Source organism: Excalfactoria chinensis, chromosome 21 (assembly GCF_039878825.1).
Source record: "Excalfactoria chinensis isolate bCotChi1 chromosome 21, bCotChi1.hap2, whole genome shotgun sequence".
Classification (NCBI taxonomy): Eukaryota; Metazoa; Chordata; class Aves; order Galliformes; family Phasianidae; genus Excalfactoria; species Excalfactoria chinensis.
This window is the reverse complement of record NC_092845.1, coordinates 4,424,020-4,528,992: the sequence shown is the minus strand read 5'-3', so window position 1 is coordinate 4,528,992 and position 104,973 is coordinate 4,424,020. Positions and strand designations below refer to the sequence as shown.

Below are 104,973 nucleotides of genomic sequence, written 5' to 3'. Positions count from 1 at the left end.
TGTTAAACAACTGCTTTGACTAATTTGGTTAGGCTCACTCTTGGCTGACCTTCCATCAATAAAACCCCATTCAGAAGACGGCCCCATCGCTACTGCAGAATACAGCCTAAAAGAGAACATTAACAAAAGGAAATGTAATATGCAATGGAAAATCAAACAACAACACGTACTTTATTCTTAATACTCTTAACTTATGTAACTTCTTCGATCATTTCTTAATGTTTACTTCATTTCAAACTACCTTCAGCTTGAACAATATCGGGTTCTTCCTCATATTCTACTGTTTGGAGATGACCTACAAACAAAAGTTGTAACAGAACGTAACTCAAGTAACAGATCTGCACCTTTTTACCAAAGTCTTCTGCACTTTAAGACCAATTTTGATGCAGTTAAAGAACGACACAAAGCAAAGTTATACTCCATAAAACATTAATATTTTAATGAAAAATCTTAGCTTCATGTTTCTATCCAAAGACACTCAAAACTAGTTTTTTCTCCCCCCTTAATTTTGACCTATAATGGGACCAGTTTGGATAATTTTTTTTGCATTTTAGAACATTTTTTTTTTAAAGATTAAACAACCAGGCTAGCAAAAAGGTATCCAATACATACTTTTCTTATATCAAACAAGCTAGTATTTCAATACAATGTAACTATACAGAATATATACATGACACATATGATCACAAAGCAAACACTACAGGCTCAGAACAGATTTGAAAAAACATGATATTCACATTGATTACAATAACTCTAAAAATGATTGCAACGTTGAAACGGCACTTAGTTTACAAAAAAAGTCACAAAAATATATATAGCCACCAAGAACTATGGTTCCTGAAAAATACTAATAGCCAGATAGTATTATATAAAATGTGAAGTGTATTTAAACATCGTATACATTAAAAAACAAAACCAAAACCAAAACCCAATTCTGTTAAGTCAATAAACATGCCAAGTAATCTAGCTGTGGCCAGCATCAACAAGAGAAGCTGTACTGTGGATGAGATGACGACTGGATATACGGCTGGTGACTGGAGACTGGCACAGTTAAGGGGGTTTCACTGTTACTAAAATGCACAAAGAAGCCCAACAATAATTTAATTCACATTTTTCCTCCAGCTTTACTCTTTCCCTCTTCGGGGTTTCACCACAGAGCAGCACCCAGAGCGAAGGCACTGCAGGTACAGGGCAAAGAAGCTGTCCAAGAAGTTTGTGTAGCCAGGGCTATAAGTCAGAATATCAAAAGCATGCACCAGCTAAACGAATGGTTAAACAAAATCACTCCTCTGGGGACGTCAGCAACCCTCAGGAAGACTGTAGGTACAGTTGCCACACAGGCTGGCAGCACCAGAAACCGACTTTGTTTTATTAGTGCAACCAGATTTGTAGTTGAGACCTGCGGGACACTGAATTACTGTGATAGCACATATTGAGTTAACAAAAACCCAGAGCAGTTAAGTACTGTTGCATTAAAAGAAATTCACATTTTGTTTTTTATGGTACATTTCCTCAAATACTTCGAATCGACTCCACCTACGAGGGACCTCCGATGCGGCTGAGGCACAGTCTGGCCTTGAACACTCTTATCTGTCATCAAGATGCTATGGAATTTATTATGTCCATAACTGGAGATGAGAACCCTCCAAAGATGGGTTTCACCTTGTACGCAAAACTCGAACTTAATCCATCTGAATGAAAATTAGCTATTTTCCATATTCTGATGGTGTGGAAGTTGCAATGGATCCGGGAGCAACAGGTGCTCCTACATCTGCATTTTCTCCATCCCTGCAGGGTGCACAAAGCTCCCGTTCTATTTGCATATAAAATGCTTCCTGGTATGTCTCAGAGAGAGACTGGCAATAGTCTCAATGCTCTTACATCCTGGGGCTGGAGGGGAAAGCCAGCAACCAAGAAGCGACTGAAGCCCTCATATAAAAACTTTAAACCATAGCTTAAAAACAATAAAATTTTATCCTGTAAAGGATATATAGGGATCATAGTCTTACAAAATATATCTTACTGCATTGGCAGCTAGTACTTTTTAAAAAAGCTTAAATTCACACCTTTTAGACTCAAATACATGTGAACCCAGAACCACTTTCAATAACCTAGTCTACTAATCTCTCAGTATGAGAGACGTGACTACACTATCTGCGAGCCTGACAACTGAACTCAAACAGCAGTGAGACAAAGCATGAAGAACACATATCACACATGGTGTAAGAAAAGTGACAAGCAGTTGTGATGGGGAGCTTAATTTGCTGAACACGAAGGCAATCCCATGGATTTCCAGGGGAGCTGTGCTATGGATCTGCACCATAAAACAAAACAAACCCTTACAACTTGTCCAAATCCCCCATGCAACTAAAACAGCACTTATTTTTCTTCCACTCTTTGCAGGGAAATAGAGAGCTGCTGAATTTTATCCCCTCTCCCAAAACACCACAGTGAGGCAGAGAAAAAAAATAGTTCTGCTGCTTTCCTGTTTTACCATTAGACATCCTGTTCTACTCAATATGCAAGGGAGAAAGACCCCACAGAGAGCCCAAGAGTTTGGGACTCGAGCACACAGCAGAATCCTGCTAGTTCTGCAGTAGTGAAGGCACTCAACTTACAAATAAATGGGTGAGGAAAGGAGTTTCCACTGAGTGAAAAGAATGGTGCTGCATAGAAGGACATGCAGAAGTAAAACGCGTTTATATCACATGGTGAGTGAATTTGGAGGTTACCTGTCATGGCAGAATCTTCTGCAATGGGGAGCAGGTACCTATTTGAAGACCTTAAGATGATGAAGGGATTGGAGCATCTCACGATGCGTGTTGCATCTTATGCAAGTGTACAGCTACTGGATAAAAGGGTGTAAAGATGGAGCCAGACCTTTCTCAGCGGGCACAAGCTGAAATACAAGAAATTCCATTTAAACACTAGAAAAGCTTCATTAAGGTGAGGTGCCCAAACACCAGAATAGATTGCACACAGAAGTCACAGGGTTTCTGTCTTTGGAGAAATTCAAAACCTCGCTTACCCTGCACTGAGCATGGGGTCTTGGACCATGTGATTTCCAGGGGTCCCTTTCAGTCTCAACTGTTCTGTGCTGCTGGTCAAGTAGAAAGATAAATGCAAACCAAGGAACTTGAGGGCATGGGGGGGGGAAAGGATGAAAATGCAGCCCAGGGTTCAAAACACAGATAACATATGGAAAGCAGCTTTCTGATTAATCCCAGGTGTAGGGTAAGGCAAGTTTCTTCTAGTTTAGATATCTGTCTTGTTCAATTTGGAATCCAAGTTTTAGCAACAGAACTTGTTTTAAGGTGTTCTATATATTTTTACATCTGTCCCATGAAGAACACCAGTATTCCAAAGAACCAACGTTTCCATCAAGTTAAGGGAGGAAAAATAAAAAGGATATCTCTATTTAATTCAAGTTCTATGGAGAGAAGAGACATTAACAAGAAGCACTTACAAACAGGAAAACTAACAAAAAATACCCAATCCTAAAACAAACCAACCAACCCTCTAAGAACTCTACTGCCCCTGCAGTGGAATCGGAGTCAAGTGAGAAAAACAAAACAAAACAGATGTTACACAGAGATGACACGAGTGAAAAGATAATGTGTAACGCTGTGCAATGAAAAATGAAACCCATGGCTTGCCTCGTACCAAAGTGTTAACTCATTTCTTCTCAAGGAAGAACAAATTAGAACTACAAAGGTAGTGGGGTGCTTTTTAAACTTTCTTTTCCATTTCTCTTTGGTATTCAGAAAGCAGTTTGCCTTCTGACACAAGAAGTTAAGACTTCTAAAAATCCAATATCCAGAGATGTCTATTCTGTGTTTGCACACCTCCTCACCAATAGGCATATTAACAAAAGGTCCAATGGGTGAAAATGATCAGATTCTAATAGAAGTTTATGTCCATCTCCACCTGACGGCTGAATATTACACCTGTACAGCCTGGAACCGTGTTTCTGTGTGAGTACTATTTACTGCATGAATCACAAAGGAATCTCACAGACTTGGAAAGATGAGTGTAACACTTATTACAAAAAAGAAAACCCTTTGAGTTCAGTGTCATAGCCCTATAAGTCAAGATAAAGCTCATCAAAAGGCATTTTCTTGTCTCACTGGCTTTTCAGTTCTAGAAATCAGAAGTGGAAGAGAATTGGTCTTTAAATTCAGCCCATCAAAAAGACACCGGACCGATTCGTAGCACAGCATCACAAAAGACTATTTCTCCTTCAAGCCCTTTTAAAGAAGACTTAACAAAGGTAGACAACAAGACTGAATTGTAGCTGAGAACTCCTTTGCAGCATATTTATAAAACACTCTATGGATCTGGTAGGGAAACTTCACTCCAGTAACGTGGAAAGGATTTAAATTCCAACTGTTTTCACTTTATTTAACTAAAAGGTGTGTTTTGTACTTAAAACAGAGCGGAGAAAAACTGCTGAAGACAATGAAACCCTTTGGGTTCTTTCCAAAGGGCAATAAGCTGTTTTTCCTTACAAAAGCAGGCTATCAGAAACAACCCAGACCTACAAAGCATCAGCTGCCTAAGTGAACTGAATACAAACTGACGGTGCAACATAATATGACTTTTGTGCCTTCTGTTTCTTCAGGAGCACCCTTTCCTATCAGCTTCATTTCCTCCTCATGTTTGCATAAAGCAAATCCAGACAGAAAACAATAATTTAAAATCAAGATTCAAAACTAAGGGAGTGTATCACGCCTTTGGAATACTAAGATCAAGTAATACCTACTCTCTCAGCATGTCATCTGTAGGCGACAGGCATTTGGCATCAAACACCGAGTTAACTTCAGAAGCAAAAATAAATCAAAAACCTCCTAATGTATTTCCTAATTTAGCTTTCAAAGCAGTACCGTAACCCAAACAGCCTCAACAAAACAAGAACCGCTGCTCTGAAAATCCCGTACCCTAAATTTGCAGCTTTTTCTAAATATGGAAAAAATGAAATTGCAAATCTTTCACAATTTATTGCTTACTTGAGCCGTGTATATAGCTGGAGTAATGGCCCTTAATAAACTGAATTGGCAAGGATTTAGAATGTTTTGAAATAGGAACGATTCATCACTGCTATATAGGCTTTTTGTAAACAACCCCTTGTTGGGTTAGAAAGTTGGCCTCTGAAGGGAATAAATCGCTTGTTTTGTCCAAAACAGCCTAATAAAAATCTCAGAAACCATACATGCATATGTATAAACACAAAATGTGCAATAATGCAGAAGAGAGCCCATTTATTTTCCCCGTCTGTAAATTCCCTTTAGTTAGGTTTTGGAGACTAGTAAAATACAGTATATACGATAGGAAGAAGCGACCAGAACTGCAAGCAACCTGGCCACGATTTCAGAATTTCAGCTTGGGAAAACCTTCCTTTTCACACATGGTTTCCCTTCTGCAGAAAGATACAGTCGTGAGATATCTGTCAGGAGTGCATGGTTATACCCTTCTCTAACCTCCTCACTTCATTGTGCACCACCAGAGTTTTCCTGACCGGAGTATTTCCATGCCTGACCTTAGACTGGCAAATCCAGACAGGCTATTTGATCGAGATGTTTCTAAAAGGACTGAAATAGAAGAAGAAGGAATACCTGGCATGACATCACTTGGTTCGTCAAAACCAATTTATCTGAGATGAAAAGGGACAATGTGTTTTTGCAAAGCGTGTGACTGTTAGTTTCAAAAATGCTTACCGTTTCCAACAAAAGGGTTACAGTAAGCGCTTTGAGAAACAGCAGGCACAGAGATAGGAAATGTCATTTTTTTTTAATGCAGAAGATTAAAGCATCCACTCAAAACCAGTCAAAGCTGTTCAATAACGATTTCCAACGCATCCTGTTGTTTGTCATTTTAAAAAGGTTTCCTCTGATTTCTTTCCCTTAACCAGAGGGTCTGCAGAAGCAAGAGAAACGTAATGAGCTGTTCTAACTGTGGAAGAAGAAATAGTTAAAGTGATCTGAATCAGTTGTTCTTCTTTAGAAGTGTATCACAGCTTCCATGATGTTTTGACAAGATCTTTTTGTGCATTCAGTCTTAAATATTTTCACAGAAGTGATCATTCAGTCATGAAAAATAATGTAACATCTGTTGCAGTTTCCTGTTTAAAGCGTAGCTTACAAAGTAAAAAGGGAAAATCTCCCCACTTTCCTTTAAAAAAATTAAATTAAAATGTACAGGACCAAACACAGGCACTTTCCAAAGAACAAAAATGAAACCAAACCATGAATTATTCAATAGTAATAGATGACAGCTCCGGCTTTGGAGGGTCACCTGCGGTTGCCTCAGCAGTGGCGTTAGTCTTTGGCTGCTCTGGCACATCTTCTTCCTTCTCTGCCAACCCACCCAGAGACCCCAAGGGGAAAGTGCTTTCACAATTCTGAGTTGACGAGACCTGTGAAATGACAGGCATTTGGACAGAAGAGTTGCTTTCAAAGCCATGCTCCCCTAGCTCATACTGCCCGAGGGTCTCTTCTTGTTCCTGGTTTAAGTAGTCCGGTACTAGGAAGTCACTAGAAGAGGGGCAAAGGACAGAAGAGAAATGTCACTTCTCACACAAACACTGGAGGTATCAGTTTCATTATACAAGCTGCACAGAGATAATTGTTTCACACCGTTCTCAGATCTTCACAGCAGCACTCCTCACTCAGCACTATAACCTAATTCTCATTTAAACACACAGAAAAAAATTACTCAACATCATCTATTTGGCATCATTGTGCATCCATATTTCCTGCACAGTAAACTTCTTATTTAGACTGTATCACCTTGATGAGAAAGAAAGTTAATGATCGGAACATCACATGGCACTGAAAACCCCACTGACAAAAGGGAACACTCAGCCATTAAAAACACACACACAAATTAGTTCAGCACTGGCAAAGACGTGGGCCTTTTCCACCCCTCAGATAAGATCCACCCAAGAAACAGCAGCACTCAGAGTGGACAGGCTGTAAACAGAAGCATGAGGTGAGAAAGCAAAGAATCTGCTGGCAGTATAGGAAAGGCTGCCAATCGCAACAGCGTTTTGTGATGGGCACACGTATCACACTAGCATGAACAGAGCTGAATTTCATTTCCTTCCCTGATCCATACCAGCTTACTCCTTTACACTGTTTAAAGACACCACCCTCTGTTAGTCTGATCATTTAGCAATAAGTTACCTAGAAAATTAAACAGGTATGGAGTCATGCAATCTTTCCACAATATCCACCAATAAACAAACACTTCACAAGAACTCACAGGTCTATTCCCTCCATAAGCAAACAGTCTGCAGACAATGTTTTGAATATTAAATCATATACAGAACTCCACAGACAGTATAGAAAGTCACGGCTTAACTCCATTAGCCTGCCCAAGGATACAACTGAAGATATAAATTAAGTAGCCCCGAAGCAGTTTCTGCATATCACTGGGTTCTTCAGTGCCCTCCTATGAAGTTTATACACTGGAAAACAGATCAGATACAACAGATAGCGGTGCAAGAATGAGCGTGACTCAAATTAGCTGGCAACCTGATGGGAGGCACAGCAGGCTGCCCTGAAAGCAGGAAAAGATGATTTAGGAAAAAAAGAAAATAAAGGAAATAGGAAAAAAAAGAAAAAGGAAAAATAAAACCAAACCAAACCAAAAAGCAAGTTTCCCTGTTAGGTTTTTGCTGTGCACCTCACCTGCTCTGGAAGTAGTTTGCTAGCTCTGATGCTTCATGGTTCAAGCTCCGCAGGTGAACGATTAAATTTCCAGAGTTGGTGAACATGGCGCCGCATGTTTTGCACTCGTAAATCCGAGGCTTGCGGATAATGTGCCGGGAAACCCGCATGTGGTGTTTATATTCCCCGAAGGAAGTGAAAGTGGCACTACATATCTGGCACCGGAAACAGCGTTTACCTTCGTGCTTCAGGCGATGCATCTTTAGCGAGTAAGCTCGGGTGAACTTTTTCCCACAGCGGTCACACTGAAATGGTTTAATGCCTGCAAAAAGAGAGCAGCAAACGTTCAGCTTTTGGAATGGCAAAATCCTTCCAGATTTCTGCTAGCAAAAGCACAGGAGCGGCGCCCAGTCGCAGAGAAGCGCTGATTTAGGAAGAAGCAATCCCGTTAACTTTAAAATGGCAAAACAATCAGCACATAGCTGCGATTTCTCAGAACCAGCTGCTAATATTTCATCATTATGTAACCCATCTTTCATGCTTACATTTCTTCTTCCTCACAGTTTCAAATGAACATAAGTTTCCGTGGATTAGACCATGATTAAGACGATGAGCCACAGCCAGAAAGGATCTGATGCAGCTGTCATCTCAAAACATCTTTCAATTCTTTTGATCTTGGGAGCTTCTTGTGCCAGACTGCTTCCCAACAATGCAATTAGCAGACTACCCCTAATTGCAATGGCTTTTCCTTGCCGCCTGTGGCCTCAGAGCAGTGTTCTGTTGGGAGGGGGGAGGGGGATGACATTGTGTACAGAGTTCCCCTGTAATGCAGCAGGAATGGTGATAAAAAAGTAAAGCAGCAGCCTTTATATTGTGTGGGAACCATTATATACAAGAATTTTCAGCAACCTTGCATGGCAGACAACTCTTTAAGGCGGTTTTAAGTTCACACTTTGCCTTTTTTCTACTTCTAATTTAATCATTCTGTTACCAGTTCATTTCTCATTTATTACAGGCACCAATAAAACCCCAAAACATGTGAGCTTTGCAAGATGCTGCAGTGCTTGAGAGGATGCAATCACACCCAAACAGGACTATTACTACATAAAAGACTGAATCACCAAAACGTTAAATAAAGACTCTGAACTCCAGAAAGTGTGGAAATCCAAACATGAGGCCAAGAATCTGGAATATGGAGCTCTATTCATAATAGGGCTGTCAAGGAATAAAGAAGATTTTTTCAAAGGGCTGAATGTGCATCAGTCCGTGCTGTTAATTCCTCTGGTCTTTCACTCTGCTTTCCTTATGTTCAAAGTGAGAGCTGAACTTTTAATTGGGGCTTTTACACAGAGAAAGCTGTAGTTAAGGCTACACTGAAACTCCTTGTTAAGCATGTGAAAACAAGTTAATATTCTAGAATACCGTCTCGTGGAGCTTTTCAAGCCTCCATACTGTTCACAGGCACCTATTTCCTCAGATAGCAAAATCCCTTCATCTACTTTGCTCGTGTGAAAACACTTCTAACACTTCCGAGGTCTGGGAACAAGCATTCAGTGAGCCATACCTCTCTACCCAATTCACTTGCACATGGCATGCGATTAAAAAAGAACTGTATTACTGTATTTGCGGCACTGTGAGCAAACTTCTGCACGTCTATGTATCAGTAATTACTGGAAATAGCACCATTCCTTACCTGAGTGGATAAGCATGTGTTGTTTTAAGTTCTGAATGCGAGTGAAGCGGACCCCGCAGGTGGGACACTGAAAAGGTCTATCTGGACCATTTGGGCTGGGTCTCTCTGTGCTGCTGGTAGAAGGAGCAATGTAGAGTTGGTAGGGATACTGAACGTTCTCCAAACTACAAAGAAAAAATTCACTGATTTACAAGCAAGCTAGAGAAAAAAAATTAGAAGCCGTGCCGGTGGAAATCTGAACCTTGAACATATGAGAAGGAAAATAAGACTGGCCTTTTGCATTGCTGTTGAGATCTGCATTTACGTGGCAAATCTCTTTCTCTCTACAGCTATATGTCTGACCTGCACCCTGAGTTTTAGATTCATTGAACAGACACAATAGTTTGTGTTTTTTCCTTTACACAACAGGTCTCAACACCAGCTGAATGTAATTCTCAGGCGTGAGCATGTTATCACGCATGTTGATGATTTACAACCAGTCAGGAATCCCTGAGGAAGAATTTAAAGAACTGAGTAAATTGGCAAGAAAAGGTTTATTTTGCAGTTCCAATGATATTTACAAAGGAAATTAAAGCCAATTCATTTTCATTTCAATTCACGTCCCATGAACAAACATTAGCATCTACAATTACACTGTCCCAAATTTAAAATATTAATCTAATTCATCAATACTTTCCTTTATCTGATTCAACCAGCTCTATCAGAATACCTCAAGCATGGTGCTGAAAACACAGCACGCAGACTATAACAACAGAACAATTTAACTTTCAAAGTAATTCATTTAAGACTAATTGCTCCTGCACAGCCTCTAGCTGCAAACTGTTTAAGTGGTATAATCCAGGTCCTCTGGCAATGCAATTGCTTCACCAAAGGGCACAGAGAAAGAAAAGCATCTCTGCTGGTACAAACAGAATAACAACAGGAATTTGTACTTACCCGGGATTTCCCTTTCCTGAGCATTAAGCTCTACCTTTTATTTTTAATCAAGATAGACATTTCAGCTTGCTCACAGCCTGACAGATCAGATGGCACTGGCAGCAGGAATCTGCTCTGACCCCGAATCTCGCCTGCAGGTCACAATCACCGCAGCAAGAACAATGGATTTTACTAAACTCTAATGTCTTAAATGCAAGGTGAAAAAAGTACAACATTGTCTCCTGTTGAAGACAGTCAGAAGGTCTCCCTAACTGAACAAATCCTTTGGCTGGAACATCCACCTCAAGCCCACTTGGTTCGTTTCTAGGTAAGGTTGTATTTCTGCATACTGATAATATTACCCCAGCAGGTGTCTCTCACCCACAGTAATGGAAAAGTTGGTACCAGGTAGCACAAACCAGATGCAGCAGCACAGCTCTGGCTGCAGCCTGACCACGTGTTCAGTCAGTACTGAGCAGGAACTGCAAATGGGCCAAACTGGACACAAAATGAGTCCTGGGGAGCCATCGAGACAGGCTTAAACTGCACATCTACAGCAGACTTTGGCTATAAGAACCCATTGCATGTCCTGTTATTAGAAGCCTGCTGAGAGCTGTACTGATTTTTGGAAACTGAACAAGCAATTTTATCGTCCTTTTCTACTTTTTATACATAATTGGGTCCTAAAGAGCTGCGGAAAAGGTAGATGCTGGTAAACTTGCTGACTTTTGCTAAGGGGAAAACTTTTACAAAGGAAGCTAACAGCTCACATGCTGCATCTGACAGAATGGGGTCCAAAAAAGATGCCTCACCACATGCACCTGCAACAGATGAGGTTATATTCAAACATGGGATCTGATTTGCCTAGTTCAACTTCTGCCGCAAACTCTGGCACTCCTGCTTCTCTTTGTGAGCAGATCATTAGACAAAGAACCGAATTTACTCAGATGGGTAAAAAATTGTAAGCAGGCTGAAATATCTGTGACATAGCTGTGCACCTTAGCACAGCAATTACATTTAAACACAATCATACTGTCCCTTCCCAGCTTCTTTTTGCTCGCATACACTCAATATCTCATGACTCTGAATTTGTGACAAATGAGGCATTTACTAGTTGAGATTAGCCTAACATCTGAGAGAATTTCTCTCACAGATGTATACAAAGATAGATATGGAATATACTAGCAGGTTTTTCCCCTTTTCACCCACAGATTACATATATCTTCAATGATGTAGAACTAAACACTGGCAAATGTAAATGCCAGAATGCTCAGTGAGCCTAAAAATGTCCTGTTTGTAAACAGCAAGTGCTTTAGACAAATGGAGGCTCTCATTATATTGGATGTTACAAGTCTTGTATAACTGTCTTTGCAACCTCTTTTTCAATGCAGCCATGAACGTGATACAGAGACTAACAGTTAAACCGGCCAAAGCTGTGTTACAAAGCTGTCAGAAAAGCGTGCCAGAATCCAAAAGTGAAATACCAGGGAAAGAACGTAACAGAAATCATTGTGAAATGGTGATTCTCATACTTAACAGATCCCTGCATGCCTGTTAAACTGACCACGCTTACATGTGACCTGCTCCTCAGAATGCTTTCAGTTTGTTGGGATTCTATTAAAAACACTGCAGTGCCTCATTTAATGCACCCCAAACTGTGCATCCCAATTGCTGCACAGGCGATGACAGGCTGCGTTCACCTGCTGATGTGCCCATCCTGTGCTTGAAACAAGAATTCAAAAGCTCAGAGCTTGAATGGCTGTCACTACATGCCAGAATGCACCGCTGCAGCCTAACAGGGGGCATCATGAACACATGCATGTGAAGGAAAATGTCTTATGACTTGAAAGCATCACTTCACTCATTTAACTGGACAGGAAACCTTAGTTTTGAGTCTAAAATTTCCATAAACTCCCATAACTACCAGTTCTTTTTCTTTCTTTTTAATAGGAAGAATGTGCAACGTGTTCAGTTTTATGATGGTTCCGATAGAACTCTGAGATCAGCTCATTTCAAACTCGGACACAATCTTTGCAAAGTCCTCTTTCCTTGTCTGCATGAAAGTGATAGAAATTCTCAGTGTTCAAAGGACTTTATATATTCTGAATTTTTCCACCCAGTTGGTGCGGGAGTTCTATAAATTCGATGGGAAATTTCTGATATAAATCACTGCAGAAAATACATATGTCACTTGATTTTGTAATTTAAAATCTACTTAAAAAAAACTGGGATTATCTCTAATGAATGCCACATGTGTTCCTACTACCAATTCAAACCCCAGGCATTGGATATTTATTCACAGTGAGGTTTTCTAGCAGATCCATAAAATCTTCTGCCGTACACAGAATCATTTCTAGGCAGTTATTTTCCCTTCAGATTTAATCCTATGATGAGACAGTTTCAGATGGAAATGGCAGGGAAGATTTTAGAGCTTTGAAAATGCAGCTCTTCATAGTTATCTCCATGGAGTTTCACTTGACACAGATTCTGGAACAACTCCCAAAGGTTGGCACTTCTCAGATCAACTTGTCTAACAAAACACTATGCAAAAGCTAGCTTGTCAATATTTTAAACCCTCTGCTTAGAAACATACACCACACCTGACACATATGACAAAAGCAAAAGAAATAACGTGCACACCCTTGTAAGCCAACTGCAGGTGCATCACTTTGCTCCAGCAGAGCCACCATACATCTTCCACTAAACAGACCCACTTGAGCTCTGCCTTCTAAGCCAGCCTGCCCTTACAAGGGATCCCCACAGTAAATTACTCATCTCAACACAACAAAAGGCTGCTGAGTATGTAAAGCACCTTGGTAAAAAGCTACAATGAAAGTTTGGGGAAAAAAACTACAAGTTTGCCCTGCCTACTTTGTGTTCTATGGCAACAGAAATGTCTGAGGAAGCCACAACCAGCTATTCTATTTTGTTGTTTCTGAGGCCTTACATCAGCTTCAGCACGCATGCAACAACCATACCTGTCTGACAAGAAAGATCTTTGTACTATTATTTATTAATATAGAGCAGCAATTAAGAAATGGCAAAAACATGAGTATCTTTCTTCAGCAGTGTAGCCTGGAAATAGACAGGAAATGAAAAGCAACAAGTAAGCAAACTGACTTTCATCACCTACATTCTTCTAAAGCATCCGATCCTTCAGGCACTGATTGTACTTTGATCAACACAGAGAAGTATATGTACGAACAGCTGAACACGCTGGGATTAGGGCTGGGTAGGTTAATTACAACATACCACTTGCTGCAGAACAGTTTGCACACTGCATTGGTACATACCGATCATCATCATCCGCATGAGCGTTAGCCCCAGAGGTACTCTGCAGTGTGGGCAATCCCTCCGTAACCCCCTCATCCATTGAGCCTAGGCAAAGAAAAAAGGGCAACTTAATGCAAATATGTGTTCAAAAAGGGCTGAGGGGGGAGGTAAATACACATACAGCTTGCTTTGCCAAATCTCTGAGAGTGAGTGCTTCCTGGGTGGTGAGATACTAAAATTATCTTGGGAAAATCACTTAGAAAACTGAGAAGCAACGTGTTCCAACTTCAACTTCTCCTCCGCACAGATTATCTAGTAAATGGACAACTCAATAAAGGGCAAATATTTGGCACACCTAGAAAATGAAAAGAATCTATGTTAAACGCAGCCAGAGTTTATAAAACACATCCAGTACTAACAGAGCGAAGCACAAACGATACTTTCACCTCAGGGGAATATTTCATCTGTTCTCAAGACTTCGTGAGCAATGGAGTTCAGTTCTGTTACTTCACAAGGCTTCTGCAACCCAAACCTTCTCGGGGGCAACTGACAGTGAGGAAATGTGCATCTCCAGCAGCTTCAAAAGAACAATTTTCTAATCAATTTTATTAATTTTCCTACGAGCTGACAAACTATATTTGGGAAATTCAGCAATCTGTGCAGTTACAGCAGTTAATTCCATTCTGATTTATCCTTCTTTCCTCGTGCTATACTTAACTGAGTCGACTAGAAAATAATTTCAATTCCTCATAGGTTTAATGTTATGCCTTCACCCCTCCAATGGAAACTGTGTTAATGAGTTATGAAAGTATCTTCTCAGACATAGCTATTACTGTTGCTATAATGACTTATTTATCAAGGCCCTGCTTCACATCTTCTGTATTATAAAGTGCCTCCAAATACAATAAATTGCAAATGAATAATTCTTGAAATTGCCCAAAGAGCGAAGAAGAGCTTTTTGCAATATCAGAAAGGCGAGAATACTTTTACAAATGCATTATAAAACACTGAGATAAATAGGTGCAATTATACAAGGAAAATTTGTTGAGAGAGGAGAAAGCTGTACTTTAACGTATCCTGCTGCCTTCATTTATTGTTCTTTATGTTACTGCATGAAGAAATACATCTTTGGGAGGCAAAAGGTGCTTTAGGAGCTACACAGCACACCTTATCATATATCTGATACATGCAAACTGCTAAAAATGACAGCGCTGTTTCTCTTAGAGAAAAACGTGAACAAAAACTGTTATCAGGACAGCTAATAGTATTATGCAAAGACTGCTAAACATTAATTCAAACATTCAAGGACAAAGTAGAGACTTCACACTGAAGATTTAGGGCTGGCTAGCATACTGTCTCTCTATATAGCCCTTTAAAGAAGAACATGCTGTACTCATGACCCCAATAATAGACATTTTAAGCTTAAGCATTATCATCTGTAAGGCCTGAGAACCTCCACACTGTACAAATGGGCAGCTACATGGCCCTGGTGAGGTCTATCCTGTGCTCCTCCTACAGTGAGTTAACAGCTGAGTCTAACACAATGTGTTTTGGAACAGACCGCTTTTTCTGGAAGCTACCCATAAAACAAACTTTTAGTTTTTAATCTATGCTCTATTCTGCCGAGCTACATACAAAGATTTAGCAATCCTTAGCTCAGATCTGCTCCTCAAGAAAAGGTTAACAGCACTCACTGCAGTAAATAAAACATTCTGATTTGGAAATCGCATTACTGACCTAAAATGTCAACACAAGAGCTACGAGGATGGCACAAAGGGAGGATAGTTTCATTTCTTTTCACCTGAGCTGCTTTAACAACACAGACGAGCCTAGAATGCTCAGCTCCACTTCTGCAGAGAATGCACCACAGCGCTGCGCCGACCAAAGAATTTATGCAGGCTGCATTTATTTACTTTATTTGAGTTTATTTTAATTAACTGACATGGCCTCTCATGTAAACACTACTCGGATGAAGCAGACCAGCACATTCTGCATCACTATGGTTTGCTAATAAAATCGGCTTTATTAAACATCTTTCAGTAAACAAACTCTACCAAACGCAGGTCAGGCCACTTAACTGGAGGCAAAATAGCTGGCTTGGGCAAAATTTTGGCAATTAAACCACATGTGTTGCAAAATGCCTGTCTTCTGACCTGCTAACAGCCATTCAATGCATTCTCTGCAAAGAGAAAAAAAGACTATTACAGTAACTACCTTTAAATATTAGCCATTAATACACAACAGCCTGGTAGAAGAGCCCATAACTAGCTTCACATTGCCTTCATGGAAAAAGGTTTCTCACAGCAATTGGCAGCACTTGAAGAAGCAACTTGAGAACCGAATCCCACAGAAATGGAAAGATACTCAATATTATGACTGTGTGGTTTTGCCTTCGTCTGGGACATTAAGATGACAGTGTTCCACCACTTATTTTGCAAACCTTCTTACAAAGGCTCTCAGTCATAACTACACAAGATTTCATGGCTGATGCAAAGACCCGTTCTGTCCCTCTGTGGCTATAAGCCATAAGCCTTTCAAATTTGGTGATACAATTTAACTGAGCTCGTGCCTTGTGATATCACTGCAAACAAGATTTCTGTTTCTGCAGCCAAGCAAGCAGAGGTAAAATGGGGTTATCAGTGTCTTGTGAATAACCAAGAGGTCTACCACCAGTCTTACCTTCTTAGCCGTGCTTCACAGTTATCTCCAGAGCTCTGAGTCCCATATTCCCACCATGGTTTATATGTAGCATTTAGTTAAATAGATAAAAAATAGTTTGACAAAAATAAAACTTAAACCTGAGCACATTTCCCCCAGTAACCCCACAATTATTATTATACGTGCACGTATCTACTCGCACATGTATCTAACCCCAGAAATGGTCATACCTATAGAGGATGATTGTGGGCTGATCAGGAGATCCTCCTGAACCTGCTCGCTTCCTGGGACTGTCTGCTGGTCACTCAGAGAGCTCTGGGATGCACTGACGGGCTGCGATACTTCCTCATGCACCTCCTCATCACTTAACCTCTCCACTTTGACACGAACGTCTTCCTCAATCACAAGGGGCGAGTTGGCTTTTGTGCTCTCACACGTCACATAATCTGCAATTCTCCTGTTTGACTCCGAGGGTCCGGGCATGTCCAAAGTCCTAGAGTTCTCCACCTGCTTCACTTTCTCAGACTGAAGCCTTCGATCAATCCCGAAAGGAAAAGTCCATGGAAAAGCTAAGGAGGAGTCTACGGGCTGATTTCTGGACTCTGGGTAAGAAGTTGAAGGATTCAGCACTTGGGGGGAATTTGTTTGTGTGTTACACTTGACAGGGCTCTCAGGAGACATAACTATGTAGCTTTTGCGCTTCCTTCGTGACTCTCGGCAAACAGGAATAGCTCTTTCCACTACACTGCATTCAGAAGAAACGGGAGAAAGGCTGCCATCTCGAGAAGTGAAATTGCAGTTTGCATTATTCTCCTGTCCTGCATCCAGCACTTTCTCTTGCTGGCTGTTGGGCGTATTCCATAAGATGCTCGACTTCATGAACTCTGAGCACGTGCTGGCAACACTGAACATTTGCATATAGCTGGCTGCTGCCAGCACATCAATGATGTTTTCTGTATTAATGGATAACGTCGCTGTGTAAGCGTACTCCAGAAGAGGAATAAAACCAGTCACTGTCACATGGTGCAGGTCCAGCACACTCTTGCTCTCATCTTCTGCTTGGCCAACGAGTTTGGAACGGAAGAAGTCACTGCAGGCTGCCAACACCACCTTGTGAGCCCTAAAGATTTTGTCCTGGACGCGAATGGTGATGTCACAGAAATGTCCATCGTTGCGGAGCATGTTCAGCTTTCCAAGCATCTCCTGACTGTGAGCAGGGGAATTATGAGTGAATGTTTTAACACCCATTTTTTCACCTTTCTGCCAGCGTTCTTTCCACATACGAGAGATCACGGGTAGCCCTAAAACAAAGAGAAAAGCTGTCACTTTCATTTCTGGAAGCAGAAGTTAAGTGGCTTCATGATTACAAGACTATACGCAGAATATTCACCAGAATTCCCTAGGGTCACTCTTTCTTTCAAGATCCAGACTGTACAGCAGATTAACTCTACAGAAATGCAATTACTTAAAAACGCAGACAAAATTATTTGCAGTCTATCTCTAATATCATCTTCCACGTTTCTGCTAATGTCGAGTCAAAACAAACTCCCTGCGCAGCTGAAAGGAATACAAGTATCGAACACTGAGATGAAAGCATCTCTGAAACCATCATCTGTGTAAAAAAATCCCTTTTTTTATTCTCTGGACTCGGGAAACTATTGCTCACAGCTCTTAAACCTGGGAGAATTTGTCAAATCATTCTTTTAAGCAGAATCGACTTTTTATTGGTCCACTTACAAGTGTGAAGGAGCAGGCAAATATCCCAGAGAAGGCATTTAATAGCAGAAGAGTCTTAGAGAAACTATAGCGTGAATTTTCAGAGGGCAGAGTTCAAACTAGTAAACCCAAACTAACTGCCTCTACTAGCAAAGGATAGAGCACGTATACAAAAAAAATCCAAACCCAACCCTAACTAAGTTCATATGTTCACTCACACTGTTTTTGAATTATTCCACTGTAAAGGAAAAACAAGCTGTAATGTTAAACCTTCTTAAGGCCCCCAAGCTTCCATCGCAGTCTTCTGTGTTCTATGTGACTCACACAATTAACATGATACAGAAATATCATCTGGTGAAGTTGGTGGTTGAACATCAGTAACATAATTGGATCTGATTATTTCCTGGAGTCAGTCAGCTTATTCACATCATCCTTTGCTCTCCCCTTACACGTATACAAAGCTGCATCACACTTGCAAACTGCTCGTGTGCAGCTTTACAGATACAAAGAGCACTGCAAATTTGGAACAACCTACCACAAATCTCAGCACGTATTTCAATGGCAGCTGACAGAGCCTACCCTGTTCTACAGGGCTTCTTGTTCCTTTGATTTCACTTTTGATACTGCAAACCCTCTCACATAGAAGAAAAATAGCTATTCTAGAGAATAGACCAACACTTGATATATATAAAGCTTGAGTGAAACTATAAACACCGTTTGGATTTGAAATGAAATTTCACACTACTGCAAAAGAAGAAGTTAAGCACAAGCAAAACACTCCTCAGTCAAAGAAAACATATTGACCTCAAGAGGCTTCTGAAGATCCAGACTGTTTGATCTCCTGCATGAATCAAATGAAAATCATATTTAATTGATCTCAGACCCAAACTCTGCAGTAAAATCTTGTAACAGCATATTCTAGAATGGCCTTGGATACCATTCCTTCTGAATTCCTGAGTAGCTACAGCAGCACAGTGGCACCTCAGAAGCCCAGAACCACCACAGCTCAGGAATTGGGTTTGAAAAGATGAACACATGCACAAGGACTACCAACAGCAGAGCTGGCATTTGGAAATAGCACCAATACTTAATGGTAAACAAAGAGAAAAATTTAAGCAAGCAATCTCCTCCCAATTCTTAAATGCCTAGAAAACCAACAAGCATCTTCCTTCTCCATTCATCTGAATGAGTAATGCTCATCCCTCCCATCTAAGAGCTCTATTCTGCTCACCTCCTTCTGGCTCCCCTTGGAACCACTGCTTGTCCCGCTTCCCCTTCCTGCCCGCCTCTCCCTCTTCAAGCTTCCTTTCCCTTTCATCTTTTGCTTCCTTGACCTTGATCTGGTTACAGAACTTAAAACAAAATAGCGGAAGGCAGTGATGTGTAATAAATTCATTTACATTTATTACAGGAGCAGGGTGCCTACCATGAACACGGGATATTGCTCTGCTAAGTCACTTCTGTAGCTGACTTTGCCCCTTGTCCCTCTGACAGGCCACCATTCAAACAAGTGGCTCCTACACAGGCTGCAGTGCTGCCAAAGGATTCTGTATGCATATGCATGTTATTTTCAGAACAATCTGAAGAGGTGAAGGGGAAACGACATCAGTTACCTGGAGCTCAGAAGCTGGTGAAAACGTCAAATACTTTTGGAAGGTAATTTAAACAAGATGAAAGTATTTTCCACATGAAAAGATGGGCATGCTAAAGCCCAGATAGGTCACAGAGGGGTTCAATTCTCCTTTTTAATCTTTTATTTGCAGAGGGCACCTTTATAACTACAGTAAATCATAGTGATGAAAGAGAGTAAAGGGCTGAGACAGAACAACTTCACCTCAAGTTTGACATCTGTGCAATGTCAATTCAAAATGACATTTCTTTTTGTCTTATTATCGACTATTAGATACACCCTGACAGCAGCAGTTAGATCCTAAGGTGTGGGGTGCTACATTAAGAACCACAAACCAACTAAACACAAAAGTCCTGGCACAGACTGCATCTGGATAAGACACAGAGGCAAAAAAAAACACATTACCAGTCAACATCCCACCCTGCTACACAGGTACTGCATCCCATTCACCCTCAGTGTCAAACTGGTTCGTACAGTCAAGGTTATAACTGAAATTGAACTGCTCTTAGTGTGTACTTAATTTCAAGTTTGCTCTTCTTACTTGAGACTTGAAACTCCTATGGAAACATCCTGGCACAGATACTTTCCACAAGAAGACCTTCCCAAAACTCAGCTCCGCACCCCCAGAAGTTGGTACCGAGGGTGGCAGAAAGTATTTTGTGATCAGAATTCATAGAGGTGGCCTGAAATACTGCAGCTGACAGTTGTGATTAGGTCTGTAAATAGCCTACATAATTTTCAGATGACAGATCAACTCCATACACTCAGACCCATTTAACAGCTGTCAAAACCACATAATGGCAACAAGTGCCACAACCAACTCTAAATCCTGAGCAAATTAGCAGGGATTCAGCTAAGTTCCCCATAAGCCCTGTAACAGTTGAGCTTTACAGAGCCCAAGTACAAAGGCTGCATCCTCATCACAAGGATCTGCCAAAAAGATGAGCACATCTGGAAATCCTGAGCTGTGCCATGACCTGCGATATTTGTACCTGCTTGGTATCAATCAAAGCAAACCACACGAATAAAGGATACTGAGAAGTAGGTACAAAAGCACACATTCTTTCACTGTAAGTTCTCTGACAGACTTCAGAGCATTCATTAGCAAAGGACTAGGAGGAAAAGCATTCGATATCTTCTCTTCCAAAACAGTTACTTTGGATTGGGAAGTGTCCACAAAACATGCTTCATATTCCTAACACACCCCTTAAGTTTTCCCAAAATTAATAGAGAAGCCACAACTGTAGCATGCCATGACAACAGAGGAATAAGGGCATGGCAAAACCCTGATGGCACTTACAGCAGTGACTAACATTTTTAGTAGCAATGATCATGTAAATCTTTAACGTGGATGGAGAAAGAACAACTCGGATGACAGAAAAGTGGATCTGCATGGCACAGATCTGGTAGGTGCATGTTACTTCACAGAGCTGGTGGAAGCACTGAGACCAGTGGTGGGATGCCAAGAAGAGCAATTTATTCTACAAAATGATTTTATTGTAAATTGAGATGGTAGGTCAGCTGCAACAGAAAAGTTTTGAGAGAATGAAAGCATTTACATATCCATTTTGATGGAAAGCTGATGTAATCTTTGCAGTAACAACAGATGCCATTCCCCTCCATTGTGACAGCAGAGCACAGATCATCCTAGACAGGTCTGCTTGACTGGAACTCCAGCTTCGAGCTGAGAGTGTGCCAATACTCCTTCTCCTTAAGATGCCACAGCTCCGAGTCATTTATCATGTCTGCAGTTTATCATTTGAAACCCAGATACTGTTTTTGGCAACACTGCCGTAATTGCTGTTGTTCTAATCCATATTCTAATCAACCCAATTAACTTTAAGGTACATTCCCAAATTAGGAACGAGCAAAAATGCACCTGTTCACGATTTCAGCTTTATCTATTGATATATTCAACAAGGTTTAAGGTTTGATCAGAAACCAATGCTGCTGCTGAATGCACTGAACTCGAGCCCTCCATGTCCCAGAACACGTGTTTTACTCTATGCTGAGTGAAGTCATAAGCAACACATGTGAAGCTAATGGAAGAGTTCACATTTCTGTGCAAATTCCTAAAATAATTACAATTCTCAGTTCTGTCCTCAGTTTTTGTCATGATGAGCTCAGGACCCGCTCACCAAAATTGTTTGTCATCCTTATTCATCATCTGGTAGTGGGTTCCAAAGTTCTGGCTGAGCAGAGCGCTCTTTCAAAGCTCCAGCAGCCCATCCCTTAAGTGCCACTGCTCTCCTGGCACGCAGAGAGAGAAACATTTCCACTTCACATGGCTGGCTTGACTCAGAGCAGATCTGAACAGAAACAAAGAGGCCTGTGAGTTACATCAAACCATCCTGTCAGAGACCCTGATGATAGCAATACACTACTACTAAATCTCTGCTGAGATGCAGGATGGGGAAAGGCACTGTTTTTTTGCAACCCACTGCACACGTTGTTGTTAGCTTCGTTTCCACAGGTTGCTATTCTATTTATTCCTCAGTTTTGAGGTTTTATTTTAAACCATGGATGTTGAACAACTACACGGCACAATACCTGCTGTTACAGACCGAGAATAAATCAGATATTTACTTAGCTGCAAACATTTCAGTTACACTGGTTCTATAAGATAACACTTGAAACAGAAAGTCTACAGATGCCAGAGTGAGAAGATCAAAGTCTTTCTCATGTTACAAGACTGCCTGTGTGCAAAAGCAGCACCATTTGCTGGATACATGAAAAAAGCAATGTTTACTGTAATGAAAAACAAGGGAATGTGTCCATCGCTTTAATCCTAAGCAATTTAGAATACTAAACCAGCACAGAACATATCACAGAGCTGCCATGCTTGTAACATGAGGTCATGAAGAAGGCCATAAGTCATTAGTTAAATCATTATTTTTCAGGAGCTGCTGTTTGTACACAATGTGAAGCACAATGTATCTTTATTTTTCCCTCCCAATTAGTCATTTGCGTGTAAGTCAATAAATCAAACATAGAAAAATCAGCATTCCTGTACTGACAACACGGCAGGAGACATTAGATAAGAAGTTTGGGAATTGGCTGATAGGAAGATATACTTCAGTCTGAGCAGCATCATACAGTAGAAGCCAGCACGTGGCAGAGAGGATGGAAATTCATGCAACAGAAGTGCCTCCATATTTCCCAGTGATGACACTGAACAAGACAAGGAACTTACCAATTTGGAGGACACATCTTCCAGAGTACCCTTGGCACAGTGTCTGTTTGAAAGCCCCAAGCATGTTCTGGAAGGCAGAAAGGAGCTCCTCCAAGCCCTGCATCTAGCAGAATCAAGAAGTCACCTGCCTGAAGACAACAGGCTACAGATGCCAAGGCCAAAATCATTAAATTTACCAGCAGCCACATACTTGCAACAGACACTTGTGCAGCTAATGAGTTCCACATGGAAGTGACACTTCTGGATTTACTTTCATCCCTTACCATCTCATATATGTGGCCTACACAGCTTTCTTCTGACCCTCAAGCTGGCAAGAGAATTCAGTCTCACTGTAAACCTTTCTGCTGCAGAAACCACACTGCTGATGTCTTTGCAGCTGACAAACTTATGCCTGTCATGAGACAGCTTCACATCACACAACCAATTCACAGATAAATGGGAAATTGTTAACTGTAGAAGGTGTCACAGCATTGGAATTCAGGTCATACAGAGTGAAACTTAACCTGCCAAATGGTTTCGGTCCCATTGGCTTTGGGCAATGGAAATTAATCTGCACAGCACTGTAAATGGCCACGGTCAAGACCAAACCCCTCGGACTGATGGGAGAAGCTGAAAGCTGACAGCAGTTTGTAGCCAAAAAAGCTTGGGAACTATTGACAGGCAATTGAGAGCTCTGTACCGGGTGTGCTAGATGACTACAACCAGATTAAAGCATAGCTACAAGTCCTGGCCTAGATAAAACGGTAAGATTAAAGCTCATGTTGTAGGTGTGTAAAATGTTACCACTCCTTTCAGTCCAAGTCAACCTAAAAATGTTTCCATTAGACACCGCTGTGATTACAAACATACAAACTGATACTTTAATCCTCAAGAAAAGGTGTTAGCGGAGTGGGAGAAGAGACACAACTGCTCCGAGATTGTCTCATTGTGTGGCACGCACCTGCCAGAAATCTTGGCAACACTAACACAGTGTGAACATAATCCCTCAAATATTTAGTGCTGAAGATCTGGTTATTTAAACATACAAAGATGTTTCCGTCTCTCAAGGATCAGCAGCGTTACATGATTAAGTGTTTGTATAAAGCTGCAGAAACCTGGCTGAATGAAAATAACCTGAAGGAACGAAGAATGAGAAACAAGTGAGACAACACCTGTGTTTACTGAGGCAAAGTGTGTCATACCCGCTTGATAATGTATTTTTCAGAGGAAGGGGAACACCGCGTATGATGTGGACTACATTAAAATGTTTGAATAAAGTGACAAGCAGAGCTATGAGCAAAAACAGGGAGATGAACAAACTACAAGTTCGCTAAGGAGCCCGTTAAAAAAAGAATTAATCCATATACTTGGAATAGCAGGTTAAAGGATTTACCTGCAAAGTGCCACAAATTGTCTTTAGCAATAAGCTGAGCGTGTCTGCAGACACTCAAAAACACACTGATGAAAAGCCTAAGATTCATCAGCACAAAGCATGAAAACATATGACTGATAACTGGAGCACTAGAAATAGAATGAAGTTCAATGTAAATCCAGCAGTATGGAATTAAAACAACTTCATGACACGCATGGAACCTAGAAACAGATGAGCTATAACCTAGAAGCTAATCAGTTAACAATGACTTTGGAGAAAGCTCCATAGTATTTAACTAAACTGAACAGCTAACAGAAAGGCCCCCAAATAACCAGACTGATAATATCTTTTGTCAGGTGTTTGCCAGGATTATTTTAACCCACAAAAGGTTCTGAGGAGGTTTTTCAGTGTCTTTGCTCTCTGCACATCTGCTCCTTACCTTGCCTGTAAGGGAAGAGAGGTGCAGGTCTTCACAGAGCACTTACCTCGAGCAGACAACATTTCAGACAGGAACACTCACTAGGCAGAGCCAACAGGGCATCCATTAAGTGCACTGATCAGCAAGACAGTTCTTAACCTCAGGAGCTAATTAAAAGGGATTACGATAGTCAGGGCAGTGCTGCAGTGCAGGCCACGAACAACGTGTTGATCTGCTGACACTAAGTTCTTTTTTACGCAAGACTTAAAAGACACTCCATAAAACATTTACAGATACACACAGAAGATAGACGGTGCTTTCTTAAGCCACACTGTACCTTACAATATCACCAAAGCTTGCAGGTCCCTGACGTGCAGCTGAACTCTGACAGATGTACCAGGTGAGAAAGCACAGGAACTGCAGGACAGCCGAGCACGAAGGGCGAAGAGCTTCAGGAATACAATCAGTGCAACGTGCTGATGGCTGCTCCTAACACGCAAGAAACACCACCCGTTTCCATAGCCTGCATCTTCCCCCCAGTCTCCTTTTCCCTAACAGCAACAGTTCTCCAAAGAACAGAATGTTACCGTTCACTACTTCAAAGGACCCCTATTTAACTTGTTGCCTTTTTGAAGCTGCAGCGCAAAGTATAAACTTTATGTGCCTAATACAGCTTTCACATGGTTGAATAAGCAAACCAGACAAATGCCACTTTCCCCGGCCTCCAGCACTTTGAACTTCTCGTTGTAGGAATCTCACATTAGTGTTCCATGTAACACATAACAGTGACTTTTCAGACCGTGGTTAAAACCGAGGCTCATTTAATAATACGAGCACTAACTGCTAAGAGGCCTTACGACATATGGAATTATATCTTCATAATAAAAATTAATGTGCAAATTTCATTAGATGGAATGTATTGCGATAATTCACAATAGATTCACTGCCCTGCAACCGCTTTTTCACCAGTTCTCTAAAAAAAGCACACAACCAAACTGTTCGATGGCAAGTTTAGCAGTGCCTTGTCCTGAAAGCACGTGCCACAGATGTTCGGATAATGCACACGAGCTGGTTGTTGTTGCTTGTAGTTTAGTAAACAGACGAACCCAAACCAAACAAGTGAAACACCCGTGTTCTTCCAACACCAACCAGGCATTGGGGCAGCTCGGGAATCAGTGCCCAAGACCAGCACACATTCTGCTTCCCCACAAGCACCACTGAATGGCATAGGACACTGAAGACTGCCTGCCCCACACACCAGGACCCACTCCTACATTTCAGGCCCTTTAGAGCACACCGGGCAGGAGGTTCTGGTTTGAACAATCCCTCCAACCTGCAGGACTAATAGGTGCAAACACATGAAATAAAAGAACACAAGTTCAACGTAACATTTTGTTTATTTTAAGTGCTGCAAGCTGCCAGAAACCATCCATAAAGCACTTTTATTTGTCACAAGGCAGCAACATTCTAGTTTAATAGCAGAAAGCTATTTTTTCCTTCCTCTGCCATGGCTACCTATGGCACTTCAGTCTGCTTTCAGAAGCCCCGCAAGAATTATCAACAAGTTCTGAAAAATACACATCAAAGCTCAGCCCAACCTCCCTCCCAAATTACTAACAAAAGCAAAAATCTCCAAGCCCTTTTCTGGGGGAACCACATGAAAGAAACAGGAAGAAATATGGCCTGGTTGGCGTGCCTGCTTGCCAGAATATCCTAATACAGCTGAAGGTTTTCTTGGTAGCACTACTGCATTAAGATCCATGAAAGAGTCAGAAGGGAAAATACAGATCTGGGCTTCCTCACGCACGTGTACGCCTATTTACTGAGCCCAGCCAAGTCTGCCTGCATGTGTTCAAAGAGAGAAAAGGGCACACGAGGCATGTTTCCAGACAGAAGGGAGTCAACTGCAGAGATCACTGGCCGGCATCACAGTGAAAGCCACACGTGGAAAATAAACCACTTCTTTGTTTCCCCCAAGAACAAAACAGGCCTATCTGGGCCCGTTGTGCCCCAAGAGCTGCCGACAGCAACAGCAGTTTGGCAGTGGAAGAGTTCCTCCTCCCAACACCCCCTGCTGTCACCCCAAGCAGTGTCTCCTACTTTGCTGTGTGCAAGGCTTTAATTTTTGTCACTTGGAAGTGACAAACCTCCTTTTAAAGAAACAAAGGCTGTAACTGCATATCACAATCATTAGGTTTGTGACAGCCAAATTTGGCTAAGTGCTAGTTTTCACTAGTTCTGCACAAAGCTCACCTGTCAACCGAGCTGTTGTTTCAAGTACTCAGTTTTATTACAATAAATGACAGCTTTCCTTCTCTAGCTTTTATTTCAGATTAGCAAGGAAGCGTTACACCTTAATGAAATACACAGTAACTACAACAGATGAATCTACCTGAAGCGCAACGCGAGCCTCCAACCTCCCCCCAGCATTCTAGCCCTGCGAATGGCAGCAGCACAAGGAGCTTGCACTGACCAGCAGCAGCATGGAGAGCCTGTGTAAGGAGCAAAGGGGAGACAGCGAGGTGAAGTCCCACATCACATCCAACCTCTCCACACCCCATCTCAAGGAGCAGAAGGCGTTGTGGATGCAGACTCCTGGAGAGCAGCCAGCCTGTCAGGTGCCCAGACACAGAAACAAACAGCCAGCTTTCCGACCAAGCGCCTATAAAGAATCCCGAGCAAGTTGAAGCAAAGCAAGGAATGTGATTGTGTCATCACCCTTTTAGCACTATGCATACCCTTTATTTTCCTAATGACTCAATTATGCAGGTAAAATTAAATGCCTGAAAGGAGTTCTTCCTGGCCCCCAAAACTAAAAAACCTGTGTGTTTATCCACAAGTCAGCTACTGCAGGAACAGCAACACTGCAAGCTTTCTCACTTTCTTACCTTGAATGGCCAAACCTGGACTGGGAAGGCCAAACACATGGCTCTAGAATCTAGAAGGTGCTCAATGAAATTACCATGCACAGGAAATATTTTTGCCCAAGTTGTGGAATTCATTGCATAGCATAAGGTAGAAGCTAAAGGTATAAACTGCTCAAGAGGTTCAGGCAAATCCACAGCTGACAAATACACCACCAGGCATCGTTACCCACAACTGCCTGCACAGCCCCTCTGGCTCAGGCCATCCCTGGCTGCTGGCAGACACCCGAGGAGCCATCAGTACATCAGCTGCCTGCTCTGCTTCTTTCCCCTAATGATTTACTTCTGGCCACTGTCACAGACCACATGCCAAGCTCCGCACACACACTCTGCAGACCTCATTACCCCATCATTCACATGTTCTGATAATCACATGAACAGGTTTATTTCCCCAGCTCTACAATGTAGTATATTAAAAAAACACTATCTGCAAATTAGGTACAGTTTAAGTCACTTCCTTCAGTTGACTAAATAGGAGAGAATTAAATGAAATTCCCAGCCTTCACAGTTCACCCTTTCCATCCATCCACACAAATGCCATCTTACCAGGTTGCAGTTCACTCCCTACCACCACCATTTCATTTCTGCACCTTCCACAGACATTTGTTTTCTTCCTGTGAAACCATTAGAAGAATCAATTGGAACTCCAAAGCAAGCTGAGAGTAATGGACTCCTGTGTTTACGTAGCAGTAAGTACACAACTATTTAATTGGATCTATTTGCTAAAAACTGCATCTTTCAAAGCAATAACAGCATCCACCACAGCAACAAGGAGCTGCCTTACAGATCTTATGTAAACCAACATTTCCAGTATTCTTTTCCTGCTTAAAACTGCCAAAATAGCAATCACTGACTACTGAAATAGTGCCACAGAAGGCACATCTCCCATCTAGTTGTACTCCTGAAATCGAACACTTTCTGAAAGGGAAGTAATTAAGTCGCTGCCCCTTTTCAGTGAGACAATTCCAAGACTGATGTCATAATTCAAGCGACAGACTGTGAACAGCTCTGCAACCGTAGCATTTAATTTAGAAGTCAGCACTTGACACATTGAAGTATTTGGAATTCCTGAAGTCTGGCTGTCTGCACGGTTGCATAATTTGAACAGGAATAACCTACTTACAACCAGGCAAGATAGAAGTATGTCAACAGACAATCCCTTCTACGTCAAGGGCCATCTCCTTCCTCATCACATACCGGCAGCAACAGCATCACTCACCGATCTGTCACGGTTCGGTTTTCTTCTTTCAGCTAGTGAACTACAATGCCTTCAAGAGCTGTTACATTTATCATCACATCTTCCTGTGGAAATATACCCAAACGTTCTCAAAGAGCATCGAGAAATAAGTTTACATGTGCAAACAGACTCCATCAGTGAAACGCCAGATGTGCAGAAACCAACACCAGTGCAAAGGACCCAAGGCCTCCTCTCTGCCAGCAGAGATCACACAAGCACCATCCATCTTACAGCAGGCATCACACATCCATTCAGAAGGACACAAACATAAAAGGCCTCCAGAAATAACGTTCGGGCACTTGTTCAGCTTCACACACACAGAGGAAGCTGTATTTTCTTTCACCCCTCCTAGCAAACAGCTGACCAGATGCTCAGCGCAGCAGACGTTTGCTACAGACACCACTGAAAGGAATCACCCTTTTAAAAAGTTGCCAGTTTATGATTAACCTCCTGTTGCAAAAAACATGGCAAGGGTTCAATTTCACTCGCTAACTACTTCTCTTACGTGCTACAGAAGAAACACACGAAGACACTCCTCCCCCTAAACTTGACACTCACAAAAAGAGGAATTCCCTCACCCTGTTAAGAAACAAGAACAACAACAAGAAACCCAACAGTATAAAACCTTCTGCGTGGGAAAACAAAAGCGATCCCTCCACCTCCCAGGTGAGCATCCACACAACCAGCATCCACCTGGGGAGACAAAAACAAGGGCTGGAAATTCCCTTCCCTTGGAAAGGGATCTCTTGGAGTGTTTCAATTAAGAGTTTCAGATTAAAACCAGCTGTTTAAACAGAAGAAGTCCCCAGGGAGACACACAGTATTAGAACTAGTTTCTGGTATAAACAGCTTTACATCAGTGGAAGTATTTATATTGGTAGAGCTATATGTAAGCTAGCAGGTTAACACTTCCTCAGCTCTTTCTTACACAGATTCACTCAGACCCAGGCAAGCTCAACAGGCACATCACGCCTTGGATCTGCATTACATGTGGATATCTAGATGCAACACGAGAGCTCAATGGCAGATGAGCAGCACATGTGAAATGCCCCACGAGACTCCTGGACACCAGCCTGTGCCAGCCAGCCATTCCCACCCAGTATCACCTTGCAGGGTTCACAGAGCAGTCCCACGTCACTCCATGTACAACAGCTTGCTGCTAGAAACCAGAGGTCAGCTCAGCAGGTGGGCTGGGTGACCTCCACCTAAAGAGAAGCCAGGAAAAAAAGAAGGGAGAGAACACGAGCAAACATGTAAATAGGAAAGCTGAGAAATTTCCCTCGTGATAATAGGGCAAACCTAGGACTTCGTGAAAGGAAAAGAGTGAATGCTAGAGACTTCTGGAAACACGTGAGCAAGATTCCTGACTGAATGGGAACAAGAGGTAGGCAAAAATCAGGAGACTTCCAAATTACACGTATGACTAGAGAAGAGAAACCCAGTGCAGTTTAGACCAGCTATGTCCAACTTGAAATCTGCAGATGCTTAGGGAACACGCATTGGACTTCCAAGTAGAAAAGCAACCTAAAGGCAGCCACAAATTGCAGGGCACAGCTGGGTGACCCCTCTGGCACACATAGCAAGGAGTACCACACATGGGAGCAGGCATCCAGCAGGTGCCATGAGGTGTCTATGGGAACAGATGGGATGCTAAAGGACAAAGAGCAGAAATCTCCTTCCTTGGGAACCTGCAGGAGAAATGCCTGCATCCAAAGGGCTGGGGGCAAAGCATTGAGGTGTGTGAACGCATGTGGAGTGCAGCAGCTCTTGGTCAATGGGATAACCAGCTCTTGGTGGACAGTCAATGGGATAACCACTGCAGAAGGCCTAACAGACCACCCCTCAGCAGCGGGTAACCCCACAGTGCAGGGAGATGGACGAGCTGCCTCGCAGATCTGGAGGAGGATGTGTGCTCCTCTATGGGGGTGGAAGAGCTCAGAGGCTTCAGGGGACAGGACAAAGCGGCTGTACTTCACGGGCTGCATCGGCGCAGCACACCTATGTCCGGACAGAAGCACAAGGGGCTCCGGAAGGCAGCAGGATCCCCGCTCAGGCAGTTCCTACACGAGGCTCCAGCAAACCCAAAGCAAACCCAAAGCAAACCCAAAGCAAACCTCTCCCCCTCCGCATCCCCATGTGCCAATGTTTACGTCGCTACGCGGCGGATCAGAACCCAAATCACGCGGCTCGCACGGCACGGTCTTAGCGCGGCGCACAGCTGAGCCCAGCCACCCCCCGCGGGTCGCGGCCCCGGCAGATGGGAAACGGCGGGGGGAGCCGAGGGGCGGCACAACAAAAGGCCGCGGGCTGCCGGCACCGCGCGGAGCCCACCCAGGGCCGGCCCCGAGGCTCCCACCGGCACGAGGGGTCGGCACGGAGGGTCCCCAGCGCGGCTTTCTCTCTCCCCCTCCCCTCCCGTACGCACACGGGCTCCCTCAGGGCCGCCCCGGGCCCGACCGCTCCGCCCTTACCTGCGGTCGCTGGGCCCGGCGGGCCGAGCCCCCTATCTCGGTGCTAGCCGGGCCATGGCGGAGGGAGGCGGAGGAGGAGCAGAGGCCGCTGCCACCGCCACCACCGCCACCGCCGCCGCCGCCGCCGCCTCCCCCTCGGGCGCGGAGCTGGCGGGGCGCTGAGGCGGGGGGAGGGCAGCCCCGTGTGCGGCCGTTGGCGGCGCTGCGGCTCGGCGGGAAGGGGGGAGGGGGGAAGGGGAGGGGCGGCGGCCGCGGGACGGCTCCGAACGAACGAGCTCCCGCGCGCCGCGCCGCCCGGCCGGGCACTTTGTTTGTGTCCCACAGTGCAGCGCGACGCGGGGGGCGGGGCCAAAGCGAGGGGCGGGGCCGACGGGAGCGCGCGTGCGCACTGAGCGGCGCGGCGGGAGAGGGGATGCTGAGCGCAGCGGGGGGTGCGGGGGGTGCGTGGGTTAGAGCGGTGCACGTGGGACACCGAGCGGGACCGTGCAGCTTCAGGTGCACCGAGAGCTCAGGATGTGCACGCGGGAGCATGCACTGATCAGGAGCGTGCACACAAAGCACCTCTGCGTGCATGGAGGGAGCAAGAATGCGTGCACCGGCCACCCCAGTGCATGCATGCATGGATAAACCAGGACTGTGCATGCATGCATGGATAAACCAGGACTGTGCATGCATACATGGATAAACCAGGACTGTGCATGCATGCATGGATAAACCAGGACTGTGCATGCATGCATGGATAAACCAGGACTGTGCATGCATGCCCTTCCCGGCGCTGTGCGTGCTGCACACCCCCGTTGCGTGCACATCCAGGGTTGTGCACGCTGCACGAGTGCATGCAAACCGTGCACACCGCGGGCTCTCATCCCACTGGGTGCACTGCAACTCAAATTGCAGCACAAAACGTATTTGAGAAGTAGCACGGAGCTCCCAGCTCCCTGCAATGCAAAGGAACCCCTGGGGCCGTTTCTGACTGTTTCTTGCAAAACCAGAGGGAGAACGGAACCCCGGTGGGCTGCAAGATTGCACTCACTGCTGCTTCAATTTCTTCTTTTCCTTCCCCTGGCTTTGCACTTGCACGGAGTTGCACGGTGAGCCCGGTGCATTGCTCTCTGCAGATTGCTTTGGTGACAAACTGGAGTGAAATAGCGTCAAGTGAAGCAAATAGTGTGTGTGAGTGTGTGTGCAAAGGTTGCTCTCACTCTTTTTTTTTCAGCTGACAAATAAGAGGTAATTTGCAAGGCAAGGAAGAATGCTCACCCTCCAAATTCTGCTCCAAAAAGCGCACAGCCGGGGGTGTATCATGTTTGCAAATGGAGCAAAGGAAAACATTACAGCCTTAAAGCGCTCTGCAAGAGCAGCTCCTGCAGAGCTCAGCCATCCGGCACGGCTTCCTTTGGGGCAACACTGCTCTTCCTGCTGCTGAAACCTTGGGGACTGGGAACATCTGACTTCGGGAGCGTGCAAGTCCAGCTCGGAGCGCACGCACAGGAACTGTCCCACCAGGAAGCCACCAGCACGCTGATTGCTACCGCTGCAAAAAGAAATGTGCTGCTGGCACAGCTTTGCTCGTTGCTTCCGCCTGTTTTGCAGCAGGAGGTCCCCGAGCACAGTGCTGGGGGCCCTGGGCAGGATGCAGCGGTGTCCATCGGTGTGACACATCCCAGGGTGCTGTATTGCTGCCCACGCTTTAGCACCTCAAAAACAAATTCACCCTTTGTTCAGCTGCTGGAAAGGGAACTAGAAAACAGCCTGAAAAAAGCATTAATAAAAGCCAAGAGGCGATAGGCAGGAAACCCTTTATTGAAGAGGTAAAGGCAGAGTCACAACCAGAGTTGACCTCAAACACAAAGATAAATTGAGAAAACGGTACTTTTCTCCCCTTGCAATGGAAGTCCCGAGCTCGGTTCTGGCCGGATCCATCCTGCAGCTGATGGGATCTGTGCACCCTGAGGGTGATACTGGGTGCTGCTGGGGCCATGCGAGGAGTGATGCTTTGGTGGAGGGACGTGGGAGCAGCACGGTCAAACACAGACAGTCTGGTTTTTTGTCTTACGTTTCTCCCCTTTTCAGACAGCTACTGTACAAAACCAACCAGAAATCTGTAATAAATACACAAGAGGCTCAGTACGTTGCTACAATCCTTCACTGAAGGGAAACATATATATACACATATATATCCTAATATATAACCTCTTTGATAAATCAGCATTAAGGCTACGTGTTGCTATGGGAAGGCAGCAGCAGACCCCGTGTCCCCAAGCAGGACCCACCAGCCCCCCCCCAAAAAAGCCCCAGAAGGCTCAAACTGAGCAATATTACTGCAGGGAGCCACCAGCCTGCCTTGGCCATGGGTGGGCGCCTGCAGCTGCGCTACAGCATTCCTCCTTTGGCATCCCAGGGGCAAAACAAAGGGCACAGCGTGGGGTCGGATGCAGCAGAGAGCTTTTTGCATAGGGGAAGCACTGCAGAGTGAATGTGAAAAGCTGGAGAGGCCTTTGCGGGCTGCAGAGCTCCTGTGCAGGGCTGATACACGCAGACGTTTTCCTTGGCACTGTCTTAGGCTGAAATATCTGCCCCATCCAAAATGGATGCTGCTTACGCCGCTGGAGAGGAAACACATGCTTGCCTTTGAGTTAAAACCCTCTCAGCTGCAAAGGGGAAAAGAAAACAACCCAGCAAGGCTACATGACTTTAGCATCCAGCTATTTGTTAGAGCGAGAGGCCTTAAATTCCTGGAGATTAATTAGCAGACAGAGAACATTGCCCGAAGGTAGGTCTGAACTGCAGCCCGAGCAGCTCTGGATCCAGACTGCACAGCTGGCTTTTGTTTTTGGCTTTTCTCAAAAAGAGCCCAGCCAAAATGCTCAGCCCCTGCAGTCCTTGGTTCTGCAGCCCTTGGCGTCACCCACAGAGGGGTCCATGTCCCTCCTAGGGGATGGATTTTACAGCTCTGCTTTGGCCAGAGCTCTTCTTCCAGCCCCATCTCAGACCTGCACAGTGGGCACAGCAGCGGGGAAGGGTCCAAGTGAATTTTGAAGTGACCTCCCTTGCTCCAAGCACAGTCTGCATCCCCTCTCCTAAACCTATATCCCATTCCAAAAGTCTGTGTCTCCTCCAAAAACCTGCATCTTTCTCCAGCATCTCCATCCCTCTCCAAAACGTGCATCCTTTCCAAAATCTGCATCCCTCTCATCCCTGCAGCTGCCCAGATTAACATCTCCATGCAGCAAATGACAGCAGAGCCTCCTTGCAGACAAGGCAAGCTCTCCGCTTGAAAAGCCTCCATCCTGCTGTAACAACAGGGACAAAAGTGATTCCCCCCAAGGCACAGTTTGCAATTTGGACCTGCTGTTTGGTCACCTCCGTGCTGGCTAAACAATTGCATCATGCTCAGCCCTTCTTACAAAAACTCCCTCCCATCTGCAATGGAGGATCGAGCAGCTCCTGGACCAACTGCAGCTCCATGAGGCAGCTTCATTTTGCAAACGGGGAAAGTCAGACCTAGCAAAAAATCACAAAACATCCTCCCACCGTGCGATGTCAGTGACAAAACATTTGCAAATTCCAGCTCTGCTCCCAAGGCTCCAGCTGCTGCCAGCACACATCCAGCGAGAGGCGATTGCTTCAAAAGGGGAGAGGTCAGCGAGTGAACAGCATCTGCAGCACGGCCAGAGCGTCTGGGCTGGGAGAGGAGCTGCAGCCCTGCGGGACTCCCTGTTGGAGCTTCCAGCCCCAGATGGAGCCAATGGCTGGGGTTGAGCATCCTCGTGTGCCCTGGGCTCGAGGGGTTGGGGCTGAGCAGTGGCACTGGTTGGGTCTCATCTCCAGAGTGAAAAGCACAGCTGGTAAACTGAGCGTGTGGCAGGCAGAGCCAAGAGGATGGGAGAGGGGATGTGGGCACAGCCAAATGTCTGCTCTGCAGGGGAGCAAGGACAGCAAGAGGAATTTCACAGCCAGAACGCTGCAGAGCTTTAATTAATCCTTGGGGCAACCCCGCAAGTGGGAACAGGGGTGGGATCAGTTTTATACTGGGGAAATGGAGGTAAGGAGATGCATGTTCCTGGGGGGACTGCAGCTCAGGGAGGAACAGCAGCTGCGGGGGATGTTTGGAGGCAGAGCTCTGGCACCTCCTAGGTTATAAATCCAGCAGAAGCCACCACGACCGCCTATAGCCCAGCCCTCGGCTCATTCCCTTCCAGCCACACGAGCCACTTATCTCCAGCTGCAAAACCACAGCCGATAAAATGCTCAACACACCCACACTGCTACATGGCAGGGACAGCGACCTGAGCTGCACAACAGCGCTTTTGCAAAGAAGCCCCAGTTTTACCATGCTCCACACCACCACCACCCACCCCATCCCTCCCGAACCCGCAGCCCCAGCCAGCCAAAAAGGAAAGAAAGGACACAAAGAAGAGATTCCTCCTTATCTTGCTGCCCTTATTCCCCCTCTGAGGTAGACGAACCGCTGGACTACCAGCAGCTCTCGTCCTCAAGCAAGCTTGCAGCATGGTGGCACCCAGTGGCCTGTGTCCCCAGCCCTGTGCCCCACTGTCCCCACTCAGCACTGCCGCAGCAGGCAGGTGGCAGTGGCTGGTGGTGGCCCTGGGGAGCTGCATTTCTCCGGGGCAATGACGGTGCCTGTGTAGTGGATGCAGGAAGCATTGCGTGTCCTCACACCCTCGCCACACGTCTGGGAGCACGGCGACCAAGGACCCATGCGCCAAAGAGGGCAGGGGATGTCACCACAAGGTTTGATATCCTCAGGCTTGAGGGCTCGGTCGCAGGTGGCTGAAGGTTGGCCTTCAACATCCCGGCACTCCACTGTCCGCCTCTGCCAGCCAGAGCCACAGGTCTTGGAGCACTCGGACCAGTCGCCCAGCACCCACTGCGAGGTGAGCATCGGGCGGATGACGTTGGCTGACTTCTTCTCTTTGTCCTTCTGCTTGCTGAAGGGGATGTCTTTAGGGATGAAGAAGGTGTACTTGACTTTGGGTGGGAAGACCTCGCTGGCGATGGTCAGCAGTTGGACGGTCAGGGGCTCTGGAAGCTGCCGGAAGCTCTGCAGCCTCTCCAAGGTCGTCATGGAGCCACTGTACTTGAGGATGGTGCCCTTAATGAGGATGTCCTGCTCCATGGCTGAGATGGCAAACTCGCCGTTCAGCAGGTACCTGCCCTCCAAGGTCCTCAGGGCCAGGTAGTTCCCATCGTGGCGCACCCCACGGTGGCTGCGCTGCTTGATGTCAATGTTGGTTGCCCCAGCTGGGATAGTGACGATGTCATTGTAGCCGTACCTGCATGGGGTGAGGGGACATGGTTATCTCCCTGGCCTTTCCAAGGGGGAACGTGGCTCTGAAGCCATCTCTCAGTACCCAAGAGCACTGCAGAACTGGAAATGCTGCAGTTGTGCCAGATGTGTGCTAGGCTGGAAGAGTTTACTAAATTAAACACACAAAATGAGCAATGCAATCAAACAAATCAGCACAGTTATCAGCCTTGGTAGGAAATTGTGTTTTTCCAGCTCCCCTTTGTTTGACAGGGCTGCAGTGTTTGGCATGAAAAACCAAAGTGGCTTTGTCGTTGCTGATGGCACAGGGGGACAGGCGAGCTGGGCGCTGCTGGCACTGCATGCTTTGGCCAGGTGTCACTGCTCGGTTCCAGTCAGGAGCCAAACAGTTAACAGTACAGCCACCTCTGATTGCATTGGTGCCAACTGGAAAGCCTTTCCTAGAAAACAGCAAGAAAGAGGGCAGCAAAAATACTGCTCACTGCAGGCGGGCATCGCTGCACCGGGCAACCCAGGCTCCTCTCAATTGGGTTGGCAGCCTCATCCTGATGCCAAAAGCTCCATTTGAGGATACTGTGCTGGAGGAGGTTTTTTCTGCAGAGCACGACCCTTGGGAACACTTTGCTTTCCCCTTGGCTCAGGGCTGTGTCCCCGCGTGCCCCCAGTGCTGCAATGCTGCCTGGTGACAGTGACAAAATGCCACCCTGGCACCCCGTCCCCCCACATGAATCACGTCATGGAGCTGGCAGGGGGCTCATGCATTCCCCAGGTTGATGCTGCAGTTGGGAATTATGGTCAGAGTATTTTGGAACAAAGCCTCAGGGTCAAAGCCTGCTCTCAGTCACCCTGGCCTCCATAACCCCGATCTTAATGGGATCTCTTCTTGGCTGTAGCTACCACGCTAATCTCTCTTTAGTCAACCACAAACAATTCATAGGAGAATGGAAGCTCCATTCATCTGGCTCCCTGGAAGGAAACCATTTAGGAAATCTAATTTGACTGAGTGAGTCACCTCGCCGCATGGAATTGGATGTGCCGGGCTTTGTTACTATCTGTTCAGCAAAAGCCTCTGCGGGATGCATTAACTCCAGCTCCATGACAAAGCAGCAAAGATTTTGGGCAACAGAAAGGGCTGCCCACATCCCGGGACCTCATGGAGCTGAGGGTTTTTGATATTCCTACTCAAGGGGAATAAGAGGGGGATGGTTTCCTGAGCATCGTGCTGGTTTGCAGCAGAGAGAAGCAGGAAAGGGTTTTGCTGCACAAGAGCAAAATGCACCACGTCAAACACGCAGCTCGCCCTTCTGCATCACGACACCTTTCAGAGCTGCGTCCTGAGCAGCACCGTGCAGACACAGCAGAGCAGCACAGTGGGGACGCGTGGGGTCGGTGCAGGGGAGCCCAGCTGTGGAAATGCTGCCTCTGCTCTTTGCTAAGCCCTGACTCGATCTCGTTTCCTTTGCGGCGAGCGTAGGAAGCGCTTACGCAGACGTTGGGCTTTGTGAACATCTGCCCAGCACCCCCAGGCTGCCTGCAGGCACGGAGCGAGCAAAGCTCCCCAGCCAGATGTTGCCGGGTCAGGAGCTCTGCAGAGCCAAAGCAAGCTTTTCCAATCACAGCCTCAAGAGGAACAAATGTCTCTGTGCTCCCTTCCTACAGCCTGATGCTGCTTTTCCCCCCGCCCATCTCCACAGACCGCTCTCCCCTGTGCCTTACTTGGATCGGTTGAGCGAGCCGGATATTTTCCTGCAGGTTGAGCCGTTGCCGCCGCACACCCCACACTTGTCCAGTTTCTTGGAGGACCCAACAATGTGGTCGCAACCAGCCTTGATGCACTGCCCGTGCACACAGATGGACAGGGTCTCCGGACCACACAGCGTCCCATCTATCACCTGGGGAGAGCGGACAGGGAGCATGGAATTTACAGGGATTTGCTGGGAATAAAGATGGACGTTGGGAACTGACGTTGTGAGATATCTTACTTTGGGCTCAAAGACTTTAAACTCATTCCTTCCCCTGGCTCGGCAGAAGAGCTTGCAGCGGTCCCGTGGGGACACCCCAGCGTACTTGGGGACCCACTCCAGCCGGTTCCCCTCCAGATCAGTGAAGTTGTAGCTGTTGTACTTCTCACACTGCTGTTCTCGAAAGCTCTTGCCTAAAAGGAAAGGCAAAAGAATGACCCACAAGCCTTGTGCTGCGAGTAAGGAGCTCTCCTCCTCCTCAGCGGAGATGTGGGAGAGACTTGAGGATGGTAGAAGCAGGCAGAGAGGAAGACGCTACTTGTACCCAGCAGACTGCAAGGCAACCACAGAGTGCAGGAACAAAAAGCACGGGGAGGGGGTGAACGTGCCTTTGGGAACAGCGAGGGGGGCTTACCGTCCTGCAGGCACTCATCGGTGTGGCACGACTGGTAGCGGGTGCGCTGACCCTCGCAGTAGCGGCCGCCGTGCTGGGGCCGGGGATGGTCACAGTGGCGGTGGGAGAACTGCACGCCGCCGCCGCACGTCCGTGAGCACGAACCCCATGGACTCCATGCACCCCAGCCTCCATCCACTGCCGGCTGCAAGAGGCCACAAGAGGCTGCGAGGGTGGAAATAGTGCAACCATTCCCCCCTCTGCTCCCAGATCCCCTCCCTGTGTCATGAACCGAGGCCCTGATCCAGCAAAGCACTTAAGTGCGTGCTTTGCGTGAAGCTACTGCCGGCGTGCATGGGCTCGTGTGCTGGAAGCCTGCAGTTTGCTGTCTGGTTCAGGAATTGCTGCTAATTCCTCCAGTAAAACAACACAAATAAATCAGTTTAATCAGAGTTAATTGCAGAACTGCTTGCTGCATCTAGGACAGGCCTGGTCCTATGATCTTTTATGAGCTCTGCCCTGATTTTGGCTGGGAAAGAGTTAATTTTCTTCTCAGTGATTGGTATGATGCCGTGTTTTGGATTTAGGAGAAGAACAATGTGGATGTGCTGCACAGAGCCAAGGACCTTTCACTCCTTGTGCTGCCCTGCCAGCAAAGGGGCCAGGGGGGGATGAGGAGCTGGGAGGGACAGAACTGAGACAGTTGACCCAAACCTGCCAAAGGGATGTCCCATACCATACAGCACCATGCTGATCAATAACAGTGAGGGGAGCTGGCTTGGGGGGGTCACCAGTGCTTGGGCATCAGTCAGCAGGTGGTAAACATATACATATATATAAGAATACACAAATATAGAGAGGTGCAACCCCATCCCTCCAGCCCCTGTCCTGCATTACCTGGGGCTGCAGCGCATCCTGTGGCAGGCAGGCTCCATCCCAGCACAGCCCACCGCCCATGCAGGGGGTGCCGTCAGCCCAGGGCAGGCTGCCATTCTTGGTGTGGCACAGCGGCTCCCCACTGCTGGTCCTACACCACAGCTGGGCACAGATATCCTCCTCCGTGGTGTTCGGACAGTGCTGGAAGTCTTTGCCAAAGATCTGCTGGCACTGCTGGTCCAAGCTGTACAGGGCCCCTTGGCCAGGCAGCTCCGAGGGCAGGGAGAGGGCTTGGGCTGGGGCATCAAGCAAGCAGTCACCTACAAGCAGCAGGGAAGGGCATGGATCAGGATGGAGGTACACCAGGGTTTGGTCCCATAGGTGACACCAAGATGTGATGGCTGCTCCATCCCTGGAGATATCCAAGGTCAGGCTGGACCAGGCACTGAGCATCTGATCAAGCTGTAGGTGTCTGGGAAGTTGGACCAGACCCCTTTCAACTCAAACAGTTCTAAGATGATGAGGGGACACAGAGTTCAGCCTGTGGTCTGACTGAACCCCCTTCACCCTCTAGAGATCATAAAGAGCCCAAACAATCAAGTAAAATGCTTTAAATTCTCCTGAGCTGAGCCTTACCATGCCCTCCATCCAGGAACTCAGTGAGGTACATGGCACTGCATGGGGACCAGGGCTGGCTCTTGTTCAGGTGGACGAAGAGTGGGGCCATCATATGGTGTTTGCCCAGGGGCCCAAAGAGCCGCTCGCAGGTCTTGGAGTCATCGTGGGGCATGCTGAGCACATGGCCTGTAGAGCAGGGAGCATCTCCTATTAGTTGTCAGCCTTTTCCCATCTCTGCAAACACTACTAGCTTCCAGAACAGAAGCAATCATAGACTCATAAAGGTTGGAATAGACCACTACGATCACTGAGTCCAACCATCAACCCACCACCACCGTGCCCACACTAAACCAAATCAAGCAAACTAGTTAGCAAGTCAGGACTGCAGAGGGTGATACCCAGAGCAGAGATGCTGACACTGGGATGAATAAAGAAGCAGAAAAGCTCCACAAGGGCACACATTACCCAGCTCGTGAGCCAGCGTGTAGGCAGCCTGCAGTCCCTCATCCTCGATCACCGAGCAGCTTTTGTTGCGGTCACACATGGTGCCAATATCTGCCACCCCCAGCGTGTCGCAGCCTTGATGCCCACAGAAATCCTGTTGGGAGGCAGCAACCAAGGAAGTTAAGGCAAACCAAAATTCCACATCCTAAATGCACTAAACTCCCGAATTGGCTTGATTTGTGCCAACTGGAAGCTCCATCCCTTGCAATAGGAGCTCTCCTCTCCTTCTGGGCTATCTCAAAACCCCATCTCCCCCAGCGTCCATCCCCAGGGACCCCCAGACCTGTCGGGTGAGCAGGATGGCAGTGTCGTAGTGCTCAGGGTGCCGGTCGCTTGGTGGGTTGAATCGCTGCTGCCAGCTGCAGAAGTTGCGTAGGGTGAGGCCACCGTTGTCCGACACCTCCGGCCCCGCTCCCTCCTCATCCACCACCAGCACCTTCACCACCACCAGGTTGATGGCATTCTTCAGGCTGGGGTGCTTGTAGATGCGAGCTGCCATGGACATCAGGGTCAGGACGTGGTTCTGCAAGAGGGGAGAAAGCTGGGGTGAAATCTCTACAAAGGGGTGTGGTGTACCTGCCATCTTATCTTATTTTTGTATGATCATAGAATCATTTATGTTGGAAAAGACCTTTAAGGTCATCAAGTCTGACTGTTAACCCACCTAATTTTACTAGGGAAGGAGAAATCAAACCCATTTATCGAGTCTACCACATCGAAACAGTCATACATCCACTTAGGCTGAATGACAACTAGGTGTTGCCATTCCCATATACAATGCTGTGCACCCCGTGCCTGCAGGAGCCATGGGCACAGCTGTGCCACTCCACTTTCTGCCCTCCAAACCCAGCACCACTGCTCTTTAAGGACAGTTCTGGGCCACACAGAGCAGCCCACAAGACCAAGCCACGTGTTGCCCCTTCTCCTGAATGGGGCTGCAACTGTGGGGCTTCCCACACCAAGGCTTTGCCCAGCAGCATCCTCCACTCAGCAGCCAAACAGCCGGCGATGACTTCATACATCAAATGCGCCAGCACCGTTCCGGCTGATGTAAACATCTTATCAGAGCATCGAAATTCCTCTCCTGCTTGGCACGCGTTAACAGACCCGCAGTCATGAGAAAAAAATGCACGATTACACAACAGTGAGTGTTGTGAAAGAGAAAGTGGCTTCTCTCGTCCCCAGACAGATCGCCCGCCCGTCTCGCTGCAGCACCAGCATTGCACTGTGCTGCTGGGAGCCCCGAGAGCTCCCAATTGAGATCAGGAGCACATCCCTGGAACCTTCCCATCAGCAGATGTCTTGCTTCAGCAAATGCAGCTGAAGCCTTCCTTGGGCTGCGACACAACAGCGGTCCCAGCGAGGCTGGTGGGAGCACAGCAGACTTTATTTAGACTGGCCAGCGCTCCACGACATGGCCCACATCCCAGCTAAAACATGCAACGAGTGTCATGGAGAAGTCACCGTGCAGATGGGGTCCCTGTGAGTGCAACCACTTGGAATCAAACAGTCATTAGGGCTGAAAAAGACCTCTGAGATACACAATCCCACCCCACTGTGCTCACTGCCCGCATCCATTGGTGCCACATCACCCTCTGGAGCTTCCATAGCCCCAGATGTGACTCTGCAGGGTCATGCCAAGCCAAGGAATTATCCCAGCAGTGGGAATGGGGAGCTCAGAAAACACCCACCCACCTGCCCTTCATCTACAAAGCTCCAGAAAGAGCTGGAAGGATGGAAAGTGAACCAAACAAACAGCTATTTAGTGCAGATTAAAAGGTCAGATCCACTTGTTCCACCATCTGGTGTCTATTTATACCCATCTTCAGATCGAGTGGGATCCTGCAGTGTTTTGGGTGGCTGCTGCAGTGCTTTGGGGAGAGCAGCTGCACACCTGCATCTCCTTGCTGCGGCCAAGGGCTGGGAGCTGGGGCTGAACACGAGCCCTTTGGCCCCATGTTTAGGCTCAGCGATGAACAAATAAATAAGACAGAGCACAGAGAACCAAAGCAGTTGCTTACAACTCGCCAGCATTGAAGGATTTCACTTTCCAATACAGCCTCTTGCAAAATCCCTACTTACATGGGAGAAAACATGCTTAGACGCTATTACTGTGGTATGCACATGATGGTCCAACACCCATGCAGGAGGGCAGCAGGGTGCAGCTCCTTCTCAGCTCCCAGCAGGACCAACAGCAGGAGAGCCGCTGCGCCCAGCTTGGAGTGAAGCTGTGGGTTTGTTTGTTTGTTCATAAGGTCACCTTCTTGATTTCCCCTCCCTGGAAGCCAGAAGTTTTGCAAGGGGAAAAGAAACGCTGAGATTTCTGGAGCACAAAAAGACAGAAGGAAGAAAACACAGGGACAGATATGAAAGCTGCCCAGCTATTGGAAACAATGCACACAGACATCCCAGCCTGCTTTCCTGCCCCAAAATATCTGCTTGCAGCCCCCCCGGCTCGGATGCCCTGCAAAATCAGGGCCTTTGCCTCCAGGCCACACTGGCAGCAGGTCTGAGCATCACAGAGGTAGCAGCAGGACCCTGGCTGTGGTCAGCAATCCCACGTGCTGGTCCTAGAGAGAAGGGATTGCAACAACACTCCTAAAACCTCATAAATCTGCCTGCAAAAACCGCAGAAGTCAGGAGAGGAATCCCAGCTTAATCAGCCTGACCCAGTTTTGCTGTGCTCCCCCACGTGCCGGCCCTTTACAGCAGGGGTTGCAGATTCCTTGCTTGCAAGGAGAGCGGCCGGCAGCCATCCGTCTGCAGGGGGAGGCTTAGAGAACATCCCATCTGCACCCAAGAGATGAGAGAAATCCCACTGCAAGAATCCAGCCCCGCTGCCAACTGGCTGGGGATGCTGCAGGCACTTCCATAACTGTGCGCTGTTGTAGATGTCCCAGCATCGCTCTGCAGGTGCACAGCGAGGAAACAGCCCCTGCAGCACCTCCTGCCTCTGCTCCCAGTTCTCCCCAACCCCATTTCCTGCAATCCTCAGCCCTGATCCCAAATCTCAGCCCTGGTTTTGCTGCCACTTTGTAATTTCCTCCTGGTTGGAGTATCAGTTCTGCCTCCATCAAGCTCTTGTTATCTAAATTAAGTTAACAGCCGAGTTATAATGGCTCAATCCATGACACAGATTGATTAAAAATAAATCACTAATAGCATTTCCCTAATAAAAGAATGACATCGATTGTAATTTGCAATGCTTGAATGCACCTCATGGTGACTATCTTCTACTTGATCTCTTACAGCTTATGCAAGAAACTAACAGGGCATGCAAACAATGCTTGTGACCTTCAATAAATATTCAGTGATTTAAGAGTAGTTACGGGAAGAGAAGTCACAGCAGAAATATGAGGGGTGCTTTGGACTCAACATTCCCGCTGCCTGGGCATCTCCTCAACGTCACCAGCACTTGTTGGCTCCGCAGCCCCGGGTGCTACAAGGAGTAGCAAGCAGCTGTTCAGTCTCTGGAGTTGGGAGTTTCTCCTCTATGTTTGTGTTGCTGAGATCGAAATCTTAGGGGAGAAACCCATGTGATAAGAGCTGCCACATGACTGGGAAGGTTTTCACCCAAACCCTTCAATGTTACCACTCTGCCCATCCCAAGTGTTATCTCTGCAAGTTTCCTTCCAGCTGAGAAGCACTCAGGCAAGAGTTGGGGAAACTGAGGCACGGGCAGGCGGTCACCTCCCTGAAATCAGGGACCGGAGCTGCTCGCCACTGAGAGAACGCTTTGAACACGAGAAGCGCACAGCAGCACTGCGGGATCAGCCCTACCCTTCGCAGCGCTGCAGTCCCGCAGCCTCCGCTCGCCTGCAGCAGGTGGCTCGGGCTGCGATATGCACGGGCTGCCTGAGAGCACGGAGCTCAGCGCATCACTCGGCAGCGCGGCTCGACCCGACGGGAGGAATGGCTTTAAGAGCCTCTGTCCCTCCGCCGCGGGGACACGGGGTATAAGGGGGCATCGCTGTGCTGCTCCCCGGGGTGGATGCTGGGTTTGCAAAGGGTCCTCCAGACACCGAACCCCTCCTCGTGGCCTTTCCTCTGCGTATTAAGATCCCCTCCGGGAACCGAGTGGGGGCACGGCGAGATTGGGAGAAGGGACGGGAGAAAAAAAGAGGGAGGGGGACAGGAGGGAACAAACGCGATGGGGATTGAGGGACACAGGCAGGAGGTGACAGAGACAGTGGGGAAGGAGACAGAAGAGAACAAGGGGGGACAGATGCGGTGGGATCGGGGACGCGGACAAGAAAGGACTGGGACAACAGGAACGGATGGGGGAGAAAATCACCCCCGGAAGAATAGAATCAATGGGGAAAAAGTAAGCAGCGGAGCGACACGGGGGATGGGGACAGGAGGAGCCACGGGGCCAGCGGCAGCCCTTACCTCCACGTCCTCCCCGTAGAAGCGCACCATGGACGCATCGGCCACCAGCAGCGTCTCCACGTAGCGCGCCTCGGACACGAAGCGCCGGGCGCGGCGGAGCGGCCGCCCGGGAGCCGGAGCGGGTTCGGGCCGGGGCCGCGAGGGGGTCGGGGCCGGCGGGGCGGCGCGGCGCTGGAGGCGGTGCGGGCGGCGCCAGGGCGGGCCGGGAGCGGGCGGCCCGAGAGGCTGCAGCGAGTACGCCGCCCCGTCGAGCAGGAAGGCGGCGCGGAGCCCGGCACCGCAACGGCTGAGCACGGCGGGAGCGTCGGGACGCCCTTCGACGGTCCCGGCGTAGAAGCAGCCCCGCCGAGGAGCGGCCCGGCCCGGCGGCCGGCGGCCTCCCAAGCGCTGCAGGCGGAGGCGCGGGGCGAGGAAAGAGGCGTCGGGTCGGAGGCGCAGCACGACGGCGCGGCCGAAAGCGGCCAGGCGCAGCGCCAGCTGTCCCGGCGGAGCGGGCAGGCGGGCGGGCAGCAGCGGCTGCGCCTCCCGCGGCGGCGGAGGCAGCGCCCAGGCGTGGCACAGCAGCAGCAGGTGGAGCGGAGCCCGCCCGCCCAGCAGCGCCCGCCGCCCCATCCCGGCCCCGCCGGGCTCCCGGCCCTCCGCCCCGCGCTGCCTCCCCCGCAGCCTCCGCGCCGGCTGCGGAGCCCGCTGTATTTATACTTTCTCCCCCGGCTTTGACATAAGAGGTTTATTTTTGATCTCTCGCTGTTCTCCCCACTCCCCTCCCCTGCCAGCCAGAGGCCGGGGGAGGAGGAGAAGTGAAAGAGAGAAAAAAAAAGAAGAAGCAAGGGAAAAAAAAAAAAAAAAGAAAAGCACTTTTGGATGGGGTTTGAGGCCAATCAGGCGCCGGGAGCCCCGCCTGCCTCCAAGTGTCAACTTCAGCCTGTTACTCTCCCAGCATTAACCCCTTCAGAACAACCTCTGCCCGCCCGCTCGGGGTCCTGCCCCGGCCTGGGGTCCTGCTGCCGCTATCCCCCCACCACGAGAGGCATTGCCCCGTTATGAGCTCTCCCCCAGCTCCCCGGGTGTCCCTTCTGTGCTTCTCGAAAGCACGAGGCCTTTGCCATCTGCAGAGCATCTCTGTGCAGCCTGCGGGGCAGGAGGTGCCTGGGGAGCGCTGGCCCCGCGGTTCCCACGTCCTTTGCTCTGCCAGGGATGGAGCTGCGAGCCCCAGGGGAGCTCCAGAAGTGACAAACACGGAGGTTTCCGTGCCCCAACAGCTGGGTCCACATGGGCTTCCCTCGGGCTGGGACAAAGCAATGGGCTCGAGTGGCTAAATCAGACTGGTGGAAAATGCTTGGGAGAATAAAGCAATGCAGCCAGCTCCTGCTGTCCGTATGGAGGAAGCGTGACTTCATTAAAAACCCATCTCTGCCTCTTTCAGAACTGTTTTCTTTTCTCTATCTCCACATTCACATTGTCTTGCAGTCAGTATGAAGGTCTCAGACCAGGCAGAACTGTCCCTTGTACAGAGGTGACAATAGCTGGGAGATGGACAGATGCACGTTATCCCTGGCTGGGAACCTGCTTAGCACCAGGAACAACTCACTGTAATGGAGCAAGGGAAACTGCTGCTTGTATGGATTACTCCTTCTTTCCTCCTAAACTCTCCTTCCCCATTAGTTCATGAGATTCCTGGCCTCCCCGTGCAGCATGGAGACATCCCGGGATGTCCCTGCTGCAGTCCGGGGGTGGCACATCCCATCCTGCTCCATGTCCTCATTTCTGCTTATTTTCTTTTGTTTATTTGTTTTGGGTTTTTTTTGTCCTTAGCTTAATGCTAAAAAAGATCCAAATGGGTGAAGCAGCATCACAGCTTCCTGGGAATTCTGCTTTCCTGTAGCTGGGAAATTGCTCCTGGCCACAGCGGGCAGCGCTCCCTCTACACGGAGATGTATTTACATCTGTTTTGCTATTATTATCTCCACTTAAAAGCCACAGCCCTACCTATTAGTAAACAGAGGCTCCTAATAGCAGCACTCCCTGCGGCCAAGGCTCTGATTGCTTCTTGTCTTTTTAAAGTGTGGTTTTCTGCTGCTGTGGGAGGGGAAGGGAGGAAAGAAATACAACCTATGGTGTGCTTCAGTCTGGGACATCTCTGAGAGGCTGCATATCAAACGTGCTTCCCCAGCACCCGGCCTTGGCTGCTCTCCCCCAGCCGCCCGGCTGCAGCTGGAGGGGCTTTGTCATAGTTCAGATTTGTATTTAAAAACCAGCAGAAAAGCACAAATCGGGACCAGCAGCCAAAAAACGAGCCATGCCTCTGTCTCCTCCGGCCCCAAAGCTGCTTTAGGAGCCTGCTGACAGCCAGGCTTTGCTGCAGGAAGGCAGAGGGGTGCCCCTGTGCTGAACTAGGCCAGGTAAAGCTGCAGGCGATGCAGGGCACGTCTCTCCAACAGGATGCAATTTATTCCCTGCTTTCCTCTCTCATTGCCGCATCTTTGATCTCGGAGGACGTGGCTGCCTCTTTGCTCTGAGGCACCGCTGGTTTTCATTAGCAGCCCTCAGCACACGGTAGCTGGAATTCCTCGTGGCCGATATGAGCCTCATTGGGCTCGTTACAAGCTTGAAGGCAGTGAACCCACAGCTGGCTGTGACTCCTGCATGCAGAATGGGGCACCTCGACCCTTTCTGGGGTTTCACTCCTCAGACCCTCGCATGCTGGGTGTCCTTCACCCCACAGACAAACGCTGGCTGTGGCTTTCATTTCTATAGGGCTGTCTGAGCATGTGAAAGCCATTAGTGTAGTCACTGTGATTTAAAGACTCTTTTGATCACGCAGCTTGCAAACGTCTCCCCCTCCGCATGTCCCCAGCCCATGCAGTTATTGTGCCCTTCTGTGTCTCCCCAGGCTCGTGCAGCCCAGCACCCATCTCCTGGGTGCTTTTGGGCACGGGGATGAGGCCCATCGTACAACCACGTTGTACCCTTTGGGGAATCTCTGCGGTGCTCTGCTGCGCCCTGGAGGTGCCAGCCTGCTGGGTCTGTCCATCCCGTTTGCTTTGCTTTCAGCCCTCATCCCAGTATGGGGCAAACGATGGGGAGAAAGCAGAGAGAGGAGCTCAGCCGTTCGCTGCAGAGCATTGCCGCTGGGTGTCAGTGCCGCCCCGCAGCTCGGGGAGCTCGCAGGGCAGAAGGACGCGCACCGACAACCATATTCCATTCGTTTTGCTCTTAAGGAAGCAGGTTGGAAGAAGTCTCGCTGGGAACATTCGTCTGGGCTTTAAATCAGGGTCCTGGGCTCATGTGCTGCCAGTCCATCCACAGGGAAATGCCTTCACTGCAGAGGTTGGGAGCTGCGCTTGGGGATCTGTCTGCAGCGCGATGTTTGCTGGAGAGCTGGGGTGAGAAGAGGTTGAATGGAGAGGAATGGATGATCCCAACGTAAATGCACCGAGCACAGCCACGAGAGGGCTCCCGTGGCTCGCAAGTGCTGCTGCTTCAGCGTCAGCTGCCCCAAACCCCTCGTTTCCACATACAGAGCTGTTTTACCCAACCTTCGGTGCAACGCCGTAATTCCCACAGGGCCCCTTAAAAGCGGGGTCATTCGGTGATTCTATGACTCTAAAAGCAGATTGCAGTGCCCGGACGGAGGGCTGCAGGCTGCATCAACCCCACGAAAGGTGGGTGCTGCGCTCCCAGGATTGCTGGGTGCCGACAGCAAAAGCACGCTGGGATTTCACCCCAAAACGATGCAGACTCAGCTTCCTCAACCTGCCGGCACCCACGTTTTTTTGCTGTCTCTTTTTAACCGAGTGCTGATTTTTAACGCAAAGCATCGCTCACATCACTCGTAATACCAGCAGAGGGCAGCCTTAGCACGGGCTGGCCCGGGAGCCGCTCTTTGTCCCAATGAAGGCACCCCAGCCTTAGACCTAAATAAATCCGGAGATTCATTATATATATTCATTATAGGGCTGCGTAGTCCTGGCTCATAAACCTTTGGGCTGAGCTGTAGGTGCTTATGAATGAGAATAAATGTGATATTGGCTTGGGGGGAATAAGTGGGGCCATCTTCTGTCTCCACTAAAATGCCATTGACTGCTTCAGAGCATCCCTGAAATAAACCTGTTGGATTCAATGATCCCTACGTGTCCCTTCCAGCTCTGGGTATTCTATTCCACGTTTCCATGCAAGCTGCTTTTCCCATGGCCTTTCAATGGGAGAAAGCCTTGATTGAATAATAGCAGGGGATGAAGAGAGGTGAATTTTGGATGCTTTCTAGATAAATGAACCAACAGCACCTTGGGACCTGCAACACCGGCTGCAAATCAGGCAAAAACTCATTAGGATTTTTTTCTATGCCTCTCAGCGTTCCCCTTCCAGGCTCCAGTGCTGCAATGTGGGCCACGTGGTCACCTCCACGTGCTCGGGTTCCTTGCTGCTCTCTCCCTCGATGACCCTGTCCAGACACACTCAGCTTTTCTCCATGCCTTTCTTTCCTGGAAAGCCTCTTAACAACACACTTTGAGTCATCTTCAGCCCCTGGAGAGGATCCTCCTTCCTGCCCATGTGGTGGGGAGCAGGGAGAGCACAGCCTGAACTTTTGGGATGGAGCCCGGGCTGCAGGGCTGCAACGCCAGCTCTCCCCTGGCTGCAACCCTTCCTCTCTATCATTGCCGTGCAGCTCTTAGCCCATCTATCTCCAAGTATTTATTTTGTGAGTAGGAAATGCCCTGGGGAGGTGTGAGGTTTTTTTTGCTCACCTTTTCTTTCAGACTTCTCACCCCAGGAATTGCATCGATAGATGAAGAAATAATAAGAGAAAAGGAGTTGTTGCTTCCTGCAGCCACTTGAGAGGAAAGGGGGAGGTGGGAGGAGGATTTCTCAATGGCAACCACTCAGATCAGCTTTTCCTGGTCAGGGTGGGCTGTGGGTAAGGCCTGGGTGAGAAGGGATCCACCTTAACATGGTCTCTGGGCAAAAATCAAAGTAGGATCTGAATGTGAGGCACTTATATGTTGATATGTGTGAGGCCAAAAGGCATCTCCCCATTTCTCTTCATTCATTACCGCTCTTCTTTAGGTCATCTCTATCCCTTCTGTTTCCATTCAGCTCAGGCCGCATCCAGGTACGGCCCTGCAGAACCTCACTGGGCAGCCATCCCACTGCTGGACTGTCCCACACTGCCCTGCCCTTCCATACAGCAGCAAGCATCCTGCTGCTCCCCACTAGCCTTGGCCCTCTCTGCTTCCTCTCATCTGACCCTTTGCACTGGCAGGAGACACAACAGAGACGTTTCCCCTGTGAGTTCCCCTACGTGCCTCAGAGCAGACAGTGCAACCCAGGGGGGCTGCTCAGGAGGTTTGTCCACGTCTTGTCCTTGAGATAGGGGAAAAATGTAAAATAATGCCTTGCTTCTTGTCTGGAGTGCTCTGTGGGATGCCAGCAGCACCAGGCTGCTGCCCTAAGAGCTTTCTGTAGGCACTTTGTGCTCCATGGAGTCCACAGCTTTCCCATGGGCAGGGAAATGAAGGCAGCAGAGCCTGGCAAACAAAGCTCTGTGAGTAGTGATACCCCAAGAGACAGGGTGAAGGGCTGAGCTGCATTACTTCCCTCTGACCCCAGAGATGCTGTACGCAGTGAACGTCACGGGACAGCCAAAAGCCATTCTCAGGGGATGGAGTGGGTCCCAGCTCAGCCAGATCCAAACCACTCACATTTTCTGCCTGCTTTCCCCATCAGGATGCAGTCAGATGTTCTGCAGGCTGCAGATAAAGTTCTGCCAGTTCGCTTTGACTCATCCTCTGCTGCTGGAGAAGATCTACCAGACACAGTGATGAGTAACCCTGGCCCGATGACCGCAGCACCTGGAGCCAGGGTGCTCTCACAGCGCTCATAGGGACCCTTTTGCTTTTCCCATCTGCTCCCCACTGCCACCCCTGTGGGCTGAGACCCCCTGAGCTCCTGCTCTGTGACAGCTCTGTGCTGTGCCTTCTCCCCTCCTCCCTGGTCTGAAACTCACCCCTTTGAACAGTGCGGTGCTGCAGGATGGAAGGTTCCCTCCTACCACCTTGGGAAGCCTGTGCCCATGTCAGGACTTCCCCCTTCACCCCTACTCACTGTTCTGACAGCGTTATCTACCGACATCCTGGGACATGTTGCATTTTGGCTAGCAGACAAAATCCCTGATTCACTGAGCCCTGTGCAGTTTGGGTCCCCACTTCAGCTGCAGAGATAAGGGACAACTGAGCACAGCCTGATGAGCAAGCACTGCACAGGAAAGTGCTGGCACCAAAACGAGCCACGCTGCCAGCTCTGCATCTATGCCTTGGGTTGTATTTCATACACACACGCGTTTTCAAGCTGTGCTTGCAGCCTTTGCTGAGGCTTGAAATCACATCAAAAGCGGTGTGTCTGCAACAGGGCCTTCATTTACCACCAAACAAACCCAGACTGCTGGAAAGGCTGTGAGGATGTACACGCCTTGGGTGCCTGGGAGTGGAAAAGCCTGTGCTTCCCTCTGGGCACAGAATCAGCTTGCATGGAAACAGAGCAGCAGATAGAGACCCACCTGGGCACCTTCCCACACAGCCTGTCCCAATGCCTCTGTGCTCATCGCTGGCAGTAAATTTGATCTTTGGCCACAGATAATTACTGGGGCCTCTTTGGCATTCTCCCTTTAGCTGTCCTCCTCCATAAGATTCCACCCATGATGGGATGCTTCTCCCCCCTGATAGCATCAGCAGCCTCAGTCTCCTTGCAGCCCCAATCCCTGCTCTGATCACAGTGGCTATGAGGAAACCCTTCTCTTCCCTTACACTCCTCACAGTGTGCCCTGGGCTCCCAGCAAACACTTTGGATCCTAACACTCCCTGAGTGCACCCTGTGCTGGCCTTGGGGACACAGGGAGGCTGCGCTGCTGCTGAGCAGTTGGAAGCACCACCTGGTTGAAGCGCTGTGATGGAGCTGGGGCAGGGCAGTGCGGGTTGCACTGGTCCTGAACGGAGAGAGGAGCACGGGGGTACCTTAGTCTGTAACACGAGATGTGGTGTTTCACAGCGGTAGCCCAGCGATCTCTGTACTGGAGTCCAGAAGGAGGGCAAGAGCCAATCGCACAGACCGCGACCAGCACATCCTGCTGAAGAGACCCACCCCAAAGCCTGTCCAGCTCCCAGCCCGGCCCCCGCTCAGCCTCTCTTAGCCCCGGCAGCATCCCCGCGGGTAGGCAGGGAACCCACCCCAGTTCCGCAGCACGGAGTCGGAGCGCAAAGCCCGGCTTCCTCCGTCCCCTCCCGCAAGCTCCGGGGGAAGGTGGCTGCGGTTCCCGGGCGGAGCTCTCCGCTCCCGGCCTCGCTCCTCTCCCGGCCCCGCTCCGCTCCCGGCCCCCCGCACCGGAGTGGCTGCGGCGGGGCCAAGCCGCGCCCCGCTCCCCCCGGCCCCGCCGTATATAAAGGCGATGCGCCCCAGAAGGCAGGTAGCGGCGGGGCAGGCGGCTCGAGCGGCCGCTCCGCTCCTTCCAGCCGAGTTTTAGCAAAAAGAAGGAGGGACGGAGGAAGCAGCAGCAGCAGCAGCAGCAGCAGCAGCAGGGACTGGCTCCTGCTTTCTCCCCACATGTGAGCCGGGACGATGCTGCCGCTGCTGCTGCCGCTGCTGCTGGGCGCCCGCGCGCTGAGCGCACCCCCGGGGGACACGGCGGTGGTCACCCCGCTCCGCCTCGACCCCGACATCAACGGGCGGCCCTACTTCAGGCGCGGCCCCGCCGAGGCCGTGGTGTTCCAGCTGTCGGCTTTCGGGGAGGATTTCTACCTGCACCTCTCCCCCGACGCCGGATTCATCGCCCCCGCCTTCGCCGCGCAATACCTGGGCTCCGCGCCCGGTGCCTCCCGTCCCCATCACCTCCGCCACTGCTTCTACTCGGGGGATGTCAACGCGGACCGAGAGTCCTTCGCCGCTCTCAGCCTCTGCGGGGGGCTCCGGGGGGCTTTCGGCTACCGGGGAGCCGAGTACACCATCAGCCCACTGCCGGGAGCGGAGCACGGCGGGGCTCACCGCCTGCAGCGCCGCAACGTCGCCCACCCCCTGGGTACCTCCGCGTCGCGCTGCGCGGTGGGCTCCGGGCTCACCCCCGGAGTGCTGCAGGCTCTGGAGAAATACCGGGGGAGAACAGCCGGGGGGAAGGCAGGAGGGAGAACCAAACGCTTTGCCTCCGTGCCCCGGTACGTGGAGACCTTGGTGGTGGCCGATGAGTCCATGGTGAAGTTCCACGGGGATGACTTGCAGCACTACCTGCTCACCCTCATGGCAACGGCCGCCCGCCTCTACAAGCATCCCAGCATCCGCAACCCCATCCAGATCTCCGTCGTCAAGTTCCTCCTCATCGGGCAGGATGACAAAGGGCCCAAAGTCACCAGCAACGCCGCCCTCACCCTCCGCAACTTCTGTGCCTGGCAGAAGAAGTGGAACAAAGTCAGCGACAAGCACCCCGAGTACTGGGACACCGCCATCCTCTTCACCAAGCAGGTGGGTGCGGGTCCTTGGGGAGGTGGGGACGACCCAGCAGGGCTGCCCTCCTCCCCTCTAGGTGTCCTGCACCCTGTCACCCCTCTTGTGTCCCCACCACCCCGAACCCCTTTCCCAAGGAGCTCACTGTCTGGGTTGGATGGTTGGGAGGGAGCCAGCCCTGCAGAAAGCTGATGGGGGAGCAAGGCCAGGAGGTGCACAGAGGTTGTCCCTGTACCCACAAAACTGCCACCCAGCTCCCCATTGGCAGCCAGCTCTGCCACCCAAAATGCAGGGCCTGAGCCCAAAAGGAGGGTGGTCAGCTCCGTGTCCCCCCAGCTGCAGTGCCACCTGCCAAGAAAAAGCCTCTCCCCAGTTCCTCTGAGTCATGCATGAGGTCCTCCTGAGAACCTGGAGCTCTCCTCCTCGCCCTGGCTGCTCTGCATGAATTCAGGGCTGGAAGGACAGCCAGCACTCAGCCTGGGGAGCAGACCCTGCTGCATCCCTGCTGGGCTGCAAAGAGGCTTTGCAGTTCTGCCCTTGTTTCTTGCTAGAAATGTCACTGTGATGGGCAACCAGCAGCACCAGCCCCCAGTTGCTGTAGGGAGGGAAGGAGGATGCAGCCTTTTCAAGGGGATACAGTCACATTTCACCTCAAGCACAGCGGGTTTGGCCAGCAATGGCAACTTGTGTTTTCTCTTTCCCCTGTCCCTGCCCAGATATCTTTGGATTAGGGACAGGTCAGGAACTCCGCTCAGCAATTCTGAGGCCATTCCCAAAACCTCTTTCCAAGTCAAGCACACGTGGGTGGGAAGGGCGTAGCTTCCAGCTCACTCAGCACGTGTTAGCAGCAGTGATGCTGTGTGGGACGTGAGACCCCGTCCGCAGGAGGGGCTCCATCCCCTGGCTGGGTGTAAATCTGCTGGAGCAGCTCCTGCCGGCACCAGGCAGCTGTGAAGGGAGGAGGCAGCTCCATCGCTGGTGGAAGCCTGGTGAGGTCAGGGGAGCTGCACGTGGGACAGAGCTGGTCCCAGAGATCTGACGGCCTCTCCGTCGTGCAGCATGCAGCATGGATGGGCTGCATTTTTTACGCATTGCTAAGCCATCCATTACTGAAATCCCAAGGCAAGCTCAATGCAAAGGCACACGATCAAGGAGACATCTGCCTTCCTTGAATGCATCCATCTGTGGTCCCCCGACACCCCAGAGCTTATCTCCCTGCCAAAAAGCTGTTACATAAGACCCCGACTTAAATTTCACTTCGAGCTCGGTTGATCGGCAGTTTCCAGTTGTGTCAACACGTCGCTGATGGATGGGACTGCACTGTCTGCGCTCCCTGCGCTGGACCTCGGATTTGCCTTTGGGGAGCTCAGTCCTGCTGAGCTGGATGGTGTGGATGTGCCGTGGGATTTTCACCTTCCTAACCGAGCTGGTGCCTGCTGGAAGGACCTCAGAGCGCCCATCCTGCTGCTGCCCTCCTGCCTCTTGGAAATGGTGCTGCAAATCACAGAGAAGTGTTTGACCACAATATTCACCATCCTCAAACTTGATGTCCACCAGCTGTAATAGCAAAGGCTTGCTGAGCCTGCCATCAGCTGCAGGGATATTGCACCAAAGGATGTCTTGCTGTAGCTTGGCATCACGAGGGCGTTTGGAAACCCAATGGTTTCAGCCCTTTGGGGAGCTTACATTTTTGGGATTGCATTGGACCCACGCACTGAGGAGCATCAACAGTTGGGAGAGTGCTTGCATGACGGCCTTAGCCTCTGAGCATGGGAATGGAGGTAAAAGTCACAGGGATGCCCTTCAGCTGACCTGCAGACCATCCCAAGAAGCTTGCAAGAAGAACAGCCTTCAGAAGGTGTCCAGGGATGAAGCTGGGGCCATCTACACACAGAGGACATGTCAGGTGTCAGTGCTTGGGCAGCCTTCTTCCTCTTGGTGTTCACCCAGGATTTCCTTCCCAACCTTCTTCCATTCCCCCACTGCTGCTCCCATTTGCCTCCCTCAGCCTTGGAGATATATTTCAGGGGGGTCAGGAGCCCTTCATCAGAGCCCAGAGCTGCTGCCCGTGGGGCTGTGGTTGGAGACTGATCCCAGGCTGGGGGGTGATGGGAAGCCCCATGAGGAGCTGCTCCTTCCTGCAGCCCCACAGTCAGCAGGCGAGGCTGAGAATGAGAAGTGGGTCAGTGTGTCAGCACAGGTGCTGGGCCGGGAGCCAACAGCTCTCTGTGCTGGCCAGGAAACAGGAACTCCTAAAAGAGCAATGAACAGGGAGCGGCCGCTCGTCCTCACCTCCCCGGAGCACCCCGTGCACCCCACATCACCTCCAAACTCACAGCGCTGGCACTGCTGAGTCCTGCTCATGGCCAGGTGTAGCTCTGGACCTCATGCTCACTGGGATGTGCTTGTTCCCACTGTGGGATGGGGATACTGTGCGTGAGACGAGACCTGGGATTCAACAGGCTCCCAGTGGATGCAGAAAGCTATAGTGAAGCAGAGTTGAGGCTGGTTATAAGACAGGGTTTTCCATCAGCCACAGCAGCCAGGATGGATTCTGGGCTCAGCTGTTGGAGCCTCCCCACCACCTTGCAGCACCTTGCCAGGCAGTGGGCCCCACACCCACCCCATGCCTCGGCTGTTCATCTCCCATGAGAGCGGTCCCGTCTGCTTTTTGCAGCCCTACAGCTGCTGCTAAACCCATCTCAGCTTTGGCTGGGGCTCTCTGGAGTTGCTGGGGCCATTACCGATAGCTGAACCTGCCTGCATGGGAATGCCTTCAGCCTGGAAACCTTGCTGGAAATGTTGGCAGAGCTGCTCCTGTGAGGTTTCTAGCAACCCAGGCGCGTTGGCTGGCTGGGAGCTGAGCATGAATCACTCTTATTTATAGCATGGGAGCGCCCGGAGAGTCCCTTACGTTTTCTTTTCATGTGGAAAGCTGCAGCAGCTCTCCCTGCCCCATGCAAAGCTGCTGCTACAGCTCAGTGGGCTGAAATAGCCCAGGGGTGAAGCTGCAGGGATCCATCCATCCTGCTGTGCTCCTTTGAGGTGTGCTGGCTAAAGGCAGTGACTGCAGACTGAGAAGAAATCACATCACTTCCCATCCAGGAGAACACAGCAATGGATGAGAGCAGGGTTTGGCGGAGCACAGGATGAGCAGTGCTGCCTGTGGGGTTGGCACAGTGTCTCTTGGAGAGGGTTGGAGGGATGGGAACATCTGAGGTTAACTGCTGGGCTGTGGCATGTCCTCAACCAGCAGCTTTTGGTTTGTAGTATCACCTGTGGGTGCTGGAAATGGCAGCCTGTGGTCCTGGGGTCTGGGCCAGCTCCTTGCATCAGCTGGGCTTGCTTTCTCCAGGAGAGATATCAGTTGTCATTGAGGACATGGGAGCCTTTCCCGTAGCATGCTGGACCTGCTCTGGGAGCTTCTTATCACTAGGAAATGGAGAGATGGGTCAGCTGTCAGCCAAGGCCAGGTCTTTCCACTGACTTGCCTGGGTCCAGACCTTGAGCTCACAGAAGGACGGAGCCAAGCTGGCTCCTCTGCATCGAAATGGGCTCCACCCTGCCTGGAGGAAACGCTGAAGGCACAGGAGGATGCTGTGTGTAACAAAAGGGTCACATGCAAAAGTGCCACTGAGTCACCATCCCTTGGAGGTGTTCCTGAACCATGGAGATGTGGCACTGAGGGACATGGTCAGTGGGCATGACCAATGATTCTGTGGTCCTGTGTTCCTCACTGTGGGGCTGTGTGGTCCCCATTCTCAATGGCTGACACCTGCCCAGCAGCCCAGGGCCAGGTCCTCTGGGGGTACAGGGCTGCGGTGGGAACAGGGGCAATACCAACCCCAGGGTTAACCCCTTACCTCTGTGCCCACAGGACCTGTGTGGTGCCACCACCTGTGACACTCTGGGCATGGCCGACGTGGGCACCATGTGCGACCCCAAGCGCAGCTGCTCCGTCATTGAGGACGATGGGCTGCCCTCAGCTTTCACCACCGCCCATGAGCTGGGTAAGGCACATCTGGGGGCTCTGCATGGGATGGGGTCCCCCGGGTCCCAAAACACTGGGGGGGTGCAGTGCATCACAAAGTCTGTGTTTTTAGAGTAAATCACATTTTTGGTCCGAGTGCTGTGTTTGCAATGGAGGTGCTGCCCTGCCTCGTGTCACCAAAACTCATCCTCCAGCCCTGCTCAGTAATCACTGACAAAGTTCAAAATAGCCCCGGTTCAGCCTCCGGAAGGCCAGACAATGACAGACATCCGGAGTGGGGAAACTCCACCTCGTTCTGGGGGGGAGGAGGGGAAGGGCTGAGAAAGTGAAAGGCAGCACTGTTGTGGTTGCTGGGTTTCCAGAATTCGAGAATCCTGAAATAGCAGAGGGGGATGCTGAGGGCACACCTACCTCCGGAGACACTTGTGTGGCTCTGCAGGGTGAAGGATGAGCTCTGATCTCCTTTTCCTTGCAATTTCCTTTGACCTTCCTAGTAAATGACAGTCCTCCATGATGCAGATGGGAAAGCATGCTGGAAAGGCTTGGGGTGGTGCTGTCAGGGTGGCTCACACGTGCCTGTCTCGCTGCTCCCAGCGTCCATGTGCAGTCCAAGCCAAGGCTTTTGCAAGCTCTGTGCTTCCCCAGGCAGCAAATGCTTCTCCTGAGCTGCCCACAACTTTTGCTGTTGTTAGAAGGAGTGCCATGCTCCGTGCCTCAGTTTCCCCCTGTACACAAAGCAATGCCAAGTGGGGTTATTCGCATTGTCTCCCTTTCCATCTCCCAGGCCACGTCTTCAACATGCCCCACGACAACGTGAAGGCCTGTGAGGAAGTGTTTGGCCGGCTGAAGACCAACCACATGATGTCTCCCACCCTCATCCAGATCGACCGCGCCAACCCCTGGTCAGCCTGCAGTGCTGCCATCATCACCGACTTCCTTGACAGTGGCCACGGTGAGTTCTTCTTGTCCTCCTGTCCTTGTCCCCATGCTGTCTTTGTCCCTGTGATGGGGACAGGCTGTTGGGGTAGGCAGAAAATTTCTCGCTGTCCTCCCAAGAAATCAAGAAGGAAACAGAGCTGAGTGGTGTTTCATCGCCAGCTGGGTTCCTCAGTGTCAGACTGTCCCCAGCACAGCTCTACCCACCTTCACCAAGAAGATGGCATCACTTGGGTCCTCTGCCTTTTGTTGTTGGGTTTCTTATCCACAACAGTGGCCTGAGCTGTGGCTGAATGCAAGGCAGCTCCCAGTTCCACAAGGACCCACTCAATGTTCCCCTTCCTGCTCCCTCAGGAGACTGCTTGCTGGACCAGCCCTCCAACCCCATCCCACTGCCCGAGGATCTGCCTGGGACGAGCTACAGCCTGAACCAGCAGTGTGAGCTGGCCTTCGGGGTGGGCTCCAAGCCTTGCCCCTATATGCAGTACTGTGCCAAGCTCTGGTGCACCGGCAAAGCACGTGGGCAGATCGTTTGCCAGACAAGGCACTTCCCTTGGGCTGATGGCACCAGCTGCGGGGAGGGACGCTTCTGCCTGAAAGGTGCCTGCGTGGAGAGGCACAACGTCAGCAAGTACAGGGTGAGTACCTGCCAGTCTGAAAATGCCCCGTGGACGACGATCCCTTGGTGCTTCTGCACTGGTGCTGGCTGAGCAGTCCCCAGTGGGGATCCTGCAAGGGGATAATAATGGAGAAAGGTGAGGAGAGAGCAGGGATAGACAATGCAAGCAGGCTGGATGCTGCTGTGTTGCTCTGCCCACCCCATAGAAGATCTGGGATAGGCAAAGCCACAGGTTTTGCTTGCTAATGCAGCTAGCAAAGGGATAGCTAGAGGGGGCAGAGATGGAAGCCATGAGAAAGGGGACAGCAGGTGATGCTGTGCCATGTCCCTGCAGGTGGATGGAGGCTGGGCCAAGTGGGCGCCCTATGGGACGTGCTCACGGACGTGTGGCGGGGGGGTGCAGCTGGCCAAGCGTGAGTGCACCAACCCTGTGCCCTCCAACGGGGGCTCCTACTGCGAGGGCGTCCGCGTCAAGTATCGCTCCTGCAACCTGGAGCCCTGCTCGGCTGCAGGTAAGGGCAAAACTTGCCAAAATACATGGCCTGACTTCATAATGTGCTGAGCCAAAGGGAAGCCCAGCTTCTTGCATGTGTTGATGCCTGTGAGCTGAGCAGGATGAGCTGACTGAAGCTGTGAATCCTCTGCTCAACCCACTGCAGAGGCACTGCTTGCAGCCCCAGAGCAGCTGGATTCCAGCAGAGCTGATCCTCAAGCACACCAAAACCCCAGACTTGCCACAGCTCTTTGGGTGGGGTGGGAGGAGAGCCAATCTCCAAATGTCAGATTCTTTGACTGTTTCAAAGCACTTGGAAACACGGTGCAAACATGCCCCTAAACGTGCCCCCTGCAAATGTCAGAGGTGACCTTGCCATTTGCAGTCCCGTCGCATCCTATTGCATTGTGCGAGGAGCAAAATGCTTCAGAGTTGCTGTGCTGAGTCTGCAGGCTTTGCACAACTGACCCTAACAAGCAGTAACACCTGCCTTGGGGCACAGGGCTGTGCCCCATCTGATGCACACTGTGTTCCTTCTAGTGCCAGGAAAGAGCTTCCGAGAAGAGCAGTGTGAGGCTTTCAATGGCTACGGCCACAGCACCAACCGCCTCACCGCCTCCGTCTCCTGGGTCCCCAAATACTCTGGCGTCTCACCCCGAGACAAATGCAAGCTCATCTGCCGGGCGAATGGCACGGGGTACTTCTATGTGCTGGCACCCAAGGTTGGTGAGAGCTGGGGAGGCTGCTGGGCTGATGCTGGGTGGCTGCAGCAGGATGACTGTAGGGTGATGCAGGGTGCAGCTGTTGCCTTACTCACTCTCCTGCAGGTTGTGGATGGCACCCCGTGCTCCCCAGACTCCACCTCAGTCTGCGTCCAGGGCAAATGCATCAAAGCGGGCTGTGATGGGAAGCTTGGCTCCAAGAAGAAATTTGACAAATGCAGTGTATGTGGAGGAGACAACAGGAGCTGCAAGAAGGTCTCAGGCTTATTCACCAAACCCATGTAAGTGCTGGGGGACCACATGAGAGTTCTTCTCTCCTGTGGGGTGGACACAGGAAGGTGGTGGGGATGATGACGAGCAAATCCTCCAAGGTGCCTGCTCTGAAGCAGCAGTGCGTGTTAGCAAGCTCATGGCTTCTGGTGTTGGAGACAGCTCTGCTGAGCTTCTCATGTCTGGGTGAGCACAGCCTGGATGAAACTCAGCGTGCAGAAAGATCTCCATGGGATGGAGGAGATAGGCTTAGAGTTGGAGATGGGGACATCTGCAGCTCGGTGCCTAATGGCTTGTCCTGGCTGCTTCCTCCTTCCAGGCACGGCTACAACTTTGTGGTGGTGATCCCCGCCGGAGCCTCCAACATCGACATCCGCCAGCGGGGCTACAAGGGGCTGATCAGCGACGACAACTACCTGGCACTGAAGAACGGGCAGGGCAAGTACCTGCTGAACGGGCACTTCATTGTCTCGGCCGTGGAGCGGGACCTGATGGTGAAGGGCAGCGTGCTGCGCTACAGCGGCACCAGCACCGCTGTTGAGAGCCTGCAAGCCTTCAAACCCATCCAGGAGCCCTTGACTTTGGAGGTGCTCTCCGTGGGGAAAATGACCCCTCCTCGGGTGCGCTACTCCTTCTACCTCCCCAAGGAGAGCAAGGAGGACAAAACCTCCTACAAGAAGGAGGGCAAAACTCCTCCGGACCTCAACAACAGTGTCCTCAGCTTGTCCAACCGCTTGGATGGGGGCAGGCCGACCTACAAGCGTCCCTCCTACAAGTGGGCAGCAGGCGGCTGGGAGGCGTGCTCTGTCACCTGTGGCAGCGGGCTGCAGAAGCGGGCAGTAGCTTGCCATGACTCCTATGGCCACCCAGCCTCTGAGTGTGAGGCTGCACAAAGGCCGGCCGAGGTGCGGTCGTGCGGGGAGCCATGCCCGGCGTGGGAAGCGGGACCGTGGGCTCCTTGCTCCAAGAGTTGCGGGAGGGGCTTCAAGAGGAGGATGCTGAAGTGCGTGGCCTCCAGTGGGAGGCTGCTGCCCAGGGAGAGTTGCAGTTTTCGGAGGAAGCCGCAGGAGTTGGATTTCTGCACCTTGAGGCCGTGCTGAGCTGTGGCAGTGAGGATGGACTTGGTGTCTCTCGGGCAGTGGCCAGGGGCTGGGAGAAGGGGAGATGTCCATAGCACATATCAAATGAGGGTAAAAAAAGGGAAAACAAAAATAAAGAGACCTGGGCGCGGGGAAGGGCGCGCAACCAGGTGATGAGAGGGCTTTCACCGAGCAGGTTGCTCGGAGGTGAGCAGGAACCAACCTACCTCGATGCTGCCGCACACGTGGGGTCCCGCAGCTGGGAGCCGGAGAACAGACAGACAGAAATCACTGCCAGGATGGCCTTGAGGACACACAGAGGGGACACCTCCGCATGGCACAGCCAACACCTGCCCCATCTTCCCAGAGCTAAGCCTACCTCCCCCTTCCCTGATTTTCTGCATGGGACCAAATGGATTTACCGATGCGACGATGGCAAGTTGTACTGTCCAACAGGGTTTAGTAGGGACTGTCACCTTCAGGGCAGGCAAGCAGTGACTTCACAGCTGTGCACGCCAATGGGGAGCCCAAGTGCCAGGCTGGGAGGTGGTGCTTTGACTCTTATTTTCTCCTCATGTTTATGATCTGACCAGTGTATACTTTATGGTGCTTAACTCCGTGTTGTTTAACCTCCTCCCCACGCTGGATGCAAACCTGGCATGGAAGGGGTAGCATTGCTTCCAGCAGAGCCTCTCCTGGGGCTGAGGTTTTCCTATGGTGCTTTGGAGAGGCTGAGACTGGCTCTTGGCTAAATGGGTGCCCAGAACACAGCCAGATGCTCATTTCCACCCTGGTGCAGGGCGTGGTGTAAAGCTCTTTGGGGCTAAAAGGGATCACAGTTGAGGTGCAATGAGAGCAGTAACTGCAGAAATAACCAGTTGTACTGTAGCATCATGGTGCGGTGCCTGGGAGCATCCCTGCCTGTTGCTGGTGCTCGACTCTGCTCTGGAAATGGTGCTTGCAGGGCCAGCGTGCCATGCCCAGGCACCCTGCTGCCTGCCCCACTCCAAGCTTCAGGGTTACTTTGCTCTGCATTAACCCCCAGCTGTGTTCTGACCTAGAACGTGGCTTTGGGGCTGTCCTGACCCTCCTGCTCTTGCAGAGCATCCACAACCAGCTGCATCCTCCTGAGTTTTGTGCTAGGGCTTATTCCATACCTCCTCTGTGTCCAGATGCTGCCTTACCTCACCACAATCCTGCCACACACCTTCCCCCATAAGCCTCCTGCTCAAACCATCAGGGATCATTTCACGTTTTGCTTTCCTACTGATGAAGGTCCCTTGGAGGGAGCTTGCTGTTGACCTCTTGATCAAGACATGTCACTATTAGGAAGAGCAGAAGGGTCGATCCCAGCTTTTGGGTAGGCTGCTGCCTCAGCAGTGAGATGCTTGGAGCCTGCTCAGTGCATGTGGAAGCTCTTCGTACTCCACCAAGCCTCCAGCAGCGGTCTGTGTGGGTCAGAAGGGTCCCAAGGAACAGCACAAACGTTCTTATGGAGACCTTTCCCACCAGCTTAGCACATTTCTCGTGATACTGTTTGCAGACCCACCCTCCCTGGATTTGTGTAATGCCTTTTTGAGCATAATAATATTTCTGGTCTCCACGATGCTTGATAGAGCCAGGAGCAGATGTTGCAGTTGCTTTGCACAGCGGGGATGGGATTTAATGTTCTAGGAAATCCCTTCCAGGTCTACATTCCCATGAACGCATCATCCATTTTCTGGACAGTTTTCCTGCGTAGCCGAGCCTGCAGCGCTTTCGTTTGGGGACAGAGCTCCAAGGAGCTGCCCTTTGTGTCTTGCCATCAAATAGATGGTTTCCAAGCCACCGACAAACTGTCATCCTTGTCCGATGGGGGGGAACGATGGGGTGGGAGGGATTTCTTGAGTGCAGTTCTTTTGCCGAGTGTGCAGCAAAAGGATGGAGATGCCTATTGTACTGGCTGCTTTGTGTATACCATGTATACTAAACATCGATCTCTGCTGTTTGTGCATCAATAGCAAACCTGAAATAAAACCATATTTAAAGATCCACCTTGCTCCAGGGGGCTGTTTTTGTGCCCATGTTCCTTGGCTGGTGTTAGCAGCGTATATCCCGGTGTATTGCAGCACCAACTCATTAACTTAAGGAAAAAAAAGTTGGAAGGTCCAAATGTATTATTCAGAATATTATGGCAATTGGTCTTGCTTCTGCTGGAGAATTTGTAGTTGGCAAAAAATCATCACGTTGGATGAGTCCATGCAAGTGCAGGGCTCGCCTGCGTTTGGGAGCGATTGCAGCAGGGCTGTGCCACGAGGCTGGTTTGCTTTAGCCTGGAATTGGGATATTCTTCAGTAAGAATCACAGCAGTACAGAGTTAAAAGTTAAATGCAAACTGGAACAGTGCTCTCACATCCTGGAACAACTGCGTCCGTGCATACCATGAGCTGGGAGTACCCAATCCTAACGTGCTCCCCTGGCGTCATTCATTCCATCCATGGAGTAAAGCAGCAGCAGCCCCTTTCCCACCACCTGCAGCAGGCCCAGGGAAGGCTGGGGGGTTGCTCAGTGCTTGCAAAACACTCAGCAGCTCCCAGCCCTACGATCAGGGCCAGCAGTGAGATAAGGCACTGCCTGCTAATGGGGCCACGTCTGCTGGGGGGTGCCTGATGTCACTGCCTCAGCTTTTATTTCCCCCTGAACAATTGCAGCTTTCTGTGCAGTTACACTCCAACACTTTGGCATTTTCTATGAGTTTTTTCCCCTTTCCCCCCAAAAGGCAGAGCACATTCCCAGTACCAAAGGAAAGCACAACAGCCCCAACTGAACACCTTCTCCTCTGCAGCCTGGTGACAGACAGCTCTGCCTTACCCCATGAGAAGCTCAGCTTCAGCCCCAAGAAATCCCGCACTGCAGCAGCTCCAACTGCACACAGCTTTATTAGGAGCAGAGGGTTTGCACTTCCGGGGCTCAGTGATAGCCATATGTAACCCGAACAAATCACCCAGAGAGATAAAAACATGCACAAAGGAAACATTTACCTGGGAGGGAAGGAAGAAGCCGGGTACTGATGCCAGAACCCCAGTTCAAAGGGAAGGTCTGTGTTTAGCCAAGTTGTGGTCTGTTTGCTCAGGGCTCTGCATTACTGGGAAGGCTGCAATTACTTAACGGCTCAGGGATAAGCGCGGGCACCTGCAGCAGGGTGGGGGCACAGGTGAGTTCCTGAGGAGGGAGGAGCAAAGCTGCAGCAATGTAGGGCTATGAGGGTGGCAGACGTGGGGACATGGAGCACATTGCTTGTTCCAAACTGCTGGGACAGTTGCATTTGGTTTCCCCCATTATTTTAGCCTCCCATCCCCTTTCTTTGTTCCTGTGTGCTTCCCCAGATATCAGCTTTTAGAGAAAGGGTGCAGGGTTCTGCTCTCACCCACCATGGAATCCACCCTCATAGCACAGCTGGTATTCACAACGAGACATTCAGAGCTTCAGCCTCTTCTAGCAGCACCTATTGCAAGTCGTGCACCTTACATGATGTCACACACCGGGGTCTTGCTGGGCAGGAGGGGCCCCACAGTGTCAAATTGGATGTTTTGCCCCAGAGCTGTTCCTCGCTGAGCCCAGGCACTGAAGATGCCTTTGGAGGAGGGGACGCTCTCTTTCTGTTATCACTGCCCTTATTGTTGTTCTTTCTTTCTGCCTGGAGACAAAAGCACCACCAGACACAGGGGGAACAAACAGTGCTAATGGGGAACACGTGGCCCAGCCAGCAGCGATGCTCACGTGAAAATACTGATGTGGAGCAGCGATGGGACACAAGAATGCATTTCCATGCCAAGATAATTGATTCCCCCTTTGCCACCATAGGCTGTCGGTCAGTTGCAGCAGACTAAACTTCCCCACATCATCTTCCCCAGCCAGTAAAATGACACTTTCCCACAAGAATCCATGTGAGTTGTTTTTTTTTTTCTTCCCCCTGTATTTTTTCTAATTATACAACTCAACCAGTGCCAAAATCAGTCCGGCCAACTCGAATCTGGCAGCAGAGCTCATGCACGTAGGGCCAACAGAATCACCTCCTTGCTGAAGGGCAGCAGGTTGGGAATGTACTGAGGCAAAGCTCTTTGCAAGGCTCCACATGGACGTTTCTATGCATGCATACACCTCCAGAAGAAGGCTGGCATTGGCTGCCTATATCAGCACTGTGCATGAGGGTATGAGCTGAGCCCATCGGGTGGCTGCTAATGACTGCAGCCCTTAGCTAGGCAAAGCACCTGGAAAGGACAGCATGGTTGTATGAGCCCCCAGCCCTTCCTGGGGACAGTGCTGTTGGGTTTGGTGCAATTAATACTGAATTCAGTCTGGGGGGCGGAAGGGCTCCCAAAGGGTTATTTAATGTGGCTTGATTATTTATTTTTTAAAGTGTTTTATTTTCCCCCTTGTAAATGAATTTAGCACCGGGGAGAGGTGTTGGATTGGCAGCTCTGGAAATACGAGCCTTGAAGGGCAGATGTTTTGGAGTCCTGCAAGTAACAGCACTGCATGCGATCCGGGCGTGAGGGCAATTACTTGCAGTGACAGTAACAGCTGCTGCCTGCTCTGCACTCACAGATATTGCTGTGAGAAAGCAGAACATGCTGCCCGTGGCCACCAGGCACTTGGGGACATGTCTCAGTGTCCCTGTGCTGCATTGGCCTTTTATGCAATGCCATGTTGTTTGCACTGCATTCCAAGTGCAGTGTGCAGGCTCTGAATAGCAGAAACATGTGTTGGCAAAACTCTGGTCACTGCAGGGACTGCATCCTCGTGGCTCTCCATGGTCCCAGTGACATGTGCTGTCCAGAAGCAGCCCCATGTGCTGCGTGGATGTGGTCAGAACATTTGGAGCAGGGATGGAGGGGAAAGTGCAGTGAGGTATGAAAGTAGGGAGCCCAAAGGCTTCATCCCCTCTGGATTTAGGAGGAGGTGACGGGTTTTGGGTTATCACCATGGTGAGGCACTGCCTTGACCGGGGCAGCCCCAAGGTGCCCATTAACCCCGGCCTTTAGCACTTACTTTTGAGGTGAGGACATATTATGTCAGAAAAACAACCCACAAACAACCACGGAGGGAAACAGACACTGAAAGACAAGGAGAACCTGGATGGTGCTGTTTTATCCCAAAGGCAGAGAAAAGGAAACAAGGTGGAGGAATGAAAACAAGGGAAACCTCAAGAGGGAGACGTGCTTGGCAGCCCCTACTGCCTCGCTCTGCAAACACAGAGCAGCTGTTATCCCACCTGGACCTGAACGCTGGCTTATCTGCTTCCCTGGAGCATCATGGAGCAGCAGAGATGCTCTACGAGTGTCAGGGCACAGGTAATGCACAGCCCTGAGAAGTGATGGGGAGGAAGGAAAACGCTGCTCTTTTGTTCAGGGAGCTCTTCTTTCTTTCTTTAATTTTCAGTCGTATGAAGCTGTGGGGAATGTGCTCCTTCTTGAAAAGGAATTCTTTGGGTTGTTCCCTTTCTCTCTGTGAGCTACATCACCAGTTTGGGGTTTTGTCAGGGCCAAACTGCATGTGCCATCACCCCCATGCCCAGCAGAAATCATCAGCCCATCAACCCCAGTTCCCATTGCCCTCACCGGCTCTGTATTTAATGCATTACATGGGAAAGCAGAGCTGGTCACTTGGTCCCAGTGGTGGCATTGGGTTTTTCTTTGTGGTTTAAGGCCAAGCTAAAGGGCAAAGGGATTTGGGAAATGAGCGGTGCTTTGGGGTGGGCGCTGGCTCTGGGTAATCCCTAATCCCACAACACGTGGGGAAATCCTGGCTTTGGGACACCACAAACACCATCAATCCACGTCAGCCTTGTGGGATGGGAACAAAATAGGAAGAATTTGCCTCATAGGAAGGGGAAGAAGCACAGGGCAAGGTTTGAACCGCAGGGGCTGCATGTGAAGGAGAAGGGAGCTGGCAAAAAATGAAGGGGAACGCTCAGACCCCTCCATCTGTGGGAAAAGATGGGGTGGGCGCAGCCCCTCTGGGGGGCAACCTGAAATCTGGGGGCTGCCCGCAGTGGGATGGTTCCTATTTGGCTCTGGAAAAGCGACGTCTGCTCCAATTAGCGCGTCGCGTGCGTGTGCGGGGGAGGCGCTGCTTTTGTTTCCTTTAAGAAAGCAAGAAAAAGAATTAATAACAACAACAACAACAACAACAAAAAGCACGGAACGAGCTCTGTCGAGAAGCCAGAGTGCTGTGTCAGAGAGACCGGGATCCAAATGGTTTCTCTGAACCCTCCAAGAGGGAACGGAGCATCCAGCACGGCTGGAAAACGGAACACTACCTCCTAAAGCTGCCCTGGGGGAGGCCTTCACTTGTTAGGGGTGATTTGACAGCTCCCCACAGCTGGGAGGAGATGCTGATTTTGGGGGGGGGGGGACTCTGTAAGGGTTAAAACCATTCTGCCTGTTTGCATTGTTCCTTCTTAATATCGCCCTTGAATAAACAAACAGAGGCGAATCCCACCCTCTCCCCGGAGACTCTTACTTGGCTGGTTGCAGAGAACAAATGATAATTATTTGCCTTTATTTATTTATTTGTTTCAAACTCCGTTGTCTCCTTTCGGCAGCCCTGGGGATTGAGGAAACCGAGTGACAAAATGAACAAGGAAAGTCATAAACTCAAATGAAACAAATCACTGATAAGCCCGGAGCACAGAGGAGATAAAAACCCGACGACATTTCCCTCGTGGCACGGAGATGTCGATAAAGCATGGATGGACGCAGCCAATGGATGCCAGTAGGGTGGGAGATGCAAAGAGGGATTGCTGTGGATGAGAGCGGTGCTGCATTGCACAGCTGCCCAGGGAGTGTTGGGGTCAGCATCCCTGGGGGTGTCCCAGAGCTGTGGGGATGTGGCACTGAGGGATGTGGGCAGTGGGCACGATGGGGGCTGGGGATGAAACAAAAAGAGGAAAGGAGAGGCAGTGCTGTTGTGGGCCTGATGGAACTCGTGTGGTTGGGGGAGCATCACCCAGCCATTCCCACCTCTCAGCAAAGAGACTCCACGTTTTCCTTCTTTGGGAATGGGACTGGTGTGCCTTTCCCCTAATCTCCCATCTGAGAGCTCCTCAGAGCCGATAATGAGAGACTTCCCCCTGCGTCAGGACTGCTGCTTTGTGAGGAATCCCACAGCCATAACAAAGCCATTTGCTAAGATAACATTCCTTCAGCACTGGGGCTGCTCATGGCACGCTCAGAGGAAGCACTCAAATGGCTCCTGTGGCCCTGATGGAAAACCCCACAGCACCCACAGACCATGCCCTGCAAAGCGATCACCATCCTGGCATGTCCTATGGATGCTTCAAGTCACATATTGGGTTGAACTGGGAAAATCACTTCCCAGTGCACTCTAGACTTAATGGAGGGAGAAAGCAGAGAGCAGGTTTGTGCCCTTTTGCATGTGATAGCAATGGGACGCCTTCACAGCAAGAGGGATTTGGGGACAGGATGGTGGGAAGAGCTGCTACTGTTGGATGGGGCTTGCATCACTGCAGGGGAAGGGAGAAGGAAAACAGGAGTCTGGAACAGGGTGAAATTCCTCCTGGCTCTGCTTTGTTCAGAAGTAAAAATACCCCAAATAGCCTGAGAACGGGGCTGCTCAGCAGATGGTACTTTGCCCCTTTTGGGACACTTTCTATCTCCGCAGCTGGGAATCCGTCATGGGAATCTGATCCCAGGAGGCTGCAGAGCTTCAGGCCCAAGAGTTTGGGTAGCTTGGGAAATTTGCAGTTGTGCCCTGCCCTGAACCTTGGATGTGAGCCCAGCTCTGATCTTGCTCCATCCCAGTGCCACTGAGCCCCTTCCCCAGGCTGCAGCTCCCCAGCCAGCCCAGCTCTACAAAGCCACCCCAGGTCCCACAGTCTCTTTCTGTCTCAAACCACGTCCCAGTCCCCAGCTTCTTTGGAGGACTGCTGCATCCAAGCACGCACCATATGTGCTCTCATCAAAGCATTTCCCAGTTTCCTTTCCCAGCACTGGTGGCTTCCTCCAGCCTTTTACTTGGCTGTCACCATTCCTGGGGACATCTTGTGCTCAGCACACTCTGTGGATGAATTTTTCCATGAATTTTTAGGAACATTTGGTGAGAAGGGCAGTGATCTTGTGACCAAAGCTGGGAGCAGATGGTGGAGAGTTGCATTTTGGTGCTCACCAGTCACCTGCTCAGCATCTCCTGCATTGCATTTGGGAGCAGGAGCAACAGGGATGAGATTATTTCAGAGCTATGTAACATTGTGGGAAAGCCAGCTGAGCTCTGAACGGCTTGTTCCTTTGGGTTTCCTTTCAAAGGCAATCCCAGTTCAGCACCTGCTTCGCAGAGCTGTGCCTGCAATGGGGCCTGAGCCCAGAAATCAGGGTGTGATGTGGGGTTGTGCTGTAGGCTGCAGTGGATGGAGAGGAAGGCTGCATCCCTTGGGATGCTCTCAAGTGCTTAAATGGTTTGTGTTTACGAGAGCTAAAAATATTTCCTCAGGGAGGGAGAGGGGACAGGAGGTCTGTTTGCTCTGTTATCACTTATAGGCTCTGTTTTGGAATGAGGCTTAAATAGAAATAACATGGTATTAAAGGTTAAGTAAAACACAACTAAGCAGCATCCCTGCGTGGTACAGTTCAGCTGGGATGAGCAAAGCATCTGCATGGCCCTGGGGACAGAATAGGGACAGGGATCCCAGTTCAGATCAGAGCTGCCATACACCTCATGGCCATGCTGGTTCCCTGCTCAGCAACGCTTTGGGATCCTGCCCTGCACTGCACACTGCAGCTGGGCCAGGAGTTTCTTGATTCAGCTCTTCTTCCCCCCAAACTCGGATGGAAAACAGGAATCTAGGGATGTTGCCCATGGGAAGAGGTCCTGATGGATGCTCTGGGAGCAAGGGACCGGGGTCTCCTCCAGATGGGTCACATCACTCATGGTGAGCTCAGGGTTTGCAGCAGGGTGAGGGGGGGGGCTGCGCTGCTCAGGCTTTATTTTTAAAGGGCATTCTGTTTCCAGTGAGAAAAGGCAATAAATCAATGACTTTCATCATCCTGAGAAAGGCATGTCTGTGCCCCTGCACCATGAGACCCTTGTGTTGCCCCCAGCGACACTGAGTTGGTGATGCACCAACAGACACAGGCTGGGCATTGTGCAAAGTGTTCCCAATGGCCCAGCAGTGCCCTGCCACGCTGCAGAGCGTCAGCACAGCCCTCCCAGTGCCATGAGCCCCTCGGGCAATCAATGAGACATTGTCTGAGGAGAGCACTGGGTGACATACAGCAGAGTGAAGTGGTGGCACAGAGGTCAGGAACGTGAGGACGGCCCAAGTGCCTTTCCCCTGTGCTCATTAATTCTATACATTTTGCATAAATTCCAGCACAAGGAGGAATTTGGGAGTGCTACCAACCCATCTGCTTTGAACCGGCACTCGGGTTTGCAGGAAGGAATGTTACTGGGAATAACTCCGGGCCTAAAGTTGGGTCTGATTCAAATCTTGCTGCTTCACCCTTCTTTCTTCTGTGAGATGAGACCAAGCACGGGACTGAGAAGAAACTTGGGAAACAGAAGAAAGTTGAACAGCCTGGGGCTGCATTCACATCTGAGCCTCCCAGCTCACCCCAAGGCTTCCAGCCCTTTGCAGTGCTGGTGATGGAGGAGACAGAGCAGGATCCTGGCTGGGGAGGTTAGAGAAAGAACTTGTAAATGGAGAAAGTGATGAGCACGCAGGGATGCCTTTCCAACAGCCAGGAGCAGAAGAGATCTGGAGCTGACACCCATCCTGGAGGGTCGTGTGGCTCCTGATGGGCTGAGGGACCATCTGGTGAAAGGATGGGGTCTTTAGTAGATGCCCATGACAGCAAGAAGGCAGCACAGGCACTGAGCAGCTCTGCTTCATGCACATGGTATGACTTTCCCAGCTTGAATTCCTCGTGTCTATTCAGACCATGTCTGACTCCCATCCCAGGCACGTCTGCGTGGCTGCTTAGGGAAAACAAAAGCTGGGAGGATGAAGATAACGTTGCTGAAGTTGGAAATCTGTGTATCCCCTTGGTGCTGGGAGATACCTACAGCAAGCAGGGAGCTTTCTATGAAAAATCACAGGTTTTGCTAAGGCTCTCGGGAAAACACTGCTCTCCTGCCAACCTCACATTGCATCAGTGCTTTGTGGACAAGATCTCCCTCTGTGCCCTGCACGGATGGCTGTGTTTTTGCCTTGGCCCCACCAAACAGCCATGAGTCAGCTAATCCAAACCAAACAGCACGGGGAGCGGGAGGTCAGCCCAGTGCACGGCTGTGAGCTCAGCAAGCAGCACCTCGAGCAGAACCAGGGATAAAATCACAACCCCAGGAGCAGGGCAGTGCTGGGTGCCAGCAAGGACTGGTGCCAGGTCAGGGAGCACCCAGTGTGACACAGGGAGATGGTGACTTTTCCCACCCCCTCTGCAACCTTCCTATGTAAATGCTTCCCACCAAGAAGCCTCTGCATTCCCATCACCGCTACCTTCTTGTAGCATCCCTATTACTTTTGGGGTCGTTTTCAGCCCGGTTTTGTTGGCTTCTCTTTCTTTCTTACCCTTCTCTCCCCTAAAAGCATCCCTTGGACACGATTGTGCAGAGAAAAAAATCCTCTCATCCAGCTGCCAGTTCTGCCTTTGGCCTCTTGCTCCGGTTTCATGTTTGACTCTAATCCCACAATTTATACAGCGGAGCCCTGGGCCAAACCCAGCGTCTCAGGAACCTGCCAGAAACCTCAGCTTTTCCTAAGCTCTATAAACAGTTTCCTGCCTTCATCCCTGCACCTGCTGCCCATGCTGTGCTGCCGGCCAGGGATGATGGTACCCCCAGAGATGCCTGTTCCCCCAGGAACAGTGGTAGCCTGGAGTTGGTGGTATAGTAGGGATGGTGGTACTTTGGGATGATGGTACCCTCAGGAGGGACAGGAGACACAGGGGTGCTGCTCTGCTGGATGAGATGCTTGTGCTGCATCCCCTTCACCTTGCTTGGCAATATCTGAGCGCTGGGAAACACTCACCCAAAGCTTGAGCAGTGAAAGAGTTCGATTCATTCCATCTCAGGACAACCTGGAAGCAAGCAGACAAGGAGTTAAGGGATGGAGCAGGGACAAGGAGAGATGTGTAGGTGTCAATGGCTGCTGGTGTGCAATACAATCTTCTGAAGTTGAGCTGCAATGGATTTCTTCATGTTATTTCCCATCCCCTGTGTCTTCAGAACAACTAAAATCCCAGGGATGCAAACAAGCAGCAGGAGTCGGGTCTGGGGGAAGCAGAGATCCTTCCTTACTGTGCATCTAAAACCCAGCGAGGACACTGCAAAATACGGAGCACCATCTGCTGGCACCTTGCTTACTGACTGCCTCTTTCCTTGTCATGCAGCACTGGGGCAGCTCTGGAGCAGTTGGGGGCATTATACAGGGTGTACCCAAAGCATTGGTGAGAGGCGAGATGAAAAAGCCAGTGGGCAGAAGGTGCTGGGTAAGTGCACAAAGGCAAAATCCCACTTGCTCCGTTAAGGGCAGGACTTCACCCATAAGCCTCATCCTAATGGGGAGTTTGGAGCCTAAATTCATTAAAGTGATGGTGTCCTTCCCAAGTGTGAGATTCAAACCAGGAGACTTTGCAGGTCTCTGCTGGCAGCATTCAGGGCTCCAGTTGAACAGGACATAAAGCCGTTTCCTCCTGTATAAATCACCTGAATGCTTTTAGCTCACCCCGAGGCCTAAAACAATGCTTTCAGCTCAGGTTTGCTCCTTGGTAATGCATGCTGGCAGCTGGCCCCATCAATCTCCGGCACAGACATGTAACTCAAGCCTCTGACAAGTGCTGATTTAGAGCTTCAGCCAGTAAATCAGCATAAAATCATCGGAGTGCTTGCTCATATTTTTCCAAGTGGGGTTTTCTCACATGCAAGGCAAAAGGTCCTGGGACCCAGCGCTCATGATGGGACACCGACCGCAGGCTGCTGTGTCCTGGACCCTGCAAACTGCTGTCAGATCCCCACGGTGTGCAGGATGGAGATGCTGGGAAAGCAGTGCAAAAGGGCTTTCTGCTGTGGAAGCCATTTGTGCATGCACGAAGCTGGCATTGCACGGCTTTGGAAGTGCATTACATGCATTAGTGGGGTGTGCCGTGTTATATGGGATGATGCTGGACCACTGTAAATGAGCCAAGAGATGTGTTTCCCAGCATGGATTTCTCTCCCGTGGGCTGTTCTGCTGGCACTAAGGGAATGGGAAACTTGACGTGCTTCAAAGCCCCTCTGCCACTCTGGGCTGTGTGATCTGAGCCAAAGTGCAGCTCCAATCCATCACCCAAAGAGGGATGTTTGTGTATTTGTGTGAAATGACAGAGTGGAGAGACCCGGAGCTGAAAGCCAGATGCTTTCCCAAGAAATAAAACGGGTTAAGGACTTTAAAATGCAGGAAGAGACCGTGAAGGAAGCACCATTGCAGCTAGTGGCTGTGACAGCCCCAGCCCTGGGTCCCAGCATCCCAATGAGCATCGATTGCTGTCTTCTGTGCGCTGAGTGGAGACAAAAGGACACAACCCAGACCTCTCAATCATTCCACATCAGTAAGTCCTTAATGGGGGCAGCAAACTGCAGAAGTCAGCATCCCCTGTGGGTTAGAGCTAAAGCTTCTCCAAACAAACACCCATCAGATGCTGATAAAAAGTTGTGTTCTGTAAACACTCTGTTTATTGTGCTGTCCCGCTGATTCCTCTGCTGTCAAAACAGAAAGGCAAACGAGAGCAGGGCTGAAACCCATCCCAAAGCCCTACCAAGCTGTGAAAGCATTTGGTGACTTTGTTCCTGGCTTGGATTTCTTTCTTTTTCTTTCCTTCTTTTTTTTTTGTTGTTAATTGTTTGGATTTGGTCACAAGCAGGAAAAGCTGATCTCATGACAGCTGAAAAAGCCCCGTGAGAGCCCGAGCTGTGAGATCTGATGTCACGCACGGGTGGTGCAGGAGGGAAGGAAGCCTCTGTGTGAGCTCAGGAAGGCAGGCAGCTCAGCATGCCTTGCCCCCAGGTGGCACTAAGCTTGTGCCTGAATGGTCAGCCCTAGGGAAGGGCTGGGGGTCCCACCATCATCCCATCCAAAACCCATCCAAGAGGTTGGCACGCAGGCTGAGTCTATGGAAATAGGGTCACGGAGCCATTCAGGTTGGAAAAGACCTCTGAGAACATCACATCCAACTGCTGACCCACCCCACCGTGCCCGCTGCCCACATCCCTCAGTGCCACATCCCCACATCTGGAACAGCCCCAGGGATGGTGAGCCCACATGGGGCAGCCTGTAAAGATCAGTTCCAGCTGCCACCCAGAAATGGGGGAACAGCAGCTGTCAGACAGCTCAGAACCCCCTCAGCTGCCGGATGCTGCACTGTACACAAATGAAGGTGTTTCAGTGCAGGGAAGCATTCAGGCTCGGGCTGTTGTTCCCAAAAGTCAATGCAAAGAGTCCTGTTTCACTCTCTACACCGTGATTAGCCACGTGTACAATGGGCTGACCGCTGGTATGCGTGGCAGTGCCAGAAGTAAATGAAACTCCTCCCAGGGGAGAGGGCTCCATTGCTTTTGGCTGCTGAATTTGTGACATTTTTTCACTATTTTTTTTTCTTTTTTTTTTGTTTCCCCCCCCAATCTGCCTCCTTGGAAAACGCCTCTGGGTTTTGATTCGAAGAAAAAATAAACCCAATGCTTTTTGGTTGTGAAAGGAGGAAAAAAAGAAAAAGCCATTGATGTTTTTTTGAAAGCTGGATAATTTTAGCCAAACATGGGGGATATTGAATAGGATCCACGACCATTGGATGTGCTTAAGAGAGCTCCGTGAGCCTGATGATAGCAGAGCAGCCTGCTGACAACTTTCACATGCAATGAGTGGAGCAACACAAATAAGCAATGGGGAGGGTGTCTGGGTGCTTGGGAAGGCAAGGAGACAGAGGGCTGGCCTGCCTCAAAGCACTCGTGTGCTGTGAGCTGTGGTGCTGCTGCCTTTAACACACTGCAAGAAAGGGATGGGGGGCAAAAAGGGCACGAAAGAGAAAAGGACAGAAAAGTGAGAAGCACTCGTTAATTTCCTTCTCCAAGTGGGAGCTGCTCTGGTAATGTGTGCAAGGAATGAATACCCCCAAATGTTCCCAAAATAATACCAATAATATTCACAGAGCGTGGATTTCATTGATTTCCCTCCGTGTGTTTGGACTGAGATCTGACAGCTCTGGATCCAAAGGGGAGATCTGTGTTTGACTTCCTTGGGTCTGGATCACACCTATGGAGCTCGTGTTTGAGCAGCATCACCAATGGTCCTACCAATACACCTCCACTTGGGTCGCTTTTTCCCTTCTGGTCCACAAATAAATTATCTGCCAATAAATGGAACCAGAAGCGGCTTGGCCAGATGTTCTGCTGGGGCCCCAGGGAGTCGTGGTGCAGAAAGGGTAAAATAGGGGGAAAGAGGGGGGAAAAAAAAGCCAATAAAAGATAAAATATGAACATGGCAGCTCCATTGGCCGCTTGGTGCCGGGGTGGGACCCCCACTGCAGCAGCTGTGCCCATTATGGGGTGAGCTGCAATGCCCCGGCTGGGAGGCTGTGCCAAAAGCAGGATATGGGAAAAGACCATTTTCAAACACAGATGGATTAAACCTTGATTCCTTTTTAAATGAGATTTTAATGCGCTGGCTGCACGTGGCCGATGGATATGGGAGATGCTGGCTGGACATGAGATGGGTTGGGGTGAGTGTCCCCTGGTCACCTTGCTGACCCTGTACTGTCAGTCCTTATGCTGAGCTGCAAACCCTGAAGGACAATGCACTGCAACCCACCAGAACCTACAGACAGGAGATGGAGCAGAAGGACCTTTGATTTTGTTGTGTTTTTCCAGCTGGAAAGAGAAAGAGAAAAAGAGAAACGTTCCCACAGAGGAAACACTGCATTTACTTTTTGCTTTTGTTTTGCTTTTTTATTGTGGTTGAGCTGAACTGTAACAAGTCACTTCAGCTCTCTTGAAGGCAGGATTTTCTCACTTTCCGGTAAACTGCAGTTACCATGGAGAGCTTTGAGACAAGCCAAATGCAAAACATTGGAAACTACACCCAAACTCACCGCAGCCATATCAAACAGTTAATTAGAAAGGCCGTCCATGTGTTTCCCATTCCCTGGAATGGTTTGAATCAATTGCCCCGTGATTTATCACCTGTTTTCTGTGCGAATGGTTCGGCTCTGCTCTCGTGCATGTGTTGGAAGGGGGATCTGTGCTGTGCAGTGAAGGAGGGAAGGGAGATATTAAGGACTTATATATAAAAAAACCCAATCATCAAATAACCAATTCTGCTCCTTCCTCCAGTATAAATCTCCCCCTGGAATGATATGCTTTGGATTCTGCTGGGATTTCTATCCCTTGGCAACTGAGAAAAAAGGAGAGACGGCTTTTGATTTTGGAGCATGGAGGATTACAGCTCACCGGGCCACGGCAGGGCTGCGCAGTGCCCAGATGGGATTCAATCCCAGCTGCTTCCCTTCCCTTCCCTTCCCTTCCCTTCCCTTCCCTTCCCTTCCCTTCCCTTCCCTTCCCTTCCCTTCCCTTCCCTTCCCTTCCCTTCCCTTCCCTTCCCTTCCCTTCCCTTCCCTTCCCTTCCCTTCCCTTCCCTTCCCTTCCCTTCCCTTTCCATCCCCAAACCCCATCCAGGTAGGTGGCTGCAGATCCTCATCCCTGGGTTGCATCTCCTTTCCAGGAACACTTTTCCCCACTTATCTCACACCCACAGACCATGGGGTTGCCCTTTGGTGGCCCACACGTGCCATTGCCACCCTGCTGGCCAGCAGGCAGTGATGGGCAGTTGGTGAAGCCTTAATGCCCAGAGCTCAATTCCCAGACAGGCTGCATCCCCGCTCCCCCTCCACAAGGCACGGGGAGAACACACCTTGGTCCTGCCTTGTGCCAAGAGCTTCAACGCAGAATTGGTTCCTCCCAGCATCCAAAAGCAGCAAGAGATGGTTTGGAGGAGATCCCTCTGACTTTCAGCTCTTTCCAATGCACGCTGACCTGGTTTTCCCACTGTCATCTGCATCGCTGCCCATTGGGGTCGGGTTATGAGCCACTGCAGTCCCCTCTGGTGGTGTGGGTTCCTCCAGGGAAGTCTGTGGGGATGGCTGGGATGGACACGGTGTTATCAGCAGCCATTCCCCCACGCTGTGCTCTGGTGAAGCCTTCTGACCGGGCTGTGTGGGGCTGATTGGAAACCCTGCACATTTATCTAACCCATCCCCCAAAGCAGCTGTTGGCCTGAAAGGTGGCTGCTCTTCTCGAGCTCCGCATTCCACCTTTCCTGCCAAGAGTGGGGGAGAGAGGGAATAAAAGCTGCTCTCCTATCATTAGCAGATGATTGAAAAACCTTTCAGCTCCCTGAGCCAAGCGTGGGAGATAGCAGTCCTACAAGACAGGAGCCGGGAAGCCCACAGCAGCAGATGGTGGGAAGAGGCAGGGACTCACCTCCATCTGCAGAGCCAAAAGGGTTCCATGTGGGGCTTGGGGTGAATGCCACACCTGCAGCAAGCAATCAGACATGCAGCAGGAGCATGGCAAAATTGCCATTTGCCTACACAGCTCAGTTCCCATCATGAACATATAAACGTGTGCACTGCTTTAGCTTGAATTTATCTTTTCATTGCTCTGAGTGCAACCAGCTTCACTCCTGCCCTGCTCCTGGCTGCAGAAGGGAAGCAAAATCACTGCCTGGCACGGAAGGTACTTGCCCCAACTGTCTGCAGATCTCCTTTGCAAGAGGAGAAGGTCAGACTCATGCCTTAGTTTCTTCTCTTGTTGCAAAGGGCAGAGCTGGTGGCAGGGGATGCACGGAGCTGCCTTGGGATGATCAGCAGGGTTGGGCTGCTCTGGCTGTTTGCACCGCCTGGGATCCTGCAATCTGTGAGGAAGGAAACTGGCCTCAGGCAGAAGGAAAAAAGAAAAATGTCCCAGGACTTTCCAAAAGTTTTCTCACCCTGTGCAAAATAAAACAAAATGGCAGTGGTGCACACGTGAATTCCTGTCCTGGGACTGCTGCCCTGACCTGCAGGAGGGGAGAAAATGGCAGGGAGATCTGCAAGGCAGGAGGGAGGCTTGCAAAGAGGAATGACTTCTATGAAGAGCTCCGAGGAGCAGCAGCTTGGAAAGGAGGATCTCAGCTACAGATGTGTGCATGATGGATCCAAGAGCAGCCAGCTGCCATCCAGCTCGGATGGGCGGCTGTTATCGGTGCATGCGCTCCGTTCCACGACAGCCCCTTTTCAGACACTCTGTTCTGACAGACTGAAAGAGAAATTCCTCTTGTCTTCATTTTCCAAATCCAGATTGGAGTCAATGCTTCGTCCTTTTTGTAGCTGTGAAATATCTTGGCATTCAGGGGGCTCCTTCCCCCATCCGGGAGCTTTGCTTTGATTGCACTGACAGGGCACTTAGACTAGATGGCCTTTAAGGGTCCTGGCCAACTCAAATGATGCTGTGATTCTGTGACTTCCTTCAGCCTTGCTGCAAGCAGAGCTCTGCCAACACCACAAGAAATGAAGGAGGGAGGGAGAAGGGAGGAAGAGAAATCAGAGCAGCCCAAACTAGAACCCGTGGGCTCCAAAGGGTTGGCAGAGGGGTGTTTCTCATCCCTGCAGCCTGCAAGATGTAAGGAGTATGTAGGAGCAGAGCCAGAATTTGCTTTGCGTGCGCTTTATACGAGAGTGAAAACCCAATCTGCTTAAAAACAGAAAGAGCCAGAACTGCTGCTGACGTGAGGCCAGGCTGCGACACAGATTTGGTTAAGGAAAATCACCCAGGTGAGCACAGTGCATGCAGCCACCCTGCTCAGGGTGGTAGGAGAAGTTTTGTGTGTTTGCAGTCTAGGTTACACAGCCTTTCCATTTATCAGGGAGGCTCTGTAGTTTCTTGTGTTTTATTATATTTAATGGGGTATTATTTTTTTCTTGCTGGCTGTTTGTTTGAGAAATTTCTCCCAGGGGAGCTCCTTTTTGATCGCTTGGTTGCCAGACAGAATGACATCAGACAGACGCTCAGAGGAATGATAAAAAGGCAGAGCCTTATTTCTTAATAACAGGCTCTGGCAAAACACAGAGTGGAGTTAAACATGCTGGAGAGCACCAGGACATAATGCTGTATGGGGGTGCAGGGCAGGGGGATAGGAGGGGCTGCTCTGCCTGGCCTGTGCATGGACACCCCTGTGTTAGTGACCAGGGAGTTTGGTCCCTTTGGGAGCAAAGGCAGAAGGCATAAAGGTGGGCTTGTGCTTGCAGATTAGCTGGTGCCAGTATGAGGCTGTGTGCATGGGGCACTGCTTATCAGTTCACTCTTTGTGCCTTCAGGATGTGCCCCCTGTGCTGCCTGCGTTGTTCCATGGAATTTCTGCCCGCTCCCTTTTCCTCATTCCAGCAGCTGATAGCAAGAGTTGAACGAGATGGTCAGACACTCCCATTGGAGATGGGCAGCAGCCCAGGCACCAAGTGACCAAAAGTTCACAGCTGCCTCAATGCCCCATTACAGATATTGGAGAAACCTCCAAGTTCTCAGTGAGAGCCCCTACGCAATCGGACACTGAGCTAAAAGCCATCTAATGCTATGGTTACATCTGGCTTTCAGTTTCTTCTTGCTGCCTTCTCTTCTTAAGTGGCTCATAAATTTGGGGAGAGGGGGGAGATAAAATTCCATTTGAGCTGAAGTCGTCTGTGTTTGGACATTCCTTAAAACTTCATTTAAAGAAATGTAGGAAAGGGAGAAAAGGGCTCCGTCAATTCACATATTCTGTCATTCAAAGTCTGTGTTTCCCCTCACTTCCACCTTAGACTCCCACATCCAATTTGTACTCTACTTCTCAACAACACCCAGAACTTGCCATGAGAAAATGCTGAAACCCACCGTGCCCTGAGGGTTTGCGGCCAATCTGGGCTCTCTGCTCTGTCAAGTTGGCTGAGATGGTTTCACCTCCTCCAGTCTTTTCAGCACATGGCATTTCGGAGGAGCAGTAAGGAAACTCAAGCAGCCAAGCAGTGGGATCACAGCAGGGGCTGTGTGGGGTGGGAGCACTACGTGCCCAGGAGCCTGAGGACAACTTGCCCGGGAACAGAGTGCTGTTGTCAGCCCCACAGAGGAGAGCATTCTCCATTCATGCCCACGCCATTGTCCGCCCCACGAGGAGCAGCGCACCGCACCGCGGTGAGGACGGCCGTCTGCACACAAGAGATGCACTGTGGCGGCTGCTGGGCAGGCAGGGAGGGGATGCATGAGTTAATTGGGCATAGAAAGGGGTCTGTAGGGGTCTTGTGTTTCCCACTCCCATTTGGGTTGAGGCTGGAGGGGGAATTCCCAGTTTCTACTTGAGTCAGCACAAAAGACACCCCGGTTTGACGTGTGATACCTACAGGCAGAGTTTGGAGAGCCAAACCCACCAGTGTTGGGGAGGTGGATGCTGTCACCTGATACGTGTGCACCCCCATGTCTGTGCCACAGTGCTCATTTGGAGCACTGCGAGACAGCTCTGCTGGCAGCCAGGGGCTGAGGGAGCTGGATGGATGGAGGGCTATGCTGATGCTGCCCGGCTGCCCCAGGGACAACACGGTGACAGCACACAGAACAAAGCCTGACACGGGGCTGTGATAGCGATGCGCACCGGGAACCAGCAATGCTCTTTCCCCTGGTGGCACTGAATAAAGGCTGAGCAAAGTTCAAGGATAACACAGCCGGTGTTGCACAATGCTGGCAAAAGGTCCCCTCATGGGGAACATGCTGAGAGCTTTGAGGATGGGGGAAGGAGGAAAGCGAGTGATCCCACACTGCTGGCAGTGCCTACACGCCCTGATGCTCTTCCTGGTGGCACCGCAGTGACCCGGGGCTGAGGGATCCCAGGGCCCTCTGCCTTGCAAGAATGCATCCCTGGCAGGGTAGGCAGGGAGGAGAACAGCACACCCAGCATGCAGAAATCAAGACATTCCTTTCTCCCCCTGCAGACACAGACACGAGGCTGGGACGTGCAAGACAGCTCCTTGTGCCCGCAATTTCGCCACGGCCAGATGAAATGTAGGAGATAGGCCAAGAAATGGGCTTTGATGTGCAACCACCACCCGGCTCCTCTCTGTTATTCCTTCCCCCCCTGTGCCAAACTGAAGTAATAGATGCTTCCCCTCTGCCCCCACAATCCAAAGGTCCTCACATGGATGAATTCATCACTCAGATAACTACCCGCAGCCATGAGATGGGAAGGCCAAGGTAAATACACACCCATCCATCAGCAGATATGTGATGAAGCTCTCCTTTCTTCAAGGAGTCCACCCCAGAGGCTCAACCACAAAGCAATGCTGTAGCAAGGCGGTGGGATGCGTCCGATCAGCAAATTGCTCAGAGCCACCGAGGATGCTGCCAGCATCACTGCCAACAGGACTGACTGCAGGGTGCACAGCCCACGTCTGAGGGGTTTGCCAGCCAAAATGGTCTTTCCCTGCAAAAATGAAGAAGGGTTTTCATGCTGCGTGCATTGGTGGCTTTTGCAAAAAGGCAAAGATGAGAGGTAATGGCCTCACGTTGCACTGCACAGCTGCACAGGGAGTGGGGGGTCACCATCCCTGGGGGTGTCCCAGAGCCATGGGGATGTGGCACTGAGGGATGTGGGCAGTGGGCACGGTATGGTTGGACTCAATGATCTGAGAGGTCTTTTCCAACCTGAATGACTCTGTGACTGTATGACTAAAGCAGCCGGGACAAGGCAGACGCCATTGGCACACAGCCTATAGACAAACAAAACTGAACTACAGACCAGAAAAACCAGAATCTTTTTGAATCAAAATAGCCTCCAAAAGGCAAAATAATAATAATAATAATAAAAATACAAACGGAAAAGGAGAGTGAGACAGATTCCCATGAAGAGAGCAAAGCCCCGAGTGCATCCTCACCGTGTCTCCACATCTTGCCTTCCCACGGAGGGACCCTGGCTGATCTCCAGCCCCCAGCTGGGCACACAGCAAAAGATTTTCCGATGCGACAAGCTGTCTGATCCCTGCAGCACAGGGAACTGTCTCTGGAGCAGTGGGGCACTGAATAAGATGCTCTCACTGCAGGGAGCCCCAGACCAGCTCCCACTCTCACTGCAAAGGAGCAGGAGCCAGATAAAAGCTCCTCTGATAAGGATGACCTGTGCTATGTCCTCCGCTGGCCTCTGGAGGATTAACCCAATGGGATGTGATGGGATTTGCTGTGGACTCCAAGGAGTGCTGAGCAGACATGTCCGTGTAGCAGCATGGCCATGGGAGCAGTTGGCCAAAGTCAACGGTAATACTGGGAAAGGAGCTTGGTCACTGGCTGTGAGAACAAGGATCAGAGCATGATGGATCTGAGAATGTAATGTGTTTGCTTGGAGCTGTCAAGAACAGAAATTTATTTGCTGTCAGGGTGGTGGCAAAGAAGAATAAAAGAGAGCGAGAGGGTGTAGCAGATATACTTCACTCCAGCTTTGTTCCACCCCACCCTTCAGCCCCAACCTTGGGTGGATTTGGGTTTCTTTGGACTGGGGAAGAGAAGAAATTGGGAGTGAAGTCAGGATCAAAGCCTTAAAAAGTCTTGCACCAACACAGTGTAAGAAATAGGCACACACCAGAACATCTCCCTGCCACTGGTGCCCATTTTTCCCCTGCCCTTTGCTCATACCTTAGAGCTCTGCTCTGCGACTCTGTTGAGTTGGCTCCAACAATAGACATAATTCATATTTGGTGGGAGACCTGACTTCCCTCCCACCACCTCTGCAAGATACAAGTGCTCTGCCTGTAAATGCTGATACAAGGAAAACGAGCTGCTCGTAGCAAGCGCTCCGTGCCGTTCCCATTGGCATGTGATATATCACGATTAACAGTCTCTCCTTCACGATATTACCGGCCCCAACCCGTGATCTTGGGAAGAATTCAAAGTCCAGCTTATCAGCAAAAAAATAAGCTAGTTAAACTTAAAACAGCAAGACTCAGCTCAGGCTAGAGGATGATTTATTAAGAAACACGGACTTCGGAGACAGAGAGAGGGAAAGGAAGCCGCAAACCCCACATACAGCCTGTAAAAGTTCCAGTTTATAATCTAACACGAGTGGCTGCACTGCTCTGGCTGAGAAATCATCTGGGATCCATCACAAGGTGGAGGCACACAGCTGCAATGAATCCACGGGTGGGAGCATCGCTCCCGTGTGCACGGTGCGGAACGTGGCTCCAAGGAGACAGCCCTGCTCGGGTACCCCATTACCCAGGATGGGGCATGCAGGGGGGGGTGAGGCTCTGCTCCCCTTGTTTGGGCACAGCCTGGCTCCAGCGAGACTTAATGCAACCTCCCTTTCAGCTACAAATAGCCACGGTGCTCCATTTGGGCAGCGTGCCATTGGATGCTCCATCTGGGCAGCGAGCCGTTGCTCCCTGCTAACCAGGCACAAATATTTCCCTTTGGTATCTAATGACTTGTTAAAAGCAGGCATCTCTATTACAAATACGGATCTGAATATAAAATCTCACCTCAAACAAGGCAAAGGCAAATGATGTACAATAACGCTTTACACTCACGTTTCTTTCTTTTTTACGAGAGCAGAGCAAAGCATTTGAAATGAAGTGAAAAGAAGATATCAGAAACCAGGTGTTGTTTTTGTGAGCCCTTTTGATTTGGAAGAAACTCACTTTTTCCACTAGGAAGCTGTTACATCCCAAGCCTTTGGCTCGCACTTCCAGAAAGCACTGCAGGCGTTATTAATGACCACCAAAACATGAGGACCAAAGCATCTGAGCTGACACCTCCCTTCCTGCTGAAGGATTACACTCATTCATAAAATGCAAAAAGGGGAAGAAAAAAGAAAAGCCAATCTGATAGCATGAGCTGGGATGAAAATCATTCAGGAAACAAAGGAGCGAGGCTGGATTTCATACCTTCAACCACGCCACTCTCGGTAGGGCCTGGGATTTTAATGCAGCCTTTGAAACAGGAGAGAAGTAGAGTATCTGGTGAATGGGAAGGGCTAAAGGCAGTGAGGGCATCAGGTAAATCCCTCTGTTCCTTCTCTCCCAGCCCTAGGGGTAACCCAGACCCACTGCTCCCCGTGTGCACCCTCCTTGCTGGGACCCCTCTCCCTGTGTTTGTGCATTCTTGTTTTACAGGGAGGGAAATGCCAGTGAAAGCCAGCAAACCTAAACTGAATGAGCAGGGAAGCTAACGAGCTGCCCGTAAAAACAGAGCTGCAAGAGCCTGGGGCGAGGGGCTGGCAGTGGAGGGGCCGTGCATTGGGGCTACCATATTGCAGAGTGCTTCAACACCAAAAAGGGCCCCTGCAGTCCCGTTTGAGTGTGGGCTGCCTGTGGTTCCCACTTGCACATTTGGGTTTTCCTGGTGCAAGCATCGCCACGTCTCCATGCTGCAGCCAAGGCTGTCTGTACCAGCATCCCCTGCATGTGAGCACACAGTGAAGAGGAACAGCGGGTGGCAGTCGGGAACTGAGGCTCAGCTCCCAGCTCTGCCATGGCACAGCTGTCCCACTAAGCACCAACACCCCCAAAATGCAATGCTTTACCACATTTCCAGCCAGCTGTGCGCTGCACTGACACACAGCATGACCCCGTGCAGCCCCAGCCCTCTTCCCTTGAATGCAATGCAATCCTGCCACGGAAAGATTGCCGCCCCACTGCAACACACAGAGCACGTTTTGAAACGCTGCACGGTGTTGCAAAATGCCTCCATGGCTGGTGTTTATCCAACTGAGATCTGCATGGAGAAATGGGGTTTCTGGTCTGCACTGTTCTCAGCATCTCCCATCTGGTTTGAGGAGTTTTCTTCCAACTGGAGCTGCTCACAGTGGCCAGGACCCTCTTGGGACATTTGGGCCAGAGCTGGGGTTTGTTCTGGACCCTTTCTATGCCAAAGAAATAGACCCACATTGCTCTCATCCTGCCAGCACTCCAGTGCAGACCAGCAAACACACGACCAAACCTGAGCAAACCTGCTGGGTGAGAGCTTAGCAAATGCAGACTGAGCAACTCTCCTTTTTTGGTCTTGTCCTGTTTTACAGCTGGTCAGAGGACATGGGAAAATGTTCTCAGCGTGGCCTAAGAGCCAGGTGACACTTTCTGGGACTTTCCTAAGAGAACTCAGAGAGCAGCATTCGTTCCCCGCCATCACACACTTGAACTCGAGAGGTTTGCACAAGAAGTCATTGACACCTGAAGGAAAAACCCAACCACTGGTCATAGAAGAGAACAGGATCATTAAGGTTGGAAAAGACCACCGGGTTCATCTCCAATCACCAAGCCATCTCATGCCCACTGCCCATGTCTCTCAGTACCACATCCACCCTCCCTGCAGGGATGGGGACTCCACCACCTCCCTGGGTCTGGCACAGCCTCACCTGAGGACATCAGTTTCTGCTCTTGGAAACACCCAGATCCAAAGGAAACAAGCACTGCAATTAGAAAACGCACCCTACTAATTCACACTGGCATCTCCATTGATTTTGGGGTTCACTGGCCCTTGGAAGCTCAGGAAAGCCAAGCTCAGCTTTGGTAAACACTGAGATAAACACTCCTGCATTTCCAGCTGGGGCTGAACAGGTTGTGAGTCCCCACGCCCTGCACGGGGCTGACATCAGTTCCTCTTGTTTTTATTGCCCCAGGCCCAGCTCTGGCCCTGATTTTTAATTGCCTCGTAATTTCTGCAGCACTTAGAGCTTTTATAAGCCTCCTGCCTTCCCCAAGGTCAAGAATAAATGCCCCCAGCTCCCCCGTTTTCTTAATCACCGAATAGTTCGTGCGCAGTAAAAGAGGAACGTGGATGCCATTTCCTCACACCGAAGGGTGCATTGCGGTTTAACGAAGGCAAAGGAGGGAAAATGATATTGGAATGAAGAAATCTTGGGGCCTTCTTTGGGCACTTCCATCTCTTGGTACCAGGGAGCACCAGAAAGGTGGAGATGCTGAAGAAGGATAGATGTCCTTCATGATTTTGGGGTGGGGGGGGTTTGTTGTCAGACTCTTTATAGGGGCCGGTAGCGTTAAGGGTAGGTTTAACCCTGCCCAGATTGGGCCTGGTGGACTGACTGCCTGTGGGTGGTAGGTAGCAGGCAGGGTTTGACTTGCTTTCATTAGGAGCAGACTGAAGCTATACGAGGCTCTGAAGGAGGTGTAAGGACGAGCTGAAGCCAGGAGGGGTTTTCTAGGGAAGGTTTCCCATTCAAACAGCCCCCACACAGCCCAGCACTGATGGAGACAGTCCCAGCCCAAAGCAGCCCAAGGCCTGGTTTGCAGACAGCAGCACATGGAGTTACAGAATCATAGAATCATAAAGGTTGGAAAGGACCTCCAAGATCACTGAGTCCAACCCCAGCCCACCATGCCTATGTCCCTCAGTGCCACATCCCCATGGTTATGAAGCATCCCCAGGGATGGTGACCCCCCATTCCCTGAGCAGCTGTGCAGTGCAACACTGCTCTTTTAGCAGAGATATAAACTAAGTGAAAACTGAACGAAGCTGTCAAAGCATTTTGCACTCGGCAAAAAAATGAACCTCCCCAGATGTCCCTAGATGGATGTAATGACTTGTTTTGTTTGCACTCAGATTTCTCCCAGGAAAACACTAAGTTGGAGTGGGCAGAATTGTCCCTCCAGGTACCAGCATGGACAGAAATAGCACAGCATTGGATAACAATGACTTTGTGCTGCTGTGCTATAGCCCTAAACACAGCCAGCCCTACTGCAGTGCAGATAAGTTCATTGGGAGCTGACAGACACCAAATGCTTGCTTGATTTCATGTGCTGGGGCTGAAAAATCTCATTAGCATCTGAAGCACTAAAGAAAAAAAGCACTTTTCTAGCTCTCAGAGTCAGCAAAAAGCTCAAAGACGTCCAAGAGGGAATCAAAAGGCAGAAGAAACGGCAGCAACAGAAGCAAAATGAAACAGAGAGTTCTTGCTGAGCGCTGATGCTGGAGATGCAAATTGTGATTTGTGAACGCCTGGAGATGGAGAAGTGGAGGCCATCCGAAAAGGGAGCGAATAAATGAGACTTTGTATGAGGTCCATAGAGATAACTCAAAGCGAGAGCGAGCCGGTGTTTTTCCAGCTGAATAGAGTTCTGCCAGACAGCATTTTGCAGGCAGGTTTCGATGTGATGAAAACATCTATTCAGGATTCCGAAAGCATTGTGCTTGGGGAAGGTGAGCAGCACCAAGTTGTGCCTCTGCCCCCTCTCAGATCCTGCATTATTTTGACTGTAAAGGGCTAAAAGTCACAGCTGTGATTTATTTTCCCTTTTCTTTCCACATTGAGCATCCTCACTCACGCAGCTGCCTGCATCCACATTCCCAGCCCACAGAGGATGATGCAAAAAGAGGCAGGGAATATTCCAGGGCTGGAAATGGTGGCTCACAGGGAGATGGGCAGGGGGTGGCAGGTCCTCGCAGCCCCCCCTGCTGACATCTTCAGGGGGAGGTCGGGCACGGAAACAGCACAGCACAGCCAAAATATGCGGCGGTGCCGGCGGCCCAGGTAGGTGCTCAGGGAGGGATGTCCATAGGGTGGGCTGTGGAAAGCTGGCCGGCGGCTGCACAAAGCCTGCTGTGAGCCAAAGCAAACAGCTCCTGCTCCAAGTGCCTGCCTGGCTCAGAGCATGAGGAGAGGCACCGAGGCATGGGGTGAGGTGCTGGAAACGGAGCTGGGAGTGCTGGGGGCCTTAACCCTCACTCCTTGGGCCACTCTCAATGGATGGCATGGCCCAGCTGTGACCGAGGTGTGGAGGGTGGTGGGAGGCGATGGCTGGAGGCCAACTCCCCACCATGAGATCTGCAACTGTTCTACATGAAGAATGGCCCCTTGTCCTGCCCCGGACAAGGGACAGCCGGGCGGTTTTGGGGACAAAAGCATCAATTTGCAGAACCATCAACAAAGGAAGCACAACAGCAGAGGCAGACGGGGATACCTCAGCCCTTGGCATGGACCCAGCAGTGCCACAGACATCATTTCATGCTGGGATTCCTGCATTGCATAGGGCAGCCGCCCTTTTTTCCCCAAGCTCTGTGGGATGTATGGGATGAGTGGTGTGCTGGGGTGAGCTGGGGAGCATTTTCCAGCCAAAATAATGTCACAGAGTGACATTTAACCTGCTTTATCCCATAGTCTGCCCACCCCGGGGAACTGCCGCATGGGAACCTGCCCACGTTATGTCATTCATAACCTACTGAGTGTATGGGGTGTGCTTGCTTCCTTCTGTCCAGAAGCAAAGTCCCAAGATATGGGTTGCTCATGGAATTTATTCTTCCTGATGTCAGAACTGATACCCGCATGCAGCTCTGCCCCTGCAGAGCAAAGGCAGAAGATGCACTGAGTGATGCTAAGGAACAAGCAGGCAGCCACAAAAGGAGTTGGACTTGGTGATCCCTATAGGCTCCTTCCAGCTGTGAAAAGACATTCACCTGCCACAGCCTGCAGCAAATCCTTCTCCTGCTGATGCTCCTCGTGCAGGATGGTCCAAGCACCAACTGGGAGCCTTGGGGTGGGAGGGTGAGGGTTGGGGTGAGTGTCCACTGGTGGGTTTGGGGCTATTTCCTCAGCAGCAGAAGTCAGTGAGCCTGTGGGAAAGAGTAATAGCTTGTCATTCTTGCTATCAAAGCCACCAGCTATATGTTACATTTAATAGGACAGTTATCGAATGTTAAATACTGGCATGATTAAAAGCATATTTATAGAGGATTAACAGCTCTGTAATGGCTGCACGTCTGCTCCGAGGCCCTTAAATCTCCCGGAATATGTTTCTAATCATGTATACAATAACCATCTTAATAAATCAGAATTAAAGGCATGTTTGGGTGAGCACGGATCCCAGCCTGCACCTGGCAGCCTTTTGTAGATGGGAAAAAAAGAAAAGACCCAATTTCTCCACAAAAATACCATCCTATGGGGGCATTTCTCACCCTGCATCACTCCAGGCCTCCTGGGATGGGCCTGGGGTGTCCCAGGGCATTGCATGTCCCGCTGTCAGCAAAGCACTGCAGCCCAGCAAAGGCATCCTGCAAAAATAAACGCCGGGGCAGTGTTGGAAATGTTTATTTTCCAAGAGCAGGCCATCCATCCAGCGACACCGCTCTGCTCCACAGAGTCCCCCTCTGTTTATATGGAATGATTAATGAGACGCAGATTGTCTGTACCCCTGACGGATGCTGCAGTCACCGAGTATGAAGTTGGGAGTGATCCCACCTCTGCCTGGGCCATCCTGATTGGCCTGGAGAACTGATTTTCTTCCTGTTTCGTGCAATCAAACCCAAGATTTTATTGCTTTTCTTTATTTTGTTTTATGGTCTCTCCCTCTGCAATCAGTCCTCCTTAGGCTGCAACCTCTGCTAAGATGGGAGCTGGGCTCAGAGAGCTCCAGGCAAGCAAAGGGGCAGAGCCAGTCCTAAAGAAAGGAGCAAACCCAAGAGGTGAGGTGTGCTCACGATCATACACCACGACAAAGCAGTGCTGTGCCCATAGGATACAGGCTGTCCCTGTCCTCATAACTTCACCATCACTCACGTTGGTTTTGCGCCATCTGCTCACCCCATGGGTTTCCTATAGGTTAGTGCACACCTGACTTTCCTATAGAGAGATTTAAGCTTTCACCCTTTGAGAAGCTGCCATAAATCACTCCCCACTAATTGGCACAGCTGCACATGGGGTGGTGGGGTCACTGTCCCTGGGGGTGTCCCAGCACCATAGGGATGTGGCACTGAGGGATGTGGGCAGTGGGCACAGTGGGGTGGGCTGGGGTTGGATTTGGGGATCTGAGAGGTCTTCTCCAACCTGAATGATTCTATGAGTTGTTTCTAATTGCAGCTGAGAGGGACTGGGGAGCTACGGCTGATACCAACCCATGGGAGCGCGCTCTAATTAGCCCCACTAATCAAACACCACCGGGGGAATCACTCTGCACAGAGACAGAAGAGCTGAAGGAAAGCGCAGGACACAAATTAATGAGCCCAATTAATAACAATAATAGCAGAGACGTTTTTGCAACGGCTAAAAGGGGGGTCGGATTGAAACCATCTTGAACGTGTCACCACAACAATGCTTTTGCACCCCTCCGAAATAGGGCTGGGGGCAGCAGCAGTTGACACATTTCTCCAGCACTCGAAGCTCAAATTGAAAAGCTGCCATTAACATTAAAAAAAGGGGGGGGGGAGGGGGGGGGGGGGGAAATCTCCAACTTTTAAAAGCTCCATACGTTCCTATTTTTTTCCCCTCCTTTCTGATTCACCCTTCCGATATTTTGCTTGGACTCCGGTCCTGATGCATTCGTCCTCCTTAGCACATTTTTGGGTTGCTTCCACCATTGTTCTTGGAAACGTCTTTTTTTAAAGGACATATATTTAGATATACAACCTGGTCTCCCATGTTAAAAATCCTGCTTGAGGCTGGAAGGGGAAAGCATGCAGGAAAGTGAGCCAAGCCCCCGGCCAAAGCTGCTGCCCCAGGCACTCGTGGTGTGCACGAGGTGTGCGTGCAGCATGTGTGTGTGTGTGCAAAGGGTGTGCATGCATTTTGCATGAGCATTTGTGCAAGGGGTGTGTATGAAGCTGTGTGTGCATCTGCATGCGTGTGCAAAGGATTACATGGTGTGCATGCATCTGTGCATGCGTGTGTGCATGCAGGTGGGTAGGTGGTGCTGGGGGACCTCGAGGTGTCGGCGGAGTTGCTGGCACAGTGGGTGGGATGCTTGTCTGTGTGTGGCACAGGAGGGCTCTGTCTCCAGTGCAGAGACACCTCCCAAAGCTCTGCCAGCACTAACAGCAGGGTGCACTGCTCCAGTCCTATAATCCCCACTGGGGCTGGAGCATGGCCTCACATCTCCCATCACACCTCGGCAGCCCAAGCTGGGCTCAGGGGGTCAAGAGCATTTCCTTAAACTTTGCAACACTCCCAAGTGTCTTTGCAGCAATGCCTTGGGCATGGCGAGGGGCTGCACAGCCTGCATGGGCAGCTGCACCCCTTGCCTTGGGGCTGGGGCAGGCTGGATTCAATAACCCACGAGCGCTCAGCCCGCACCCAAACATCTCATTTTGAAAAGCCAGCTCAGAGTCCAAGAAGCACTCGCAGGCTTTTCATAAACACACTTTAATAATCTTCATCAAGAATTTTAATACAGAGCGAGCTGCTTGCCAGGAAATGCATTTACACTGTCAGCTGCCGAGAGAAATGGCCCTGCACTGCTGCTCAATACCAGAAACACCCTCTCCTCCTCCCTCCCGTGCTTCCTTTCCTTCCCTTTGTACGAATGCGATGCTCATGGAGCTGGAGGGCAGGTGGGGTGCAGGCAAGCAGCACAGGGGTGCTGTCCATCTCCTATTGGGATGCTGCCCATCTCCATTTGGGATGCATGGACTCATGCTATGCCTTGTTTTTTGGGGGGTTTAAAGGCTGCAGGCAGCATCTTTCCCTCCCTCCTGCTAACCTGCAATAACAGGGGGTGGCTAAAGAAAGCTGAATATTTAGGTTATGGGAATGACCAGGGGGTTACAGGCTATGGATCTGGTTACAGAAGCCTTTCCTTCACAGCAAAGATTAATGGGATCAGAAAAAACGTCCTCGCAGGCTGTGGTATTACACAATTAGAGGGATTAGTTGAGGGTTTACCATCCACTAGCACATCAGGTTTTGGTTGCTGCCAGAGGCAAAATACCCGATTTGATGTACCCCGGACCCACAGGGCTGCTTATGGTGGGAATTGTGTTTTACAGCCTTTTTCCCAACAGCTGAAAAGCTCTGCCATGACGCTGTGTGTGCTGCTCTGAGCACTACGCTGTGCCCTCCCCATGCATGCAAAGAACATCACCGCTCCGTGTCCCTGTACAAAGCACTGGTGGGGAACTCCTGCTTCCCTCCAGGAACACCATCACCTCTGCAGCCCCATGGCCCTAAAGCTGGGAGGAAAAGAAATGAGATTCACCCCAGCGATGCCTTGAGCCAGGGGAACCCTAAAACCGAGCACAGGCAATGAGTGGGACAACACAGGTGTCCCGGTGCAGGGCTGGAAGCAGAGCTGTTGTACCTTGTTTGTGTTTCTATGGTATTACCCCACTGCTGGCTCCCCTCCCGCAGCCCCCACCAGCCGAATCTCGGTGAGGTTAATTTCTAACATGAAAAACGGCCTCCCAGGAGCGGCCGTGGTTGATTTAAAATAATAAAAATGGAAATCTCAGATTTGATGACTAATCCCAGGAGAGGGGGCTTAAATTAGTGGGAACCAATCGGCCGCAAAAGACCAGAGGAAAATTCCTGCTGGACTTCTCTCCTCGGTCCACTCCCTGGCTTCATTTTCCATCCCCAGATCCTTCCAGCCTGCAAACATATACAGTGTTGCCTTGGCAACCGTGAGACGAGATATACATACACAAAAAAATGAGACAATCTCTTTCCTCAGCGATTGCCTAAAAGGTGGAAAATGGAAACCTCTCATAGCTTACAGCAAGGCCAGCCCATCCCTGACACCCCAACCTGCCCCCAAATGCACCAGCTCCCATGGGAATGCACATGGCATCCTTCACCCACACTGGTCCCTCAGCCCATGGGAGGATGCTCGGGATACAATGATCCTCTAAAACAGCAGGAATGCTTCATGTGCCTGGTGGTGAAAGCACAAACATCCTCCTACAAATAACAGGAGGGCTGAAAACCAGGAGGAAAATAGCTGGGTGAAGAGGGCCACTCATATGTCTCTTGGCTGTGACAGAGCAGGAAGGAAAAGCTGCCTTCAGTACCCCATTACAATTGATAATATTGGGTTGGGATGATGTTCGGCTGGATTGGGATGATGTTGGGTTGGGTTGGAGGCTCCCATGGAGCAGTTCCTTCAGCTCAGCCAATGTGTGCTCTGCTTGGGATGCCATAAAAAGCTTCAAGTGAAATTCTGGCATCCTCAAAACCAGTGTGGATGTTGCCACAAGTCTCAGCTGAGCCAACAAATCACTCCTTGCTTCCAGCCCCACAATTCTACTCATCAGTGAAGTTCCTCATCTAAGATTTGGCCCATCCAACAAAGGATGTGCCTGGGATTAAAGCCCACTCTGATGTTCCATATACCAGATTTGTTCCTCAGATGCTCCACTGTTCTGCCACTCAGTACTGAACAACCCCTTCCCACATCATTAATTGCTGTTTGCAGGACCAGGGTGCTGAGATGTGCAGGAAAAGTCCTCCAGGGACAGCATGAAATGCAAAGCTGTGATAGCAGAGGATGGTGCATCATTACTCAGAAAGTCAAGGCGAAATTTGCTTTGCCAAGGTGTGAAAAACATTTATATCTGAATACACAGCTTCTCTCCAATTTTGCAACTCCCCGTGCACTTGGGAACCTGAGCCCTATTTGTGGGAGCGGTTGCTAAGGTAAGCTGCTCTCTGCCATCAGAGTGTGCCAGTTCTGGGGCTCAGAGAAGATGAAGTGAAAAAAAGGGTGGGAATGTGTGATTTGATCTGCTTTTTAAGTAATAACAGCTTCACTGCAAAGCTGTAACCCGTGGGGTGGAGCAGGACCAAGAGCATAACTCCCAGAGAAGAAAAATGATGCCCTTTCACATGCTGGTAGCGTGTTATCTTTAAAGCCAGAAGAAGATAAAATAACTGTCTGCAACTATCACCACCTTTCATCTGGAAGGATTCTTGCTCCGTGCACATCACTGCTCCTATGGCCGCAATGGGGCCACCTTTGGGCTGGAATGCAGCAGTGGCTGCAAGGAGCAGACAGGGCTGCAGGATGAGAGGGGATATTTAAGGCATGAAGATGAGGATGAGGGTCATTGATGGCACACTAAGAGACACCAAATGCTGTGCAGAGATGCAGGTGAGGGCTGATGCAGGGGCAGCACATCATTAGAAAGCAGCAGCTGGAGCAGGGATGCTGGACCAAACGTGCTGAACCCCACTATCCTTTTGCTCCCTGTATTTCTGATAGTGAAGCATCACAGCTTTCTACCACAGGACCCGTCCCACCTCTGAACAACTCCTTTCCCTTTAAAGATAAAGGCTTGAGGTCAGACCATAATTCCTACCCCAAAGCGAGGGGTTTAATTCCCTGCAGGGGGATGAACTCCGGACCCTGAGCTGAACTGGGCGCATTGAAGCAGCTCTTCTCCCTGGTAGCACTGATGATGTACAGAGGGACCCAACACTTCAGACCCACTGATTGCTGGGCATACGGGCCTGGTACCTGAGTCCAAGTGCAGGTGGAATTTTAGGTAGCTGGGATGTGTTTCCTCAAACTGGAATTTGGGCTGCAGTCCAAGACTAACACCCCCGGTTCCCCTCCCACAAATAGTGTCAAGGGCTCTTTAACGACCACGAGTGGTCTGGGCCTGTTAATGTCTTATCCATAAGTTATTCAGTATTTCCTTTTAAAGACAAAATAGTTGGAATACCTCTCTTTTTCTCTTCAAATTGCAGTCGTGGCGGCTGAAAACGCAGCCTCTGCACTATTTCCATATGTGGCACCGATGCTGAGAAGCCTCTGTTCCATGGGAGTCCCCACCTCTTGGATTTTTATGGGAAACTCCAGCGTTATCAGGTTTATAGCAGTGCTAATACCCTGAGATAAGGGCAGCTCCTCTCAGCCCCAGTGCTCAGCGTGGCTGGGAACTTAAGAGTCCTGCAGCTGCTGCTCACATCCCCATGCAGCCCAGGAAGGGGTTTTGGGGTGGTCACATCCCCTGTGCCACATCCCAGACACCACAAAGATTCCCAATCCAACCCCAACCCACCCCACCATACCCACTGCCCACCTCCCTCAGTGCCGCATCCCCACAGCTCTGCAGCACCCTCTGCTCACAGAGGGAGTGCTTTGTTGAGATTGGAGGATACAGCTGAAAACTGTGGCTCTTTTTGGCTCCCAAAGGGTAACATTTTCCCAAGTGTCAAAGAGCCTTTAATGCTGGTGGGATTTAGGGCTTAGTTTCTTAAGCAATTTGGAAACATGTTCCGGGAATGATTCTCTCGTGTCACTGCAAGGGTTAGTGGATGAACTGGCACGAGTTTAGTGAACACCAACAAAGATCTCCTCCTTCCTTGCAAGAATTATTTCACATGGATGCTTACAGGTAATAGGGATTAGGTTGTTGCTTAGATGGTCCCAGTGCTGTGGGGCCCCTGGTCTGATATGAGCTGCTAATTGCTACTGCAACATTACCAGCACAGCTAACAAAGTGCTGGGAAGGCAAGTGCCAGGAGAAGCTTCCCATCCATCCAGAGCACAGACACCATCAACATTTCTGGAATAACACAAGCAATTGGGACCCCAGAGATAAATGGTTGGGAAGGGAGACAAGTGACATGGCCTGATGTCCTGCCTTGTGCTCAACACTACATATATATATATATACACCTTGTTGTTCCAAACAGCCCAGGGACAGGGACGTAGGCAAACAGGCACCAAATCAGCTCTTCTAAGCCTTCACATCAAAACCACGCACAAGGAGGCATTTTCCCTGCCCTGTTTTCATGTTTCTTAACAGCAATGGCAGCAGCTGCAATGAAAATGGAAAGGCCTGGCCCAGAGCTCTTTGATATGTTTGCAAGCTCTCCTGAATGCCCGTTTGCATTTGGATTGATGATCTGGGTCACTTCGTGGCCTGTCAAGAAATATATTTTGTTTTTATGAAAAATGTCAGCGAAAAGAAATGTTTCCTTTGATATTTCTCTTTAAAAGGTTTCAGGCTTCCTTTGAAAAGAATATGCCTGAGCCTTGTGAGAGAAGAAACATCCAGCGTAGGCATTTCTAACAGAAAACTTACTTGAAAATATTTGTTTTTCCTCAGACCCCCCCATCTTGTCTTCCCCCTCCCTCTGCTTGAACAGCAGATTGTTTCCATTCCCACTTTAGCAAGTCCCCAGCTCCACTCCTGCCAGGTGCTGATTTCATGTGCCTGCACAAGCTGAAGGTCCAGAGAAGACCCCACAGGTCAACCCACTGGGTCACATCACTGCTCGAAGCCACTCCATTGCAAATGGGTGACGGCACATGCTAGGATAGAGCTGGGATCTGAGCATTGGGATGTGCCATCGAGGACCTGGAGGATGCTCTGGGTGGGACCTTTGACTGTTCAGCTCCGCTCTGTGCAAACAAATATCCTTTTGGTCCCAGTGGGAGCACACATCCAGGTCCCAACTTTTCCACCTTCAGAGGCTGAAAATGCAGAGAGAAACATCAGGAGAGGCACCGTGCCTGTTCCAGCAGGACCTCACAGCAGTCCCTCCCTGCTTTAACAAGGGATTGCCAAGGGCAGCTGTGACTGCTCCTTGCCCATGTCACCTCCCCATGCACCAAGGATCCCGACCCAATAAGGGCCACAGGCTCCCAATGAATGGCACTATTGAGATGCCCGCTCCCAAACATATCTGTGGCTCCAAATCACTGCAAAAATGATTTTTTTTGGATGCCTCGAACCACCGCTAAAAGTTTCCCTTGTTTTCATCTTCCTGGTAGCTCCCAGACACAGCAGCACAGTGCTCTTCTCCTGCCAGGCTTGCCAGAAAAACAGGAAGAGCCAGAAAAAGCCAGAAAAAGAGTTGAAAATTGATCTTAAAAAAGGCTCTGTGCAGGGCACCGCTGAGTGCCGCCCTCTGTTGGTACACAATGGGCTCTCAGCACAACCCTATGGAGGGGAAATAAGGGGGAAGATGCTGCCTGGCCGCCTCAGGTACACCTGCCTATGGGGCCTTTTTTTACCCAAGCCACTGTCAGAGATCTGCAAGTAGCAAAAGGCATGAGCTCACAGCAGCTCTGCAAATTGTTCCAAAAGGAAATGGGATGATCCGGAGGGAGTAAAAATAGTCCTTTCTGGGCATGTTTTGGGTGAGCCATCCCAATGCTGGTTCCTCCCATTGCCTATGATTTTCTGATCCGAAGGAGATCACCAGATTTCCATCTTTTCAATTCAGTTTGCATCAGAATGGAAAAAAAAATAAATAAATAATTCCCCACCGCCTGAAGCAAGATAAGAAACACTCCAGGCTTTTCACTAGCTGAGAAAAACCAACAAATTCATTTGGATTGAACCACAAGCACTTTCTTCATTATAAGGCTTTGAGGAGCTGCCAATAAACCACAGCAAAAGCCCTTCCTGAAGGCTGGGCTGCACATACCTGGCCCTGGGATGCTGGGAGGACACAGAGCTTGAGGCTCTCTGAGATCTGTGCCCATGTGAGGTGCTCAGGTGGTCCTCACAGTTACTTGTACAAAGCCTACTGAGATGCCAAAGCCCCAAAGGGGTTTGGTTCAGGATTCCCTTGGAGCAAAGCTCTGTGTTTTATAGGACTACAGTCTATTAGCTCATTTATAAGGCAATGTTGAGCAACGGGAAGACCAGATGGCTTTGGGACTGAGGGTCAGTTGCCTTTGCCATGTGGGATGTGGGTGCCAGCTTCGACTCCTCTGCTCCCAAGGTGATGCCTTGCAGTCTCACCCAACCCTGGGCTGTGGGAACTGGCTTGATGGGAAATTTGAGTGGGATTATGCTTAAAAGGTGCACGGGATGGGCAGGCTGACATCATCACCACTTACATGGGCTGCAGATGATTTAAAGCAGGCGTGGGGCTGGGTGGGTCTGGGTGCGAATTCGGTGGGGCCTGGAGGGAGCCTGGTGCCAAAGCACAGCTCCAAAACCATCCTCCTGGAGCCAGCAGGGAGGTATGGAGTGAGGGCTGCTCTAAAACACTCAGCAAGCATTCAGTGCTCCAGTAAGAGGTAGCACCAGTAAGGATGGATCACTATAAACACTGTATTTTTGTTCTTTCAACCATTACTTGTCCTCAGAATGGGTTTGCCCAAGCAGAAAAGAAGCCAAAGCGTGGAGCTGAGAGCAAGCTGGCTTCCCATGGAGAAACAAGAGCAAGCAAAGGCAGAGCGCATGTGGATAATTTGAGGGCAGAACATAACAGGTTTGTGGCCATGGTGGTGAGAATAGCAAGAGGAAGGGAAGCAAAGCAAGAGGAGCACTCAGCGTGGGTCAGAAATAGCTCGGAGCTTTCAGGCAATAAAACAATAAATCTAAACAGAATGCTTTGGGTTATGGTAACATTTTCTCCAGTTTAATACCGCATTCCATTTCGTTTGTCAAAAAGAAGCGGGGGGGGAAGGAGGGGAAGTGAACCTTACTCTTAGGAAAGCATGCACACATTGGGTTTACACAAACACAACTTGGTGAAGAAAAGGTATTGGAATATTGGTATTTCCTTTGCGTTTGTTTCAGCATCTGCCTCTGTGCAGACTGGACGCAGAGCAGCAGCGTTCCCCTTCCATTCCACGTGTGTTTCTCCATCAGGAACCACAAGGCAGGCCGGCGGAGCAACGCGGGTAACATATTTCAGCAGATATGCTTTTAAGTTTATTTAAACTTCAAAGTGGGCCATGGTGAATGTGATTGCGGAGGAAGGAAAACACGGGTGGTGCTGGAATCCCTTTCAAAGCCAGACACTCGGCGTTAGCGGGATCTGAGCACACATTTTTCTTCCCCTCCTGCACATTGCCCCCAAAAGCCCTTCTACTTCACTCCTCCTTCAGATTTTCAAGACACAATGTTAAGTGAAGCCTCCTGATTGCCTGCATTAGGAGAAGTGATGTGTCTTCATGTGGGAGCTGGCTGTGCTGGGCATTGGTCCCTGGGCTGGAGTGAAATGGGTTTTGAAGTCCTCACTACTGACGAAGGAAGAAGTAATGGTGGAAAACAGCAAGGATTCACCCAACAGCATGGAAAGCCAAGCACCTCCCATCTCTAGACTCCATCAGATCTAAGTCTGCACACTGTTGTCTGGGGGTCAATGGGCCAAAGGTGCACAGGATGCTCATGGTGGGGCCTCCAGCTCTCCAGGCCAGTAAATAACCCAGGCACAAGGTGACCTTCACAGGTCACTTCCAACCCAAACACTTCTATGACTTACAACTCCCAATCACCCCAGAAGAAATAATGCTAGGACAATTTAGCCCCATGAAGACATCAGTGTGTCCCAAGGGGGGACCCCCACATTTGCAGGGTTAATAGATTAAAAAGCTTTAGATTCAGCTGTTCTGAAAACAAATCTCCATCTCCATCGCCCCCAGAAGCTCCTCAGCTCAACCAGCACTTCAGTCCCCCTGGATATTTCACGTCCTTTCCCATGGGACATTATTTTTCTTCTTCCCACTGAGGCAGCCTATGCTGACACCTGCTTGTTCCTGATTGTTAATGAATAATCCTGAACTATCCGTGAAATGCTAAATGGCACCATGATCTCATCAGGCATTAACCAGCCATGAGACAAGCTTAGCAACCATCCAAACACACAGCCCAACCTGGGGAACGCCTCACGCCAAGATGGTCTTTCTCAAGAAGCAAGAAGGCTGAATTCCCAGCCTGGCAGGATTTAAACCTCTTGATGATAAGGCCATCAGCACTGGGAGAGATGAAGAGGGCTGGGGTTACAGTGGGGCTGCATGAGTTGCACTTGCAGATGGGAAAACCAAAACAGATGGAGGTTTGGGCCCGAGGATGTGCAATAAGCCCAGGAGTGCCTGGTGGCCTCCTCTGGGCTCAGACCAATGGAGCAACCTGTCTTGGGTTTCTTCACCCAATGGGCACCTCACCTCTAGCAATGCATCTCTTTCAAACTGCAGTACCACCAACATATAACAGCAAAGGGTCAGCATTGAGGAAACTGAGACACGGGGGAGTCAGACCTACCCAAGACCAGAAGCAAACCCTGCAGCAGGGGTGGGCATTTCAGCTGAAATAACCCAATTTAAGCACAAAACCATTTCTCCCTCCACCCTAGGAGCCTGGTGTGCTTCATTCCCTTTCCCAACAAAGCGAGCACGAGCTGTAAAAATCAGGATGGTTTACAGTTATCTAATCATCAGCTTTTCAGTCCCTAGACATGCTGGAGCCAAAGATTTGAGTCCTACCAGGGTTCAGCACAACGATGTTTGGCTTTAGGAGGTTCCCTTCTGCTGAGTGCTGTAAACACCAGCTCTGCTCTGCACTGGGGAGATGGTTAAAGGGATCATACAGGTAAAGGAACCACAGCCCCACACTCTTTCTGTGCTGATTTGAGGCTATGAGCTCTATGAACTTCACCCGCTGCCCAACCGATGTCCTTACGCTCCACTTCCTGCAGAGCACTTAGGCATGTTCACGTGTGCTTTGAGACGGGGGCCTCAGCAGGGAACAGGCTGCTAATTTCATATTTAAATCGACCCCAACCCTGATATCCCATGCCCTGAGTGCTGACCCAATGGCTTGCACAACCCTGCTCTATATCTGGAGGAAACGCGGTGATTAATGCTAAGCCAAACACTTTGGCAAGCTGTTGTGAGAAAACGAGTTGAGAAGTTCTGAAGTTATTAGCTTGGCCATTCTCAAGTCAACTGCACTCTACCAGCAAGTCCTTGAGCACAGCCTGCTCCTTCTGTGCTAACCATTCATTCCTGCCTGAGGGCTCTCGCTGATCAGGAATGCAATCAGTGGGAAAAGCCAACACCCACCAGGATGCTCTCCTTCACAGAGTATCTCCTTGCATTTCAAGACAGCTCAGAAGCTAAGGCTGTATCTGCTTAGTGAGACTTATGCTTGCTATTTAGGGATGCCATTCCACAAACAGGCTTTTCTGCTGGAGCCACGCATTAATCATGCCTAAAGTAACCAGCCTGCCAAATGCAGAGGTGGGAAGTTCCTCTCCTGGTGAGGGGCTGATGCATTTGGGGAAGAATCTGGTTCATTTTGTCCAGAGCAAAGCAGGGATGTCACAGGGCATGGGCAGCCCTGGCACAGAGTAGCTGCTCTCTCACAGCATCGCTGCACTGATTGCAGTGCCCTCTGAACCAGCACCAGAGAAAAGAAATCAGATGCAGATCTGTTCCAGCACACACTTGTGCAACACATGTTGGGCTGACTCAGCTCGAAGCATTTCTTAGGAATTATGTCCTTAGGTACAAGCTGTCTTTAAAACATTGGGGAAAGAACCATTCCCTTCACGAGGGGCAGAAGGGAGAGCTGAAAATGATGCTAATTCTCAAAAGTCAACTGGAAAAGAAAACAAACAGTTGGAAAGTCAATGAAGCAACAAGCTCCTGGTCAGCCCAGATGGTAAGGGAAGCTGGAAAAGGGCAGCAGATCGGGGCACAGCTGGGCTCGGAGGATTGCAGGGCTGAGGCAGTGGAGCACAGGGAGTTCAAGGGTCTGGGTCACAGGGACACACTAAGTGGATTTAAGGGAATAGGGCTGATGCAAGTCCCACGCTTTGGGCTTGGAGGAAGGGCTGATTCACGCCGAGTCACATCGCAGGTCAACCCAGGGGCTTGGAGATCCAGCTGGGGAAGAGCAGGAGAGGACCTGCATGGAGCAGCTCCAGAGCCAGCTCCAAGGCAAACACTGCTGCAGTGCTGCCCAGCCAGAGGTGAACCCACCACATGTCAGGGCAAGGTATGCCCAGGAAGGATGGGAGCTGATGGATAAGGGCTTGAAAACCAGCCTGCAAGAGAAAGCTGCTTCAGGAAGACAGCACAAGTGGGGAACAAACCTGCTTGAGGTTAAGCAGCAACCATCTCTGAGAGCCTTTATCTGCCTATGCTGGCAGCTCAGCCCCCACAATGAAGGAGAACAGCAGGGAGGGGGCTGACTGCAAGCAGTGCCCACCCAGAGAGATGAAGCTCAGGGCAAGAGCTCAGCACCCTGGAGCAATACCTATATACAATGCAGGCCCTACGTAGAGGTGCCTAGCCTGGTTTAGGCTCTGTGTAGACAACCACAAGCAGATCTCCAAGCAGGATCAGGCCATCAGGGAATGCATCCTTTCCCCATGCTGGCTTGCAACTACTGGCTTGAAAGAAGCTTTAAAATAAAATAATAAAAAGCTGAATTCCAGTACATTCCATTACAGCATACAGTCTCAGATTAAGGCCCCCAAATATGCCTTTAATTTAAGCTTAATAAAGCTGTTATTGTCCAGTCATTAATGACTGCTTATTAAAAACATATTTATTGCATATGGTGCTGAGAGATCTCACAGAGAGCGCCTGGGGCAGCAATCCTTACCTCCACCCCATAGCGTTTAATGAGAGATACATGTGTATGGGGCCGTTAATTCGCAGCAAGCATGTTTCCAATAAGCACTTGTTTCTCAGCTGAGGTAGCATGCAGGCATACCTGTATGTGCACAGACACGCCGTGGGATGCAAATGAAATGCAGACATACAGACCTTCTTTTGACAGCACCACCGGCTGCTTAAGGACAGGATGAGAACACAAGCATTACCGCTAGCAGAAGCTGTTGCCCTGCTTTAGTAACCAGTTCCGAGATGCTCAGTGTGGGTGATGGTTGAGGATCCACGCCCCCGTTTGCACACAAGAGGATGGCTGTCCTCAACAAGAACTTGATCCAAAGAGGTCAGGAGACCCTGTTCTCTGCCCTCCACCAGACAGCCCCAGCCTGCAAAGGCCTATAAAAACCACTGGCTGCTCATTTTGCTGCTCTGATGCCAATTATTTTCATAGCAAGATCCTTAGCTGTGCTGCAGATAAGAAAAGGACAGGAGGAAGGAGAGGGAGGTGAGGTTGGCCAGGAAAGTCACCTCACAGATCGCACTGTAGGGACGTTCATCCCTCCTGGGCACCCCCCACCCAATTCAATGGCACCAGGATGCACGCACTGATCCCATCCTCTATGCTTTGCCCACGCTGAGGTTCACTTCGCCTCTCTGTTAGGGGGAGTTAAAAGGGTGGGAGAGCTGATTTTTGGAACGCTCCCCTGCCTTCTTCCTTTCTGTTTTCCTTTGAAACAGCTCAGCCAGAGGCTGGGGGAGAGGAGGGGAAATGCTGCCAGAACAGCTCCAACAGCCCTCTTTGGAGACCGGGTTTACATGCTCAGCTGTCCCTTGTAAACTAAGCCCTGTGTGAGAATTTTCCCAACCCTTTCAATCCCCTCCTCGCCCCCTCCCCTCCTGCTTTGCTCACGCTACAAGAATGCAGAAAGAAATACTATGGGACAAGGACATCCTTTAGTGCTGCAGGAGAGAAGGGGCACAAGGATTAAATACAACAGCCCCAAGTGCAAAAGGGCAGTGAGGGAATGGCAGAGCTGCCTTGCTTGTCCTTCCTGAGGGCTCCAAAGCACCTTGCTGGAAGGAGACAGTCCCTGTGCCAGATACAGGATCCCCAGACAGCAACCCCTGCCAAAAACCTGTTTGCTCAGCGCTGCAGCAATGTCACCAGCAAGGCCTGTAAGTGGAAGTGACAGCACAGGGGGTTCTGCTCGGATCGCTTTCCTGCAGCCTGTGTGTCTGAATGCTCAAGGTCAGGTTTGCAAACGGAGCGATCCTTGATTGAGCACTACTGAGCTGAGATGGAGCAGGGATGCTCCCTGGGTGGTAACTGAGCAGGATGGGTTTGGCTGTAGGTGAAACACATTCTGCTCACTCTGCAACAAGGCACTTGGTGCACATGGGGAGGAGGGAAGAGACCATCCCTGCAGGACCTGATGTGGCCCAAACCCTTTGGATAATCTCTTTTGAAATGCTGAGAGCTTTTAGACTTGGAGCAGGATAAAAAGGAACTATTTGCTCTGTTGTGGCTGGAGTGGATGTGTCAGCACTACGAATCTGCAGGGCGAAGGATTCCTGGGACTGGCTCCTGGTGCAGTAAAGAGGATCTGGGGAACGTGTGTCCCTGTTAGCCAGATGTGCTGCCTCCATACAGCTCAGCTAACTGAAGTGCCCTGGGAGCTGCAGTTGCCTCCTTGCAATGCCTGCTCTGGGCATGAGGATGCACAGGGGAGGTTGCCAGCAATAAGCATTTCTCAGAGCCTATTTAGCACAGCACTTTGTCCCTATGATGAGCTCAGGACAAGCTCAGGCTGGGTGATGCTGCCCCAGGAGCCCCAACAGAACAGGTGCAGGCCTCCATGCTGAGATCTCACCATCTTCCCAGCTGCTTGCTGACAGCCGATGATCTACGAGCACCATTACTGCAGCCACACCGCCTCCCCAGCACAGCCCAGGCCCTGAGCCCAAGAGTTTCACTCCTTGAGTTAAAGGAAATAATCTCTACACAGGGCTGGTCCCATCCCAGAGATGCTCCTGGTGCTTGGAGGGAGCAACAAACACCTGTCATTGGGCAGGCAGGATGACACCTGGACATCCCCTGCACC

General features: G+C 50.2%; 3 protein-coding genes across 4 annotated transcripts; 1 reads left to right on the top strand and 2 right to left on the bottom strand.

Moving 5' to 3' along the window:
• Window positions 1-418: 418 nt before the first annotated feature.
• ZBTB44 (zinc finger and BTB domain containing 44) lies at window positions 419-31,438 on the bottom strand. 2 transcript variants are annotated; one of them, XM_072354885.1, is made up of 8 exons: window positions 31,147-31,438; window positions 22,746-22,848; window positions 21,691-21,861; window positions 16,437-17,507; window positions 13,569-13,653; window positions 9,361-9,524; window positions 7,689-7,989; window positions 419-6,530 (listed from the first exon to the last, which is right to left on the bottom strand). In XM_072354885.1, the coding sequence occupies exons 3-8, from the start codon at window positions 21,704-21,706 to the stop codon at window positions 6,248-6,250; spliced, it is 1,920 nt and encodes a 639-aa protein (XP_072210986.1). In that variant the 5' UTR covers window positions 21,707-21,861; window positions 22,746-22,848; window positions 31,147-31,438; the 3' UTR covers window positions 419-6,247. The 2 variants fall into 2 exon arrangements, with proteins under 2 accessions (XP_072210986.1, XP_072210988.1); XM_072354887.1 differs by lacking the exons at window positions 21,691-21,861; window positions 22,746-22,848.
• Window positions 31,439-32,933: 1,495 nt separating this feature from the next.
• On the bottom strand, window positions 32,934-45,876 carry ADAMTS8 (ADAM metallopeptidase with thrombospondin type 1 motif 8). The gene is made up of 9 exons (XM_072354759.1): window positions 45,179-45,876; window positions 41,073-41,312; window positions 40,751-40,883; window positions 40,304-40,471; window positions 39,689-39,987; window positions 38,813-38,996; window positions 38,419-38,591; window positions 38,153-38,328; window positions 32,934-36,443 (listed from the first exon to the last, which is right to left on the bottom strand). Exons 1-9 carry the CDS (start codon window positions 45,788-45,790, stop codon window positions 35,711-35,713), a joined length of 2,718 nt encoding a protein of 905 aa, XP_072210860.1. The 5' UTR covers window positions 45,791-45,876; the 3' UTR covers window positions 32,934-35,710.
• A 6,876-nt stretch (window positions 45,877-52,752) lies between these two features.
• On the top strand, window positions 52,753-63,803 carry ADAMTS15 (ADAM metallopeptidase with thrombospondin type 1 motif 15). The gene is made up of 8 exons (XM_072354758.1): window positions 52,753-53,680; window positions 57,540-57,672; window positions 58,438-58,605; window positions 58,944-59,227; window positions 59,543-59,720; window positions 60,242-60,423; window positions 60,529-60,704; window positions 61,013-63,803. The coding sequence occupies exons 1-8, from the start codon at window positions 52,787-52,789 to the stop codon at window positions 61,791-61,793; spliced, it is 2,796 nt and encodes a 931-aa protein (XP_072210859.1). The 5' UTR covers window positions 52,753-52,786; the 3' UTR covers window positions 61,794-63,803.
• Window positions 63,804-104,973: the final 41,170 nt, after the last annotated feature.

Bases quoted from the DNA above. Each gene is read 5' to 3' on its own strand.
- ADAMTS15 (XM_072354758.1), top strand. From the start codon at position 52,787: ATGCTGCCGCTGCTGCTGCCGCTGCTGCTGGGCGCCCGCGCGCTGAGC. The intron at 57,673-58,437 runs GTAAGGCACATC...TCCATCTCCCAG, and splicing joins CACCACCGCCCATGAGCTGG to GCCACGTCTTCAACATGCCC. The intron at 59,721-60,241 runs GTAAGGGCAAAA...TGTTCCTTCTAG, and splicing joins GGAGCCCTGCTCGGCTGCAG to TGCCAGGAAAGAGCTTCCGA.
- ADAMTS8 (XM_072354759.1), bottom strand. From the start codon at position 45,790: ATGGGGCGGCGGGCGCTGCTGGGCGGGCGGGCTCCGCTCCACCTGCTG. The intron at 40,884-41,072 runs GTCTGGGGGTCC...GCCTCCCAACAG, and splicing joins CCATCCTGCTCACCCGACAG to GATTTCTGTGGGCATCAAGG. The intron at 36,444-38,152 runs GTAAGGCACAGG...CACCCCATGCAG, and splicing joins GGCTCGCTCAACCGATCCAA to GTACGGCTACAATGACATCG.
- ZBTB44 (XM_072354885.1), bottom strand. The intron at 13,654-16,436 runs GTATGACCATTT...TTCTTTGCCTAG, and splicing joins CCCACAATCATCCTCTATAG to GCTCAATGGATGAGGGGGTT. The intron at 7,990-9,360 runs GTAAGGAATGGT...CTCTTTTTGCAG, and splicing joins ACACATGCTTATCCACTCAG to GCATTAAACCATTTCAGTGT.